Source organism: Mixophyes fleayi, chromosome 10 (assembly GCF_038048845.1).
Source record: "Mixophyes fleayi isolate aMixFle1 chromosome 10, aMixFle1.hap1, whole genome shotgun sequence".
NCBI classification, from domain to species: Eukaryota; Metazoa; Chordata; class Amphibia; order Anura; family Limnodynastidae; genus Mixophyes; species Mixophyes fleayi.
This window is the reverse complement of record NC_134411.1, coordinates 51,996,915-52,141,093: the sequence shown is the minus strand read 5'-3', so window position 1 is coordinate 52,141,093 and position 144,179 is coordinate 51,996,915. Positions and strand designations below refer to the sequence as shown.

General features: G+C 42.1%; 1 protein-coding gene across 3 annotated transcripts; it reads left to right on the top strand.

Annotated features, from left to right (window-relative positions):
• The first annotated feature begins 27,479 nt into the window (after positions 1-27,479).
• PACS1 (phosphofurin acidic cluster sorting protein 1) lies at positions 27,480-139,773 on the top strand. 3 transcript variants are annotated; one of them, XM_075188744.1, is made up of 24 exons: positions 27,480-27,755; positions 29,823-29,910; positions 30,909-30,998; positions 40,394-40,519; positions 41,587-41,731; positions 51,177-51,268; positions 66,905-66,985; positions 73,245-73,304; positions 79,000-79,154; positions 79,252-79,345; positions 79,506-79,568; positions 80,247-80,341; positions 80,701-80,821; positions 99,556-99,657; positions 100,951-101,057; positions 107,239-107,393; positions 108,016-108,126; positions 110,630-110,732; positions 111,258-111,300; positions 120,364-120,406; positions 120,538-120,667; positions 121,776-121,972; positions 135,271-135,390; positions 137,898-139,773. In XM_075188744.1, the coding sequence occupies exons 1-24, from the start codon at positions 27,574-27,576 to the stop codon at positions 138,011-138,013; spliced, it is 2,619 nt and encodes an 872-aa protein (XP_075044845.1). In that variant the 5' UTR covers positions 27,480-27,573; the 3' UTR covers positions 138,014-139,773. The 3 variants fall into 3 exon arrangements, with proteins under 3 accessions (XP_075044845.1, XP_075044846.1, XP_075044847.1); XM_075188746.1 differs by having other exon boundaries at positions 27,691-27,762; XM_075188745.1 differs by lacking the exon at positions 73,245-73,304.
• The last annotated feature ends 4,406 nt before the right edge of the window (positions 139,774-144,179 follow it).

The window sequence follows — 144,179 nt, the reverse complement described above, 5'->3', positions numbered from 1 at the left end:
TACGATAGATCTTCTCTGTTGTCCTCCCAGGCAGATTATTTTCACAGGGCTTCCCTCATATCCAAGAAAGCAGATGTTTCTGCATGAGGCTATGTGCACCCTTATTTCTTCCGGGGTAGTTATTTGTGTTCAGGAATCAAAAAAAGGTTTGGGGTTTTATTCCAAAACCCAGTGGCTCATTCTGAATCTAAAATCTTTAGACACGCACGTCAGGGTGCCCAGATTTAAGATGGAGTCTTTGCGGTCGATGATTCAGGGTATGGAACCAGGGGAGTTCATTGTGGCTCTAGACATCAAGGATGCCTATCTGCAATTTCCCATCTGGGATGGTCAACAGTCCCTCCATAGGATTGGGGTCCATTCGAATCATTACCAATTCCAGGCACTGCCTTTTGGTCTGGCCAGGGCTCCACATGTAATCGCCAAGATCATGGAGGCGCTGTTGCGATCCAAAGGGTTTACAATCAATCCTTACCTGTACTATCTTCTAATGGCGAAGTTCCCGATGGTACTCCTGTCCCATATCCGGGTAACATTCCAGAGTTCCATGGTTGGATTCTCAACTTCAAGAAGTCCAAGTTGACTCTGACCTAAAGGATGTTTTGGCACTTCTATTCGACACCCAACAGCAGATGTTCTTGCCTCCTGACAAAGTTCAAGCTTTACAGAAGATGGGAAGATATCTGTTGACTGTCAAACAGAACTCTGTACACTTCTGTATGAGAGTTCTGAGCAAGACTGTCTCATCTTTAGAGGCGGTCCAGGTTGCTCACTTTCAGCTGTCGAAATGGAACAGATCCCACCTCATTTGGTTCGGTCAGATGCTCCATCTTTCTCCTCAGGGTACATCAGTTACTACTTTGGTGGCTGAAGAAGAACAAGCTCTGCAGGGTCGACCATTCTCGATCTGGAATTGGACCTTGATAACAATGGATGCCAGCCTTCGGGGTTAGGGTGCCAACTGTCTTCATGCCTGGTGTCAGGGTTTTTGGAATCTGAAAGAATTCAAACTTCCAATCACTATATTGGAGCTGCAACAGGGAAGGGTGGTGAAGATACAGTTGGACTATGCCACGGCTGTGGCATACCTCAATCACCAGGTTGGTAAGAAGAGTCCTTTAGTCATGCAAGGGACGCAGAGGATGTTTCGGTGGGGCAAATCTCTCGTGCAGGTGGTCATGGCAATCTTCATTTTAAAATTTTATTAAAGACAAAACCCGATGGGCTTTGTCTTTAATAAAAGTGGCGATTTAAAAAATAACTACAAAGCACTGTGAATCTGTGGTTCTACAGAACCACTGCATAGGAAATATACCCCCCCAAGCCTTCATTCCTCCCTAGAGTTATGTTAAGATTCCACATAACTCAGGACATTGTTATCACTGCACTGTACGACTGAGATTCTTCTGGTCCTTTATGATGCACACAAGAGAGGCTGGCCAGCCTCTAAGGTGACTGTTGCTCAGTGGGTTACGGCTGTTTTCCGTCAGGCTTATGAAGGGTAGCCTGTTCCAGGTAATCTTTGGGCTCACTCCACATGATCAGGGAGTGCTTCCTGGGCGGCACAGCATGGTGCCTCGACTGAATGGCTGTGACGGTTGGCCATCTGGTCTTTTGTTCACACCGTTTTACATGTTTCATGTGTTTGCATCAGGAGATGCAAATTTTGGGAGAAAGTTGTTTTGCCCCGATTTTTTGAGTGTTACCATCTGTAGCTTTGGGATGTCCCCGGAGTCCTCCAATAGGAGTTTAAGGATTTTTATACATAAAATCAATTTCTCTTAGTCCATTGGAGGACACGGGCGCCCAACCTTGACGCTCTGGTGTCAAATAAAATAACGTTTTATTCAGAATTTTTTCAGAACAGATGAAGGAAAAGGGGAGTACAGAGAGGAACAAGTAGATACAATATAATTTTATAACAATATTAACAGTGGAGTACACAAATACATTTTTTAATTTGTAATATGATATAAAATCGACCAATAACAGTAAGGAGGTCAGCCTTTATATTAATTTGTAGTCTGAGTCTGTGATATAAAATGATTGAGGGAAAAGACAGATTGAGAAGAGACAGAGATGGCAGGAGGTCTTAGTATAAGGAAAATAAGAGATGGGGAAAAAGAGGATTTTTACTCACCGTAAAATCAATTTCTCTTACTACACTGGGGGACACTGTCATACATTGGGGTATAGTAGGTGGGACTGGAGTTAGGCACTTATAAAATTTGTTTGTTACCATGACTCCTCCCCCACTATGCTCCTCCTCTGTAGCTAAGACTTCAGTTTTGTATAACTAAGCCAGGAAGAGAGGAAAAACAATTCAGAAAGTAACACCAAAGACAGCACTACTTTCAGAGCAAGGGAGGGTGCGCAGTATCCCCCAGTGTAGTAAGAGAAATTGATTTTACGGTGAGTAAAAATCCTCTTTTTTCTGTCCTACCACTGGGGACACTGCAATACATTGGGGAGCTACCAAAGCTGTCTCCAATTTTGTGGACAAAACCCTGCTTTAGTGAATGCAAAGGCATGCAACAAAGAAAACAACATGCAGCAGAAATAGACGCTGCCACTCTGTACAACTGCGCCATTGAATGATGCTGTTGTGCCGTCCAAGAAGCTGGCTGCAACCCTCCTGGAGAGTGCACTCTAAAAGTCACTGGAACCTGCAGAGGGGTACAGACAGAATGGTGGTCGTGATGCAGTGGCAAGAGACCACATAGATCCATCCTGAACAGGAACTGTGCGAACAAGAGCACAAACTACCTCCCGCCGGAGAAGCGTTACACAGAATGAAGAGGCACAAGAATTATATACTGCAATCCCTGAGTAAGTGGGATGCAGTCACCAACCGTCAGAACCAATAATGCCTCGTGCAACGCGCCACTAATTTTCTGGGAAATGTTATGTGCGTATTGTCGCTAACCAATAACGATTGTCGAACCTCGATTTTTGTTTCCAACGCACAAATATTTATTCGCAATAAGTAGAATAATATGCTCAAGCAAAGTAATAGTAAATACAGCCGTTACTTATCGCAGGCGCTCTGGATCCAGTGCAGTCATTCAATCCTGAAGTCTGGGGACAAGATGTCTGAACACTGGATGTGAAGCTGCTGCTTATATACACAATGAAATACAGTAATACAATGAAGATGGTATAGCTTGCATCTATTAGTCCAGGTCTCAGGAAGGTCCAAGGGGTTGTCAATCATTGGCTAGTTCATCCTAAGGAATCCAAAGGAGGGGGTCACCTCTCCAGGGGGTATGCTCGGCTCTTCCCGCCAAGATTCCTTAGTCTTAAGTAGTTCATAATTCCCTATCATTCATAACTTGTGTATGCACTCTGCGATTCCTTCGCAGAGTGAACCAAACAGTAGGATATGTAAAGAGGTTCATTGTGATACCACTCATGATGTGATTCCTTCAACCTGTTCCGTGTATTTCACTAATATGTATGTAACTCGGATATAACATATAAATACTACTATATTTCGACATAACAGACTATGTGTTGCAACTACCATTAATGTGTACTATTTTATAAGTATGCGTGTTTGTGCGAATGTATGGTAAAAGACCAATTACTGTTGCTGCCATGTGTAGTGGATGCGTACGCCCTTTCACGCCGTAGCGTGCCCATGTACGTCGTAGCGTACCGTACGCATCTTTTCAGACAAAGACAACCAAGTTTGCTCGACTTTAATTGAAATGACTTTATCAAATTTGCTGACTTCGACAGCTCCACCCTTTGATATTGTAATAAACTATCACCCAATCACTGTTTCAAGTTCAGGATTATACAATACTTCTTCACAGACCATGATCTCGGTATCTGGTACCACCCTTTCAGTCTCTTTCTCAGTGTTACTCCTATGAGACCGTTTTCCACACTTCAACACAGTAGGAACACATTTGACAACTAAACCAATTGCTAAGATGACACCCAGTATAAGGAGAAGGAGCTTACCTACACTAGCAACCATTTCCTGTACCCACTCCCCCAGATCGGAGAACCATTTCACAGGGTTCAACCACGAGAACCAACCCGCCACCTTTTCCCCGACTTCATATAACGAAGAATTATGGCTCTTTCGAAATTCCCATTTCAGCTGCAAAATTTCATCCATCTTCCGGTCTATAACCTCTTTAGGGTCATCCGTGTTATTAGTGATGTACGTGCAACATTTGACACCGAACTGGTGCCAGTGTCACACAGTACCCACCAGTAATAGAGGTGAGATAATTTAGTACCAGTCTATGTTGCACCAACTCCTTCTTGTACGCTTGTAGCTCTCTTCCAGTATACCTGAAAGTGTCATCATACATCTCGGTGATATTATCTATTAATTTAGCTAGGTCTTGGATATATTTAAAGTTTAATGTTCCCCGAGCGGTCCTGGTGAGGTCTAGAGCAACCATAACTTGAAAACCAGCAGTTTCCCTAATCAATTTTGTAGCTATGGGTTCCTCACCAGGAATCATATTTCTCTTGCCACGGTGTTCATACTGTGTGTGTATGTATGGTGGTGATGTAGTCTTGTGGATACCAACCATTTCTTCATGAGTAATAGTTATGATTTCAGGAACCAGTTTAGCTAAGAAACACAAGCCCTTGGAACTCGGAGTCACCCAGGAATAAGCTTTCCTCCCACAAACAAAATACACATCATCAGGGAGAACATAAGGAACAGTATGCCCATGAATTATATCACACAGAGTTTTGATAAAACTACCCATGCCTAGTGTCTCCATTTGCTCTAGACACGTGTCGGCATTAATGACATTTTTACATTTATCTGTAGAGACTTTTCCAATGGATACCTTGTTATGTTTGGTTATACGCCCTAATTTGTGACTTCCATCAAAATTCCTGCCTATTAGTGACCTTGTGAGTCTCCCTCTAAAATGAGTGTGGTGAGCCATTGTCTGATCTGATGGGTCATCCTCCCAATTCTCCAGGCGCTTTGCATGAGATATGTTTAGGCACAGCAAAGATCTGCCTATGGAGTATTGTCGAAGCGTCAGACTAGGGGACCTAGTGTTATTGTACCTCCCGTCTATGGGCCTCCCACCCCTCAATTCGAGTACTTCAGATATGTTTAGAGGGAATGGCACTAGTCCTATATTATGCTGCCCTTGCGGCACGTGAGAGCACACCCAACACTCGGTTTGGTTTAGCACCTTACCCACCAGGGAGTGATAATCCTCCAAAGGATGCCCGCCTATATTCAGAGTACCGGGGGACTGGCATCGTTGGATGCATCTCTCTTCAACTAGGGAGTCGCAGAACTTGCAGATACAATACTCATCAGACAATAGCCCCTCACACTGCCTTCGAATTCCTGAGCTAGCAGATCTTTTCATAACCCCTGGACCAAGTTTGATAATGGGCTGCTCTGAGTATCCTAATAACTTTTCTTCTGCCTCAATTTCATCGTATCACTCCCAGAACTCTCCTCCGTCCTCCATCCTCCTTTACAAAAATAGAATGTCCTAGAAAGAGTAAAAACAAGGAAAATCCTGGAACAAAAGAAAAACATAAACCGCCACTCCATCGCTGGAAAGATAGTTCTGAGGCAACGTCTCTGGTTCAGGTGTCTCGACTGCAGGCTTTAGGTCTCCCAGAACAGGCTCACAAGTGACAGCTCTATGACGTCGGTCTTAGTTTTATCTTGCACTTTCTCCGGATTATGGACTCTCCTGCAGTGGGTGGAATGGACCCAAGTGTCTCTCTCTGCAACCTTCAGTGATGTAGTACTGGTCAGCAGCACTTAGTACGGGCCTTCCCAACGGTCTGTTAAACAACCTGAACGTAAGAAATTGCGGATCATAACATAGTCTCCAGGTTCAACATCATGACAGTTCGTTTCTGGCATACCAGGTGACAGCATTTTTAGTTTTTGTTGTTGTTGTTTTAGCTGTCTACTCATTCTTATAAGATATTGTACAGTCACTTCATTATTACACTTCAAGTCGTCTTCTGGACTCACGATCAAATGAGGCTGTCGTCCGAACAGTATCTCAAAGGGGGACAGATTAAGAGGAGGTCTAGGAGTGGTTCAAATGCTATGGAGGACCAATGGCAAAGCCTCAGGCCATGCCAACCCAGTTTCAGCCATTATCTTACCAATCTTGTTCTTTATAGTACCGTTTACTCTCTCCACCTTACCACTGGCTTGTGGTCGGTAAGGGGTGTGAAGTCTGCTACCGATTCCCATGAGTTTACACATGTTTTGGAAGATATCACCAGTAAAATGGGTACCCCTATCACTTTCAATGATTCTAGGGATACCAAACCTACACACAAAGTCTTGTACAATTTTCTTTGCAGTGAACACAGCAGTATTAGTGGCTGCCGGATATGCTTCTACCCAACCGGAAAACACATCAATACAAACTAACACATACTTTAAATTCCTGCACGGTGGTAATTGGATATAGTCAATTTGTATTACCTGAAAAAGTCCGTCTGTAGGAGGGATGTGGGATGGCTCAGTTGGAATAGTTTTCCCAACATTTTTCCTCAAACAAGTAAGACATGACATTGCTTTCTTACCAGCCTGAGAGGAAAATCCGGGAGCACACCAGTATGCTCTCACCAGTTTGCACATACCTTCTTTACCCAGGTGAGTCAGGCCGTGTGCTGCTTCAGCCAGGCTTGGATAGTATGTTCGGGGAGCTACAGGCTTACCTTGTCCATCCCTCCAGAGTCCACATCCCTTCGCCTTCCAGACCGCCTTTTCCTGCAGGGAACACAAATCTTGCATTTCAATTAATTTCTGCATGTCTAATGTCTGAAAAACCATCATAGTCTCGGTCGATACAGTCATAGGTCGCCCTGCTGCCCATTTAGCAGCTTCGTCTGCCCTGTTGTTGCCCAATGACACTGGGTCTTCTTCAAAGGTATGGGCTTTGCACTTTATGACGGCTACTGTTCTGGGTAACTGTATCGCTGTCAGAAGTCCTTTTATGTGTTGTGAGTGTGCCACTGGCGTACCTGCTGCTGTCGTAAAGTTTCTAAGACGCCAAAGGGCCCCAAAATCGTGCACTACCCCAAAGACGTACCTAGAGTCCGTATATATATTGGCTGATTTGCCCTCTGCCAATTCACACGCACTCCTTAGTGCTACTAGTTCCGCCACCTGGGCTGAGGGGTTCAGCTTCTACCACATCCTGATCGTCTGCAACAGCGTAACCAGTACATAGCTCTCCCGTCTCTGTCTGTCTATGACAACTTCCGTCTGTATAAAACGTAAAATCTACATTTTCTAAGGGGGTGTCACGTATGTCGGGCCTTGCAGTAAAGGTCTGATTCAGGTGTTCCATACAGTCATGCGTGTCAGTATTCTTGCCTAACTCATCATCAACCAGGGTCTCCTCAGCTCCCACCCTTTGTGTCTCTAGAGACACATATGGAAGGTATGTAGCTGGATTAAAGGTGCTACATCGTTTGATGGTGATGTTTGAGGGTGCCATCAGGGCTAGTTCCCACTTTTTGAATCTAGCTGAAGAAACATGTCTGGTTTGGGCTGAATTTAACAGAGCTGATACAGCATGGGGTGTATAGATAGTTGAATTATGTCCTAATACTACGTCCTCGCTCTTACTTACCAGAAGAGCAGTTGCTGCTACACTTCTGAGACATGTTGGGAGTGATCTTGCCACATTGTCTAATTGTGCACTGTAGTATGCTACCGGTCTGCTAGCGTCACCATGTTTCTGTGCGAGGACGCCTGCTGCACAACCATCAGCTTCTGTACAGAATAGCTCAAAAGGCTTTTCATAATCAGGTATTCCCAATGCAGGTGCTCTAGTCAGACTATCTTTAAGATTAAAGAACGCTTGCTCTGACTCTTCTGTGTGTACAACACATTCTGGTTTTGAGGAAGAGACTAGCTCCTGCAATGGTAATGCCAGAATAGAAAAACCTGGGATCCAGGATCTACAGTATCCACACATCCCTAGGAAAGTACGGATCTGCTTCTGGCTCTGCGGCAGAGTCATGTGTTGTATGGCCTCAATCCTGTCGGTTGTCAGGTGTCTTAGCCCCTTAGTGAGGCAGTGTCCTAAGTATTTGACCTTAGTCTGACATGGCTGTAATTTATCCTTTGCCACCTTGTGCCCTGTTTGTGAAAGATGAAGCAACAACAATTTAGTATCATGTAAACATGACATAAAAGAATCAGAGCACAACAACAAATCATCCACATATTGAATTAGAACAGACCCATTGTGGGGTTGAAAGGATTGCAAACAGTCGTGTAAGGCTTGGAAGAAAATACTGGGGCTGTCAATGAACACCTGGGGTAGTCTGGTCCATGTGTATTGCACTCCCCTGTAGGAGAATGCAAAAAGGTATTGGCAGTCAGGGTGAAGAGGGACTGAGAAGAAAGCAGAACATAGATCAATGACAGTAAAATGACTGGCAGACGGTGGAATCTGCATGAGGATGACAGTTGGATTCGGCACTACGGGGAATTGGCTCTCAACAACTTTATTCATTCCCCTTAAGTCCTGGACTAATCTATAGCCCCTCCCCCCATTCTTCTTCACAGGGAAAATGGGACTATTTGCTGTACTGGCTGTACGAATTAAAATCCCTTGTTGTAACAGCCTCTCAATAACAGGATATACCCCTAGTTCCACCTCCGGTTTTAATGGATACTGTGGGATTTTTGAAGCTATCCTACCACTTTTTAGATTGACCATGACAGGGGCTACGTTTGCCATCAGTCCAGTGTCCTGTCCATCTCTGGTCCATAGTGAACCTGGTATTTCCAGCAACATCCCCTTTACTTGAGATGGACTTTGTTCTATAACAGGAGAGTGTAACCTTTGAGGGGTGTCCAATATATCCTGTACCTCATGTGCGACCTTCTCCGGTATATCTAAGAACACACCATCAGAAGTACAGTATATGACACATCCCATTTTACATAACAAGTCTCTCCCTAGCAAGTTAGTAGGAGCCGCCGCAGCCAAGAGAAACGAATGCTTAGTATGCAGAGGCCCGATAGTAACTTCAGCGGGTTTTGTTAGAGGATAATGTAACACTTTTCCCGTTACCCCCATAGTTTAACTGGTCACCTGTAGATTGAAAGGAGAGGTTATCACAGATCGGGCCACCCCTGTATCTACAAGAAAAGTTTGTTTCCTACCAGCTATGTCAACTATCATTGTTGGTTCTTCACTCTGACTCTCAGTTAACCTCACTGGCTGTAGACTACAGGTATGACCTGACCCCTAGCGCTTTCCCGTGCAACATTTCCCGTGCAACATTTACTGCTGCGACATGCGCGGGCAGCGCGTGAGTCTTCTAGTCTATGTGAATCCCTCCTTGGAGGATATCTATGTGACCCTTCATTAGGATTATACCTTCCCTTTGTACAATCTTTTCTCATATGTCCTTCTTCTTTGCAGTTGTAACATCTCAACATTCTGCGTTTCCCGTTATGTGGGTTAGTTTGCTGGTGGTCGTGTATGCATTCCCCCTAATGCCTGTATACTCACCGTCATCAACTTGTCACTCTTTTCTTCCCTTTTCCTAAAGATATTTTTGTCATGTTCCACAGCAACTTCTCTAAGAGAATCTACCATGCTGCCTCTCCAACCAGGGGTTGAGGTTTGTACTCTTGTTTTTAGATTTTCCTTTAAACCATCCATCAGAACTGTTACCGCTACTTCCCTATGATGTGGGTTCTCCCTTATATCTAATACCCCTGTAAACTGTGTCATTGATGCAAGAGCTCTACCAAAATAATCCACTGCAGTTTCACTGTCTTTTTGTTTTATGGTGAAAATCTTACTCCAATTTACCACTACTGGAAAATATATGGCTAAGTGTTTGACAATTCTTTCTATATTCTTTTGGTTAATCTCATCAGTCAAGGTGTCATCTTCCTCCAACAAACAATCTTCAATAAATTTGTATGTTAGTATTGGGAGGAAGACACGCTCTCAACACTACACGCCAATCCTTATTGGTTGGTTCGTGGGCATTTCCTAAGTCTTTAACAAATTTCTGACATTTAGCTAATTCCTTTCTAGGATCTGGGAATTCAGTCATAATGGAACGTAATTCTGATCTAGTCCAGGGACAATGCATTGTAACATTTCTTAAAGGAACTACACCATCCTTGTCCGGTTTCCAATTGGGAACTGATATTGTGCGGACTGGGTACGCACCCTCTGGTTCACTGACTTCAGGGGACACTACAGGATTTGCTGGTTCAAGATTTAGAACGCTTTTACTCCTAGTGATCACGCTACTCTCACCTATCTCAGCCATTTTCTCATACTTGCGCTGAGCCTCTAGTACACTAACAGCATGGGGAATGGCCGAAATCACAGTGGGTTCATCTTCATCTTCTGATACACTTGTTTTAAACTGGCTTAAAACAGGATACAACTTAGCAATTTTTTCTTTTTTCAGTTTTAATACCGGCTGTACTTAAGGTGGCGGTGGCGCGCTTGCGCTGAGTTCGCTACGCTTCTCAACGGTTTCTTCCGTTGTGCGCGCGCTTTTAGCCACGCCTACTTCCGCTTTGCATTCGCTGCTCTGCCACGTGTTACCTTCCATTTGCCACAATTTTAAACAATCATTATGTTTATTCCTCACTTTCGTTGAGTTTATCAACCATACTTTATCTTTTACAGTATTTAGTACCTCTGCATTAAAACTCCCTATTGTTGGGAAAGGCCTATCACAACCTTTGGTCATCTTGACCCACGTGTCGCAATACGCAGTTGCGTATGCACCATATTTCTTACACATGAGAAATCTCACTGAACCAATAGGACCTTCCTTAGGCAGTACCTTGGCCTTATCTAGCGTTTGCTGAGCACCCATATTGAACAATAGGGTCCCAGAAATATCACAATATCCTGCCACAAAATAGGGTTCCAGAAATAACACAATATTCAGCCACTAATTTTCAACACTACCGCTAGAGATATTTTACCGGCCTGTGGATGTATTTGCTACAAGCCGCGTCCACTCGCTTCCTCTTGTATTAAACAAGGACCCCTAATACAGAAATATCAATGCAGACTAAAGGGTTATCAGCTTCCTGATCACCCCTGACTCTCCAACAAAATCTGTTGAGTTTATTACGTTTGGCAGCATCCGGTAAAGTCAATTACCAGCCTTACTAATGTAATTCCTCCCCGTTACCCCCAAGTCACAATCACGGCTTTCCTTGCCGTGCAGTACAATCGCAACGCTTAAAGCTAGTCTGTAAGCGATATGATTACCCTTGGGTGCACGTCGCGAAAACGTATTCAGTTTCCGCCCCCAGGTATACCTGCCTTGTATACCGTACACCAGTTGGGCACCTGCCTCGTCAAACAGCAACTGACACTCTATTTTACAATAGATAAAACCTTAGTGTATTTAAAGTCAACAAATCACACGACATACACCATTTCTGCGCAGAAAATAAAAGAATTCCCAACAATAGTAATAATGTCCCAGAGGTTTTCACAAGTAATTATATTATGCACATATAATAACTATCAAGACGATTGTTTAACCACGTGGCAAATCTACCGGAAGTTCGCGTACGCACAGCAAGAAATACACATACGCTAAGCAATGCAATACAGTTAAAACGCACAATGACAGAAAAAAGAAACAGTTTTCTCTTTTGTCCCTAGGTTCTAGTTAGCGTGCCCTAGATAATGCAAAACGGACATTCGGTTTCACAACACAGAGTAAAATTCAGGTTTTGAACACAATGCGTTCTTACCCGTATATGACCCGTCTCCACCCTTTGTTGCGGAACCGAAATCCGTTGGTCTTACGTATCATCGGCAACGAAACCTCCAAAGCTCACGAGCCCCCAAATTGTTATGTGCGTATTGTCGCTAACCAATAACGATTGTCGAACCTCGATTTGTGTTTCCAACGCACAAAGATTTATTTGCAATAAGTAGAATAATATGCTCAAGCGAAGTAATAGTAAATACAGCCGTTACTTATCGCAGGCGCTCTGGATCCAGTGCAGTCATTCAATCCTGAAGTCTGGGGACAAGATGTCTGAACACTGGATGTGAAGCTGCTGCTTACATACACAATGAAATACAGTAATACAATGAAGATGGTATAGCTTGCATCTATTGGTCCAGGTCTCAGGAAGGTCCAAGGGGTTATCAATCATTGGCTAGTTCATCCTAAGGAATCCAAAGGAGGGGGTCACCTCTCCAGGGGGTATGCTCGGCTCTTCCCGCCAAGATTCCTTAGTCTTAAGTAGTTCATAATTCCCTATCATTCATAACTTGTGTATGCACTCTGCGATTCCTTCGCAGAGTGAACCAAACAGTAGGATATGTAAAGAGGTTCATTGTGATACCACTCATGATGTGATTCCTTCAACCTGTTCCGTGTATTTCACTAATATGTATGTAACACGGATATAACATATAAATACTACTATATTTCGACATAACTGACTATGTGTTGCAACTACCATTAATGTGTACTATTTTATAAGTATGCGTGTTTGTGCGAATGTATGGTAAAAGACCAATTACTGTTGCTGCCACGTGTAGTGGATGCGTACGCCCTTTCACGCCGTAGCGTGCCCTTGTACGTCATAGCGTACCGTACGCATCTTTTCAGACAAAGACAACCAAGTTTGCTCGACTTTAATTGAAATGACTTTATCCAATTTGCTGACTTCGACAGAAATAAAATGAGGGAGAGTCATACACACTCTCGCCCCGGATTCCCTGCGAGATGTGAAATCCAAGGGAGCACCAATACACTGAGCAAACAACTGAATCCATTCAGTGATATCCAAGGGAGCACCAAATACACTGAGCTAACAGCTTAACTAACTCAGCGGTATCTGAGGGAGCACTCATATAGAGAGTTAACAACTTAAGGCCATCATATATACCAAAGTCCCCTAAACCAGGAGAACCCTGCCTTGCGAGACACACGGCGAGCCATCAGACTAGCTGGGATGCACCCCTTCCTAGAAACTCTTTAGCACCCATGAGGAAATGGGACCTGTAATTAGCATGTACACCCCCTAAGTTCGAGGGAGACCCGACTTGGCTATGGAAAAAACCACCTGAGGGTCATTAAATTGAGAGCCGAGACAGAAACCAGATTAGGATGAGAAAAGAACCTGGGCTCCCTTTCGGAGTGCCCCATTACCTAACCAGATAGGCACAAAGGAATTAACCTGGAGTGACCCTCTTTCCCTGGTAAATGGCTGATTGCTAAGTCATTCGGCCCTCAATAATAATACGTTGGAATAACTTGGCCCATAGTATGGCGCAAGGCACACCCCTCCGACCATACACAGGTCGACCCCTATCCTGCAATTAGGATACGGGTATTCCATAAGTGCTACAAATATGCAACAGCCCTGCATTATGAGACCGAATCTCTACAGGTTTTCTGACCCCCTGACAAGAAGGACAACTGACCCACTTAAGAATCATTGTGGCCAAGCACCACCCGAAAGGTAAACCAGGGGATCTGGGCAGAGGGATGCTATGCACATCTAAAACAAGGAAGGCAGCTTCCCTTGATGAGAATCTCCCTGTGGAGACATGGGAGATGTCCCGAGTGAGGAGTGCCAATGATACAACTAGAACCTTGGTATCCTATTTTGTGAAAAATAAACTCATGTTACTGAAAGGAAATTCTGCCAGGAGCATTCTGGAACTATGTAGAAGAGAGATGAGCGTGTTCTCTGGCAGGAAGATACGGAGTGTTCCAGTCTAGAAGATGAGGCATAAGCCAACACTTATGGTGTGGTAGAATGAGCGAAGACCTGGGTAGATCCAAAGTGACTACCTGCAAACTCAATAATGCAGCCCTGCTGCTTGCTGAGAGGCTGCAAGTATAATATTCTGGCTGAAAACGTCTAGCTGTAAGCTAAACGTTTGTTGTAATAAATAACTTCCACCTTCGGGGAATGTCCCCAGACCTATGGATGTTTACTTGACTGCCACTGTACATAAACTATAAGCACCCTTATAAGGCTAGGCCTGACTCGGGATGTGGCACCCTGACCTCAGATCAAAAGAGAGGATGAGCGGATTGAACACGTGAAAGTCATGGCCTGGTGTCGCTGACATAAAAAAAAAGAAAGCACTCCTACCGCCAGAAGCCATTGGATACTCGTTTGTAATAGTGCAAATTGAGAGTTCCGTTATTGGAACGTAGTCCTGTGAGCATGTGGCTAACTATTGGTATCATAGCTGAATGGCTGTATGACTACCAGCTATGACTCTGCTGGGTGAATACAAACCACCCCATTAACCCTTAATGTGAATAAAGGCTAGAGAACTTCTTGTCAGAGAGCCTCTAGATAAAACCCTTTACCAGCTCCTGCTCTGTGTAGGAGGACTTCTTTGTCTGCTCCCGCCGGGTATAGCAGAATAAGAGAACTGAAAAGCCACAGGGTTGTCACCAGAAGGGATTACTTCTGTTGTATTCACTCTGGCGGGAGAGGCAGGGGAGTTGAAAATTTGGCCAGTCTATTACCGTTTACCTGTTTTTTGTCAAAGACAGACACCAAGTCTAATATAGGAAGAAAAACATTTTCTCAACTAGGGAGTCACTAAGGCTTAGGTTTAGAATTGAAAAAAAGACTGGTGTTTTGCAAATGCGAAAACTGTGTAAAGTTTAAGTTTAAGCTGGGATTATCCACTTCGTGAGTGTAATCAGAGGGAATAATGTTCTTGTTAGTAAAACAAGATGGAGATAGACATCCTCTGGTGAGGAATGAACTACATATTTATTCTGACTGTGACAACAGTGAAAGATAAAATCCTGTCCATCTGTGGAAGATGGTGAACAACAGCGTCTTTGTCCGGATGGTTTTATACCTGAATAGCGGAATGCCGCTTTTGTGTTAGCGGACAGATAAAGCTGTGTGGGGGCTTAACCAGCACAGTGAAACATGTGTAGAAGCATGAAAAAGGGTATACTCACGTACCATTTCGGACTTTAAAATCACCTTAATGAGTTTGGCCACCAGAACCGACAGTGATTTAGGCCAGACCTGTTTCTGCAAAACTGCTGACACCGAAATGGGAGCACCCTGTTTGTAGACCCTAGCCTCGCAGTCTATGCCGAGGCATTCAGGCTAGGCTGTGGAAAGGAATTACATTTTGCACCTATATAATGCCACTCAGACTTCCCAGTGGATCTGTCTAAAAACATAAGGAAATGGTAGGCAAGGTGACAGGAAATAAGTTTGTATAACAATTATTTTGAACACACATATACATATATATATATATTTTAGAGTCTGCAAACTAGCGACTATTATACTCCTGGAAGAGTCACCTATTGTAGCCTGATATAATAGCAAGAAAGAAGACACAGAATAAATCTGTTCTATCTATTTAACTGGTAATATATATGTGCTCTTAGGGGAATTGAACCCACAACACTATGTAATCAGAACAGTGTATATATCAGTTGAGCCACAGCTCCTGATGAACACATACATATATACATTTACACACACATATACACATTGCTATACAGACCAACCAGCCTACCACAGGATAACACTGTATATTAATTTTGTGCCACATAAATAATTTAGAGTATATAAAACAGCGTGTTTATTACCCCTTAGGTAATTCCTGAGACATACCGCATATTTGGAAAACTGTATAAAAGTTAACCACCCACAGTACTTGGGAACACAGGCTAAGTGTAGCAAAAGGAATTTTATATATACGGAACTCCCTTTACTAGACTTATGGAAAATGTCCATCCACAGTCACCATATGGAATATTATACATATATATATTCCCATATCAATATATATCTGCCTGAAAAGCAAAATATGTCACAGGAGGATAGGAAACTACCAATATTGTATAATAGGTAATCCTATGATATATACAACAGTCACAGGATCCTGAAACAAAAGTCCTGACGGTGTGGTAAACAGGCTGACAATCGTTTAAAAAGAGAATTAAAAACGATACAACATTACCAGGTGAAGAGAGGCAGAGTTGGGAACAGCATGCACTGAATGTGTGTGCTCCGGAGTGCCAAGATGTCCGCCATCTGCGCCAGGAAGCTGATGGGGAGAGAGAGAGGGGGAGGTGTACTCCCCTCCCTTAACATGGCCGCCTCTGATTACCGCCGCTCGGCTCATATCTTTAATATGGCTGTAGCCGGTGAAAGTGAGAACCGCCGCGATTCTGTGCGCAGGGTGCGTGCGGTCTCACTGTCAACTGCATCGCCTCCACAGAGAGCGATCATTGTCCTTCTCCCCCGCTGCTCGTTGTCTAGGGGCGGAGGAGGGGGGGAGGCTGCCAGCAAGTTAGCGGGCGGAGAGGAGAGGCTGATACAGCTTCACTCCCGCCCGCCATGTCTAAATGTGGCCACGGCCACTATATGGCCAATTATACTAAAAATATGCCCCAAATAAAAGCAGCCCCTAAAGGCATACTTGAAAAGCATGGCCCATTTGCTCGCTTTTTTCTAGGGGAAGACTGCCGGCAGAGGTGCGAGGGAAGCGAGCTAAAGAGCTGCTTACCTGAGCTGGAACTCAGAGTGAAGGAATCACCGGGACTATTCACTACTCTGGGTCTTTGCATCGAGTATCTTCTGAAGGCACTTACAACAACTGAAGTCTCAGCTACAGAGGAGGGGCATAGTGGGGGAGGAGTCAGGGGAACAAACAAGTTTTATAAGTGCCTAACTCCAGTCCCACCTACTATACCCCAATGTATCGCAGTGGTGGCTATACCCCCAGTGGTAAAACAGAGAGAAAAAAAAAAAAAAGAATAGTAGAGGAGTATGAACTCTCAAGGCATTAAAAAAAACAAACAAAAAAAAACAGCTTGAGGAGTACAGGAATCAAGTAGCAAAATAGTTACACCAGGACTGCCAAGTTAACAAAAATCGATTGGGGCAATCTAATGATACTGGTAACATGTTCCAATTTGTGAATCTGCCAAACGTTGTTGATCAAAGTTGAGATAGTAGGGATTTCTGTTTGTTTCCAATTACGAGCAACCAAACATCTGGCAGCTGTGAGGATATGGCTTGGGAGTTTCCATATTAATCTGTGGACTCCAGGAGGCAGACGAGGAAGAAAACAGGATAAATGAAATAGGATTTGAACTTAGGTCAGCTACTGCCCGCCAAAAGGGGATAATCTTGGGGCAGCAACACCAAACGTGGGACAGGGTGTCCTTCTGGCCGCAACCTTGCCAACAAAGGTCTGATATATACTGGTTTCTCCTTTTGTATGACATATTGTCTTTTTTGTTTTCAGAGAATGTTGTTCTCTCTCATTTTTCTCCTTTTCTGTGGGGCTTGGATAAACCTAAATAGAGGCTATACAGGAAGTGGGGTATAAAGAGGGAGGAGCTAGGACTAGGTGAACAGAGTTTTTAAAGTGCCAAAAGACCAGTCCACTACTCTATACACCAATGTCACCGTTGTCCCCCAATGGACTAAGAGAAATGGATTTTACATAAGTATAAAAATCCTATTTTTAATAGTAATGTTTATTGGCTAATTTAACACTTACATACTTTATGTACATCTCACAAAAATGTAGTCATATTACATGGATAAATCATCTTATGTTAACTATAGTAGGAGAGGGATGTGTTTGCCCCCATGCAGCCAGTATTATATTAGTCTTTATTCAGTAACACTTAATATACTACACTATTATTTTGTTATAAATGTGATACTACATTGCCAAAAACCATGTAATCTCCTTAGACAAACAGCATTATAATGGGTTGTATTGAGGAGCTCAATGTGGCACTGTCATAAGATTCATCTTTTCAAATTTTTGCCCTTCAACAGCTGCCGTGGTCAACTGTAAGTTCTACTATTGTGAACTGGCGCAACCACAGCTCAGCTGAGAAGCGGTAGGCCACACAAGTTCACAGAATAGGACAACAGAGTGCTGTGTAGCATGCAAAAATTGTCCTTGGTTGAAACACTCACTACCAAGTTCTAAACTACCTCTGGAAGCAACGTTTGCATAAGAATTGTTAGGCGGGAGATTCCTGGATTGGGTTTCCATGACAGAGCAGCTTTGTGGAAACAGTTTGGAGAAGGCTGTCACGGTTCTTAAGCGGAGACTCGGCAGATGTAGCGAAACCAAGAGATTCGAACAGTTTGGCACTACTCCAACAGGGCGCGGAGTCTAACAAGGAGACGGTGTTCACCAGGAACCGCCGCAAAGCGGTATGGGCTCAGCTGCGTCTACCTCGCAGGTCGCGGTCCCTACTAGAGCACTGTACGGAAGTCCCTGGGAAGGCTACAGGCAGTAGTACCGTAGGAAGAGAGGTTAATACAATAAGTAATGGCAATGAAGATGATGCAGATTGGTGTAACTCTGTAGACAACTATGTGGTGAAAGGTTCAGGAGAATGAGCGTCAGCTCTAAAGACAAATGTAGAGGAGATGTCCGGAGATGAGTGTCAGCTCTGCAGACCACTATGTGGCGGAGAGTTCAGTAGAGTGAGCGTCAGCTCTGCAGACCAATATGTGGCGGAGAGTTCAGTAGAGTGAGCGTCAGCTCTGCAGACCACTATGTGGTGTAAAGTTCAGGAGAATGAGCGTCAGCTCTGAAGACAAATGTAGAGAAGATGTCCGGAGATGAGCGTCAGCTCTGCAGGTCACTGTGTGACAGATGAAAGGATCAGGAGAGTGAGCGTCAGCTCTGCAATCCAGAATGGAGGTAAATAGCTGGGAGGTAACAGGAAGCCACTTCTTATCACCAGGAGGTAACTCAAAGAACAGGCACTGTAGGTAAGGAGGAAGTGCCTTTTAAACTAAGCGCCATTAGGATCCACCAATGAGAGAAGAACAGAAGGTTTAAAGAAGCTGTTAGGCCTGCGCATGCGCAGACCCGATTCCAAGATGGCGGCGCCCAGGACGGAGCGGAGCACCGGAGACAGGTAAGCCTGCCAGGTGTCGGGTGTGCTGCCCAAACACCCGGCGTGTGATAGTACCCCCCCTTTAAAGATGGGCACCGCACGTCTACTGCAAGGTTTCAAGGGAAACTTCTTGTGGAATTTATCCAGCAGGTAGGGAGCGTGGATGTCGGAGGCACGAACCCAAGAGCGTTCTTCAGGACCGAAGCCCTTCCAGTCAACCAAGTATTTCAGACCGCCTTTACAATTTTTTGAGTCCAAGATTTGTTTGAGTTCGAACTCCTCCTCTTGATGGGCTCCTGGAGTGGTGGAAGGAGCTACTGATGTAAATCGATTAATCTACAGAGGTTTTAATAAAGACACATGGAAAGAGTTGACAATACGAAGAGATGCCGGTAAGCGCAATTTGAAGCAGACTGGGTTAATGATTCCAGAGATACTATATGGGCCAATAAATCGCGGAGCCAATTTCATGCAGGGAACTTTGAGGCGTATATTCTTGGTGGCGAGCCACACCCTATCACCGACCTTGAAGGTGGGAAGAAATCTACTTCTCTTATCTGCGGCCAATTTGTAACGTGTAGAAGTCTTTTTAAGACAAGCTCTTACTTGCGTCCAAATGGAGAGGAAATTGTTGTATAGAGAATTGGCTGCAGGAACCTGGGTGGGTGGGAGGGGCGCAAATTCAGGAAGAGACGGATGATGTCCATAGACCACCAGGAAAGGAGATTTAGAAGAAGACTCATGGAAGGCGTTGTTATGGGCAAATTCCGCCCATGGTAGAAGATCTACCCAGTTATCCTGGTTGGCGGTAGAAAACATCCTGAGGTAAGTCTCCAAATCCTGGTTCACCCTTTCGGTCTGTCCATTGGATTGAGGATGATACCCTGATGATAAACTCAGTCTGATTCCTAACAATTTGCAGAGAGACCTCCAGAATTTGGAAACGAATTGCACACTTCGATCCGTGACTATGGCGAGCGGACAGCCATGAAGGCGGAATATCTCTTTGACAAAATGGGATGCCAGGACTGGAGAGGAAGGAAGACCGGGGAGTGCCGTGAAATGGGCCATTTTAGAAAATCGATCCACTACAACCCATATGACAGTACAGTTTTTACTAGGAGGGAGATCAGTAATAAAATCCATGCTTATATGAGTCCATGGTTCACGAGGTATAGGCAATGGAAGTAGTAAACCAGCGGGAGACTGATGTGTGGATTTGTTTTGAGAACAAACGCTACAAGAGGGGACGAAGTCCTTAACGTCAGTATGCAGACTGGGCCACCAATAGCTTCTGGATATCAATTCAACGGTCTTACGGGTACCGGTATGTCCAGCGAAGACGGTGGAATGATAATGTTTCAGCAGCTTGTGGCAAAGATTAGGAGACAAAACTTTTCCCCGGTGGAGGTTTAGGGACTTTAAGTTGAGTTGCTAAAACTAGGCATTTTGGGTCCAGAATGGGACGAACAGGATCTTCCTCCGTGATTTCATGAGGTGGAAATGCACGAGAAAGAGCATCAGCTCTTTTATTCCTAATGTCTGGTTTGAAGGTGATGCGGAGTTCAAAGCGGGAAAAAAATAATGACCAGCGTGCTTGTCTGGGGTTCAAGCATTGAGCGGTTTGGAGATAGAGTAGGTTTTTGTGGTCCGTGAAAATAGTTACTGGATGCTGTGCTCCCTCGAGCAGATGTCGCCATTCAGCCAGGGCTGCTTTGATTGCCAACAACTCCTTATCCCCTATGGTGTAATTTTTCTCAGCGGGGAGGAATTTCCTAGAAAAAAAAGCACACGGGTGGAATTAGGCCAAAGGAGATTTCTGGGAGAGCACGGCCCCGATGCCCATATTAGAGGCATCGATCTCCAGGAAGAACAAAAACTCTGAAAGACGGCAGGGGCGGTACACAAACCAAAGGGCATTACGAGATATTCATAATGTCCGTCCCGGGTATTGAAGGCCGTCTTCCATTCGTCTCCTGCTCTAATCCTAATGAGGTTATATGCACCCCGCAGATCTAGTTTGGTAAAGATCTTTGCTCCCTTGATACGATCAAATAATTCCGTGATGAGTGGAATGGGGTATCGGTTTTTGACCGTAATGGCATTTAAACCCCGATAATCGATGCAAGGTCTCAACGATCCATCCTTTTTTTTAACAAAGAAAAACCCTGCTCCCGCTGGTGATGAGGAAGGTCTGATGAAACCTCGGGATAGGTTTTCTTTGACATATTCTGACATGGAAGAGGTCTCGGGTATGGAGAGAGGGTACACCTGACCCCGAGGAGGTATTTTACCAGACAACAGTTCAATAGGGCAGTCCCATGAACGATGAGGCGGCAGATGTTCAGAGCGAACCTTGTCAAATACGTCTAAAAAGGAGTGATATTGTTTGGGCAGGATGGAGATTTTGGTATTAGAGGAAGTGGAAATGGAGCCAAGAGGTTGGACTCGAGTCAAACATTTCTGGAAACAAGTAGAACCCCAGGACAGGATCTGCGATGTGGACCAGTCAAGTTGAGGGGAGTGCTGCTGGAGCCATGGTAGTCCCAGGATGACGGGAGTAGTAGTAGATGGTAGCACATGAAAGGTCATTACTTCTCGATGTAAGGCTCCTACTTGAAGGACGATGGGTTCAGTCCGAAATTCTACGGTACCATTAGCAATACGGGAACCGTCAATGGCTGTGATAGAGACAGGTATTTCTAGCGGCACAGTAGGTATAGACACCTGCGAAATCAAAGAGAAAGAGATAAAATTACCGGCTGCTCCTGAGTCCAGCATAGCAGAGGTGTGAACGGGACCACACGGACCATGAAGGGTAATGGGAAAGGAGCAGACATTAGGAATTCCAAAGGAGGGAGAGGTTTTAGAAAGCCCTAATCTGACCTCTCCGGAGCAGGTTAGGGTCTGGCATTTCCCGACCTCTTGGGGCAGGTATTCAATAGATGATCCGGATCCGCACAATAAAGGCACAATTTATTTTTTAGTCTTCGGTCACGTTCCTCTGGAGTTAAGAACAGGCACTGTAGGTAAGGAGGAAGTGCCTTTTAAACTAAGCGCCATTAGGATCCACCAATGAGAGAAGAACAAAAGGTTTAAAGAAACTGTTAGGTCTGCGCATGCGCAGACCCGATTTCAAGATGGCGGCGCCCAGGACGGAGCGGAGCGCCGGAGACAGGCAAGTCTGCCGGGTGTCAGGTGCGCTGCCCGAACACCCGGCGTGTGATAAAGGCTCTTTCCTGTTTTAGCACGATAATGCCCTTGTCCATAAAGCGAGGTATGTCAAAAAATGGTTTTCCAAGTTTGGTGTGAACAAACTTGACTGACCTGCAGAGCCCTGACCTCAACCCCATCAAACACTTTTGGTATATATTGGAACACCGATTGCGAGCCAGGCCTTTATCACCCAACATCATGTCTGTAGCCATGTTTCAAAATCTACTGGAAAGCGTTCCAAAAAGAGTAGATGCTTTTATAACAGCATGGGGGGGGGGGGGGTCATGGCTTTTGAATGAGATGTTCAACAAGTACATATGGATTTGTTTTGCCATAATGATATTATTGTTTACTTATGTAACCCCCTGTCACTGTGTGTAGTGTGGTGTGCAAAGGGTACACAGTGCACCTCCTTCTCAAGCCCTGGCTAGTTGATGGGCATGGGTGTAAATGATCAGGGGGTCCCTGCACATGCAGGTGTTTCTTTGTAGTTAGTAGAACACAGGGGATGTCGCTTTGGTGCAGTGTAATAGAAGTCACAATAATTTGGGCGCCAGACCATCTCTATGATAAACTGAACTTTTATTTACACTCCTCTTCCTCCAGCACGATAATCATAATGGTTGCAGCAATAAAGAAAAATATATACATCTCCTTACTCTCTCCAGCACAGTTCTTAATGAGCAATACGAATATGGTTGCAAATATCTTATTACTCCTCCTGCACAGTTCTTAATGCTATCCAGATGTTAAATAACATAAATCATAGGTCTCTTACACTCCATACTCACTGCAGATCACCCTCCTCTGCAGGGGCACTCACATGGATGCTAACAGGCAGGCAGCTTCTTCTCCATGCAGCTCTGACACACGCTGTGTACCTCTCAAATGCAGCTCATCCCTCCTCTGCGGGGATAATGTCTCCTATGCTCTGACACTTCACTCTGTGTACTCTCAGCCTCAGGATCTGACAATACAGCTACCATGCCTCTTGTAGCTACCCTCCTCCAGGGTCTCTTTTATGCCAAGTGTCCCCCTCTATCTTGGGTTCTCTATAGTGACATGGAGTTCTCCCCCTCATCCAGGGCACACATTCCTTGCCCTGGTGCAGTCACCATGCTCAGACTTCCAGGGAATGCTGGGGGATCCTGGAGCTTCCACCCCTTTCTCCCCCAGGTCTCCAGCTACATATCTCTCCTCTATTCTCTCTGTTTCCTCCTGTGTCTCTCTTCTCTATCCCCCCTTAATGACAGCCCCTCCTTCCTTTCACTCAGTCTCACAGGCTGGGCTGGGTTATCACCATGGTAACCAGTTTATGTAACTTTTTATAAACTTCTAGCTTACCCTCTAGGTGACCCCTCCTGTATTCACTGAAGTGCAGGGTTTTACTAGAACACCACTAGGGGGGTGTTACATTCTCCCCCGATTAGCTGGGCACCCTAAACTACACCTAGTGGGGCTGCCTAGCTAATCTCACTCACACCTAACTCACATATGCACACACACACATGTAAAATTTTCTACATCACTTTTGCATGAAAAATCACAAAGTAAAGTAAATACATCATAGCAATACAATGGCAGTATGAATATAAAACACATTTCACATTGCATACTCCACAACACCCCCAATGGATGTAAACATGTGAGTCACAGGTGTCCTGTTTTCTTTCAATGTACATTCAAATGTGGCTTTATGCCAAAGCAATGTAGCACCTGCCCGTGCCTGCCCATGTCTCCCCCCTTCCTGGGTCAAAAAGAGACAGGTGGCTCTCGTGGGCCCCTCCCAACAAATACATCTCAGCAATATATGCATGGGTGGCATTTGACCAGCGGGGTTGCCTTCCCCCCTTTCTCTTCATTGTGGACGATCTGCCTTTCTTTGCTCCCCCTAATCCTCCGGAAGGGCAATATACAGATGTCACATTGCACAGCCTGCCTCTCTTTGCTTCCCACTCAGCTGGGATAAGTGGCACTACAAGTCTCAGCAACAAGCACACTGCTGCTCCATATACTGTCCCGGACAGAATTACTCAGCAAACAACTTGCTTCCCCTTCTCATTACCCTTGGTCTCTGTTGGACACCTATAGACGGTCAGACATGGTGCCCCAAGGGTGTTACTCCGGCTGAGCACACTGCACTCAGTTCCTGTGTCCTGCAAGCACTTGCTCCATCTGTTGTGCTTGAGCCCCACGTTGGGCACCATTATGTAACCCCCTGTCACTGTGTGTAGTGTGGTGTGCAAAGGGTACACAGTGCACCTCCTTCTCAAGCCCTGGCTAGCTGATGGGCATGGGTGTAAATGATCAGGGGGTCCCTGCTTATGCAGGTGTTTCTTTGTAGTTAGTGGGACACAGGGGATGTCACTTTGGTGCAGTGGAATAGAAGTCACAATAATTTGGGCGCCAGACCATCTCTATGATAAACTGAACTTTTATTTACACTCCTCGTCCTCCAGCACGATAATCATAATGGTTGCAGCAATAAAGAAAAATATATACATCTCCTTACTCTCTCCAGCACAGTTCTTAATGAGCAATACGAATATGGTTGCAAATATCTTATTACTCCTCCTGCCCAGTTCTTAATGCTATCCAGATGTTAAATAACATAAATCATAGGTCTCTTACACTCCATACTCACTGCAGATCACCCTCCTCTGCAGGGGCACTCACAAGGATGCTAACAGGCAGGCAGCTTCTTCTCCATGCAGCTCTGACACACGCTGTGTACCTCTCAAATGCAGCTCATCCCTCCTCTGCGGGGATAATGTCTCCTATGCTCTGACACTTCACTCTGTGTACTCTCAGCCTCAGGATCTGACAATACAGCTACCATGCCTCTTGTAGCTACCCTCCTCCAGGGTCTCTTTCATGCCAAGTGTCCCCCTCTATCTTGGGTTCTCTATAGTGACATGGAGTTCTCCCCCTCATCCAGGGCACACATTCCTTGCCCTGGTGCAGTCACCATGCTCAGACTTCCAGGGAATGCTGGGGGATCCTGGAGCTTCCACCCCTTTCTCCCCCAGCTACATATCTCTCCTCTCTATCTCTCTGTTTCCTCTTGTGTCTCTCTTCTCTATCCACCCTCTAGGTGACCCCTCCAGTATTCACTGAAGTGCAGGGTTTTACTAGAACACCACTAGGGGGGTGTTACACTTATAAAAGTGCAGACATATTACACAACTGTGTACAATGAGGGGATCATAATATAAACAATTTGCATACAATGACATGAAACAGAAAGTAAAAATGGCCCTTCTCACATGAGCTTAGACTCTTAAGAGATGTGGAAACAACTGATACATGAGGTATCGAAATATCAATTGTAGCTATTGGGGAAAATGCATGTGTCTACTACAAGGCAGAAGCAGTATTGGCCACAAACATTAAAGCGCCGGTAGCAACTAGTATTTCAGTGCAGTTACACATGCTGTGGTACAGTTCAAATGAGGAGACAGTGGAAGTTGGAGACATGAAAGATGAATTAGTCATTGTAAAAATCTTAAATGTCAGCATCCATGACTGTCCTTTACCATTTACATTAACTGAATCTACTTCCTCTTATGGTTCTAGAAAAGGCGTTTGCACTTCTGTGGTTATCTGACAGCTTAAAAGTAGCAGTGTGACTACTATTTTGTTTTGGCAATAAGCTTGCTGCTTGACACAGTCAGGATGCTTGATAGTGGAGGTCTCAGGTCCATTAATATATAATCTGTTAAGTTTAAATTAATATACATCATACATGGATAAAATTGGTATAAAGGCTTATCTGGATAGTAGCAATCATTTGATGGTCTTGTCTGATCTCTTGTAGATGCTGGCAGGCTATGTGCACTAAGCACTGAACCGGAAGTTATTAATCAGCTGAAGGTGCCTTCTCTGTTGAATTTTTAAAAAAAATAACATTTAAAAAAAAAAAAAAGTCACGTAGGAAGCCTCCATATGATAGCCCTGTTAAAATGGAGTGGGCTAGCATCAACCTGTAGTCAGAAATGTATTTAAAATTGCAAACATTAAAGCCAGTATATAGTTGGCTTATTTCATATATAATAAAAATAAAAATAGTAGCAATACCGCTAGTATACTACCACTATAAAATCCTTTGTGCCATAAATCATCTAACAGATATTTTTATAATTAATAATAAAACAAGTTGTTTAGAGGGTATTTTCTATGTGATTTTTTTACTTTTATTATATTAATATACAGCTTTTTGACTCTCAATACAGATTGTGCCTTTAAATGTCTGCAAATCATCACATCATGGAATTTAGAAGTAATGTAATAATTGTGAATTTGCAAGCTGTAGGGCATCACAAATATAACAAGAACTGATGATGGACACTGCTACTGCTCAGGTGATCATCTACTGCTGCCAGCTAATTTATACACCCATGTTGCTGTTTAGTATAGGTTTAATCAAGCAAGTGCAAAGCTGCATATGAATGACTTAAGAGGAAGAGAACCCCACATTTTACTGAGCAGCCGTGTATGTAATATTTTGCATATTGAAATATATTGTTCATTATGTCTGAGGCATGCAACACTACATTTCCATATGCCTTTTGTAAGTAATTTAATCTATGAAGATGTTTCACATATTTCTTACTACTTCAACATCAATATTTTGACAGCTCACACTACTTCCGTACAACTTTGCATTCTTTAAACTTCTCACTTCTACAAGTGCTTTCATTTTTATTGTACACCTAGTGCAGCTGTTACCCTCAGTCACTGCAGATTGTTGCTCACCTAGTTTCAGGGTTGCAATCAAACAAAATGGTTGCTTCCTGCTGTCCTATTGAACCCCATTTTCTGAGCATCATGGCATGAATATTGACAATCCGAGGGTTTACACATAGTTATTTTTGTCCCGTCTCTCCAGAGACTACCAAAAGAGTAGTTTACAATTTATATATAGACAAATGTGCTGGAATTATATTTATTTATATAAATATTTTTTATATGCTGTGGCATATTGCAAACATTTAGTCAATACAGACACAGTTCGTGTATATGGAATATAAGACTAATGTCAATCCTATTGTACAATGAAATGTCAAAACAATTACGTGTCAGAGGTATTATGGATAACTCGCAGAAGCTATTTCCTGCACGACATATTGCATCAAACCTCTGTTTACTCTCATCTCACTCCCAACTAGCAATGTTATCAGATACATGCTCTGCTCTGCCTATTGTAGCTTGTAGGTGACTAGAGACAAGGCGTCGCATCCGTGCTCCCTACTTTCCACCGTGATTGGACAACGCAGCTATGACGTCAGTGAAGGAAGCCCGGCCCGTAAACATCATTCAGCGGCGCTAATTGGTTGGTGAGAGGGAAGGCGCGCGCTACAAGCGACGTACATCTGTGATTGGCCGTGCTTCGCCCCACCACGAGTGTTCCTTCTCCTCCCACGATTGGCTGTTGTTTCAGTCTCTACTGATCTCTCCGCCATGTCCGAGCGCTCTGTGTCTACGGGGCCCTTGGGGGCCACTGTCATCTCCACACCGGGGGGCTCCGCCCTTGGTGGTGACGTTCCCGTTACTGGCCCCGCCCCGACCGCAGGAGGCCCGGTTCGCATGAACTTATACGCTACCTGGGAGACAGACAGAGGCAGTGCGGCCTGCGTACCTAGGTGTGACGTAAGCACGTGTCGTGATGTCATTCACACCTGCAGCTGAATGGGCGGGAGACGTTAGGAAAGTTTTTAATTCCTGTATGAATAAGTAAAAGTAGATAAAACTGAGCAGTTAGTTCTTTCAGGGTACACACATTTTCAGAGATTCAGCTACCATGGTCACCTTTGTAATGTACTTTATTCAGCTTCATTAGTGTGAGCAGGAGTATTTATTTGTACTAGTATGTGAGATGTGTAGAGCTTGTAGTGTATGTCCATTTACAGCAAGATGCATAGGTCCACATGCCCTGTACCAAAGCATCTCTGGAGTTTGTGTCGAAATGGTGCTGCATTCTCCCTACACTTTCTCTGCTGCACACATTCACTAGGAAAGGTCTGGTAACATCTGTTTGGACATACTATATTGTAATTACTTAGTATTAGGTAATTGAACAACATGTAATTATTAAATATTACAATTTTGTTCTTGGGCATATGAATATGCCTTAATAATATATCAATTTCCCCTCAGACTTTTTATTTAAAATCCAATAAATAAACATGCTTACTCTGCTCAGCCTGTCTTGATGCTAGGATGTTGTATTTTTGAGTAGGAAACATTGGTTACTCTTCTTCTGTTCTTCTATTCTGTGATCATTGAACCGCCACTTAGTGGCTTAATTTTTTTTAAGCAAATTAAAACCTGGGACTCTGTGTATTGCAGACCTGGTAATGCTATAATTCCAACTACTTCTACACCAATATATGCATGTTTTTACCAAAATCTATAGGGATATTCAAACATCAGTTCTTAGTCACCAAATACTACTATGATTTTTTTTGCTCGGTCACATGGTTGTCAACTGTCCATAATTTCCACGGCCAGTCCCTAGTTTTAAAGGTCAGCCTCTGGAAATTGACCCAACTTTTTCTGCATGTTAGATTGAATTCTTATAATGTGTTTCTTATCCGTTGTGTTTTATAAGTTAGCTTTTATTGATAAGTATTTAAAATGGTTAAAAGTATATGTCAAATTTAGTAAACATGACATGATGACATTGTAGAACTTCAAATAACATTTTTCACTGCACAAACTGAGCAGTAAAGTGTCTCTGGAGGCTATTTTAAAATGTTTTCAACTGGACTGAAATTACCAAAGTTGTCTGGTTATGCCTATCAGAAGGAACATGAGTATTTTAAGAAACATTTGTGTGTTAGAAGTGGGATTTTTGCTTTGAAGCTTTGAGAGTGTGGTGAGAAGCTTTCAGCTCTCAGAAAGCATGGTGTGAAGTAATTAGCATACTTGAGCATGTTTCTCAGGGACTAATCCTCTTCCTTAAGTCATCAGAGGGCCTAGTCTGTGTGACTATATATTTCTGTGAGGAGCAATGAATGAGGCAAGCTTCAGAGATTCTGCTTGGTTGCTCATGCACACAAAGTTTACTGGGTTGCTAGTGTGAGACTGAAGGTGGCAGCTTCATATTTCACAGTAACATATAGGCAGTGAAGTATGCAGTGATTAAATAAGACATTTGGTATGTGTCTAATTCAATTAATTTGATTTGAGAAGTTGCATGTACTTGAGGTAACCTGTAGGAAGCTCTCTGTCATTCAACTAAATTTATTATTAAAATTACGTATCATCAATTCTATTTAATTAATCCATTGAAAACTTTTTTCTACAAGGCAGTGTTCTTTCACGCTATTCTTACAGCAGTTAGTAACACCATCATCCCAGACTGCAGTTGGCAAGCCTAAATCCTCACCAGAGGCCAGTATAAATAAATAATACTCAAAAGTAGTACGCTAGGGCAAAACCACAAAATACAAACATAGAAATAAACTGCTACACAATAAAATGTGGACACATATTAAATAAAATCAATACATGAAAAAAAATATTTAACAGAGGTTAGTCTGTTGCCTTCCTGAGTGTAATTACAGGGCTTCATAGAAGAAAAATAAACATTTGTGGGGACAAACGGCTAGCAGTTTATACAAGTAGTAGTTGATGTACTTTTCATTGAGGACATAAACTTCTTTGTTGATGAGTCCACTTAAAAGTAATATATATTTTCTTCCCAGGCTTTTTTCTCTGACTCTACGAAAACTTGTTATGTTGAAAGACCTAGATAAAGATTTACCATCTGTTGTCATTGCAGTCAAGCTTCAGGTAAATAGGACAAATCTGGTATCAACGCATATATATGTATATATGTTCAGATTTGAGCTCAATTTTGCAGCCCGAACATACATTTTGTTTTTATACTCTGGACAATTTCATTATAACATTTTATACACCACGTGCCTTAGTTGCATTCTAATAATTTTATACACCACTCCCCCCAGTTGCATGATTTTACACTCCCCTTCTCCCATATAATAACAGAAATATTTGAAAACTGAGGAGCGTGTTCTCTGTGGGTACACACATTTTTTTGAACTGCATTTTACCATAGTCTATTCCTGTTGTGTACTTTATACAGCTTCACTAGTATGAGCAGGAGTAGTTATTTGTACTAGTTGTGAGATGTGTAGCGTATTTTCATTAACAGGCTTGTACATGGGTCCCCATGCCCTGTACCAAAGCTCCTCTGGAGATTGTGTTGAAATGTTGCAGCAGACACCGTATGCATTCTGTGGTGCACCCATTCAATAGGAAAGTTCTGGTAACATCAATCTCATTCAATCTAACTGGCAAGTTAACTGCTGTATAAAGCTTGTTCCGTTACTTTTTAACAAGTTTGAACACTACTGCCCTCACTTACATTATTTTCCATCATTGATACAATAATTTAAGATACTATTATTTACAATTGCACTTTAATTAAAGAAAGTTATTTATTATTATAAATTTAAAGCTGCAGAATACACATGCAAGCACAGTTTAAAAAGTAAAATAAAAAAATAGAATGACATTAATTTGATTTGTATGTATTGTGCATATATAATCCCAGCAGCAAGATGATTACACTTGTAAATGTAATTTAAAACATTTAGCTCTAAGGTTAACTACAGATCAGTTTATCTTTGTTATTAAATAATTATCAATATGTAATTAATAAAAACATATACTCCTTTTTATGTTGTATAAGTTGTATTTTATGTTGTTTGATGCTCTTAAAACAGGGCTAGTGTCCTACCTAATGAGAGAACGTTTTGATTTTTTAGGGATCAAAACGAATTTTGCGCTCAAATGAAATTTCTCTGCCAGCTAGCGGGGTTTCAGAGACTGAACTACAGCTAACATTCTCCCTACAGGTAACTCAATAGCTTTCTTTTTATTCCCATTTCTGACATACTTTTATCTTTCTTTTTTTCTTTATATTTTCTATATCTCCTTCTTTTTCTCTATTTTTTTGAAACTTATTTTACCCTTCTCTTACAATTTTTTTTTTTTTATGGTAATTTTGTGTTTGTTGCTTGACAAAATCATATTCATCTCATAGTACATTCATCATATTCCTCATCTCATAGTACACTTGTACATTTCTGCATGGAAATAAGAGAATTTTTGTACTTCCCTTAAAATCCAATTCTCTTAACCCATTTGGGGAGACACTGCAGACCTTGGGGTATAGAGGGCACTGTGTGGGGAGTGCACTGAATATAACAAACTTGTCTGGCCTGCTCCCACCCCCTCTATGCCCCCCAGGCAGAGGAGAACCAGTTTATATACTAACAAAGCCTTAAGGATAGGCCTAAAACTGTTGCGAGCAGTGGCGGTGCCCAGCCGCCGCAACACTCTATTCCGCGTCCCGGCCATTGCTATGACGACCGGGACGTCACTTCCGGGTCACGTCCCGGCTGTTGCCTAGGCAACGGTCGGGGCGCTGTAGGACATAGTGCGGCGTCCAGGTGCAGCCGGGCACGCACGCTAATTAGCAGGTGGGGGCTAATAGGACAGCCTCTAGGGCTGATCGCTCCACTTACCCCATTGGCCAGTGGTTGTTTATAAGGCAGGGAGGGCTTAGCCTCACTGCCGGTTATAGTTCTGTCTCTCAGCGTATAGCCTGCTCCTGAGCCATTTTTCCTGAGTACCTTTGATTGGATTTTCTGTGTATGACCTATTGCCTGTCCCTGGATCTTGAACCTTTGCCTGTGACCTTGACCTATCGCCTGTCCTTGGATACTAAACCTTTCCCTGTGACCCGGACCCTGCTGGTACCTTACATTTCCTCTGGTGCTCCGCCAGTCTGCAAGATCGCTGGCCTGCCTCTGTTCCGTGTACCTGTGCGCAGCATTGTGAGTATAAACTTATACTACTTAGAGTTTAAGACCTGGGGGCATCTGAGTACCTATGAGCATAACCAGTCTCTACGGGAAAGGCGGCTGCTAAAGGTGAAGACCTCGTCACCTGTTCTATAAGTTTATGCCGCACTGCTTGACGTAACAAAAGGCACATTCAAACAGAACATACAACCAAAACTGTCAAAACAAAAGGGTGGGAGTGCAGTGTCCCCAAAATGGGTTAAGACCTGGTGGCATGAGCAATAAGCCCATCAGGAACTGGAGATCCCACTGAGAGATAAGCTTGATGAATGGTAGATGTAATGCTTCTGGTGACAGTCTGTTTTGTGGCCTGCCATCCACACTTGTGAGCGTCACATAACACCAGAAGACTATCGGTCTTACTTAATGAGGCTGTGCAATCCACATAGATCCTCAGGGCCCGAACCACATCCAAAAGAAGAAAGGAATCCAGACTACCATATTATAAGTCCTAGGTCAACACAGGGAGAACAATATCCTAGTTGAAATTTGGACTCCACTTTACGCTGGAAAGAGGCCATGGTGCGCAAAACAGCCCTTTCTGCATAGAAAACAAGTAAGGGTGACCGCCAGGACAGAACGACCAACTCAGAAACCATCTCGCAGATGAAATAGCGAGCAAAAAGTAAACCTTCCAGGTCAAAAACTTCAAAGTAATACATTTCAATGGTTCGAGCGGCAACTTCTGCAATGCTGTAAGAACTAAAATCAGGTCCTATGGCGCCACCCTAGGAACAATAGGTGGCTGGACATTAAGTACCCACTGTAGAAAGTTGTGGACTTTTGGCAACACCGCTAGCAATCTCTGGAAACAAAACAGGCAAGGCAGAGGCTATTGTACATGCCATCCTGGAAGAACACCAAGAAAGCAGCCAGACTGAAAGAAGAGGTGGGGGTACCACGCCTTTCACACCAACCAATGTAGGCCTACCAGATCCAGTGGTTAATTTTTAGAAGACGCTGGTTTCCTGGCTTTGATCCTTCATATTGAGAATCAGGGCCTCAACCGCAAGGCAGTCAAAGCCAGTTATGTTAAGTCTTGATGGAAGAACAGCCCCTGACTGAGAAGGTTGTGCCTGAGAGGTAGTCGCCAGGGCGGATCTATCGCCATGCCGAGAAGATCTACCTACCAAGACCGTTGTTGCCAGTCTAGAGCCAAGAGAATCATCTGCACTCCCTCTTGCTTGGCCTTTTTCAGTACCCAAGGCTACATCGGGATTGGAGGGAAGGTATATCACTATATGAACAAAAGTATTTGGCCATACCTGTTAATTATTGAATTGAGGTGTTTCAATCAGATCTATTGTCCGAGGTGTATAAAATCAAGCACCTAGCCATGCAGTCTCCATTTGCAAACATTTGTAAAAAAGGATGGGTCGTTCTGAAGAGCTCAGTGACTTCAAGCCTGGTACTGTGATAGAATGCCACCTTTCCAGTAAGACAGTTCGTGAAATTTCATCACGGCTGGCTATTCCATGGTCAACTGTAAGTGATCTTATTAGAAAGTGGAAGCATTTAGGAACAACAGCAACTCAGCCATGAAGTGGAAGACCACGTAAAATCACATAGTGGGGTCAATGACTGCTAAGGCGCATGGTGCATAAAAGTCACCAACGCTTTGCTGATCCCATAGCTGAAGAGTTCCAAACATCCACTGACATTAATGTAAGCCAAAAACTGTGTGGCATGAGCGTAATGAATGGGTTTCCATGGCTGAGCAGCTGTATGCAAGCCTCACATCACCAAGACCAATGCCAGGCGTTGGATGGAGTGGTGTAAAGCACACTGACATTGGACTGTGGAGCAGTGGAAACGTTCTGTGGAGTGACAAATCTTGCTTCTCTGTTTGACAGTCAGATGGGTGAGTGCGGGTTTGTTGAATACCTGGAGAACATTGCCTGCCTGACTGCATTATGCCAGCTGTGAAGTTTGGTGGAGGAGGGATAATGGTATGGGGCTGCTTTTCAGGGTTTGGTATAGGTCCCTTAGCTCCAGTGAAGGGCAATCTTAATGCCTCAGCATACCAAGTCATTTTGGAAAATGCTATTTCTCTTTCATCCGGTCTGGGGGACACTGCTTACCATGGGGTTGTGGAGGGGAGCTTGGGAGTTGGCACCTAACTAGTTAACTTTAGTACTGCTGACAAACCCCTCCCCTCTACAATCTCCCTGCCTCTTCCTGTCCAGTTTTTCTTAGGTGCCCTGGAGTTTGGGCAGCATTTTTTAGTTAAATTTAAGAAATTTTATTTTTTTTCTTTTATTTTTTTACTTTTTTACAGGTGGCAGTGCTGGAGTGTGTTCTACTATAGAGAACACACTCACAGCTTGGCAGCGCAGGCATTCCCTGTCAGCTGAGAGCCAGCGGCTCTCACTGACAGGGACCAAAAGTAAAAGAAGAGGGTGCCTGATTGAAAGGAGTGACAAGCGGTCTCAAGGACCGCTGCACTCCTCCAGCCTCCCCGATAACCAGCGCTGCCATTACAGGCATAGAGCGCCGGTTATCGGATAGTGTAAACGCCGGCGGCCATCTTGGATTTCGGCAGCAGCGCTGAAGGAGGGGACTATACCAAGATTCCACCCTCATACATAGGAGGGGGGCGTCGGATATCTTCCGCTGCGGATACCTCTGTCCTAGAGGTCTCCACTACTCTGCCACGTTTTGAAGCAAGTCTGTTTTTTTTTGAAAATTATAGTTGCTGATATCGGCAAAACGGAAGGAGGGGGAGCTAAAACATAGAGTTCCCCCCCTCCCTACAGAGAGAGAGATGGTCCTTCCCAAGTTTTCTGGCGCCAGCAGAAGCCTGGGAAGAGGAACAGAGTTGAGGAGAAAGCACAGGACTGCTGTCGGACTTCTCCCCTTTGTGGCCCTTGGGCTACGTATCACCTTAAATTACACACATATCTGATGTTGTAATACTGGGCTAGCAGGTTTACACTATAGCCTCCTACTAGCCATAGATATTTATGGTGTTTACAATTTTCAAGTACAACTTTTAAAAATATATCAGTTGATTACTTGGTATTTCTCTGTTCATTACATACTTTACTCTCTCTTTCTCTCTCTCTCAGTCCCACCGTCGGTGGAACCGGCCTGGGTTACCTCCCTGACACAGTCGGTTAGCTCTTTAGCTCAGATGGTGTTTCATTCTAACCAGTTGCTGACTACTGTGGCAACTTCTGTGGCTAGTAATGCTAGTACGCAGTCAGACCTCCCGGCTTCCTCAGGTTCTAGTGCTTTGAGTTTGCCGGGACCTTCATCATTACAGACTGACCCAGCCCCGGTTGCTACCGATCCGGCATGGTCTACAGCTATTGTAAGAGGTTTGGACAAACTTAACCAGTTGCTTGACTCCTCTAACACCCCACCTGCTAAAAGAAAGAGACCTAGATCTGTTAATCCCCTCTTGGTCCTCTCAGACTCTGAGGATGAGTCTGAGGAAGAAGGGGAAATTTATTCGGATACTGACCAAGGTCATTCCTCAGAGCAGGGAGAAATTTCTAAAGGCCAATTTGTTAACGATTTGGTTTTAGCGGTCAGACAGGCGTTGGATCTCCCAGAGCCGGAAGATATTACTCCCAGAGACAGAAGTCTCTTTAAAAAGGCCAAGAGGAAGGCCAGCCGTTTTTCCCCCTTCCGCAGAACTTAGCGATATTGCTGAAGGGGCATGGAAACACCCTGATAAAAGATTTTCTATTCCCAAGAGGTTCTCTTCCCTGTATCCCTTACAGGAAGAAGAAGTGGTTCGCTGGGAGAGTATTCTCAAGGTGGATATCCCTATTGCTCGCTTGGCAAAACATACTTTACTTCCAGCCCCTGGTTCAGCGTCCCTTCCGGACGCCAATGACCGCAAGGTTGAATCCCAGCTCAAATCCATATTTGCGGCTGCGGGTTCTGCCTTCAGACCCACATTTGCCTCAGCCTGGGTGGCTAGAGCCATGGAGGCATGGGCAGACCAGCTGGCAGAGGCCTTACAGGACTCCGAATTTCTTCCCCTAGCCTTGCATTTAAAGAAGGCTTCTGGGTATCTTTATGAGGCGGCCCAGAACTCGGCGGCGGTTTCCTCTTCTATTCAGGCGGCCTCCATTTCAGCAAGGAGGACGCTTTGGCTGAAATCCTGGGAAGGTGATGCGGAATCAAAAAGGTCCGTTAAAACTATTCCTTTTTCGGCATCCGGTTTGTTCGGGCCGGAATTAGATACCCTTATTTCTCAGGCAACGGGGGGCAAAAGCACTTCCTTGCCAGTATATGCTAACAGGAGCCGCGCCCCGAGGGGCAGCTCTTTTCGTCAGTCCTTTCGTGGGGCCTCTTCCCATAGGGGACAGTCCTTTAGAGGCCCTTGGATTTGGGGGATTATTTCAGAAGGGTACAAGATAGACCTTTTGGGCCCGGCTCCACGCCGTTACTTCCAGACTCCCCTTCCCCGAGATCCATTAAGAAGACAAGCTATACAGGATTGTGTAGCTTCTCTTCTGTTTCAGAAGGTCATCTGCAGGGTTCCAGATTGCCAGAAGGGAAGAGGTTTTTATTCCAACCTGTTCCTAGTCTCGAAGCCGGACGGCTCCTTTCGTCCCATCCTCAACCTAAAGGGCCTCAATGTTCACTTAAGGGTGGACAAATTTCGGATGGAATCTCTAAGGTCAGTAATAAACGGCCTAGAGAAAGATCAGTTCATAGCGTCCATAGATATAAAGGACGCATATCTCCACATTCCCATTTGGATCCACCATCAGTCCCTGCTCAGATTTTCGGTGGGATCAGTTCACTATCAGTTTCGGGCCCTCCCCTTTGGCCTCTCAACAGCGCCAAGGGTTTTCACAAAGATTATGTCGGTAATGGCAGCATGTCTTCAACCTGCAGGGTGTTCAGGTCGTTCCTTATTTGGATGACCTACTCATCAAGGCTTCCACAGAGAGTTGCCTAGGCTATCACCTATCCCTCACCCAGGCGGTCCTAAAGGGCCACGGATGGCTGATAAATTCAAGGAAATCCCAGTTGGTTCCGTGTCAGTGCATGGTGTTCCTGGGACTCATTATGGACATCAGCAAGCAAAGGATATTTCTCCCAGTAGAGAAGGTCACCTCTATTCAAAAGGTAACTACTCAGGTTCTGTCTTCCCCCAAACCCTCAATGCACTTGTGCATGAGGCTACTCGGAGAGATGGTGGCCTCCTTCGAGACCATTCCCTTCGGTCGAGCCCATTCTCGATTTTTCCAGTGGGACCTATTGTCGAAGTGGTCAGGATCACACCTACACCTGGAACTTCAAAAGATCTCTCTATCTCAGAGGGCGAGAATATCTCTTCAGTGGTGGCCGTGCCAGGATCACTTGAATGTGGGCAGATCTTTTGCACCATGGTCGTGGATTATAGCCACGACAGATGCCAGCTTGAAAGGTTGGAGGGCGGTAATCCTGCACCTCCGGCTCCAGGGACGGTGGTCGGTTTAGGAGTCTGCTCTCCCAATAAATGTATTGGAATTGAAGGCCATTCTTTTGGCCCTCCGGGAGCACAGTCCCTTCTTCAGGGCCACCCGGTCAGAATCCAGTCCGACAATGCCACGGCCGTGGCATATGTCAACAGACAAGGAGGAACCAGGAGCGCAGCGGCGATGGATATCGCAGCCCAAATATTGGTTTGGGCAGAGCTATATGTGCCAGCAATATCGGCAGTTTTCATTCCAGGAATAGAAAACTGGGAGGCGGACTATCTAAGTCGAAACCAAATGATGCCGGGGGAGTGGTCACTACACCCGGAAGCCTTCCAATCTCTGGTCCACAGGTGGGGTCTTCCAGACATAGACCTCATGGCCTCCAGACACAACAGCAAGGTTCACAGGTTCTGCGCAAGGGTAAGAGATCCTTTAGCGGTGGCGGTGGACGTCATGACGATGTCATGGGAATTCAGGATGGGACACCTGTTTCCTCCGATCCCCATGCTTCCTCGCGTCCTCAGACGAGGACGGCAGGGCTCTCTGCCAGTAATTCTAGTAGCTCCCTTCTGGCCACGGCGTGTGTGGTTCGCAGAAATAATATCTATGGCGGAAGGTCCGGGATTCCGCCTTCCGTATCGAGACGACCTTCTTCTTCAAGGTCCATTCCATCACCAGAATTTACCTCCGCTCAATTTAACGGCATGGCTGTTGAAGCCAGCCTCTGGAGGGCTAGAGGTTTTTCTTCCAGTGTAATACAAACAATGATGCGAGCTAGGAAACCAGTTTCATCTCGCATCTATCACTGGATTTGGAAGGCCTACATTAGGTGGTGCGAAAATAGGACATGCCACTCGTCATTCTTTCGTCTCCCTCGCTTGTTAGCTTTCCTTCAGTATGGCCTAGAAGCAGGCCTTAGATTAGGCTCCCTAAAGGTTCAGGTTTAAGCTCTTTCAGTATTTTTTCATATGAAATTAGCTGATTTGCCAGATATTAGGACTTTTTTCCAGGGAGTTCTGCATATACAGCCTCCTTATGTCCCTCCTACGGCTCCATGGGATCTCAACTTGGTTCTGGACATGCTCAAGGGGCCTCCCTTCGAGCCATTGAGCAGGGCAGATTTAAAGTGGTTGACCTGGAAGGTCCTCTTTCTTCTGGCAATTGCTTCTGCTCGTAGAGTTTCTGAATTAGGAGCCCTGTCCTGTCGGGAACCTTATATGGTTTTCCACGAGGACAGAGTGGTGTTAAGAACCCTTCCTTCCTTTGTTCCAAAGGTAGTTTCGGTTTTTCATCTAAACTAGGAAATAGTAGTTCCGGTTTTCTCATCCACTTCTCATGCGAATCAGCAATCGATGGAAAAGTTAGATGTGGTTAGGGCTCTCCGCATTTATGTTAAAAGAACTTCCCAGATTAGACGGACTGACTCTCTGTTTGTCCTTTATGACGCTAATAAGAGAGGCTGGCCAGCCTCAAAACAATCCATCGCTAGATGGATTACGTCTACCATCAGGCATGCTTATATAAAGGCTAGCCGTCCTGTGGCGGAGAGACTTACAGCCCATTCCACCAGATCGGTAGGGGCTTCGTGGGCAGCAAGAAATGGAGCTTCTGCAGACCAGCTTTGCAGGGCAGCCACCTGGTTCTCTGTCCACACCTTTACAAAATTTTATCAGTTTAATGTTTTTGCATCAGCTGATGCAGATTTCGCTCGTAGTGCTTTACGAGCGGGATTTTCGGAGTAGTCCCACCCTTAGGGGGCTGCTTTAGAACGTCCCCATGGTAAGCAGTGTCCCCCAGACCGGATGAAAGAGAAAAGAGGATTTATGTACTTACGTTAAATCCGTTTCTCTGATTCCGTCTGGGGGACACTGCGATCCCTCCCTTCTGCTTTTCTTTGTGCTCTTGTTTGACTACCCTTTTTATCCTTGGGCTTGTTAAAACTAACTGGACAGGAAGAGGCAGGGGGATTGTAGAGGGGAGGGGTTTGTCAGCAGTACTAAAGTTAACTAGTTAGGTGCCAACTCCCAAGCTCCCCTCCACAACCCCATGGTAAGCAGTGTCCCCCAAACGGAATCAGAGAAACGGATTTAACGGAAGTACATAAATCCTCTTTTCTCTTTCATCCGGTCTGGGGGACACTGCTTACCATGGGGACAAATCAATAAGTAAATGGCTGACTTAACACACAGAAACCCGGCAAGAGGGGAGGTACCACCCTACAGAGATGAAGCAACTCCTCCACTGTCTACAGCCCCTTCACATAGTGGTTACCCAGCCTTGTAATAGACAATGGTGGGAGCTGTAATTGTCACAGCCCACTATCAGGCTTCCCTCCTGGCTGCCTGCATGTCCACTGTCGTCTGTCCTCTTCTGCTGGCACTCCCTTCTCAGCCGTAGCAGGGGAGATTGGAGCTGCATGCTGTGGCTTCTAGGGCAGTCCCCACTGTCCTGGTACAACATCTTTGTCTCCGTCCACTGTTTACTGCGACCGGGTGACCTTTGGCCGGAAGCCCAGTGTTGGAGAGCAGGCAGCATTGGGGGCTGTTGGTGCCCTCCCTGCTCTCAGGTGCAGTGTTCACTCAGTGAACACCGCTAGTGAAAATACATAAAATAAAAATCGCATCAAAAATTGAATAATCTAAAAAGTGCCCTACTCTTTTGGGCAATATAAAACAACTAGTTCTCCTCTGTCCGGGAGGCATAGAGGGGAGGGAGCAGGCCAGACAAGTTTGTTAGATTTAGTGCCTTACTCCCCACACAGCGCCCTCTATACCCCATGGTCTGCAGTGTTGTCCAAATGGTGCTAGAGAAATTTAGAGTTTACAAATTTTGAAATGTCTTTCCCAAACTGTGAAGCCATGTCAAAATTATCTTATTTATATCAATATCTGCAAGCCAAAATCTATGTCTCCCTAGGAATGTATTTAATTGTTTCTTATGTTATCCTTTCCTCCATAGTATCCACACTTCTTAAAGCGAAATGCTAATCGCTTACAGATCATGTTGCAGAGACGAAAGAGATACAAGAATCGAACTATCCTGGGTTACAAAAGTCTGGCTGTAGGGGTAATAAATATGGCAGAGGTGAGACAAGAACTTTGACAGATATTTATGCATATTGACCTACATTTATTGTTTAAATAGTGTGGAGTAAATAATCTTTGTGATGAGGCCTTGGATTTATGCTCAAGTAGTAAAGTTTTGTGTCTCCTTGTCAGCATACTGGGGACATCTGGAAACCTTTTGGGTTCCGCATCACTTAGGCAGACAAAGGGCAGAGTTTAGGCATATTATTTTTATCTTGCATCAAAAATAGATGCATTTACGTATCACACAAGGGTACATGCAATAAACAAACTGCAAAGTTCACCACACAAAGCACCTTACTAGCCAACCCTACACTATAGTCACAGAGTTCTCTTGAATTATGTTCCCGTTCCTATGGAGCACTGTCTCAGCCAGCGAGCCACATTGTTCACTCCTCTGCCAGCTAGACCAAATCCAATTACTGCTTTTGGCAGATACACAAAGTAACCAAGTCCACGGAAGCTTGGAATCCACACTCCGGCACTATACTGGTCCAGATAAACAGGAGTCCTAACTCGTTTTGTCCCAAAGTAGAACACACATCATAGGAATTTGTTTGCTCTCAGATAAGACTTCCTGCCAGATTGGGTACATGCTTATTGGACAGTAGCTGTTTGCTTCTACATCTTTCCAGAACTTTATGGATAAGGTATTACATCTGCAGCAGAATTATGCAGAGCTGTACCACATAAATAGGCTTTGGGTACTCCTTAAGTTCTTTTGTGCTGCTGGTCTTGCAGCCAATTTTAAAAAATGTGCTATAGGAAAACATTCTATTCTAAATTTACGTAACAATATAAGTTGTAACCATAAGGGCCGACATTCTTTTTACTACATGTTTTTTTCTCCATGAAGATTTAAAAGCAAATGTCCTGCTGTTTCTGAACTAAACTGCCGAATTGCCCAAATTGTTATCAGATATGATTTTTGCTACTATAACAAACATAAATTTGTTAATACCAATCAGAATTTTAAGTTCCAAGAGTAGACCTTTTACTCAGGACAAAAGAAGGGATTGTCTTATTTTCAGTTGTTTACCCCTTCCTCATTTCTGTTCATCTCAGGTCTTACAGTTTCCCAGTGAGAGCGGTCTCGTCTTGTCTCTTCATAGCCATGCCAAGGACGTTTCTTTTCCTGTTGCAGAGATAAACATCCACTCACTGTCCAGTCAACCAATTGATCATGAAGGACCAAAAGCCAAACTCTCTGGTATGATCACGTAATACCTATTTTGTTTTGATTTTTTTTTTTTATATAGAAATACATTACACAATAACTAGTAGGTCATCCTAAGAATATTTTGTTCCTACTCTTGTACAAGACTGTTATTGGGTGTTTACTGAACATGAGACCATCCCATTCATTCTTCTTTCTGTCCTAAAGTAGACTTAAATTCTTTCAGTCTAACAATCTTTGTAAGCAAGTGGAAATGCAATATTGGTAATTTTCAAACATGGAAAAATTGCCTAGGCACGGTGGCGTAGTGGTAGCACTTCTGCCTCACAGCGCTGGGGTCATGAATTCAATTCCCGACCATGGCCTTATCTGTGTGGAGTTTGTATGGTGTCCCTGTGTTTGCGTGGGTTTCCTCCAGGTGCTACGGTTTCCTCCCATACTCCAAAAACATACTAGTAGGTTAATTGGCTGCTATCAAAATTGACCCTAGTCTCTACCTGTCTGTCTGTATGTGTCTGTGTGTGAGTATGTGTCTATATTAGGGAATTTAGACTAAGCTCTAATGGGGCAGGGACAGATGTGAGTGAGTTCTCTGTACAGTGCTGCGGAATCAGTGGCGCTATATAAATACATGGTGATGATGATAGGCTCAACACAAATGCCACTTTTACTTGTTTTGGGATGTCATTCTCCTATAAATAATATATTTGAGCCTGTGTTTATCCATGCATAGGTTTACAATGAAGACTACACCTATTAATGGGGATTAGCTTATTCAGATGGCAGATGCTAGGCGGGTCAGTGCTTTCTATGCTGAATATTGGGTGGACGCAGTTATGTGCCTCATTTTGCATTCGCCCTATATTTCAAGAAGTGTTCTTTGTTTAGCGGCTACTTTTTGTGCATCCTCTTATATGGAATGTCATTTTCATTGCATTTACATTTTATACAGGAACGTTAAAATTTACAAATGTGATTCATGCAATAAACACAGCACAAAATGCTCATGAACAAGGTTTAAATGAGCAATATATTAAAAAATCTAAAAAATAAATTATTTAGTTGGGAGGTCCAGAAATGAGAGTAGACAGCACTTTGAATTGATTTTTTTTTACTTTTGCGGAAATGCACATTGTTATTTTGGACTGCAATCCTGCAAATAGTCATGTAAAATGTCTGCACAGTTGTACTGACAAATCTACATTTTCAGAAAAATATGCATTGCACCTTCTATTTTTTTCTGGTTTATAAATGTCAGCAAGTTACCGGCTAAATAAGGTTGTCCTTGTTTAATAGCATTGAATTTTGTGGCATCAACTCTTGTGTGTGAGCAGGGTAGTTGAGAGTGCTTGTCCATAAAGCGCCCTAGTTGTATGGTTTGTGCCTCAGTCAGCATAGCCATACTCACAAAAAATGTTCAAAATGGTGTATAAAAGAGACCTCTAATTTGCTACAGCGTAAATGCACACTTCACAATAAACATTGTAAGCAACTGAGGTAGCTGAGTCTGGTCAGACAGAGGGCACACAGCACAGACAGCCACACTGACTAGACACTGAGGTATACATTGCTGACAGCCAATCTATTCAGATTCTGAGAGACACACCCCACAGCATCACTGGTCAGGCAAAAGACCCCAATAAACTAAACAGAATATCAGTGGGACATAAAGGCACACTCAACAGCCCACTGGTTGGGTTTACACTAATCAGGCAATGAATTTACCTATGTCACCCATAACAAAAAGTGTAGTTCTCTGTTCCCCCACCTAATTTCATCCAGAATAGTTTATGGCTTAATGAAATAACTAATACGCTCAGGTTAGTTCACTTTTCAAAATTAGTGGGCACTAAATATTAGAGAACACTATTATTTCTCATTCATTTGGGGGACACTGCTTACCATGGGGGTATAGAGGGCACTGTGCTGGGAGTAAGACACTAATAAACGAACAACTTATCTGGCCTGCTCCCATCACTCTTATGCCCCCTGTATGGAGACCCTTCAGTGTTGTATTTATTGAGTAGGGCACTTTTCTTAGTGTTTGCTTTATTATATAAATATAATATATATATATATACATATATTGACATAGGTATACTTCTGGTGATGCATACACAAGCAATTTCTTCCTGAATAAACCGTGCTTTTATTGTTCAACCACAATAAAGCAGCATACACTTCGGTTAGGATGATACCAGGCAACCTAACACTGACTAGACCTGGTCCTTCTGTGTGACTGCTGCTATCTGGCATTGGTCGTCCTGCACTTCTGCAGGGAATTGACCCTGTCTGCACAGTTACATCAATCCATATTTGTTACATCTACCTTGGAGGGAACCCCAGTTCCTGTCGATATTACAGCTCTCTTTACTAAATCTGTCAGCATGAAATGGAGAATGTTGGCCAGTAACCTAGTCTTTCAACCAAATGTTCACCAGATTTTTTGGGTTCAACATCTTTGTTTCAAAAGCCATCAGCTTTTGGCTGAAAAGTTTTGCGTGCAGCAATGTCTGAACTTACCCACCCCTAGGTGCAGTTTTTTAAAGTTCCAATGGTAAGCAGTGTCTGCCAAATTGAATGAATGAGAAAATAGGAGTTTTGTACTCACTGTAAAATCCATTTCTCTGAATCCATTTGGCAGACACTGCGCTCCCACCACCTTTATGTTCTGTTGTATTCAGTAGTGTGGTTTTTGTTTGTTACTCTCTGCTTATTTTTAGTGCTTTGTTAGTTAAAAAACGGAAGAGTCTCCATAGAGGGGAGGGAGCAGGCCAGTTGTTAGTTTATTATTGCCTATACCCCATGCAACCTCTATACCCCATGGTAAGCAGTGTCCCCCAAATGGATTCAATCCTAGCCGATATGAGTAATTTTGGCATATGTCTCCCCATTTGAATAGAGGGCTTGCCTGAGCTTAGATTGCATAGGGAAGCTCATTTCTTTTTTATACTTACATAGTACACTTGGCACTTTGTAAAAAAAATATTGACTTAAAAGGTTTTCTTTAAAATATTATCTTTCTCTTTCATCCAGTCTGGGGGACACTGCTTACCATGGGTTGTGGAGGGAGCTTGGGGAGTTGGCACCTAACTAGTTAACTTTTAGTACTGCCGACAGACCCCTCCCCTCTACAATCCCCCTGCCTCTTCCTCTTTCTGTCAGTGTTTTTAGGTGGCCATGGAGTTGGGCAGTGTTTTAGTACTGTAGGTAATTTTTAACTTTTATTTTATTCTTTTAACTTTTTTTTACAGGTGGCAGAGCTGGAGTGTGTTCTAATATAGAGAACACACTCACAGCAGGGCAGCGCAGGCACTTCCCTGTCAGATGAGAGCCACCGGCTCTCACCGACAGGGACAGGTGGAGTTTGAAGAAATTGGTGCCTGAATTAGGAGTGACAAGCGGTCTCATGGACCGCTGTCACTCCTGGAGCCTCCCCGATAACCGGCGCTGCCACTGCAGGCATAGAGCGCCGGTTATCGGATACTGCATTGACGGCGGCAATCTTGGATTTGGAGGAGAAGGGGGCTATACCAGGATCCCCCCTCATACACAGGAGGGAGCATCTGGTATTATCCGCTGCGGAGACCTCCCCTGGAGGTCTCCACTACTCTGCCACATAATACTTTTAATTTTTTATTCAGACACAGAATCGCTGCAGAGGCAGCATTACTGAAGGGGGGGAGCTAACACATAGAGCTCCCCCTCGTTCCAGAGAGAGAGATGGTTTATCCCAGTTTTCTGGCGCCAAGGAGAAGCCCGGGAAGAGAGAACAGATCTGAGGGAGCAGGCACCAGGATACTGCTGTTGGACTTCTCCCCTGTTTGGCCTATGGGCTAAGTATCTGATTTATTTAAACACATATTCTGTATTGCTGTGTACAAGTGGGCTAGTAGGAGTTATATTATAGTTCTCCTACTTGCTTAAGTATTATTTCGTGTTTAAAATTTTACAAGTACAACTTTTATATCTAGGTTAGTTGATTACTTGTAGTTTACACTTTTCTCTCCACACATTTATATCTCTCTCTCTACTCAGCTAAATTTAACAATTTAAGTCTGTGTGTTTGGTGTGCCTTCCTTTATTAAGAAATGTCAGATAAGGGAAAGGGCCCTATTGCAAAATATTTTACATGTTCTAAATATAATGTAAAATTACCCTGTGGGCAGAAGGACCCGTTGGCGCTCTGCTCTGTATGCGAGGCAGGGGTCCCCCCTGCGCAAGCCCAGCATATTTCAGCCACACTGACGGAGGAACCGGCCTGGGTGACCTCCCTGTCACAGATGGTTTTTCAATTTTCTAATCAATTGCCATCTACTGTGGCTACTTCGGTGGCTAATAATACTAGTACTCAGTTGGGCCTCCCTGTTACCACAGGTTCTATTGGAACGTCTATACCAGGACCTTCCTCTTCTCATACAGACTAAGCCCCTGTTCCCACAGAACCGGCATGGTCTGCAGCATTTATAAAGGGTTTGGATAAACTAAACCAGTTACTTGAATCCCCAAACATTCTGCCTGCTAAAAGAAGGAGGCCTAGATCTGATAATACCCTTATGGTCCTTTCAGACTCTGAGGGGTTTTCAGAGGAGGAAGGGGAAATCAATTCTGATCCTGACCAGGTTCAACCTTTGGAACAGGAAGAAAGGTCTAAAATCCAATTTATTAATGATTTGGCTTTAGCAGTGAGACAAGCGTTGGACCTCCCAGAACCGGAGGATACTACTCCTAGAGACAGAAGTCTATTTAAGAAGGCCAAAAGAAAGGCTATCCGTTTTCCCCCTTCCGTAGAGCTTAAGGATATTGTAGAAGGAGCCTGGAAACAGCCTGATAAGAGGTTCTCTGTTCCCAAAAGGTTCTCTTCCCTGTATCCATTGCAGGAGGAAGATGTGGTTCGCTGGGAGAGTATTCCAAAAGTGGATATTCCAGTAGCCCGATTGGCCAAGCACACTTTACTTCCAGCTCCAGGTTCTGCATCTATGCAGGATGTCAATGACCGCAGAGTGAAATTCCAGCTAAAATCTATATTTGCTGCTGCGGGTTCTTCCTTTAGGCCCACATTTGCTTCAGCTTGGGTGGCTAGAGCCATGGAAGCATGAGCAGACCAGCTGGCAGAGGCCTTGCAGGACTCTGATTTACTTCCCCTGGCTTTGCATTTGAAGGAGGCATCGGAGTACCTTTATGAGGCGGCCCAGAACTCAGCGGCTGTATCCTCTTCTATTCAGGCTGCATCTATTTCAGCAAGAAGAACGTTATGGCTGAAATACTGGGAAGGAGATGCGGAATCAAAAAAGTCAGTGGAAACCATTCCTTTTTCAGCAGCAGTTTTGTTCGGCCCGGAATTGGATACCCTGATCTCACAGGCAACGGGGGGCAAAAGCACTTCCTTGCCGGTATTCCCTAGCAGGAGCCGAAACCCTCAGGTCAGCTCCTTTCGTCAGCCCTTTCGGGGGACCTCCTTACCTAGAGGACAATCCTTTAGAGGCAGACAGCCAAATTCTCGAGGCTCCTCTGCCAGGGGGAGATCCTCGTTTGCAGCTAGGCGCCAGGCCTCCAAGACCCAGGAGAAGCCTGCGTCCTGACGACCACTCTGTTCCGGAGGGGGCACCAGTGGGGGGACTTCTGTCTTTGTTTCAGGAACAGTGGGCAGCGTCCTCCCAAGATCCTTGGATTCGGGGTATTATATCAGAGGGGTACAGGATAGACCTGCTGGGCCCGGTCCGACATCGTTTCTTTCTAACTCCGCTACCCCGAGATCCATCAAGAAGGCAGGCAATACAGGATTGTGTCGCCTCTCTTCTTTCTCAAAGAGTTATCTGCAGGGTCCCAGATTACCAGAAAGGACAGGGGTTTTATTCAAACCTGTTTCTGGTCAAGAAGCCGGACGGCTCCTTTCGTCCCATCCTAAACTTAAAGGGTCTCAATGTGCACTTAAGGGTTGACGAATTTCGGATGGAATCCCTAAGGTTGGTGATAAACGGCTTAGAGAAGGATCAGTTTATGGCGTCTATAGACATAAAAGACGCATACCTCCACATTCCCATTTGGATCCACCATCAATCTCTCCTAAGATTCTCGGTGGGATCCTTCCTCTATCAGTTTCGGGCCCTCCCCTTCGGCCTCTCAACAGCACCGAGGGTTTTCACAAAGATCATGTCAGTTATGGCAGCATGTCTTCACCTTCAGGGAGTTCAGGTCGTGCCTTATTTGGACGACCTGCTCATCAAATCCTCCACAGAGATTTGCTTACGTCATCACTTATCCCTCACCTTGGCGGTTCTCGAGGGCCATGGATGGCTAATAAATTTAAAGAAATCCCAGATGGTTCCGTGTCAATGTATGGTTTTCCTAGGGCTTATTATGGACACCAGCCAGCAAAGGGTGTTCCTACCTGTCGAGAAGATCAGTTCAATTCAAAGTATAACAACTCAGGTCTTGTCTTCTCCCAACCCCTCAATGCACTTGTGCATGCGGCTGCTGGGAAAGATGGTGGCCTCCTTCGAGACCATCCCCTTCGGTCGAGCCCATTCTCGTTGTTTTCAGTGGGATCTATTGACGAAATGGTCAGGATCCCACCTACGTTTGGATCTCCAGAGGATCTCTCTATCTCCAAGGGCGAGAGAATCGCTTCAGTGGTGGCTGATTCAGGATCACATGACAGTGGGCAGGTCCTTCGCTCCATGGCCATGGATCATAGCCACGACGGACGCCAGCCTGAAAGGTTGGGGGACGGTAATTCTGCACCTCCGGCTCCAGGGACTTTGGTCGGTTCAGGAATCAGCCCTATCAATAAACGTGCTGGAGTTCAAGGCTATTCTTTTGGCCCTCCGGGGGGCCAAGTCCCTCCTTCAGGGCCACCCTGTCAGAGTGTCAGAGCTCAGTCCGACAATGCCACGGCCGTTGCATATGTCAACAGGCAAGGAGGAACCAGGAGTGCAGCGGCAATGAATATTGCAGCTCAAATTTTGGTTTGGGCAGAATAATTTGTTCCAGCAATATCGGCAGTATTCATTCCAGGAATAAAGAATTGGGAGGCCGACTACCTAAGTCGACACCAGATGACGCCGGGGGAGTGGTCACTCCATCTGGAAGTTTTCCAGTCTCTAGTTCAGAGGTGGGGTCTTCCGGACATAGATCTCATGGCCTCCAGACACAACAGAAAGGTTCACAGGTTTTGCGCAAGGGCAAGAGACCCCTTAGCGGTGGCAGTGGACGTTATGACAATGTCATGGGTGTTCAGGTTGGGATACCTGTTTCCTCCGATTCCCATGCTTCCTCGCGTACTCAGACGAGTAAGGCAGGGCGGTCTGCCAGTAATTCTAATAGCTCCCTCATGGCCGCACCGAGTCTGGTACGCGGACATAATCTCTATGGCGGAAGGACAAGGTTTTCGTATTTCATCTCGAGACGACCTTCTTCTGCAAGGTCCCTTCCGTCACCAGAATTTACCTCAGCTCAGTTTAACGGCATGGCTGTTGAAGCCAGCCTCAAGAGGGCTAGAGGTTTTTTCTCCAGTGTAGTGAATACTATGATGCGAGCCAGAAAGCCAGTTTCAGCTCGCATCTATCACTGGATTTGGAGAGCCTACACCAGAGGGTGCGAAAATAAGACATGTCACTCGTCCTCTTTTCGCCTCCCTCGCTTGTTGGCTTTCCTTCAGGATGGCCTGGAAGCAGGGCTTCGGTTAGGTTCTTTAAAAGTTCAGGTTTCGGCTCTGTCAGTAATTTTTCACCTGAAATTAGCGGATTTACCAGATATTAGGACTTTCCTCCAGGGAGTCTTGCATATTTAGCCTCCCTATGTTCTGCCCACAGCACCATGGGATCTCAACCTGGTACTGGATATGCTTAAGGGGCCTCCTTTTGATCCATTACTTGTGGCAGATTTGAAGTGGTTGACCTGGAAGGTCCTCTTCCTTTTGGCTATTGCATCTGCACGTAGGGTTTCGGAATTAGGAGCTCTGTCTTGTCGGGAACCGTATCTGGTTTTCCACGAGGACAGAGCGGTGTTAAGAACCCTCCCTTCCTTCGTTCCAAAAGTAGTTTCGGCTTTCCATCTGAACCAGGAAATTGTAGTTCCGGTCTTCTCATCTACTTCCCATTTGGATCAACAGTCTATGGAAAAGTTAGATGTGGTTAGGGCTCTCCGTATTTATGTCAAGAGAACTTCTCAGATTAGACGTGCCGATTCTCTGTTTGTTCTTTATGATGCTAGTAAGAGAGGCTGGCCAGCCTCAAAACAGTCCATTGCAAGATGGATTACGGCAACCATTAAGCAAGCTTACATAAAGGCTAACCGTCCTGTGCCGGAGAGACTTACGGCCCATTCCACCAGATCGGTAGGGTGTCGTGGGCAGCGAGAAATGGGGCTTCTGCAGACCAGCTTTGCAGGGTAGCCACCTTGTCCTCTGTCCACACCTTTACAAAATTTTACCAGTTTAATGTATTTGCATCTGCGGATGCAAATTTCGCTCGTAATGCTTTACGAGCGGGATTTTCAGAGTAGCCCCACCCTTAGGGGGCTGCTTTAGAACGTCCCCATGGTAAGCAGTGTCCCCCAGACTGGATGAAAGAGAAAAGAGGATTTATGTACTTACGATAAATCCGTTTCTCTGATTCCGTCTGGGGGACACTGCGATCCCTCCCTTCTGCTTTTCTTCTGTGTGCTTTTGGTTGATTGGCCTTTTCTCCTTGGGGCTTTTTAATTAACTGACAGGAAGAGGCAGGGGGATTGTAGAGGGGAGGGGTCTGTCGGCAGTACTAAAAGTTAACTAGTTAGGTGCCAACTAACCAAGCTCCCTCCACAACCCATGGTAAGCAGTGTCCCCCAGACGGAATCAGAGAAACGGATTTAACGTAAGTACATAAATCCTCATTTTGTTAATGTATATATATTTTAATTATGTAAATAAAGCAAGTAATGACTGTATTGCCTAATATTAGATTGTTGTGTTTTTGTGTTCTGAAGTGGCACAGGTGCATAAATACACCATACCCCTATATCCCTCTATCCAAAGAATAATATACTGCGGATGTTTTTTTTAGTTTTTTTTAGTTGTGTTATAATACCTTGTGGACCAAGCATTTATATAAAAAATCCTTATTTTGACCCCCCCCCCGTTCCGTTCGCCATAGTTCTCTATGCTAATTGCTTGGATAATGAATGAAACTTAAAACTGAATTAAGTTCCTGTAGGGCATCTTTGATGTAGGTTAAGAGCATGTCCAGGACAGACAATAGACCAGTCTTAAGTTTGAAGAGCAAAATTAGTTGCGTACTCTCTCCAGGCTTAACAGGGGCAGAGGGACACGTTTCTCTTTTTTTATTTATTTTTTATTTGCTTTGTTCTTTATCGTGCATACATAAAACGGCAAAAATCCCTGCTGACAACTTCTAAATATAGACAATAAAAACATTGATATTTCTTTAAGTAGTGATCAGATTTTGGTTTTAAGTCATATGTTTATTTTTGTCCTAAGACCGTTCCCCAGATATTGAAAATTATTCAGAAGATGAAGATGAAAGTTTCTCTTCAGAGCAGGAGGGAAGTGATGACCCATTACATGGACAGGTGAGAAATCTGTATATTAAATCATTGTTGGTTACAAAGTGCAACATAAGTTTTGTGTCTCACTATGTGCCTCAATTTGCGCAGATGCACTTACACTTTCGCCAAAGAGCATGAGTTTGCAGATCAAGGTGGCTGCAAAATAATGGAGTAGGCACATTGGTGTACCTAATTTTGTGGTGCTGTGCAGAAACAATTTCATTGATAGTGTTAATGAAAATATGCAACTATAAATGCACAATTCCACTATTATTTTAAATTACTATTTTCTGATTTATACAATCTTTCTCTGTATTCTTTGTTTTTCTATTTTTTTTATTTAATCGGCCATAATTTTCTACAAATAGAAGATATTAACATGCATCATGGTAATGAGGAAAATAAGCAAAACAAACTATACAGAAACAAACTTAAAACACACTGATTTCCAACTAGTGTGTCAAGACAAATGCATGTGTGTCATGCTAGCTAGCAGGGCCGCCATCAGGAGGGTACTGTTGTATGGGACCCAGGCTCACCAGTGGGCCCGCTGGCCACCGAAGAGCTGTCCACCGCTGCTGTGCCCTCCCCGGCATCCCTGCTGCTGCTGCTGCTGTGAGCCTGGCAGTGACAGACAGCTGTCACACTCGATCTTTCATCTCAGATCCATTTTAACAGCTGCCTATCACTGCCAGGCTTACAGCAGCAGCAGCAGGGATGCCAGCGAGGACACAGCAGCAATTGGACCTGCAGGGGAAAGTTAGCTCCACCCATTTGAACATGTGTGATCCTCTTACTGTCAGTTGATGGTGTGAAAAAGCAAATACTGTGCATAGAAAACCCTTGTCCACCACACAAAGCCCTAAAGCTCATTACATAAATTCCAATGCCCCCATATACAGTTCTATGCCCCACATAATAACCTCATGACCACAACAGCCCTAACATGCCCAGTATAATCCTCTGTGGGATTTAGACATCTGGACATTTTAAAGGAATTCTGGTAAATATGTGTACAATCCTGTCTGGAGAATTTCAGGTGGTGTCTCCCACTGAAGCTGGACTCTGGATTTTAGTAAGTCAGATTGCATGTTTAGTAGGTTGTACCAGAACTTTATGCTGGCACGATTAGAGCCTCTTGTTACTTTGGCAAAATAGAGCGGAGGGACGGGCCTTATTGGTGTAGTAGACAACCAGTGTCTTAGTTGAAGGTATTTGTAGAAATCGCATCTAGGCAGTTGATGGCGGTCACATAAATGAGCAAAGGAAAGGAGAACTCCTGATTCAAACAAGTGACCTAGGGATAGAATCCCTCTGAAAAACCACTGGGAGAGGTTTAAATCTGGAATCTGTTTGGCTAATGCCTGCAACAATTCATGAGCAGTGGGATGGGGAAATTCGTCGATGCCACTACATATCTGGTCCCACACCGTCAAAGCATACCTAGTTAGAGCAGACAGGTTGTGAACTGGAGGCCTCCAGTCACCAGGGACCTAGAGTAGATCAGCTAAGAGGAAGTCTGAATTGCATGCTGTTTCTAAATCCACCCAAGGCTTCCGACCCGGTGGAAGGGTCCAGTCATGTATCTGGGACAACAGACACAAGTCGTGTTATTTCCACAGGTTAGGAAGGACAGGCACTCGCTGTATTTTCCCCAAGGTCATAAGCTGCAAAGCCATACGTGGGTGTTTCTTCTTTCACAAATACAACTTCATGACAGCTATCAATTTAGTCATTAGCCTTGCTGGGAGCATGCGGAATAAATACTTCAGCTTTAGGAGGAGCATCATTTTGAACGCAGGTATTCTACCTAACCAGGAGACCTCGTAGCACATCCAGGAGGTTGTCAAAGTTGAAAGCTGTTACAAGAGTTATCAATAACAGTATCCAAATGTGGTGTAATTTGAATACCTAAGTAGGGGAGATCCGAGGATTTCCACTTGTAGGCGAACTTGTCTTTCAAGCTTTTCAATCTCTCATTGAGAATATTAATGGGAAGAACCTCCGTTTTGGATGTGTTGAGTGTATAAAGGAAGGTCATACTAAACAAAGACAAGATTCTATGGCTACTTGGCACCAAGGTCTCCGGGTTAGTAATCCACCAACACATTCCCTTGAAAGCCTCACCCGAGCGGCAAGTGGTTTTATTTTAGTCTCCCTTTACAAGGCAGCGCCGCTTTAAATTTAAGCGCTGAAGACGCTGAACTCGCCGGAGTTGAAGAATCCGGAGGTTCATACATTTACCCCCTGGTCTGGATGTATCAGCTTAGGAATAATAGAAGAAAGTCTATTGGCGATAAGTTTTGCAAAGATTACGTGTGAATTTAAAAAGGCAATTGGCTGATAATTTTTGCAATCTGTAGGGTCCTTGCCCTGCTTGGGAATAACTATTATGTGAGATTCTAGCATTTTGGATGCGAAGCTCCCCTACAAGGTTCCTGCACTGTACAGATGCTCTAATATGGGTAACAATTCCTCCTGGAAGGTGACAAAAAAGTTATTTCTCTGTCTTCCTTTTGGGGACACCGGGGACATTGGGGTATAGAGTAGGGACAGAGCGAACTGGCACCTTAAACTTCTGTTTAGCAGCCCTAGCTCCTTCCCCTCTATACCCCACCTCCTGTCCATCCTCAGTTTAGTTTAAGTGCCTGGCGAAAGGGCTGTGTCTGGGCTGCTCAGCAGCCCTCTTCTGTTACTTTTATTATTTTATGGCAGGAATCTGCTGTATGCAGCACGAGGCAAGCGCTGTATGGAGGGGGGGGGGATCCTAGGTGCTGTGAGAGGTGCCTCTGTTACCAGCCTCCCTCTCCCAACGTTTTCATACCTTCCTAGGAGCCGGGCACAGTCGCCGCAGGCTGTGTCCGTCCTCCTGATCTGACTGTCAGATAGACTGCAGACACTGCGTGAGGAGGGGTGGCAGAAGGTAAGTGAAACCCTCTCCCAGCACAATGCTGAGAGAGAAGGTTAGAAAATCACAGTTTGTCCCTGAGCAGGCTGCTTCTTACTAGAAGAAGTCATTTTATGAAAAAAAAAAAAAGATTCTGTTTTTAGCTCAGGAGACAGGGTCAGACAAGGGTCACTAACATAGTGAGCCCTGCTAGGCACTGGATTGGTTGAGGGTGTTGTCCTGTTGAATGTTACCAATTCACTACTGGGCCCTGGGGGAGTGATGTTTCTTCTATTACACTTCCTCCATGGTGGTCTCTCTTTATTTGTGTGCAGACACCAGAATAAACAGCCATTTTATAGCTCCAGCTTCTACCCTTTTCTGTCCTGAGTCCTGGTAGAAAGGATTGGGGATTGTTATTTTCAAAAGTGTATTATTTTTACTCTGTGGGGCTTTATTGGCTGTATTGCAGGCTCACTTTCTGTTCAGTTTTGTGGGCTGCTTGTTATTTATATTGTGTTTTGTTACACTGTTTATTACACTGTTTTGTTTGTGTTTTGTCCCATCTATTAACATGTCAGAAGGGGAAAAACCATGCGTGGTAAAGCTGGTGTTACATCAATGTTGAGTTTCACCTGGGCTGTCTGTCACGTTAAGTTACCATCAGGTCAGTCAGGTGCGCAGGCTCTGTGCGCAGCCTGCTGGCTTTCAAAGAGCATACAGTGTAAAACAGCAGCTGCTGCTTTACATACGGCAACACATGCCTGGGTTTGGTCTCTCTCCAATACAGTGGCTGACCTTGCTCAGTTGGTGCTGTCACAGGCTGTGGTCGCTACATCTTCTGATTCTGCTTGCACTGTAGCAACGCAACTGGCATGGGTTCTAGTTTGCTAAGTCAAGGTTTGACTGTTTCTCCCTGGCGGAGCCTGTACAGCCTGCTTGGGTACAGGGAATTGCATCCTCTGTACAGGGTTTGGTTTAGGTTTCTTCCTTTTTAGAGAGGATGTTACAATCTGCGGCACCGTCTTCCTCACATAAGCGTAGGAGGATGGGGCCACAACTTCAGGAAAATAAGCCAGATTTTGACTGTAGTTCCCAGAATGAAGGTAATTTAGCGGTGAATTGTGACATGGATGCTCCTTCCGTTGTGGAGGAGATTCATTCGGTTCGCCAGAGTGTGGAGGAATTAATACAAGCTGTGTGTCAGGTACTTCACTTTCCTAAGTAAGAGGTTCCTCATGTTGCACAGGCTCCTCTTTCTGCACGGGGAAAAAAAAAATTCTTTCTTTTTCCTGGCTTTTACCCTATTGGAAGATATGTTGTCAGAGCCTTGGACTTCCCCACATAGCAAGTTCCAAGTATTTCGGTGACTGCAGTCGGTTTATCCTTTTCTTCCTGAAGTTTTTGCTAAATAATAAATGCTTCCACGTGTGGATGCTGCATTTACAAGGTTAGCCAAGGTAACTACTATTCCCTTTCCTAACATAGCCACTCTTAAGGATGGTACAGACCATTAGGTTAAGGCCGTCCTTAAGTTCATTTTTGTGGCAGCATGTGCCTCTTTCAGGCCTGCTTTGGCAACTGCGTGGGTTACCAAAGCAGTAGAACGCTAGTCAAAACACCATTTTCAAGGTTTGTTGGCAGGCAGGCCTTCTTCTGAACTGCTTCCATTAGTGGAGCAAATTCAGAGGGCGATAGATTATTTACGAGAGGCAGCTACATACACGGGACTGATTGGTGCACATATTTCTGCCTCTGCAGTTTCAGCTCGTCATATTCTCTGCCTTAAGTCCTGGAAGGCTGATGGGGAGTCTGAAAAGGTTCTTGAGACCATACCGTTTTCTGGGGGTCTTTTGTTTGGACCTCAGCTTGACTCCATTATCAGTCAAGCTACAGGTGGAAAGGGCACTTTTCTCCCAGTTAATGCTCCCAAACAAACATTATTAAAATTCCAGTCCTTTCAGTCCTCAGGAAGGTTTCAGGGTTAATATTCCTTAGGCCAATCTTCTACAGGCCAGTCATCCGCCCCTAGGGGTGGTATGCTGCGTGGGCACCAGGCCTAGTCGGCTTGACGTCCAGTAGCGAAACCTGCATACAAGCAGTCCGCATGACAGACATTTTGCTCCTCCGCTGTCGCCAGTGGTATGAGCTCGTCTTTTCTTGTTCAGGGATCAGTGGTTGCAGTCTACCACCGATGTCTGGGCTTGGGTGTAGTGGATTGAGGATACAAGATCGATCTGCTCGGTCTTTCTCCCAGACAGTTCTTTGCCATAGGGCTTCCCACTTGTCCACGAAAGCGACTGGTTTTACGAGAAACGATTCTATCCCTCCTTTATTCCGGAGTGATGATTCCGGTGCCAGATTCTCAAAGAGGTTTGGGTTTTTATTACAACCTTTTTCTCGTACTAAAACTAAAGGGCTTATTCAGACCAATTCGGACTCTGAAAATCTTTCAACACCCATGTCACAGTGCCCAGGTTTAAGATCGAGTCTTTGAGCTCGGTCATTCACGGCATGGAACAAGGAAAATTCATGGGGGTTCTAGACATCAAAAATGCCTATCTTCATGTACCTATCTAGAGGGATCATCAGTCCCTTTTGAGGTTTGCAGTTCGGTCACAGCACTAACAATTTCAGGCTCTTCCCTTTGGTCTGGCCACGACCCCATGTATCTTCACAGAGATCATGTCGGTCGTGGCTGCTCTGCTAAAGTCCAAGAGGATTACAATCATCCTTTGTCTGGACGATCATATTTTAATGACAGAGTCTTTAAAGGTGCTTTAGGCGACATATCCAAGTAGTAATCCAGACTCTACAGTTTCACGGTTGGATTCTCAACTTCAAAAAGTCCAAGTTGCTCCCATCTCAGCAAATGATCTTTTTGAGTATTTTTAGTTTACATCCGTCAAAACGGGTGTTCTTACCAACCAAGACAGGATTCTAGCCTTGTAGAACAGGGTAAGATCTTGGTTGACGACAAGGTAGCCTTCGGTACATTTCGCCATGAGCATTTTTGGCAACATGGTATCGACTTTCTAGCCGGTCCAGTTTGCTCAGTTTCATGCACGGCAGTCCCAGTTGGATCTTCTGTTGCAATGCAACAAATACCATCTGAATCTGACTGCCCAGGTATTTCACCTGTTTCCGCAGACCAGTTAGTTGCTTCTTTGGTGGTTACATAAACAGATTCTCACCAGGGGACGCATCAATTTAAAATTGGACTTTAATCACAAAGGATGCCAGCCTTCGAGATTAGAGGTCTTCTGTCTTCATGCTCGGTTTTAGGGTTTTTGTACTCAAAAGGAATCCAAGCTTCCAATCAATGTCTTTGAACTGTGAGCAGTCTTCATGCTCTTATAAGCGCACAACACTTGCTGCAGGGAAGGCCAGTGAAGATTCAGTCAGACTATGCCACGTCAGTGGCATACCTCAATCATCAGAGCGGTACCAAAAGTCCCTTGGCCATGCGGAAATTGTCCCTTCATCCTAAGGTGTTTCGTCAGTTGGTGGAATAGTGGGGTCACCCGAATATCGACATGGTGGCATCTCTGATAAACCACAAGGTTCTCCTCTTCTGCTCCCTTTTGTCATCTACGTTTGCAATGCCTGTGTCACGGCTTAGGATATTTTTGGAGCACAGATTGTAATAGGCAACTCACGGAACAGCTCAATGTGCAGATAAAGTTCAAGTAATGCTTGCAGAGGTCTCAGAAGATGCGCAAGACTGACAATCTTTTGAGTCTCTATCATGCTCACAAAAGAGGCTGGCTAGCTTCTAAATTAATCATTGCTAGGTGGATTACGGTTGTTATTCGTCAAGCTTATAGTAAGGCTGGGGAGTCTGTCCCAGATAATCTATGCAAGCACTCTACAGGGTCTGCTTCATGGGCGGCCCTCTATGGTGCTTCCAGAGAACAGCCGTGTAAAGCGGCCATGTGGTAGTCTGTACACACATTCACTGACTTTTACAAGTTTAATGTGTTTGCATCCAAGAATGCAAGTTTTAGAAGAAAGGTGTTTCGTGCCATTTCTTCAGAGCGTTCCCTCCCGTAGGGCAGCTTTGGGATGTCCCCATTGTCCCCGGTGTCCCCCAAAGGAAGACAGAGAAAATGGGATTTTTATACTTGCGTAAAATCCGTTTCTCTTAGTCCATTGGGGGACACCGGGCGTCTACCCTTAACGATCTAGTTTCTCCTACTGTTTGACACGTAGTCTTGTTGGTAAGAGAATGTTGTTGTTTTGTTAATTTTATTCTCTTTTCCTATTTCTCTCTATCTCCGCTTTCTGTGGGCTTGGTTAAACATAAACTGAGGCTGGACAGGAGGTGGGGTATAGAGGGGTAGGAGCTAGGGCTTAGTTAAACAGAAGATTTTAAAGTGCCAGTTCGCCCTGTCCCTACTCTATACCCCAACTTTTATACTTGTGTAAAATCTGTTTCTTATGTAAATGGATTTTACATAAGTATAAAAGTCCCATTTTATAAAGACCTCGGGGTCTGACACTTTTTCTCTTTAGGAACCTGCCTAATGACATGCAGAATCTCCTCCTGGGAGCAGGGTGCATTCAGCTCATCCCTCATAGCTGGGTCCATGAAGGGGTGGAGGAGCCCCTTCAGGAAGAAGAAAATATCTGCCTCATTTGGTTAGTAGTTACTGGCGTTCTTGGTTCAAATTGTATAAAAGGAAGCAAAAATGTCAGCTATGTCACGTGGTTTAGAGCTTTTGGAGCCATCGGGAGCTATAATTGACTTTATACGGTTATGGGCCTGCAATCCTCTCCGCTTCCAGGTCAACAACCTGCCCGCTCCGTTACCTGCCACATAGAATTTTTGATGCAGCCTAGACAGTGCCATGAGGGTACGGGCCATGAGCAATTTTTGCAATTCAGACCTCACCTGAGAGGTTTCTGACTTAAGGGACTTGGTAGAGCGCTCTTTGTTCTGGGATTACAAGCTTAGATTCAGGAAGCTTTGGCGGCTTCCTGTGGCGCTGCGCCGTCGGCGCTAATCATTGGGCTCCCACTTCTATTTATGGATGCGAGTATTGGGTCCCCAAGCTCCAGCTTTACCTACCTACCTTCTCATGTTTGCTGATTTCCTGTGTATGACACCAGCTTGCTTCTGGATTATCCTTGGATCTGCTTGATCTTCAGTGTTTGACCCTGCCATTGACTACCCTTCTTGATCACCCTTGTGTACCTCTGCTGTCCCCTGGCAAAAGTGTCTTCTGATTGGCTTAAAAATCCGCCTTGGATTTATGGAAAGAGGTTATGGCTGTAGAATGTACAATCGTTCCTAAAAAACATTCTACAGCCGCCAGGTCCTCGCATTGCCCCCTTAATAGCAGCAATGTAACTGTCGCCCTTGAAAGTGACGTAAACCTCTGTGCTGGTATGATCCTTTCTCACAATTCTTGTATATGTCAGTTTTTCAAGGAGTTTGTAGTCTGTAATTCCTGTATGTTGGAAATTACAGCACGCACAATTAACATGTTGATCTATCTGTTGTCGTAAATCACTTCTTCGCACACTCGTACCCCTCCCGTTACGTCCCAGCACTAGGGTGTACAGTGCAGCCATATTCGCCGCTGCTGTCTGAAGCATGTCAGCTCTCAATCTACTCGAGCACTGGAAGGGTTGTAGCCCCGAGGGGGGGGGGGAGTGTGTGTGTGTGTGTGGGGAGAGTGTGTGTGTGTGGGGGGCAAACAGTTAGATTTGCTAAGATGCTGTTTGACAATCTAGAGAGAAAATCAACAGCAGAACAGCTAAAACAAAAGAGGTGGTTTGTGAAAGGCAAGATTGCTCAAATTTCTTGCTGTTTGAGCTATCTTGCCATTCAGAACATAAGAGGAGTTACTGTTGGCTTATGAATTATGGGGACTATCATTATTTATTGATTAAGGGGCAAAATACATTTAAAATTAACTTATGGGGCAAACTTTATTTTTAATTATATTAAGGGGGCAATATTATTATATTATGGGGACAATGTTTCTTAAGGACTTTTGTATGTCACCAGTCACTTTCTCTTTCTCTAGATGTGTGTCAAAAAACCTGGTAACTGCTGTCTAGTAACAGGGCCATTTTAGGGGATTGTGTGTAATGAGTACCTCTACACATCTCTATGAAAATTAATCCTACCCTTTTTTTAATCGTACTTTTGTGGGCCTGCGACGCTCACTATCAATCAGTGCAGCTGGAAATGATCCGGCAGCTCATTCCGAGTCAAAGCTCGATTGCATCCAGTTTAGCATCAAGTTTAGCCACCTATGGCTGAGGCCAATTTGAATGGTAATTGTGTCAAGCAGCAGGTATGGCCTGTGAGTGGCCTGCTTAAGAGTTCCTTTAATGGATTAATAATGTGCAGAGGTTTCTTCGCAAATTCCAAAAAAAAAACATTTTACAAGCAGTGCAGATCCCCTCTAACATACATGCTCTTTTTATTGGTATGATGCAAGCTGTGTGATAAGAGGAGTCAGGGGCACTTTAAACTGAAAGTATTGGGAGGATAGCCCCACCCCAACTATGCCCCTCTTAAAATACTATCCTCAGTTTTTTATAGCAAAACCCAGGTCAACAAGAAACACCAAACAGGCAACCAGTAAACAAACACAGAAAAGAGTGGGAGTGCAGTGTCCCCAATGGACTAAGAGAAACAGATTTTACGGTAGGTAACAAAAATCCTCTTTTTGTCTGTTTCTCTATTGGGGAAACGGTGAGATATTGGGAACATTCCAAATTTGCCCCTAAGGGAGGGATTGCACCCAAAGCTAGCATCCTGCAACGCAAAGCCCTATAACTTGTAGAATTTAGCAAAGTTGTGGACAGACGACAGCGTAGCAGCCCAGCGCAACTGCTCGTCCGAAGCATGGTGATGCGCCGTCCATGAAGCACCAACCTGGTCGCAAGAGCTTTTATGGCAATTGACATCGGCCGAGCTGACAACGTAAGCCAACCGTATAGCAGAAGTAATCCACCAAACCACAGACAACCTAGAGGCCAGCCAACCACACTTGTGGGCATCATACAGCACAAACAAATACATAGTCTTGGGAACCACAACAGTACAGTCCACATAATAACCAATATAAGAGCCCAGACCACATCCAAAATTCAGCATGGACGAATCGAGGACAAAAAGTTGGAACAATAATCTCCTTGTTTGTGAAATTGTGAGACCACTGCAGGAGCAAAAGTGGGCTTAGTGCGAACGTGATGTTCAGCCGAAGACATGATTCTTGCCGTCTCCTTTGTGGACTTGGTGCTGCGGGTTCCCTTTTGATAGTGCAAGTAGGTCACCGCCTTTGCGTTGTCTAACTGGCCTTTCAGGGGCTTACCTGCCAGAATCCTCTGAGCCTGTACAAGTGCCCTGTAAACCTCCTGGACTTCCAGCACGTTGATAGGCAGAAGTGCCTCCTGGGAGTCCCAGAGGCCCTGGAACCGGAGAACACCAACGGCTGCACTGGATCAGGACAAACTGGCATCTGTAGTCAACAGGGTTCATCCCCAAAATTGGAAGAGGCGACCCCTGCTGAGATGTGAGCAGTTCAGCCACCAGATGAGGAACTGGCAAACTGTTGTGGACAACCCGATGAAGTGTTTGTCCAGATGTAGAGGGGATTTTAACCACTTCTGAAGAAGCTCCTTCTGGAATGTCAGAGAATGAAGCTGGGCAAAGGGGAACGCTTTGAACATGGACACCATGATGCCTATCAGTGAAGAATGGACACCTCCTGCCCCACCAGGAAGGACTTGGTCTTGGACAGAACAGAGAGAAAGTTGTCCAACGGAAGAAACACCCGCTGACAACAGGTGACGAATTCGAGGCCAAGAAACCGCTTTCTCTGCATGGGAATTAAGGAAGACTTAGGCAAGTGGAGGATCCAGCTGTGTTTCCAAAAAAGTCACTGTCAGGTGAAGATGGCGGAGCAGGACAGAATACAATGGGGCCTTTAATATCAGGTCGTCAAAGTAAGAAATAACTATGACGCCCTGAGAATGGAGATGTCACGATGGCCATCACCTTTGTGAAAATCCTTGAGGCAGTAGCTAGGCCAAAGGGCCTGGAACCAATAATTGGCCTCGCAGACCGCAAAATGAAGAAGACACTGATGCACATCCCAGAAACATGGAGGTAAGCATCCTTTATTTTCAGAGAAGCAAGGAACTCCCCTTGTTCTATGCCCGCGATGACAGAGGCAGCAACTCCATTTTGAAGCCCAGGACTTAAACCCATTTGAGTGTTTTGAGGTTCAGGACTGGACGAAGGGAGCCGTCCAGCTTTGAAACTAGAAAGAGGTTAGTGTGAAACCACAATAGCCACAGTCCGAAACCAAGAGTTTCAGGATTGATCCCGGAGCACACTGTCGTAGACTGCAATATGGCAGACTTGTAGTAAACAATCTGCGATGAAGGAAATGTGCAAGATTGATCACATAACCCCAAGTGACCACCCCTCGAATCCAGCCATTTGTCCTGAATGAGACTGACCGCTACCAAAACAGCGTGGCTGGGAGTCCCGTCATATGGAGGCTGTCTCTGCAGGCTTGGGGTTTTCACAGCTGGCAGACTGTTTACCTCTACGGAAACTTCCCCTTGACGAAGTGAATTGTCCCCTTGTGGGAATTCCCCGCAACTTACGGAAGGGGCGAAAGGAATTAAGTCTGGGTTGTTATAGGTTTAGTGTGGCTCACCGACAAAAAAAAGAGCTCTTATCACCAGTGACCAGTTGTAATATGTGATCCAACTGGGATCCAAAGAGGTTCACCCGTCAAAAGGTAAAGACTCTAGAGTACGTTTAGAGTCTGCGGACCAAGAGCGTAGCCATAAGGAACACCTTGCCTTGGAAGTAACTGATATCGCATCAAAAGATACTTGACCCAAAAGATCATAGAGTTCACTAATGTGATCAGCTAACACAAACAAAACAACCCCTGGCACAATTTCTTACGAACCCTTAATCAAGTGTTCTGCCCATATCTGTATAGCGTTGTTTACCCAGGCAGTGGACATACCTAGTCTGAAGAGACTTCCTGTCACCACATAAGCTGAGCAAAGAAAAAAAAAATCTCATTTTTTTATCTGTGGCACCCCAGAGAGAAACACCACCTTGTACAGATATAGCGTTCTGGTTGAGCTGGCAATGGGCTGATCCACAGTGGGAGGATTCTCCCTTTTTGCAGACTCCTCTAAGGATGAGGGGTAAAGGGATATACATGTTTAGAACATATGAAACCTGCATTCAGGTTTTTGCCAGGCCTCCGAAATCAATTCCAATAGCTGAGGAGATGGAGGGAAATGGATCACCTGTTTCTTTTGACGTTTAAAAAGGGAGAAACAAGCAGAGTCTGAAACCTCAGAATTTGAAAACCCTAAAGTTTGGTGGAGCCCTAAAACTAGTTTGTCCACACTCTGAGCAGTGCAAGAATCCTCAACGCTATAGAAGTCCTCCTCACTAGACTCACTGAGCACTCGCCTTCCTCATTAGAAGAGAAGTCAGAATCAGAATTATGTGTCTGAACCATCTCTGGAACATGACGTTTACTCGTTATCCTATGGGGGGGCACTAAGGAGGTGTTCCAAGGAGTAAGAGGCCCTAGCTAGACCCTTTGCGTAGTCTCTTGCCAAATTCACTGTCTCAGCCGGGAACACCCCACAAGTGGGCGGTATGTGGGGGGAATGTGTGGTGCAGTAAAAGAATGATACCTGTCACCTACCTCTCAGTGAGACATTACCCGAGTGAGTTCGGCTATGGACGTCATCAGAGACTAAAGCCAAGCCGGCTCTTCCACAGATGCTGTTCCCGGAACTCCGCCTTTTACACAGTGCTTCCAGGTCCGACTGTCCACAAGACAATTTAGCATTACATTTTGTACAAGTATAAGGCAACACAGACTTTCCAGCAGGCCCTTTATTTTTCGAAAGTCTTTTTTTACCATAGAAACTGTATATACAGATAGACTGATCACTGAAACCTATTCACAATTATATAGGAATGTTCACTCACACATACTTGCATTCCAATAGCAGGGGCATAGTAGGGGTGGAGCTATCCTCCCACCACTTTCAGTTTAAAGTACCCCCTGACTCTAGGACCTCCTACTATACCCCAATAGTTTGCAGTGTCCCCAAAAAGGACGACAGATTTTTTTTTTTAACATTTATATATATACTCTACTTGTGATCGTGAAAGGGTTGCTGTTTTTACTGACTAGAGACAAAATTCCTAAGCATCATGATCATCATCAACATTTATTTATATAGAGCCAGCAAATTCCATAGCGCTTTACAATTGGGAACAAACATTAATAAAACAATACTGGGTACTACATACAGACAGAGAGGTAAGAGGACCCTGCTTGCAAGCTTACAATCTGTGGGACAGTGGGAGTTTGAACACAAGAACACGTGCTACATCATATTGCACATTGATCCAGTTAGAATGCAAAGGTAAAAAGTAATGAGTGGACTGTGTGATCAGTCACACAGCAATGTTGATCAGAGGGTTATTGTCTTGTGTTAGCTGTGTAGAGGGCAGGGCCGGATTAACCTGAGGTCTAAGTGGGCTACAGCCCAGGGGCCTTGGGCATCCAGGGGGCCCTTGACAGAGCTCAGCAGCATTATTGATCAGGCCGGGGCGCCCCCGGCCCGATCAATGCTGCTCAGCCTGGAAAAATCTCCTAATACTATATCCTCTTATGCTATAAATAAACCTAATGCAATGAACTAAGTTCATTGCGTATCGGAGCTTCACAGTAGGAACTCCGATGCGCAGTGAGCTTAGCTCATTGCGGTTGTTCTATTTATAGTGTTAGGGGATTTTCCCACAAACGTGGAAAAATCAGCTAATACTGTAAATAGACCTAGCGCAATGAACTAAGTTCATTGCGTATCGGAGCTCCTACTGTGTAGAAGCTCCGATACGCAATGAACTTAGTTCATTGCATTAGGTTTATTTATAGTATTAGGGGATATAGTATTAGGAGTATTGCGGTGGCTCCTCCCTTTTTTATTTCTCTGCAAGCAAGAAGAATCGTGGATCATACAAATATGCCCCCCCCCCCCCCCCCCCTGGCAACAATAATTTGGAATTGCAAATTTATTTTGGACTTTGTCAAGCATGGATTTTTGGAACTACAAATTTATTTGGGACAGAGGCAAGCTGCTGACAAGAGAAGAAAACTTCATTGGTGAGTATAGGGTATTTATTATTTTTAATACATTTATGTGGTGTAAATGAGGGTGTTTACTGTATTTATTGTGGGTTTATTATTTTTAATTATTGTGGTTTTAACCAGGGTGTTGTGGATTTGTAAACATTTTCTTTTGTGGAACTACAGGTCCCAGCCAGCCGTGGGTGTCAGGGCATGTTGGCACTTGTGGTTCTCCAAGTGCCAACATGACCTGGCTGCTGTGGGTATGCTGGTGCTTGTAGTTATAAAAGTAGCAGCATGCCCACACTATTTAGGGCAACCTGGCTGGCTGGCACTTGTAGTTCCACAAAACAAAATGGCGTCCGTTTTTTTTTTAACTCTTTTCGCCGTTATTACCCTACACCCACCGCCCAGGGGTGTAGGAAGAGCCCTAGTGCTATCAGCCCAGCGCTGAACAGCCTGGGGTTGGTTAGTCATTATGGCAGGGGGACCCCTGCCGAGTGTCCCCCTGCTATAGTGCCTCCATCCCCGGCTGGTTTGCCTAGTGCTGGTTTCATGAAAATCGGGGGGACCCCACGCAAATTTTTTCCCTGATTTTCACGGAACCAGTAGTAGTCAGGCAGCACTAGGGTTAAGACTGAATAGAGGGGGGGACCTCACACTTTTTTCTTATTCTTTATAGAAGCAGCGTGTTGTATTTGGCGTGTTTGAAAGCAAACTCTCCTGAGTTTGCTTAATCGCGGCTTCATGCATTTGAGACTAGTATAGTTGCAGTGGCAAACAGTCGGGAGTTTGATCTCCATCGATTTTGCAAATTTTGACAGAAGCTTCATACATCTGCGAGTTTCAACTCTCCCGAGAAAATCGCTGATTTTGCGAAATCGCACCATGATACATTTACCCCCAGGTGTTTAGTTATATGCTTACTGGATATATGCGTAAATAGGGCACATCTGTGTGTTGGTCCCAAGTCCCAGTGGAAACATAAACCCTGTATTTTATGGCTCCGAAAAGGAATACCAAAAACAGAAATACAGATAACCAGAGATAGCGTAGTATTTCTCACATAAATATAAGACACCAAAAATAGTAGTGCATGTCTGTACCACATAGAAATAAGGTATGAAGCGTATCAGTATCAATCCTTAATGCTGTGCTACTCCAGGTCCACCCTGTATGTATCCAAGAAAAGGGATAAGCAACCATGTGGTGTTGTATGTTATACAACCTTTTTAATATAATATATATAAGATTAATACACTCTCAAACCTGAAGTAAAATAATGCTTAACTGGAGTCCTGATTATTCGATAATCAGGAGCCCTTTTCCTTCTCCTCCATTTTATTCATTTCTTCGCTTTACTGGACCTATCACCCCGCTCTTTGAAGGGCGGCAGCTGCCTTACATATAAGGAAATGTTCTATGGTGTACCTTTTAAGAATTGCTAACTAAGTGAAATATTTGGTTGAGCGCCATTTATTGCTACACATATACGTTTTCTGTTTCATTAGATTTGCTAAAAACTCTATTCTTATTCATAAGCACTATTCTCAGTTGAGTGTATTTGTGTATTAGCTTTGGGTGTATTCTGTACATGTTTATATTAGATTATGTTTCTTTCAGGATTTTTTCTATGAGGATGAAGATGTCAGGAAGGTGAAGAAATCACGAAGAAAAATCCAAACCTCGTCAGCCATAACTAGAGTGAGACAACCGCTTAATTCTACCTCTTTTACTTTTAAGTGTTTTACTATATCTCACTGTTATTTGCTCCATTTTTATATTATTTCTTCGCATCTCTTATCTTTTTATCTGATTGTGTCATAATATTTCATTAAAGCTAAATATATAATTATGCTTTGCTCCACTAGGGCAAAGACTGATATGAAAGATTAAACATTCTGGGCCTGATTCAAATCCGAATGTTCTCCTGTTTCCATAATGTATCTTGCATGATTTCGCACTGTGCTTACCCAGAAACCAAACTTACGGAATTGCACAGGAATTCATATCCGCAAGCATTACAACCACTAACAAGTTGTGAGGTAGAACAGGGGACTTGAGGGGCAGACTAACGTAGACCATGTACAGTAAGAATGTGTTCACGCACATGTGGCTAATTAAAAGCTTGTGTTAAGCATAAGTATGTATCTTTTGCACCTGCTACAGAACAGGTGCAAATGCCGGATCATAGCGATGACCAGCACAGCATTGTTTACTACCTTTCACGCATGCATCTCAGTATTTAGCACAGAATAATGTACACATTGAAGATTTATTTTTGATACGCATTTTATGCAGTACATACTGAAGAGTTATTTATTTAGTTATTTTAAAATAAATTATGAAATTTAAAAAAAATCCCACATATGGATTATATTGAAAAAAATGTAGTTACATTTGTTATTGTTTTTTTAAAGTTGGTTTGTTATTATATTGTTTACAGTTATTTCAATTTAGGATCATATATAGTTATATGCCGCTTCATCATCATCACTATTTATTTATATAGCGTCATCAATTCTGCAGCGCTATACAGAGAATATTTGTCATTCGCATCAGTCCCTGCCCTAGTGGAGCTTACAGTCTAAACCCTTACAGAGAGCGCTGGTACATTGTAATGCGAGTGGCCATTACAGGCACGGAAGATACCACGTCCCCCGCACCAGCGGAGGGGGGACTGGGATCACATCATGGCCAGCACAGATATGGGGAAAAATGAGAAATTAAGAGGACAACTCCCAATATCTTCAGCTACAAAGAGCTAAATATCTCACTGTGGGGAAAATATCAACATACATACCTTATACATATAGGGCCTGATTCATTAAGGAAAGGAAAGCAAAAAAAAAAGGAGTATATTTGCACATTGGCAAAACCATGTTGTTTTGGAGGGGGAGGTAAATTTAAAATGTGGGGACATATTTATAGTTGGGGTAGGACATGTCCTAGATCAACTTTTAAATCTTAAGTATAAAAATAAATCTATCAAGTATTTCTGTGCTACATGAAAAAACAGCCTGTATTTAACTTATGTGCAAAATAATAAACTAATTTGCACTCCTTGCATTGTAACATGGTTTGTCCAGGAGAAAACTATACAAGTTTTTTGCCTTACTTTCCTTAATGGATAAGGCCCATGTAGTTTAGGATATATGAGATAATCTGTTAATCTCCCTATTAGAGAGGCCAGGGAGAAAATTATAACAAGTGCTATACACTCGTGCCTATATTACTTGATCAGAAGTACTGTGTGTGGTTTTTTTTTTGGGCAAAACAGTACCTTATAACAGTTTCATTCTGCTCTATTGTGTGATTGGTATTTACTTCTGTTTTCTGGGGTTCAACACTCATTTTGTAGACGGAAAAATATCTGACAAGTGAAAAGCCACCTAGACAAAATATTATACCTGTTCTAGGTGTAAATGCAAACTCACTATTGGATAGCAGGACCCAGATGTGGTTTGCGCGTAGTGGGAAACGTGATCCTGGGGTGAGCAGGCACAGGGGAGCGCTACACTGTGGAGGAACCGGCGTGGGCATCTTCGTTGACACATTCGGTCACAATGCTAGTACAGCTTATCAACTGCCAGGTAGAGGCCCCCGACAGCTGCTGCAGCCTCCACCTCAGAGGGAGCCTGCTTTGTCCTCATCACTGGTTAATGGTCTGAACCAGCTAAATCGGTTCCTAGACTTTCACAGCCACGTGGCGCCTCCCAGGACTGCCCATCCTCTCCTCTCGCTTTCAGACAGGTCTTCAGAAGAAGAGAGGGAGCTTGTGAAGGATTCTGGCCTGTCATTTGAGGGGAAGGAGCGAACCTTCCAGGAATCAAGGCATAGAAGATCTGGTACTGGCGGTCTGCCAGGCCTTGAATCTTTTAGATATGGACGACGATACCCACAGACCAGGGTCTCTTTAACTGTAAGAGACGTCGGCGGAACATACAGACATAGCTGAATCAGCTTGGAAACAACCGGACCGCAAGTTCATAATTCCTCGTAGGTTCGTGGCTCTTTATCCCTTGCAGGCAAATGATGTGGCCCGCTGGGAATAGGTGCCGAGGGTGGACATACCTGTGGCTTGGTTTGTCTCGTCACACTACCCTGCTGGTTCCTTGCTCCGCTGTTTTCCAAGATGGCACGGACCACATGATAGGAGGGTTCCTCAAGGCAATCTATGTGATGGCAGGCACTTCGCTCAGACTTATGTTATTTTCGGCATGGGTCGCTAAAGCAATGGAAACCTTGGCTGACTAGCTGTCATCAGGGATACAAGATTCTGAGTTACTTCCCCTGGCTCTACATTTGAAGGAAGCTTCGGGTTACCTTTTTGAGAGGGCTCAAAATGCTGCCTCGGTCTCATCTTCAGTGTCCGTATGAACGGTGGCGACCAGAAGGACCCTCTGGTTACGGTCCTGGGATGCGGATGTGGAAGCCAAAAAATCCCTAGAGGCCCTTCCCTATACAGGTTCGGACCTCTTTGGGCCAGAACTTGACAACATAATCTCTTGGGTCACAGGAGGTAAGAGCACATCCCTTCCTGTTAATGTTCCTAAACCGCACGTCCCCATAGCCACAAGGCTCTTTCAGTGTAGTTCGTCTGCCAGAGTTCAGTCCTCTAACAGCAGCAGACCCTTTGCAGCTCAGCGCCACTCCCACAAGGGCAATGTCTCATACTCCACATGGCGTTTGGCACCCAAGCTCCATGATTAACTGGCAGCCTGATGAACCACCCCCTCTCCTCGGCCTCGGGGGTTGTCTGCATGGTTTAAAGATCAATGGGCTCCATCCTGCCGAGACAGGTGAATTTTGGGGATCATGTCTAGAGGTTACATCATCGATCTAGTAGGGCAAGCTCGTCATCAGTTCTTTTCCAACTCTCTGTCCCGAGACTTGGTAAGATGGCAGGTGATGCTTCACTCTGAAGCATCACCTTCGTTTCCACCCATCATCATCATCATCATTTATTTATATAGCGCCACTAATTCCGCAGCGCTGTACAGAGAACTCACATCAGTCCCTGCCCCATTGGAGCTTACAGTCTAAATTCCCTAATATAGGAACACACTCGCACACACAGACACAGACAGACAGAGAGGGAGACAGACAGGGAGAGACCAGGGTCAATTTTGATAGCAACCAATTAACCTACCAGTATGTTTTTGGAGTGTGGGAGGAAACCGGAGCACCCGGAGGAAACCCACGCAAACACAGTGAGAACATACAAACGCCACACAGATAAGGCCATGGTCGGGAATCGAACTCATGACCCCAGTGCTGTGAGGCAGAAGTGCTACCACTAGGCCACTGTGCTGCCCCATTCTGAGTCTCCAGGGCCTCAACCAATACCTTCAGGTGGACAAATTCCACATGGAATCAGTCTGTTAAGTGATCGACTGTTTGGAATACCTGGAGTTTCTGGCGTCCATCGATATTTGAGACGCTTACCTCCACGTTCCCATCTGGGAGGGCCACTGTGGAAAGCTCACATTACCAGTTTGGGGCCCTTCCTTTCAATCTCTCCACGGCTCCAAGAGTTTTCACGAAGATTACGGCGGTCATGGCAGCCTGCCTGTGTTTTCTGGGAGTGACCATCCTTCCATACTTAAACGATCTGCTGATAAAGGCCTCTTTGCACCACCTTCTCACCTTCTGAGCCAGCATTTGATCCTCACAGTAAAGTTACTGAAGCAGCACGGATGGATTGTCAATCTTCCGAAATCCCAACTGGTCCCCTGTCAGCGGATGATCTTCCTGGGTCTACTAATGGACACCAGACAACAAAAGTTCAAGGCACATTCTTTACAGCTCATTGGTGAGAAGAGTTCTAAGTCAACACAGCCCCTCCATGCTGCTTTGCATGAACCTTCTGGGGCATATTGTGTCCACCTTTTAATACTATTCCTTACAGAAGGTTTCATTCTCGCACCTTCCAGTAGAACCTCTTAAGGCAATGGTCAAGGTCCTCTCTGCTACTGGACTCGCAACTGATCCAGTTATCCACAGAGACACATCTTTCTCTTCGTTGGTGACTGCATCAGAGTCACTTGACTATGGGCAGGTCCTTCGCCCCATGGTCCTGGACCCTTGTCACCACAAATGCCAGCCGGGGCTGGGGAGCAGTGGTTCTCCACCTTCATCCTCATGGTTTTTGTTCGATCTAAGAAGCCTCCCTGCCAGTCAACGTTTCTGAACTGAAGGCCATGTTTATATGTAAATTATACAGTCAAGTCCATAAATAGTGGGACATCGACACAATTCTCATATTTTGGACTCTATACACCACAATGGATTTGAAATGAAACTAACAAGATGTGCTTTAACTGCAGACTTTCAGCTTTAATTTGAGGGTATTTACATCCAAATGGTGAACAGTGTAGGAATTACAACGGTTTCTATATGTGCCTCTCACTTTTTAAGGGACCAAAAGTAATGGGACAAATTAAACAATCCTACATCAAACTTTCACTTTTTAATACTTTGTTGCAAATTCTTTGCAGTCAATTACAGCCTGAAGTCTGGAACGCATAGACATCACCAGACGCTGGATTTCATCCCTGGTGATGCTCTGCCATGCCTCTACTGCAAATGTCTTCAGTTCCTGCTTGTTCTTGGGGCATTTTCCCTTCAGTTTTGTCTTCATCAATTAAAATGCATGCTCAATCGGATTCAGGTCAGGTGATTGACTTGGCCATTGCATAACATTCCACTTGTTAGCCTTAAAAAACTCTTTGGTTGCTTTTGCAGTATGCTTCGGGTCATTATCCATCTGCACTGTGAAGCGCCGTCCAATGAGTTCTGAAGCATTTGACTGAATATGAGCAGATAATATTGCCCGAAACACTTCAGAATTCATCCTGCTGTTTTGTCAGCAGTCACATCATCAATAAATACAAGGGAACCAGTTTCATTGGCAGCCATACATGCCCACGCCATTACACTACCACCACCATGCTTCACTGATGAGGTGGTATGTTTTGGATCATGAGCAATTCCTTTCCTTCTCCATACTCTTCTCTTCCCATCACTCTGGTACAAGTTGATCTTTGTCTCATCTGTCCATAGGATGTTGTTCCAGAACTGTAATGGCTTTTTTAGATGTTGTTTGCCAAACTCTAATCTGGTCTTCCTGTTTTTGTGGCTCACAAATGGTTTACATCTTGTGGTGAACCCTCTATATTCACTCTTGTGAAGTCTTCTCTTGATTGTTGACTTTGACACATATACACCTACCTCCTGGAGAGTGTTCTTGATTTGGCCAACTGCCGTGAAGGGGTTTTTCTTCACCAGGGAAAAAATTCTTCTGTCATCCACCACAGTTGTTTTCCGTGGTCTTTTGGTGTTGCTGAGCTCTCTGGTGCGTTCTTTCTTTTTAAGAATGTTCCAAACAGTTGATTTGGCCACACCTAATGTTTTTGCCATCTCTCTGATGGGTTTGTTTTGATTTTTCAGCCTAATGATGACTTGCTTCACTGATAGTGACAGCTCTTTGGATCTCATATTGAGAGACGACAGCAACAGATTCCAAATGCAAATGTCACACCTAGAATCAACTCCAACCCTTTTACCTGCTTAATTGATAATGAAATAACGACGGAATAGCCCACACATGTCCATGAAATAGCTTTTAAGTCGATTGTCCCATTACTTTGGGTCCCTCAAAAAAGTGGAGGCACATATAGAAACCGTTGTAATTCCTACACCGTTCACCTGATTTGGATGTAAATACCCTCAAATTAAAGCTGAAAGTCTGCAGTTAAAGCACATCTTGTTAGTTTCATTTCAAATCCATTGTGGTGGTGTATAGAGCCCAAAATATGAGAATTGTGTCAATGTCCCAATATTTATGGACTTGACTGTTTGTTTTCTGTTAATATTATTACATTTACCTGACTGTTTTAGTTTTGTCATCTTATTCACAGTGATATCCAAGTTTTCTAACGCTACCTTTCTCTCATTACAGCAGCCAAACATTAAGCAGAAGCTTAAGTCACTTTTGAATAGATTTAAAGTCTCAGAGGAGGTAAAGTTATATACTGTTTTCTTACTTGTATTTTTGTGCAATTCCCCTATGCAATCCAGTTATTGTAATTTGAGAATGCTAGATCTAGATAATGCAGGATAATTACATTTCCATAAAATGAAACATTAAATAATATATCATGTTGACATTGCAGGACTATTTTAACAAATATTGTGCATATGTCAAGCTTTTCTTTACGTTAAATTATGACTTTTAAATCACTTAACGTCTATATTTTAAATGTATTCATTGCTTAAAATACTGTATTAGAAAACCTTTTAAACTGTTTCAGCTGTAATGTCTGCATATCAATCAAATTTATAACAACCTGTGGAAGGGAAGCCTCATGACAAAGGGAGAGAACCCAGCTGTGGGTGCAACATATTTATTTATTGCTCACATCCATTTGGGGGACATCGATTGCCATTGGGTATAGAGGGCATTGTGCTTGGGAATTCTAACGACATGTCTGGCCTGCCCCCCCCTCCCGTGCCTCCTGGATGGAGGACAATCAGTTTTTTAAAATAGTGCCCACAGAGTAGGGCACTTTTTAGGGTTATCCTTTTTATTTAACTTATTTTATTTTCATTTTTGTTCATTTTACTAGTGGTGTTCTCAGAATAATCACTACGGACGAGAGCGACGCTCTCCAACAACAAACTCCCGGTAAAGGGTCACCTGGTCGACTGCATTACAGTGACCAGGGACCCATGAGCTGCACGCGGGCAACAGGGAACTAATATGGGGACTTCTAGCTGTTCCCGTCGGCTACCAGAAGAAGATTGCAGACTGCATTGGAGAGCCAGGTAGCCACCGGAGAAAGCCTGGTAGGGCGCTGCAGCAGTCATAGCTCTCATCAGATTCTTTTGACAGCGTAGGGAACAGCCATTGCTGGAGATTGGAATAAGGCAGACGGTGCTTCTTCACTTAACGGTAGCACCACCCCCCTTGCCGGGTTTTCTGTGAGGGAAGACTGCTATTTTATCACTGTCTTTCCTCTGTGGTGCCTGGTCACCCCTTTTACCTGTGGGAGAAGACCTACACTTTGGCTCCAATCCTGGGAGGCACCTTAGATGGTATGTAGGCTTGGAGAGACAGACGTCCTGGACCCAAGCTGACTGACAAACAGTCTTCCCCTACCCAGCAATTCAGAAGTTGGGGCCCATCTCTTGCTCTTTTGGGACCAGTGTATCTGTTCTTCTCCAGACGTATTGTCCTTTCGACCCATCCTGTACCTGAAATTTCTCAACTTGTGGGTAGCTATTCTTTATATAGTCCTTTCACTCTGTGATCAGTGCCATGGAATGGAACGAGTTTCTGGCTTCCTTGGATATCAAGGATGCATACCTTCACATCCCAATATAAGAGGGCACCACAACCTCCTAAGTTTTGCGATGGGCGCATCCCATTACCAATTCAGGGCCCTATCTTTTGGTCTGGCGACAGCACCAGAGGTATTTACAAAGGTGATGGCAGTCATGGCAGCACATCTGAGTGGGTGATGGTAAATTCTGTACCTAAGCGATTTCTGCCCCTCTTCTTCTGTCCCACTTGTGCTTAACAGCGGAAACACTGGAATCGCACGGGTGGGTCATAAATTTAAAGAAGTCCAGCCTTGTCCCTACCCAGCGCACTTTTTGGTTCTCTTTTTCACCACCTGGTGATAGAAGATGTTTTTGTCCAAGGAAAAGAATCTGTTCAAAAATAGGTGACAACATCGTTATCTCTCATGCATGTTTCTATCCTTTAGTATCCTTCAGGTCCACTCTTGGACCTTCCAAAACTCACAAGGTGGTTGGGGTCCAATCCACAATTAGTGACATTTTCAACACTCAGATGCAGGTGCATTTTCTTTTTGAGGAACATCCCATTCAAGTCCAGTCTGACAACGCCATGGCTGTGGCGTATAACAACCACCAAGGTGGGACCAGAAATCCCCTTGTGATGAAAGAGGCAGCCAAGATCATGTGCTGGGCGGAACATCGTGTCCCAGTCTTTTTGAGAAGCCAGCTACTTGAGTTCCCATGCCATTCATCCTGGGAAATGGTCCTTTCATCCAGAGGTTTTTGACCAGATTGTGGAAAGGTAGACAGCCAGAGGTCTACACGATGTGCTGTCGGCTAAACCACAAAGTGGATCAGTATTTTGGCAGAACAATGGACCTGCAGTCATCCCTAGTGGATGCCATGACCGTTCCTGGCAATATCGACTGATATATATTTTCCGTCCGATTCCCATGTTGCCTCGGATGCTGAAAAAGACCTAGAGGGAGGTGGTGGCGGTAATTCTGCAGGCACCAGACTGGCCAAGAAGATCCTGGTATGCCAATCTTCTCAGCAGAGCGATAGAACCACCCTGGAGACTTTATCTTAGTGAGGATCTTCTGAACCAGGGTCCGTTCTTCCATCAGGACAGTATGGCTGGCTTTGAGGCCCTGATTCTTCATAGAAAGGTCTGTCTGAAAAGGTTATCCAGTCCATGATTAAGGCCAGGAAACAGTCATCTTCCAAAAATTATCACTGGGTCTGGAAGAGCTACATAGGCTGGTGTGAATGACGAGGTGCCCCCACCTTTTCTTTCCGTCTGGCTTGTTTCCTCTCCTTCCTCCAGGATGGCCTGGATAGGGGTCTGAGATTGGCTTCCCTCAAGGTTCAGGTCTCTGCCTTGTCTGTCTTTTTCAAAAGATGATTGGCTGTGTTGTCTAAGGTCCACACCATTCTTGAGGGGGTTCTTTATGTCCAACCACCCTTTGTTCCATTTGTGGCACAATGAGACCTGAATTTTTTCTTTTCGGTGCTACAGAAATCGCTGTTTGAACCTCTGGAATCAATCTATCAAATCAAGATTGCTGACATGGATTGTTTCCTTTTTACTTGCTATATCTTCTGCTAGATGAGTATCTGAGTTGGCTACTCTGTCCTGCATGGCACCCTTTCTTTTTTTTTCACGCAGACAGCTGTTTTATGCACCAGGGCCTCTTTACAACCCAAGGTGGTGTCCGAATTTCATATCAACCAGCATTTTGTTATACCTGCATTGACTCAGGAATTGCAATCCGGTAGTCAAGATTCTCTTCTTCCATTGGATGGTGTTAGGGCTTTGCAGATCTATGTGGACCACATGGCCTCCTTATATAAAACGAATAGTCTCCTGGTCTTATATGACACTCACAAGCGAGGATGGCCGGCAGCAAAACAGACAGTTGCCAGGTGGATAATGACTACTATATGTCAAGCTTCTCTTTCAGATGGATCTCCAGTCCCGGACGAGATCACTGCTCATTCCACTGAATCAGTTAGTGCCTCCTGGGCGGTGCGGAATGGAGCCTCGGTTGAGCACGTGTGTCGAGAAAGCTACCAGGCCCTCCATTCACAAGATTCTATCAATTCAACGTCTTTGTTTCCAAATCGCCAGCTTTGGCCACAAGGTTTTTCGTCAGTACTGCTGTCCAATGTCCAGATGGCTGTGCAGACTCCATGCTTGGATCCTCAATATCAAGAAGTCCAAATTGACTCCGTTCAAATGGATAATTTCTTTGGGTCTTCTCTTTGAGCCCCTCAAACAGCGTGTGTTCTTGCCACCAGACAAGATTCAGGCCTTACGAAAGATGGTAAGGTCTCTATTGACTGCCAGACAGACCTCTGTACACTTCTGCATGAATGTTCTGAACAGGTTGGTATCGACTTTTGAGGCGATCAGTTTTGCTCGGTCTCATGTTAATCAATTTCAGCTGAATCTCCTCTTGAAGTGGAACAGATCTCCTGAACCTTTCCAGTCAGACGTTTTGTTTATACCCTTGGGCGTGTCAGTCGCTACTTTCGTGGCTGTAGAAGGACAATCCTTGCAGGAGTCGCACTTTTCTTGATCTGGAATTGGCCTTTGGTGATGACAGATGCCAGTCTTTGGGGTTGGGGTTCTGTCTATTTTCATGTCCGCTTTCAGGGTCTTTGGGATCTGGAGGAATCCAAGCTTACGATCAATGTGTTGAAACTGCGAGTGGTGTTCCACGCTGTGGTCCGTGCAGAATGTTTGCTGCAGAGCAGGGCGGTGAAGATACAGTTGGACAATACGAGGGAGGGGGAATACTTTGATCACCAGGGCGGCACCATGAGTCCTGTAGCCATGCGAGAGAAACGCAAGATCTTTCAGTCGGACGAACATCACATTCAGGCCGTCATGGCGGTTTTCATCCCAGGGTGAAAAATTGGGAGTCAGACTTTTTGAGCAGGCAGACTCTTCACCCTAGTGAATGATCTATGCATCTAGAGGTGTTGGTGGACAGGTGGGGTCAACCATACAGGGACATAATGATGTCTCTGTTGAAGCACAAGGTTGGACTCTTCTGCTCCAGGGCAAGAGATTCTCATGCAGTCTTACTAAATGGTTTGTTAATTCCCTGGCTGTTCCATCTGGTCTACCTATCACTTCCGGTAGCCATGTTTCCAAGGTTCTTGAGGAAGGGGAAGAGAGAAGGCGTGTGCCGGTCTTTTTGGTGGCACAGAATTGGCCTCGAAGGGCCTGATACACAAATTTTTTCTCCAAAGCGTTGGGTCAGTTGTGGCGTCTGCTGCTGCCTCTGCTGCTCCTGCCAGATTTGTTAAGTCAAGGATCATTTTTTTTAGCTCGGTTTAGAACATCTGGCTTTAAGGGCTTGGCTGTTAAAGCCATGATCCCTTGAGCTAAGGGTTTGTCTGAGCACGTGGTGCAAACCATGCTTCGGGCTCGGAAGCTGGGTTCGGCCAAAAATGATCATTGTGTCTGGTGGATGTATATTGCCTGGTGTGAAAAGAAAGGGTGCTCTATTGCTAGACGGATTGCTAGATGGATTACGTCAGAAATTCAACATGCTTACATTGGGGTGGAAAAACATGTTTCTGAAAATGTGAGGGTACATTCTATCAGTTTAGTTGCTACCTACTGGGTGGTATTGCATGAAGCCTATTCTGAGTATCTGTGTCGGGCAGCCACCTGGTCTTCGGTCCGCAATTTGACAAATTTTTACAGATTCAATGCTTTTGTGTTCAAGACGTTAGTTTTGAATGGAAGGTTTTGTGCACCGCAATTTCTTAGCATTCCTATCCATAGAGGCAACTTTGGTACGTCCCCAAGGTTCCATTGTCCCTCAAGTGCACGATGGATTCAGAGAAAAGGATTTAAGGCAAGTATAAAAATTCAGATCTCTGTTGGAGGGCTCTGGGCGACCACCATTTTATACTGGTGTTCTCTTTTTTTTTTTTTTTTTAAGTTGCAAACTTAATTTTTGGAGAACATAGGTTTTCCTGTCTTGTTTTGTTACTCTGTTATTTCCTGTGATATTTGGTTAGATAAATAACTGACTTCCAGGCAGGCTAGGGAATGTAAAGGGTTTCACACTTTGGATAGAATTTCACACTTTGAGCACTGTACATTTTTTTTGCACAAACTCAGACTGGAACCTTGTGGTATAGAGGCTCAGTGTCCCCCAGTGGATTCAGAGAAAAAGATTTGAAGAAAGTTTAAAAATCCCATTTTCCCTCACCAGAAATTTTAACTTTCTTTCGTACCGGTTGGTCTGAGTCCTTTCTTGTCCGTCATACCTCAATCCACATGAATCTAGATGAATAAACATCAGCTCACTTGTTTTTGACTTTATAATGTATCATGCACACTATAGCTCTGCTTTCTCTCCAAAATTTTCTTTATACTAATATTTCAGGTTGGATTTGGTCTGGATCATGTTTCTCGTGATGAAATTCGGGAAGAAGATCTTGATGATTTATATGATAGTCTTGAAATGTTTAATCCAAGTGACAGTTGCCCAGAATTAGAGGAGAGCGAGAGTGTCTTGAGCACCCCCAAGCCAAAGCTAAGGTGCACACAGTCCCGAATGTTTTTTTTTCTGTGGCTCTGCTCGTACTGTTGTGTAGATTATGTTAGTCTGACATACTATGTCTATTTCACTACTTAGACCATTCTTCGAAGGGGTTTCTCAGTCCAGTTCACAAACAGAAATTGGAAGTCTAAACAGCAAAGGAAGCCAAGGAAGAGACATCAATAGTCCGGTGAGCACCTTTGGGGAAAGTTGCCATGACTTGGAGAAAGGAATGAAATGTTTGAACAAAATAAACTAACCATTCATAGAAGTAAATGTTTTAAAAGAGGGTACTTAAGAAGTAATAATATACGTTTCAGAGACAGACTGTTTCTGTCTGTACTTTACAGGGGGATCTTTCACTTGAGGTGAAGATGTCTCGTCAGGAAGATTTGATGGACACAGAAAGTCAGGTGATGCTGAATAGAATAATTCTCTTTTATATCACATATTTGTTTTGTCACATGATAGAACGGTTGTATCTCTTTCTAAATGTTTATGTGATGGCTTTATTCAATATGTAACATCAAGTCGTAGCAGTAGTGGTGGTGTTTCACACCTTTGTGGTGTTCTCTCAGACTACAATACCATAATTCAGCATATTTCTAAAGATGTATTGCATGCATTGCAAAGACATCATTAACATGCATATTAACATTGCAATGACATGCACAGAGGATATACAGATACAACCAATTAGTTACTAGCAAAGCAACCATGGGAACTCATAATTATCAAACACAGAAGCATTGACTAAGAATGTGCAATGCAGAGAGTCCTATATCCATACTAAATAACTTATTTAACTTATTGAAGCCCAGCAACATTCAAGAATATTGCCATTTGGTAAGCAACTACTGAAAATAACACTGTTTCAATATTCACCTTACCATGTAATTGCAAAATGTTAACAGTGGTTTTTTATGATATTAGCCATATGAATTAAAGCCATTGAAGATTAAATGTGCAATGGTTCTTAAATTTGAGTAGTGCTGCAGCCATTACTATGTTTTGTCATTTATACTTTGTACCTATTTTTATTCAGATTTTTAGGAAAGACTTTCATTCTTCTTGTTATCTTCTTGTTACAGGACATATCTTTGGATATCTCACAAGATGCAGACACTCTCTCTGAAACAATAACTTTTTCAGTCCCAGAAAAGTCAAAATCTGTGAAAAGTCCAAAGTGAGATATATCCTTTTAACACTATCTTAAGTTTTGACTCCTGACCGTCATTATTTTCATTATTAACCTTTATTTGTATACACCAGTTCCTGCCCCAGTGAGGCTAAATTCCATAGACAAACACACTTACATTAACCTACTGGTATATTTTTGGACTTTGGGAGGAAAAACACACAAAAACAGGGAAACCACACAAACTCAATACAGATAGTGCCCAGATCAGAATGGAACCCATGGTACCAGATCTATGCGGTAAAAATGCTAAAGTCTTTGCCACATGCTGCCACGCCCTTTAATAACATAGCTATAAACCTTTATCGCATATATTTTCTCTAATATCTGACATTTTTATTTTCCAGTGTTACGCCTCAGGGTAAGAGGAGTGTCTCTCTCAGAGAGAAACCCCCCAACAAAGGACTTTCTGAGAGAGCACAGAGTACAGAGAGTGAGAGAACAGCAGACACGGGACAGAGCACACAGGTACAGGTTAATAGAAGACCATGCAAGTAAAATGACTTGTCAATTATGATTTAAATTATTATTATTATTATTATTATTATTATTATTATTATAAATAATATTATTATTATTATTTCTTTTACATTTCTCTTTCCTCCATATGGGGAACACTAGAGCATTGGGTATTGAGGCTTAGCACTGGAGTTTGGTTACATTAAATTTGGTTCTAAAAGTCTAAACACCTCTCCCACCATACCCCATAGCCTGATGAGATCTTCCATTTTTTTAAAGTTCCAGTTGGAGTTGGGTGCAATTTTCTATGACTGCCACCGGCAGTCGGAAATTTTAAATCTTTATATAATTTTTCTTCGTTTACTGGTTCTTTTCTACTGCTGGTATCTCCACAGCCATGGAGACTAGTGGATGGCAGAAGCAGGCTGAGTAGGTACCTCCTCTTTCCACATGACCATTTCTAACTTGGGACATGCCTCCATGGGGGACCTGGTCACTGCCACAACAGTTAGTTACCGTGATTCCGTGTCGTCAGAGTCCAGGACTGGCATCAGACAGCAGGTGCCACTTAAAGGTAAGTGACCCCCGGAGGGGCATGGGTTTCTTAAGGCACAGCAGCCCTGGTGCCAGGGCCTGCACTGGAGAAGTGTGTGCAGGGTACCCAATGCCATGGGAGGGTGTAGGTGGTGGCTGCCTGTAATGGCAGACCAACACTAGGCGCAGTAAGGTGAGGGGCTGACCTGGATGGCAGCATTTCATTTGGTGCTGGACCCTGGTGGCCTGGTGGTAGGTGGTATCCCTATTTAGTACCTACATGGAGGCCTTCTCTCACTGTGACAATTCTGCCAAAAAAAAGGAGACAATTCACTGTTTAAGTGGAAGAAAAAGCAGACTATTTCCTTCCCCTCAGTTGGAAGACCTTTTATGTAGAGTTTGGACCAAACCTGATCGAAGGTTTCCGGTCTCACGCTAGTTGCAATCCCTGTATCTTCTCCATAAGGTGAATGGATAGGGAGAGGATATGGTGAAATGACAGTCTACACATAAGGTAGATGCTCCCAAAGCATGTCTATCTAAGACCACCACTATTCTGATTCTGAATGCTGCTACCTCAATTGATAGTCCACATATGAACATTGATGCCTCCCTTAAGTTTGTTTATACTGTAGCAGGGGCCTCCATTTTCGCTAGAGCTTGGGTCAGTAAGGCAGTTAAGAGCAGCTGGCATAGAGCTTTCAGTCTGGTAGACCCAGATCAGATTTACTAACTTTGGTGGAGTATATCCTTGCTCGACTACTAATGGCACGACTACTAATGAGTGACTTATTGGGGCTTCGGTTTCATCCACTGCAGTCTCTGCACACTATGCCCTCTGGCATAGGGCCTGTGAAGAGGATGCAGAGTCCAAAAGGACTGCAGTGGATAACATGTGGGTGCTTTAAAGGTCTTTGAAATCCTCATGATTCAAAGATCTCAATAAATGTACTGGAACTCAGAGCGGTGTTCAGTGCTTTAGTTAGACACCAGTTTTTGCAATGCAGGGCCTCCGTACATCCACACATACCCTTGGGATATTAGCCTGGTGTTGACAGCCTTACAGCACTTTCAAACCTTTGGATTCGGTGGAGTTAAGGTTCATTACATGGAAGACAATCTTTCTATTGGTTATCTCCACAGCTAGGAGAGTTTCAAACCTGGGAGTTCTGTCTTGTAGGTCTCCATATCTCATGTGTCATGAAGACAGGGCTGTTCTTCGGATTAAAGCTGCCTTTCAACTCAGAGTGGTTTGCAAGTTCCACCTCGGGACATTGTAATTCCAGCTGTAGGCCGTGGTAGGTCTCCAGAAAAAGAGGGCTCTATTCACTCTCTGCGTGTTGTCAGGCTTTTGAGGACCTTTGTTTCTAGGATCTTTTGGTTCTCTGTGGTGCCCACAAAAGAAGTTGGCCAGCACCCAAGCAGACCATTGCTATGTGGATTACTTTGGAAATTCATCAGGCTTACACTGCATTGGGGCAGGAAAGACTATTCCTGAAAATATGATTGTACTTTCTACAATATCAATGAGTGCCTCCTGAGTATCATTTTATGGGACCTCAAGTGAGAAGTTGTGCCTAGCAGCCACCTGGTCTTTGTTCCACAAGTTCATAAAATTTTACAGATTCAACATTTTTGCAGCCAAAGATTACAGTTTTGGATGTAAGGTAATGCGCACTGCAACTTCTGAGCGTACCCTCCTGTTGAGGCAGCTTTGGGATGTTGTGCCAGTGTACCCCATATGGTGGAAAGAGAAAAGAGGGATTTTATACTTGCATTAAATCTTTTTATCTGAGTCTATCTGAGGGATATTGGCTAACCCCTCTTCATGCTCTTGTTCTATTTCTTTTGCTCCTTGCTAAGATTATAGTTAAAAGTAAAACAGAAATAGCTGACAACTGTGCTTTCCCTTTGAGTGCAGATTTGCTTCCAAAAGGAATATACAGGAATTCCTACCTCTACTATTAGAATTCATAATCTGAATGTAGCCTGCGTATTCAGCTTTACTACTATATCTCTGTGGCCACTTAATTAGGTACATATTTTTAGTACTGGGTAGTATCACCTTTTCCTCCAGAACAGCCTTAATTATTTTGTAGTATGGATTCAGAAAGGTAGAAACATGTCTTATACTTTCTGGTCCATGTTGACATGATAGCATCACACAGTTGATGCAGATTTGTTGGCTGCGCATTCATGCTGCGACTCTCGTTCCACCACATCCCATCAGTGCTCTATTAGTTTGAGATCTGCTACTGTGAAGGCCCTTTGAATACTCTGAACTCATCATGTGATGGAAACAGCTTGAGATCATATGTGCTTGTTATCCTGCTGGAAGTAGCTATTAGAAGATAAGTGCACTGTGTCCATAGGAATGCCGATGATCAGCATCTGTATCGGTTTCCTTTTTCTTAGATGTATTGTTATATGTTGAAGGTCCTGTCTGACTGCCCCAGGTGATTTAAATGTGGATCCAAAGGGTTTCACCTTCCAAGTGGGGATACTGCTGCACTAGATATAACTTATTGAAGGTTTCTATCTAGATCATCTCTCACATGAATCACTCATAGTTTATTCTATTGGAAATATGTTTCTGGAGGTGCTACCATTCAAGACATAATAAAGGAAAGAAAGTGTTCTTAATGGTGCACAGATCTAAATTCTCTTATTTTGTTCAAAAGAAATAAACACTACACAATCTTATAATCAATTGTTTTTTATTAATATATAAAAAAATAAATAAAATGAATATGTCTGTGAATATATTAAAAATGTTTGTTATCTGGTGTGTTTAAAACATACACTGGAAGTATCTCTAAATTATCTTTAATAAATAAATGTAATATAGCAGTGGTTCCCAAACTGTGCGCCTAGGCTCCCTGGGGTGCCTTGGTGATCTCACAGGGGTGCCTCGGCCAGGGCCAGTGGTAAGCAAGGCGGGGGGCTACTTGGTAATTATTTTGGCTTAGGGGTGCCTTGAAAAATTTTTGGAGACCCTAAGGGTGCCTTGAACTGAAAAAGTTTGGAATCCACTGTAATATAACATGTCCTCTGACTATATGATTAGTTATTCCTCAAAATATTGTGCTTGGATATGGTACTGGGTTAGAGTCATTGATTATAATAATATCCCACTTTTATATGGTTTTATTCATTTTGTGTAGATATTCCAATATAGTTGAAAAAGCTCATTCACTTGTGTAAGGACTTAGCTTGATAAATTTAACCCTAAGTGTCCTGATATGTACTAAACATCATTGTACAATGTTACAAGAACCCTTCACAGTGTTTATGCAATTAAGTTGGTAAAACAAACAGGAGTTAGCACTATATGCTTAGATTCACATAAGATATCTTTTATATTGTTCAGATCTCTCCTTTTTTATTAAAACTTATCGGAAGCTGCACCTAATGTCCTTACAATAACCTGTATTTGCAATACTATCCTAATAAGGGGAATAAGACATAATGTACAAAATAATAAAAAATTACCTTTACAACGGTAGGACACTTATATAATAAATAAGTGTATTAACCATAAAGAAAGCCAAAGTGGTGAAAGCAATGTGCAACTTGAATATCAATACCTTCCCAAACTTGAAGTGGCAAATTACCAATATATAATATTCAGGTGACTATATGGAAATATAAGATACCCGACACACATAGGTTTAAATTATAGGGTATTATATTATATATTAATACTATTACTTAGTGAGAATTCTAATCTCTCTTAACGTGCAGAATGTCCTTCATGTAAAATCATATTGGGCGCTGAATCCAGTGCTTTAATAACAATCAACATCATTCTTCTAAAAAAAAATAAGGAACAAGATATCTGAGACATAGATAAATCTTGGTTGAAATCTGTAGGAATGTGATTATATGAGTTGTAGTAATGATCCCCGCTGTCGAAAGCTCACTCATAGCCAATAAGAAAAAAAAAATACTCTTTAGAATGCAATAGTCCTTACACAAGTGAGTTAGCTTTTTCTTTCATCCTATCTGGGTGACACTGCTACCATGGGTTGCGAGAGTGGAGCTGGAGATGGCACTTAACATGTTAACTTTGTTAATGTATCAATGCTGACAAACCCCTCCCCTCTGCAACCCCCTGTAGCCTCTTCAATCTTAGTTAAGTGCCCGAGGGAGTTGCGCTTTTTGACTGCAGAAAATACAGGAGGAGCAGGAAAAAGGTGCTGCACGGAGGGTACGAAGAAGACAGTCTGTAGCAGTTGAAACATTCCAAGGGCGCCAAAACAACTGCCCGGGAAAAAGAGCAGCAGCCATTTCTCAGGGACACCATACTGCTGACAGACCTCTCCTGCTCCAAAAGACATCTCTGATTTGATGGCTAAGTACCACTTACTCTTTCAAACTTCTGGCGGATGCTGCTACATGGGGTTGTAGTGGGGAGTGAGGTAGTTGGCACTTAACTAGTTAACTTGTTACTTGTGACCTGCTTACAGACCCCTCCCCTCTGCAACCTCACTGTAGCTCCTCAGTGTAGAGTTGGACTTCATTACTGCTGGCATAGTGTAGTAAGGTTTATTTTCTTTTCTTATCTTTTTCTTGTTTTTACATAGATAAATCACAGCCTGCTTATCATGCGATTAATCGCCACACTGTGTGAAAAAAAAAAAAAAGAAGCAGCATGTTGTGTACAGGGGTGAGAGCAGACAGGCTCTCACTCTCAACATGGATATCGAGAGTGCGACTGGCGGTTCTTTAGCCGTTCTCACACCAGGTGGTACCTAATGACCGGCGCTACCTGCGGGTATAGACAGCCGCGAATTGGAGCGATGGCGGCCGTCATCTTATGACCACTACCAAGTTCCTCCCTCAGAAGAGGGAGGGGGGTTTAGGTAAATAACTACATCAACTATCGATGTAAGGCAGCAGACCCGATGGTGCACTTAAATTATGGAAGTGGCGCACATTAGGGCTAAGAGGGTGACTGCTGAAGCAGAGGAATGCAGCTTTATGAGAGAGCCCCCCCACTGTAGAGAGTGATATGGTATCTCCTAAGATCTGCCTAGGAAACGTACACAGTACACTCCCAGCTTCTGCTGCACTGCTGATCAAGACTTCTTTCCTGCTGCAGACTTGTACTAGTCTAGGAAGGCTAAGTAAAAACCTACATATTCCAAGATTCAACTTTTGACTGATAAAGATTAGATAGTATCTTTCATAACCTTGTTTCTTGTGTTGTATAATTATTATTATTATCCTTTATTTGTTAGGCGCCACAAGGTTTCCGCAGCGCCGTACACATTACAAACAGTAGACTATACAGAGTGAAACAGTACAAACCAATAAACAAAAATACCAATACTTCAGAAACTCCAGGCTGGCTAATGCAATAAACGCAGAGCAGAAGAACAGGTAGGGAGACATGAGGGTAGAGGGCCCTGCTCATGTGCGCTTACATCCTAAGGGAGAGAAAACAGAACAGGCACAGGGGGAGCCAGATGAGGCAAGGGGGGAGAGCGAGTTGAGAGCGAGTGGAGGGGTTATGTGGATGGTTGGTAGGCTTTAAGGAAGAGGTGGGTTTTCAGCGCACGTTTGAAGGAGCACAGAGTAGGAGAGAGGCGGATGGAACGAGGGAGGTCATTCCAGTGAAGGGGGGCAGCACGGGATTAGTCTTGGATTCTGGAGTGGGAAGAGGTGAAAAGAGTGGAGGAGAGGCGTCGATCATTGGCTGAGCACAGGGAGCGGGCAGGAGTGTGATTGGAGAGGAGATTAGAGATGTAGGGGGCAGTAGAGTGGGAGAGAGCCTTGTAAGTGGTGGTGATGAGTTTGAAAAAGATTCTGTAGGTGAAGGAAAGCCAGTGTAAGGCGAGGAAGATGAGTCTCGCGGCCGCATTGAGTATTGAGTGGAGGGGGGAGAGTTGGGAGTGGGGGAGACCGGTGAGGAGGAGGTTGCAGTAATCCAGGAGGGAGATGATGAGTGCGTGGATGATAGTCTTGGTGGCATCCTGAGAGAGAAAGGGACGGATGCGGGCGATGTTGCGTAGTTGGAAGCGACAGGCTTGAGCGAGGGAATGAATATGGGGGCCAAAAGAGAGAGAGGAGTCGAGGGTGACACCCAGGCAGCGGAGTTGGGTGACAGAGGAGATGGTGGTGTTGTTGACAACAATAGAGAGGTCATGGTGGGATGCGAGTCTGGACGGAGGAAAGACAATGAGTTCCATTTTAGAGATATTGATTTTTAGAAAACGCTCGGACATCCAGGAGGAGATGGCGGAGAGGCAGTCAGATACACGAGAGAGGAGGGTGGAAGAAAGATCAGGAGACGAGATGTAGAGTGTCATCAGCACAATATATAATATAATATAGTATAATTGCTAACTGTCTCTGTATATTCTATTCTGTGACTTATTCCTTTTATAATGTCTGATAAAGGGAAAGCACCAAAAGCAAAATACTTTTCTTGCTCAAAATGCAAGGTAAAGTTGCCACATGAACAGCAGGACGCGGGGGGCAATCTGCATAGATTGTTAGGCAGGGGGCGCAGGCCCAGGGCAATATTTCATTGTTAACAGAAGAACCACGGTGGGCAGTATCGCTGGCACTGTCGATGGGCACTCTGGTGCAGCTTCTCACCCGTCAGGTGGAGACTACAGCACTGTCTGCGAGCTCTCCTTCTACCTCAACGGGGGGGCTACAGTTTCAGCGGTACTTCAACAACAGGTTAATGACGGGACAGGCCTAGCAACCACTTCATCCTCTATAGTTTCCCAAAGGGCCCCCGTGGGGAGCCCGCTTGGTCCTCCTCTTTGGTTAGGGGAATTGTTAGACTGAACAGGTTTCTAGACTCTCTGAGATCTTCTCAGTCTAGGACCAAATGTCAGAGAACAAATCATTCTCTTCTTTCAGTGTCAGATTCAGAAATATCTGAAGAGGATGGAGAAATTCCTTACGAGACAGACGGTTACCATGTGATGGATGTTGAGTATTTTCACAGAAATCAAGGCATTGAGGATCTGGTCTTAGCAGTTAGAAGGACCTTAGACCTCTTAGACATAAATGAGTCTACCGCTGCGGATCAGGGTCTTTTTAAAAAAAAGAAAAAGGCGCAGAGTCTGTTTTATTCTGGTTAAGGGAAATTGCAGAGGCAGGTTGGTCTCAACCAGACCACAAGGTAGTAGTTCCTAAAAGATTCATGGCATTGTACCCTCTACAAATGAGGATGTTAACCGTTGGGAACAAGTTCCAAGGGTTGACATTCCCGTAGCACGCCTTGCGTGTCACACCACTTTGCCAGTCCCGGGTTCAGCTTCCCTTCAGGACACTACTGACAGGAAAGTGGAAGGAATTTTAAAATCCATCTATGTAGCTACATGAGCTTCTTTTACACCTATCTTATCCTCGGCATGGGTTGCCAGGGCCATGGAGTCCTGGGCTGACCAGCTGGCGGCAGCACTTCAGGATTCCAACCTTCTCCGCCTGGCGCTCCACCTTAAAGAGGCATCAGGCTATTTATATGAGGTGGCTCAAAATGCAGCCTCAATGTCTTCCGCTGCATCTGGCTCAGCGGTTGCAGCAAGATGAACCCTTTGGTTTAGATCCTGGGAAGCCGATGCAGAGACAAAGCGTTCCCTTGAGGCCCTTCTATATTCGGGATCGGTACTGTTTGGTCCCGAATTGGCGGAATAATATAATTTCTCAGGAGATGGGGGGGGGGGGGGGGAGCATGTTCCTCGCAGTAAATGTACCAAAGTCTCGGGTACTCCGGTTCAGTTCCTTTCTCCAGCCCTTTAGAGGGAACTCATCCAATAGAGGTCAGGCAGATCCTTTGGCTTCAGAGGGCATTCGCAAAAAGGAAGGTCTTCTTCCTCTTCCTCAGCAAGGTGTGCTGCTCCTAAGCTGCAGGATAAACCTGCAGCCTGACTCGCATCATCCTCTCCTCACGGCTGCGGGAGTGGAAGGGCGTCTGCAGTTATTCAGGGATAAGTGGATAGCATCCTCCCCAGATCAATGGAATCAGGGGATTATGACAAGGGGCTACATGATCAGGCTAGTGGGTCAGGGCGCACGTCTGTTCTTTCCCACCTGCTTACCATTAAATCCCATAAGGAGACAAGCGCTGTTAGATTGCGTCGCTACTCTTCTCTCCGCAGGGGTCATTTGTGCAGTTCCGGAAGTGCAGAGACGCACTCAAACCTTTTTTTGGTCTCAAGACCGGATGGTTCCTTCTGCCCAATTCTCAATATAAAGACCCTAAATTTACACCTGCGAGTGGAAAGATTTTGCATGGAATCTCTTCGGTATCTAATAAATGGCCTGGAACCGAAAGAATTCCTGGCGTCCATAGATATTCAGGGTGCCTACTTGCACATTCCAATATGGGAGGGACATCAGTCCCTACTTCGTTTCACGATAGGAGCCTCCCACTACCAGTTCAGGGCGCTCCCATTTGGTCTGTCGTCAGCACCAACAGTTTTCACAAAGGTCATGTGGGTGATGGCCAGTTGTCTTCATTCCAAGGGGGGGTCAGAATAGTGCCCTATCTGGACGATCTTCTCTTCAAGGCGGCATCCGCTCATCTCTTGAGTCAACATCTGGATCTCACAGTCAGGGTGTTAGAGTCTCACCGATGGATCTTAAATCTAAACAAGTCCCAGTTAAACCCTTGCCAAAAGATGACATTCTTGGGTCTCATCATGGACACCAGAGAACAGAAGGCGTTCCTTCCCGAGGACAATGCAGGATCCATTCAGGTCTTGTCTCAACGCAGTCCCTCCATGCTCCTATGTATGAAGCTCCTAGGGAAGATGGTCTCGACATTCGCGACTATCCATTCAGGTCTTGTCTCAACGCAGTCCCTCCATGCTCCTATGTATGAAGCTCCTAGGGAAGATGGTCTCGACATTCGCGACTATCCCTTACGGAAGATTCCACTCCAGACGGTTTCAGTGGGATCTTCTATCAAAGTGGTCGGGGTCTCACCTCAGATTAGACACCCAGCCAGTCCGTCTGTCTCAGGAGACCCGGTCGTCCCTTCACTAGTGGAGAATTGGGGACCATTTGATTGTAGGCAGGTCGTTTGCTCCAGTGTCCTGGATAATCGTCACAATGGATGCCAGTTTTCAGGGCTGAGGTCGGTGACCCTTCATCTTCGCCTCCAGGGTCTCTGGTCACAAGCAGAAGCTGCGCTTCCAATAAACATTCTGGAGTTGAAGGCTTTGTTACTGGCACGGAGGGGGGCTCAGGCTCTTGTTCAGGGATTTCCAATCCGACAATGCCACAGCAGTGGCATGTGTCAAACAGGGGGGAGCCAAAAGTGCCAGGGTAATGCAGGTCGCTACTCCTGAAATGGGAGGAACTATTACTTTCCTCGCTTTCGGCAGTATTCATCCCAGGCGTGCTAAACTGGGAAGTAGACTTTCTGAGTCGACATCGAAGTTTTGCCAGGAGAATGGTCTCTCCATCCAGAGGTCTTCCAAATGCTTTTTCGCAGGTGGGGTCGTCCGAATCTGGACCTAATGGCGTCGAGACACAACAGTCAGGTTCCCAGGTCCTGCTCAAGGGCCAGGGACCTCCTGGCAGTGGATTTAGATGTCATGACAATGCACTGGGAGTTCAGGTTGGGATTCCTATTTCCCCCAATCCCAGTTCTTCCATGCATTCTTAAGAGGGTCAGGCATGGAGGTGTGCCAGTAATACTAGTGGCGCCCAGATGGCCGGCAGGGTCTCGTTCGCAGACATTCTGTCCATGGCGATCGGTCAGGGGTTTCGGTTACCTCTACACGACGACCTTCTCCTTCAGGACTGTTTCGACACCAGGACCTTCCTCGGATAGCTTTTACGGCATGGCTGTTGAGGCCGCCCTCTGGAGGTCAAAAGGGATCTCTTCCAAGTTGGTCAACACTCTTTTGCGGACCAGGAAAGCTATTTCTGCTCTTATCTACCACAGGATTTGGCAAACCTACATTCGTTGGTTTGAGATAGAGATCGCCATACTACAACTTTTAATATTCCTAGACTTATGGCTTTTCTACAGCATGGTCTTGAAATGGGCCTTCGGTTGGATTCCTTGAAGGTTCAGGTGTTGGCCTTATCAGTCTATTTTCAGTTGCGATTGGCGGACATTCCAGACATAAGGACTTTTCTTCAGGGGTGTTGCACATTCAACCTCCCTACGTACCACCCACTGCTCCATGAGATCTTAATTTGGTACTTTCAATGCTTAAGTCTCCTCCTTTTGAGCCTTTACAGTCAATGGATCTGAAATTCTTAGCATGGAAGGTGGTTTTTCAAACATATCTGGTTTTCCATGATGATAGGGCAGTCCTCCATACTGTTCCGTCTTTTAACCTAAGGTGGTATTGGGGTGTCACTTAAACCAGGAAAGGAAATTGTACTTCCAGTTTTTCAAGAACCTGAGATAACCAGACGGAGTTTTTGGATGCCGTCAGGGCATTACGCATATATGTTCATCGGACTGCATGCATTAGACATTCAGATTCTGTTTGTTCTATATGATCCCCATAAATGGGGAAGACCTGCTTCTATGCAGAGCATTTTCAGATTGCTTATTTCAACTATTAAGTATGCTTACATCAGTGCGAATCGATTTGTGCCCAGTCGCATTATTGCCCATTCCACCGGGTCAGTGGGAGCTTCTTGGGCCGCGTGAAATGGGGTCTCGGTGGAGCAGCTGTGCAGAGCGGCCATCTGGTCCTTGGTACACACATTTTACTAAAATTTTACCAGTTCAATGTATTTGCGTCTTGTGACGCTAGCTTTGGCCGTAGTGTTTTACAGGCCGGCAAATCAGAGCAGTCCCTCCATTACGGGGACTGCTTTTGTAAGTCCCCATGGTAGCAGTGTCCCCTAGAAGGTTGAAAGAGAAAATGGGATTGCCGATAAATCCTTTTCTCTGATTCCATCTTTGGGACACTGTGTTCCCTCCCTTCTACTCTTCTGCTGTTTGGTTGTTTTTCTCCCCTTCCTTGGGGCTTTAGAATTAAACTGAGGAGCTACAGGGGGGTTGCAGAAGGGAGAGGGTTCTGTCAGCAGGTCACAAGTAACAAGCTAACTAGTTAAATGCCAACTCCCTCACTCCCCACTCCAACCCCATGGTAGCAGTGTCCCCCAAATGGAATCAGAAAAGGATTTATTGTGAGTGTAAAAATTCAATTTTTTCTTATATTTCTATAGCATAGATAGGGGTATATTTAAACTAAATTGTTGTTGCAATAGCATTTTTATTAAAATAGAATACTAATTGCATAACACAATCTTTCAGGGATACAAATTTTTGACTCATAGACTAGTTTAGTATCCCTCTGTTTGCTTGTGAGTGATTGTCTGTATTTCATTCAGTCACTGTTGTACTGTTCCCTTAAAAAAATGTCTGATAAGTTGAAGGCACCTTGGGCATAATATTATACATGTTCCAAGTGTAAAAATAAGTTACCAATTGGACTACAGGACCCGAGGGCGCTTTGTATTGACTGCAGCGTGGGTACCTTGGCTGCGCAGTCTCAGGTTAGCGCACCGCCTCTAGTGGAAACACCAGCATGGGCAAATGCCCTGAGACAGGGGGTTGAGACATTGATAAAGCTGCTATCTAACCAACAGAGATTCCAGCAGTTGCGGCGGTTTTCACCTCTACCTCAGTAGCAATTGACCCCCTCGTAACAGGCAGGACTACGGGGACCGCCGAGTCCATACACTTAGGACAGGCTGGAGCTCCATCTGTCCTCACCTCACAAGACCCTCTTAGAGGAGAAGCGGCTTGGTCGACTTCCCTAGTTAGAGGATTTGATAGGTTAAACCGGTTCTTTGATGTGCCAAGACTCTTACCGAAAAATAAGCGACACTGATCCACTAACCCCCTTCTGACCCTCTCTAATTCGGAGAGATCTTCAGAAGAGGAGGGGGAGCTGATAGAAGACTCTGATTCTACACAGGTCATAGACCCAGAAGAGTCTTCCAGATATCAAGGTATTGACGACCTGGTGGCAGCAGTTCACCAGGCATGAGGTATTCTGGATCTAGAAGAGACTAGGACATCAGATCAAAGTCTCTTTTAAAAAGCTAGGAGACGTGTGATCTGCTTTCGTCCATCAGTGGAACTCAAGGAAATAGCGGAAGCATCCTGGAAACAACTAGATTGGAAATTTACTGTTCCGCAAGGTATATGGCTTTATAATCATTACAGGAGGAGGACCTCAACCATTGGGAACAGGTTCCAAGGGTTGATTCACCGGTGGCATGCTTAGCACGCCACACCACACTCCCTATCCCAAGGACAGCCACCCTGCAGGATAATACTGACCGCAAGATAGAGGGATTTTTAAAGTCTACACTGTGGCAGGTACTTCATTCATACCTATGTTTTGATTAGCATGCGTTGCCAGGGCTATTGAAACATGGGTGGACCAATTAGCAGTGGGTTTGCAAAATTCGGAATTGCCTCCCCTCACTCTGCATCTCAAGGTGGCTTTCTGATACTTATACGAGACAGCCCAGAATGCAGCCTCCATTTCTTCATCTACTTCTGCAACCGCAGTAGCAGCCAGGAGAACCTTATGGCTCAGGTCTTTGGATGCGGACACTGAATCTAAAAAGTCTTTCGAATCACTCCCTTATTCAGTGGGAGTGTTATGTGGCCCTGAACTGAACAGCATAATTTGCCAGGCCACAGGAGCCAGTAAATGTCCTAATACTTAGGGCACCAAGGTTTGGTTTATTTAAACAATCCTTTTGTGGGGTCTCCTCTGGCTGGGAGCCAGACATATAGACCGAGACCTTCGGCCTCTAGAGAACAATCGTATATAGGTATGTCTTCCTCCTCCACAAAACGTCCATCTCCCAAGCTTCCGGACAAACAGTAAGTTTGACGGTCTCCCTCCCCTCCTCGAGGTTGCGGGAGGGGGTGGATGTCTGCTATTGTTCAGAGATCAGAGGGCAGCGTCCTCAGAAGACCGCTGGATTCGGAGGATCATGACGAGAGGACACATGATAGATCTCAGGTCAGGTCTGGTCCCTCGTCGGTTCTTTGCAACCAACTCGCCCCTCGACCCGCGACCCTACATATGTTGCCTCTCTTCTTTCCGCCAGAGTCATCCGCCAGGTTCCGTAACACCAAAAAAGACAAGGGTTCTACTCCATCTCTTTTTGGTCCCAAAGCCAGATGGCTCGTTCCAACCTGTTCTATATCTAAAACATATAAACCTGCACCTGCGGGTGGTCTGGTTTCGAATGGAGTCCCTCATGTCAGTCATCACTGGACTGGAACCAGATCAATTCATGGCGTCTATAGACATCAGATGCCTACCTTCACATACCTATCTGAAAGGCTCATCAGACCCTGCCTCAGATTCACAGTGGGACCGTCTCATTACCAATTCTGAGCTCTCCCATTTGGCCTCTCGACAGCACCAAGAGCATTTACAAAAATAATAGCAGCCTGTCTTCATTCCAGAGGAGCGCAAATAAGGCCTTATCTGGACGATCTGCTTATAAAAGCCTCCTTAACTCGCCTGCTAAATCAGCACCTGGTCCTCACTATCAGGATCCTGGAGACGCACGGATGGCTCATAAATCAAGGAAAATTCCCATTTTATTTTGGCTCAGAAAATGTCTTTTTCAGGCTAATCATGGATACCAGCAAACAAAAGGTTTTTCTTCCGGAGGACAAATCTTAATCCCAGAGGAACTTGACGGCTCAGGTTATGACCTTGCAGGGGGCCCAGACGATACTTCACGGGCACCCAGTCCGTCTGCAGTCCGACAATGCGCCGGCAGTGTCTTATGTCAACAAACAGGGGGCACCAGAAGCGCAGTAGCAATGAGGGTGGCCGCTCAGATCTTGATCTACGTTCCCGCTATCTCAGCAAATTTTATTCCAGGAATCCAAAACTGGGAAGCAGACTATCTCAGTCAGCAAATGATATTGCCAGGCGAGTGGTCACTCCATCCGGAGGTCTTCTAGTCTCTGGTCTTACGATGGGGGATCCTGGATCTGGACTTAATGGCATCTCGTCACAACAGGAAGGTACTACAGTTTTGCTCTCGAGCAAGTGACCCCTTGGAGTTGGCCATCAACGTAATGACGATGCCATGGGACCTCGGGTTGGGGTACCTTTTTCCTCCCAACCCTATGATTCCCAGCGTCCTTCGACGAGTAATGCAAGGGCGGCTCCCAATCATACTAGTCGCTAGTATGATTCTGAGGATAGCGGTAGGTCCGGGTCTGAAGGTACCTCTTCAAGAGGACCTTCTTTAGCAAGGACCATTCACACATCAGGACTTGCCTTGAATCAATTTAACAGCATGGCTGTTGAGGCCAACCTGTGGAGGTCCAGAGGTTTCTCTCCGTGAGTAGTGAACATCGTCCTTCATGCTAGAAAACCAGTTTTGGCTTATATTTACCACCGTATCTGGCCGCATCTTGAACCTACAATTGATGATGTGATAGCCGACCATGCCACACGACTGTTTTTCGTCTTCCATGTTTTCTGGCTTTTCTCCAGGATGGCCTGGATGTGGGCCTTCGTCTAGGTTTATTAAAAGTACAGATATCGGCCCTTTCGGGGTATTTTCACCTGCTCTTGGCAGACATTCTGGATGTCAGGACCTTCTTGCAAAAAGTCCTTCATATCCAGCCTCCATATGTTCCAGCAAGGTCACCTTGGGATCTTAACCTGGTGCTTAATGTGCTTGAAGGACCTCCTTTTGAACCGTTACAAAGTGCAGAGTTGCAGTTCTTGACTATGAAAGTTGTATTTCTACTAGCTATTGCATCGGATCATAGAGTTTCAGAATTGGGTGCTCTCTCATGTCGTGAACCATATCTTATCTTTCACAATGATAGGGCGAAGGTCAGAACAGGTTCTGCTTTCCTACGAAAGGAGGTTTCCAGCTTTCATGTGAACCAAGAAATAGTGATTACGGTATTCATGGGTGGCCTAGTTTACAGGGACAGGTTTCATGGAATTTCTGGATGTGGTTAGGGCTCTAAGAATTTATGTCAGGAGGACATCTAAGATTCGCCACACCGATTCATTTTTTATTTTGTTTGACTCTTCAAAACGGATAGTTTGCCTCTATCTAAGCAATCGATTGCTAGGTGGCTTACTTCTACTATTAAGCAGGCTTATGTGAATGCTAACAGACCTGTGCCAGATTGTATTGTAGCCCATTCTACCCGTTCAGTGGGGGCGTCCTGGGCTGCACAAAATGGGGTCTCAGCTGACCAGTTGTGCAGGGCAGCCACTTGGTCCTCGGCCCATACTTTTACCAGATTTTATCAATACAATGTATTTGCGTCAGCAGATGCTGCTTTTGGGAGTAATGCTATACGTGCTGTCAGAGCAGTCCCTCCCTTAAGGGGGCTACTTTAGAACGTTCCCATGGAAGCAGTGTCCCCCAGATAGGATGAAAGAGAAAAGAGGATTTTTATACTTACGATAAATATGTTTCTCTGATTCCATTTGGGGGACAATGCATTCCCTCCCTTCTGCTGTTTGGTCTCTGGTTGGTCGACTCCCCTACCTTGGGGCTTTATACTTGGACTGAAGAGACTACAGGGGGTTGCAGAGTGGAGGGGTTTGTGAGCATTGATACATTAACAAAGTTAACATGTTAAGTGCCAACTCCAGCTCCACTCTCGCAACCCATGGTAGCAGTGTCCCCCAGATCGAATCAGAGAAACGGATTTATCGTAAGTATAAAAATCCTCTTTTTTCCACTAGATTGCAATCTCTTCTCAAAAAATAGAAACCCATATAAAAGTGGAATACTATTATAATCAATGACTCTAACTAGGCGGTTCCCAAACTGTGCGCCGCGGCTCCCAGGGGTGCCGCTGCGCTGTCTCAGGGGTGCTGCGGGCCAGCCATAAAAAAACCAAACAGAAACACTTACCAATCTGTGCGGCGCCGGGACCCAGCATCCTCCTCTCTCACGCAGCTGTCATATCAGTGACAGCTGCTGCGTGAGAGAGGAGGATGCTGGGTCCCGGCGCCGCGCAGATTGGTAAGTGTTTGTTTGTTTTTTTTATGGCTGGCGCGCGGTAGAGGGGGCAAATTGAGAGAGGGCAGAGGAGAGTGACAGGAGAGGGACAGAGGAGAGTGACAGCGTGACAGGAGAGGGGAAGAAGAGAGGGACAGCGTGACAGGAGAGGGACAAAGGAGAGTGACAGCGTGACAGGAGGGGGACAGAGGAGAGTGACAGCGTGACAGGAGGAGACAGCGTGGCAGAGGAGCTGGGACAGCGTGACAGAAGACAGAGGAGCTGGGACAGCGTGACAGAGGGCAGAGGAGCTGGGACAGCGTGACAGAGGGCAGAGGAGCTGGGACAGCGTGACAGAGGACAGAGGAGCTGGGACAGCTTGACAGAGGGCAGAGGAGGGGGACAGAGGGCAGAGGAGCTGGGACAGCTTGAAAGAGGGCAGAGGAGGGGGACAGAGGGCAGAGGAGCTGGGACAGCGTGACAGAGGGCAGAGGAGGGGGACAGAGGGCAGAGGAGCTTGGACAGCGTGACAGAGGGCAGAGGAGCTGGGACAGAGGGCAGAGGAGCTGGGACAGCTTGACAGAGGGCAGAGGAGGGGGATAGCGTGAGAGAGGGCAGAGGAGGGGGACAGAGGGCAGAGGAGCGGGGACAGAGGGCAGAGGAGCTGGGACAGCGTGACAGAGGGCAGAGGAGGGGGACAGAGGGCAGAGGAGCTTGGACAGCGTGACAGAGGGCAGAGGAGGGGGACAGCGTGACAGAGGAGGGGGACAGCGAGGCAGATGAGCTGGGACAGCGTGACAGAGGGCAGAGGAGGGGGACAGCGTGAGAGGGCAGAGGAGGGGGACAGCGTGAGAGGGCAGAGGAGAGGGACAGAGGGAAGAGGAGCTGGGACAGCTTGACAGAGGGCGGAGGAGCTGGGACAGCTTGACAGAGGGCAGAGGAGCTGGGACAGCCTGACAGAGGGCAGAGGAGGGGGGACAGCGTGAGAGAGGACAGAGTGTCTGGATGCAGTGGGGGCAGAGTGTCTGGATGCAGAGGGGGCATTTTTGCATACAACTAAATAAGCATTTCTGTCCTGACCTAAATACTTATTACAATTTTTTGACCCAACTACTTCTAAAACAGGACTGCTCTGTAATTATTTTGGAGGGGTGCCTTAAAAAAATTATGGAGACTCTAAGGGTGCCGCGAACTGCAAAAGTTTGGGAACCACTGCTCTAACTCATGACCATACTCAAGCACTATATTTTGAGGTATAAAATAAACCCATTGTAAGAGAAATCATTATATTACATGTATTTATTTTTTTTATTTTATTTATTTATCAAAGTTAATTTAGAGATATTCCCAGTGTGTGTTTTTAACACACTACATAAACACATATATTTAATATATTTGCTGCCTTATTGATTTTATTTATTTTTGATATATTAATAATGATTTTTCATTATAAGATTCTGTTGTGTATTTTATAAAAAAAAAAAAAAAAAATTTTTTTTAGATCTGTGAGCCTTAAGAACACTCTTTTTCCTTTTCTTTCCTTATGAATATCCACACTTCCTCAGGGAAAAGTGTGTTGGTATTCATGCCAGAAGCTTCGGGTCATATAGACATAAGAGGGCCATATGCAAACGAACATGATCTTGTTTCTCTATTGACATTGATTCAGTTAAAAGATACAAATGTTATATGTTCCTTAAGCACAAAACATTCTTAGAAACTTATATACATATATAAAATCAGAATATAAACGCAAAAAAATCATTAGAGGGACATTTTAATTGTAGCAGTTCGTAGACTCTATCTAGGGAGGAAGGGCTATCTCCCAGAAGGTTCTTTAAATATACACTGATATTGTTCATAATGATATTTATTGCTGAAAAATGAATTAATAAATGTATATAGTAGTAAAACTGATTGCTCCTATAATACTTTCTGATTTGTAGTTAAACAGCTGTTTTAGTTGTAGAACCTTGTACTCTCCTCTCTCTTGTTCGATTCCACCTTTATTCTATTCTTGGGGCTTTGGTAAAATATTACTGACAGGCGACTTTGCAATACATGGAGACAGTTTTTAATATTTAGAGCCAAACTCCAGAGCTGAGCCTCTATACCCAGTATTCCAGTGTCCCCAATGGACTCCTAGAAAAGTATTTAGCGTAAGTATAACAATCAGTTTTTCCTGTTTATACAATATATGTTGTTGTTTTTTACAGATTATGTATGTTATTGTCACACAGGTTCCCCGGAAGCTATTACTGGATCAGTTAAATCAAAACCTCTCGGATCCATCTCTTCCAGAAACGATTATCATTGTGCAGACTTCAGATTGGCAAGGACAGGTAATACATGATTTTGTTAACTTTCATACTTTTCTCTTTTTCACTTGTCTTGATGTCCTTTTACCCTGTTCATCTAGGCAGCTTTGCCACAACTAGTTGACATCTGTGGTACCAGTAACATAAGCAGCGCTCAACATGTAATTGACTAGAGACGCAGGGTAATGTGCCTTCTGAATTAACTGTTCTGGGAAAGATGGCACTGGACAAGTGATTAAAATAGTTAAAGCATATGTGTGTCATCAAATCAGCCACTGCAAGCTGTCAAAAGAATCAGTGGCAGTAGTACATACCCTTTAAAATGATGTTGACCTTTTAATTACTATAACTATATTGATCATAACTGTACAATACAGTTAGCAACAAGTTCTAATAAAAATGTCTCCCATTTAGCAGTTATTCTTCAATATGCTGCTACCTGTGCTTCTGTTTTTACGAAGCTACAACTAAATAACAAAGACTTAGATTTCTGCTGTCATCCAATTTTGTGTCATAATGCATGGCTAAATAAGTGCTTGATAACAGAGGTCTGGAATTGAGTACTCGGATTAGTGATTGAATGTTTCTGCAGTATTTCCTCACCTATCAGGGACAGGTTTAAAGCAAATTTTCAACCAGCACACATAAGCAGAGTAAAAGCAAAATATTTTATCTTTAAATGTCTATTTATAAAGGTTTTCTTGTATATTTTGAATCATACAGTGTTAAAAGGTTTTGGATTGAGAAATTCAAACATGTTGATGTTTGTGAGATGACTGAGTGGCATTTATGAATTTCTGCATACTATGCCTATCTTGTGAATAGAGAAGGCTGTTCATATTTAGTAATCTAAATAGTGTTAGATATAATCTAACAACAGTTTAAGCTAGGTTTGTGTAGGCAAAATATACTATGGGGTCTATTATATTTCTTACTTTATTTAGCTAATAGTTTTCATTACTAAATCTCAAGAGAATAGTCAGTGTTTAGTGTAGCATATTGACTGATTAGTATACCGTGCACATCATAATATAATAACCTGTAGCTGAATAGAAATCAGGTGCTATAAAAGACATATGATCCCTTACTTAATACATTTATGAAAACAAGGCTTGCAATCAGTCCCTTTTTCCCAAATACCCCAGTGTCTGAGAATGTATACCGAGCCTTATACAATTTTAGAAGAATTACAGTCTCTTGTAAGCCATTTGTGCATTACTTTGCATTACCTCTGCATCATTTTTATTTAATTATTTGAAATGTAGATTTTTTTTTTTCCTCTATTCTATTTTCATTTTACTACTCTTTATATTGCAGTTTGTCTCAAGTCTCTTTCAGCAGCAGCATAAGCCATGTGTATGTGTAACATGTTCATCAGATGTACAGTGTGCTCTGACTGCAATACTTACTCGAATACAGAGACAGTGAGTATATGAGCATGCACTTTTTTTTCACACAAATTTCAAACCGTAAAAAGTCCTTTACGACAGCAAGCTCAAAACCATACATTTTACCTCTCTCTGATTTACCGTATACTAATTATTTCACTATATATTTTGTAATATTTGCAGTACCACAAATAATCTGATTGTTTTGTTTTACATTTTAAACAGTATTTATTACATTTCACTTGTTATGCATAAGGCAAGAGTAATCCATTACATTGTAATCTACTTTATATGCATATACACATACTTCTGTTTTCATGATAGGTCTGTATATTTGTTTTATACATGTGTTTAAATAGTTGTTGGTCTTATTGTTCCACCTGTTTGTTCCTTTTATCCCACATCTTGTCAGATTTCTGATCCTGGCTATTTGAGTGGATTATTCCACCATTGCACCTTCCAGCTTTTTACCCTATAAGCCTGCCACTCCATATTATGGTTTTAGGCTTACAGGGTAAAAAGCTGGAAGGTGCAATGGTGAAATAATCCACTTTTTGCTTGTATTATATTGGGAACTGTTTGTTGTGCACTATTGTTTGCTACCCTTCAACCTAAGGGCTCTGCTATACTGCCATCATGTGTGTTAAGTTTTTTGTTTATTTTTTTTAACAACCTTTTTTTATTGAAGCTTGTTTAAATTTATATAACATCCATGAGAACAATGCAAAGTTGACTCACAGTTACACAAGTAAGAAGCATAAAGGCTATGTAATACATTTAGCAGTGGGGAGAAAATATAGGTTAAAAAAAACAATAAGTACATAGCCCCTCTGGGAGCCACCCCAGAAACAATAAGCACAGGTATAATGAAATTATGAATGTGTGTTTATTTTAATAAACTCTACTATTATTCCACCTAATTTTCACTCCTGTTTCAACTGCTTCAGTAAAAACACACTGTGATTCCTCTTCCAGATGTGGCATCTTTCATGGTGCTGGCTGACGAGAAGATAGAAAGATTTTTATTAAAAAATAGACTATTTTCCACCTCTAGTTCAGTTCCTTAAATTAGTCTTTGCATCCACTTGAGCATAAAACATCTTTGAAAGGTTGCAAATTATTACTCTCGGGGCATAGCAGATACAACTGACCTGTAATATCTTTACACATTGTCCTACATGGAGGACATGACCCTTGATTCTGACAGATCCTCAGTAAGTTTGGTGGGGACACCTAGAGTCCTGGTTGAAGGCTTGCTCAGTGAACAATTCTTCTAATAAGTCCATGTCTATTCCTCCTTTCAGGGAAGACACTCTTCTGGCTGGAATAGTGGAAGATAATCTAGAACGCTAAAGGCCAGATGACTTCTTTCCTTCTGAATAAATCCAAAACAATTAACTTCTATAAAAATGCTACTTGCACGTCAAATAGACATAGGTCAAATTCTCACTTGCTGTCTCAGGGGCAGAATAGCCCAAAAAGTAGTTTTTCTGAATTTCTGGGAGAACACTTAACCTTGTGACTGCTACCTAGGATTCAGAGGCACAAAGTAGTTAGGGCCCCTTTCCTCCTGGTTATGCTATGTGTTTGACACATGGATACTTACTGTCATCAATTAGGAATATTAGATGTCTTTTTTTTTTTAAGCTCCCTCCAAACAGTTTTTTCCTCATGTTTTCGTAAGGTCCATAAATGCTTTATGCTTGAACAATCATGAGCTTCTGGGCAGACCGAGATCATCTGAGGAGTGAGAGTTTTTACTCCAATTTAATTCTGGTGTCAAAGTTGGGTGATTTCATCTGGTGTGTGTTGAACCTGAAGGCCTTCAAAAAGTTCCATCAGCAGGAGTGATTCATGATGGACTATTTCAGTCTGCTTGGCCATGAGGGAAGGGTAGTTTTTGGCATCCTTGGATATTAAGGATGTTACCTTTATATTCCCATCCACTAAATTATTTTAGGAAGGGAAATACATTGAATCCTCCATTAAAACCTGATGGATGACTATTACACAGAGTATGAATACAGAACACTTCCCTTTTTAGGAGGATGAGTTTACCCCCCCCCCCCCCCCCCCCGCTATGTTTTGGGGGATCAATTCCAGTGGATTGGATTTGCATTGAGTCATGGTTATGGTGAGAATAAAAATGTCTTAAAAGGTGTATAAAAAGATTACTCATTACTATTTCTTATACACTGATACCATGATCTAATTTTCAATTTTTTCCAACATATTGGTAGCCACATCTGCAGAATAAAACATTCAATCTAATTTTGCCAATTGATGAGTTATGATATATTATATTGGATTGTAACAAATTATTCCAAATAGGAATAATTTGTGACGCCATAAAATATGGGCTGCTTACTAATTGAGATAATCACATTGATAACTATATTATGCCTTTTAAGTAGGAGGGAATTTGTGAGACAAAATGTTGTAAAATTAAATTAATATAACTTGGTAACTTTGAAGTTAACTAGTTAATGCCAGGTGCTCTATCGCACTTTTTGTGTGTTTTTGGTAAATGGTATAGGTTTTGGATAAAAAGCTCCCCATCAAGTGTTATATTTGATCCTCCTGACAATAATGAACCCTATCCTGCATAACACCCCCACTTTTACCAGTAATCACTAATGATGTATTATTGTTGAATCACTAATGATGCATTATTTTTTATTTTGCATAGTGTGAGGAATGAATTAATCTGAATCAGCTCCTTGATCCTGATCTGCCTTATACTTTGTTTGAAAATAGCAATTGATGTGTTCACACTTGTATCCTGTTAATTGTTTCATTTTAATATATTTTTAAATAAATCAGTCCTTGAGTTGACTTAACTTTTTAACCCTTTTCTCTCATAATTGTTTTTATGATTATAGATTTTTTTTGACACCATCTCTTTTTTTTTTTATATATATTATTTTTCTTGCATTGAAGGTGCAGAACTCCAATAGATAGATGGCCTATTTCTGTTATCTAAATAGGACATCTAGATAACTTATTGCCTCCTTATTACCTTTTAGAATATAATCTATACAAACATTTCTAGTCTGTCTGTAGAAGTTATGACTTCAGCAAAGCTGCAATGTTTCAAGTCTGCCATTGTAACTATTGACTCCAGCAAAGTTGCAATCTCTCCTGTCTGCCTGTGTTATTCCAGCCTTCAGCAGAGTTGTAGTATTTTGTGTCTACCCTGCGTAGTTCCTGACTGTCCTGCTTGTGTCTGCATACCCTGTCTCCGCTGTCTGTTGTACAGTCTACCCTCCAGCTTCAAAGGTTCCCTATTGTGTCCATTCTGATCTTTTTCTGCTAGTCTTCACGTGTAGAGTGAAGTCGTCACATGTAGAGTAGTCTTCTGTTTGTAATTTGCCAAAGAGGTCTATATATTGACTTTTAGCATAATGAGGATAAAAGATTTAAGGTAATTTTAGATGACATGGCTGTCATTAAAATTGATAGGCTCCTCATTGATTTATTTTGTTATTTTTTTCAATTTCATCTCCTATATGTAAGAACCATACATCGATCCTGGTAATTGGCACCATCAGATATGTATTCTCAATATTTCTTATAGTATAATTAATATTATTACTAACTTAATAATTTCTTATTTAAGAATATCAATAAAAATAGCAGGGTTCAGACAAGACAATGCCACAGGAGAGGATTATTGGATCATTCATCTGTTGGACACTCTCAGCCCCCAGACTATAAGGGAAGCCTCTTGCATCCTGCAGGCAAGATCAGATGAGGCCTGGGCTCTGGGCATTGTTCAAATCATCCTCCAGCCCGCCTGACTGGACTAGACCCCAGTATGTGAGTCTGGTCGATTTTGCATTCTACTTACATCATTGATCCCTCTTTAGCTAGAACTTCTGTCTCATGAACTCTTTTCTATACAAGGTGTACTTGCTTTGATGGCATGGTTTTGATACCAATATTCTTAAGTGAAAGGGCCTTTGCGACCTTGTTATTCAGACTATGCTGCAGGCTTTGAAGTTATGTTCTTCCCATTTCTATCGTGGAATTTGGAAATATTATCCGACTTGTTGTGAGGAATGGAGTTTGATATTTCTGTTTGGGAAAGGACTCAAACGTGAATTCTCATAAGATGCAGGTTTCTGCTCTCTCAGTATTTTTCCAGGGTTTTTCCAGCTGCCATTTCCTTCTTCTTTATCTCAGTGGACCCAAACCTGGTTCTGAGGGAGCTCCCTATGCACCACTTTGTTCTGTTCCCTCATTTTTCTTACCTATAAGGTAATTGTGTACCTAGGTATTATTTTAACTGATGTATCTCTGAGCCTGAAGCTCTTACCCATTGGTCTCCATACTTGGTTTTTCACAAAACCAAAGTGGTTCTTCTTAAGGTTTCCTTATTGCAACCTGGTTGTCTCTGGTTTTTGCATCACTCAGGAGTTATTGGTGATATATTTTAACGTTTTTCTATTTTTCAATGTCTTTTTGGATATCAAGCCTCCAGAACTGTACACATTACTTTAAGTCTTCTCCTACAAATGGCAATATAACCTCTTTTTTTAATGCAAATAATATATTTTCTTATAGATCCTAGTATTCCACTGGCTTTTCCCACTACTGGATTACACTGTTTGCTTTCCTTTATATCATCTGAAACTACAAACCCTGGTGTTTTGTTGTGGACATTTCATCACAATTCATTCCGTATTCTGCTTTTGCAAGTTTTTGTCCCAAATGTATTATTTTATATTTTGATGTATTAAATTGATGATACCATTAATATAGATGCATTTTGTTCTAATACTGACAATTTTGTAAAGTGCTAAAGAGGTTGGATCTAATAGTTATTTTTGTTGTTGTTGTTGGCTAACAAAAAGTGAGAATTTAAGATTTATAAAAGAGCCAACGCAAATGAAATGAGCACTTAATATCTGGTTCACTTTGTATCTGTTGAGAATTGTTACTTTTTATATGTCATGGTTGTGGTCTTTTAGTATGGTGTTAATGTAAGTCAATTTGTTGGGCACATTTTACATTGGAATATGTGTTTCTTTTAGAAAAATTGACAGATCTCAGACTTGGTTCTGAGTGGAATTTATATTTCTGCTCATTTAACACGGTGGTCATGCAGCTCCCAGTGTTGTTATGGAAGTTGAACCAAGCTGTTGTTGACAGCCCAGGGTTTTAGAAAGAAAAAGGAATAATTTCCTTCTCCTGGTCTCAGTTGTATAGTGTTCGCTAGAAAGCTGGGCAGCAATTGCAGGGCACATCTAGGGTAAACTCATATAAGACATATAGGGCCTGAATCATTAAGGATTGTCAGTGCTGATACGAGCCGTATTTTGCGAAAAAATCGCACTGCACAACTGGACCATACGCCAGTGAACACAGCAGCGTCCAATTTATATTCAAGTGCAATGGATCCATACTACACCCTATGATTTCATGGGTGGAACGGGAGGAGACTGGGCGTATGCATGTAGTCAATGTACAGTAAGGGCATGCCAAGCTTGAGTGCACGCAGCTGTATCCTATTCAAGCTTGGGGCATCTCAAAGGTACGTGTTTTTCAGTCGTAACACTTGCACCAGCTAGTAATAATGGTTGTGTATGCAAGCTAGAACATGTGTTTGCAATCAGAGGCAACTGTAAAAATGCACTTTTATGTATAGTAGACATTAATAACACCCTAATATATATATTTTATGGAGGGAAAAAAATCTTTTTTTACATTTTTTTTGTTATTAATGACTATATTATTAACATATGACAATCACTGATTTTTTTTTCTGTGCTCTGTTTTGTGACATTATATTCCACATATGTATTAGACGTATCCTACAGTGTATTGCCTGTCAGAGCAGAGCGTACCTAGACCTGTATTAGTTAGACGTATCTTTACATCTGCTCCTTGTTTAATAAAACGCACAAAGCCTTCATTTTGATTTCCTTGATGAATCAGGCCCATAACCTCATACAAAATTCAGCTGAATTACTAAAACAAACACATTTGACTGATGCAAGTGATAATTTAGTGCATTTGGTCTGTTATGAACTACAGGTGGCTGTTAAGACAAACTCTACTCACATTTACATTGTAAATCAAAAAATGCCCTACAAATGTATTATTGCACATATTTTGAGCAAAATAATATTTATACTGTAGGTTAAAGAAGTATCTGGAAATGTCTTACTTTTCCTAATGTGATCGATAAATGTATTGTGCTTTTTTTTTGCAGTTATCACATGGCACCAGGGCCACCACGACCTCTAAAGGTTGTGTGTGTGGGAGGACACACTTTTCTTAGTTTCCTGCTTGGCGCTTATGTCACAAACTTAGCTGGAAGAACTTCTGACTGGTTAGGCTATCTGCGCTTCCTATTAATACCACTGGGTGAGTCAAATATGTGAAGGGGCAACACTAATAAAAAGGCACCACCCTTTTGGACTAAACTATTGTTAAAAATGATCTTCAAACTGCCATCGCAGACTACCAGTGGTCTAGGATTTACACAAATCACAATGTTAAAACACTTTGGTTGTTACTAAATCCTAAACCATTAGTAGCAATTGGGCCTCATTTATTATTAACTAAAGGATGCAAATTTCCACTTGAATGCAATTTTTCTTTTTGCAGGGAAACTACTGCCTGCGTCTGCATCTAGCACACAAATATTGGGCAGCTTTGTTTGTCCACTGCAATTTAGAGTTGATCCTAGACACACTCTCCTCCCAACTCTAAAGTTGTTGGCATATTTAAATTTGCTTCCCCTCCTTCACCATAACATGGTTTTGCCAAGGTGCAAACTTACAGTAACTGACGCCCTTTTGGGTCAGTGTATTAGAAAATAGCTTTATGTATGTAACAATCACATGAGCACACTTCAATACCAGATTACATAGGGAAATAAATTCCCTAAAAATTGAGAGAAATTATTGTGCAAGACAGCATTTTATACTTGTGGTAAATGTTATACTTGAATGATCGGGTTGATGTAATTTTTGTTTTTTTACAGGATCTCATCCTGTGTGTAAATATATTTCTTCCATGGATCCTCGTTATGCATTACTATTCTGTGATGCTTCTTGGCGAGAACTGTTCAACAGATCTGAGTCTCCAGTAACAGGTAAGAGTTTAGTGTTTAGGTAAGATATGTTGTGTTTGATGATCTTGTATGCAAATAGAAGAACTGGGAAATTGTAAAATCTGGACAGGCACTAAATTAACAATGAGAAACATTTATTTGTGTTCTATGCTTTTAAATATAGAGTCTTGTTAGCATTCAGCATTGTTGTATTGATCTTAAATCTCTCTGTTCAGATCCATTTACCTATGCAAAGCAGTCAGGATATCGCTTGCTCGCCTCACTGAGTTCTGTGGAAGAATTTTTAAGTACAAGGATAACTGCTAATTAGTGATAATAGAGCTTCTTATTGTTTTGCAGCATGAAGAAAAGTACAATAGTACTTAAGCTGCTCACCCAAATGCAATATGTTGTTATCAGCTGTGTGCCTCTAAAATGAACACAACACTCAATAAAAATGTGCTTGATATATTGGATCATTATGGCATTATTGGGCAAAATCATAAATACAGTTAGAAAATGAATGATAATGGTAAGCACCTGTGTGGTCCAGAAGTGATCAAGACACATGGGCCCACTGCTGAATCTTGGCCACCGGCAATTGTAGAAAAGTGATCCTTTCTCTCGAGGTTTGGGCTGAGTGGCAATATATGGCTGTCTGTGGCCAACATTAGTTGAAGAGAGGAAAACTACAAAGACAAGTGCAGCCCTAAATTGTGTGAACAATTTTACATATAGACATCTGTGCAGAACTGTATCTAGAGAAAACAAAACTATACCCTTCTTAATGTATGACTAAAAACTGTATACCATATACTTTTATTTAATCTCCCTTTATAAAAACAAGCATGCTTATACTACAGAATGTAGTAAGTAACGGGACTGTAAAAGGGTGATTTCTAGGATGATTTCTTAATAGTCTGGCAAATGTTATTTATTACTGTTACCGTCAACCAAGTCCTCGCAAAAGTAATTTAATCTAATTTAACCTAAGAAATATAAGTCTTATTCCCCTTAAATCCACAGGAACAGTATTAATATAAGAAGTTATGCTTATATTTTCAAGAAATATGACATGCAAGATGTAGCTTCATTTAACATGTAATGTATTATTACTTAACATTCTTATTGTGAAAACTCATATATATTATAAAACAGTATAAGAGTATATTATAGCAAACTCAACAGATTTAGTTTACTCTATCAACATAGGTGGTATAGCATAGGTGTTCCTATAATGCATTACATTCATTTCCTGTTTTATAAATATACAAGTCATCGTGTTTGTGTTTTGACAAACTATTGTGTAGTGTAAAGGCATGTGTGTGTGTGACCTAATTTTAAAACGTGTGTGAATGTAAGACAGTGTGTAGGGAGGGGGGCAGAGAAACACATTCAAGCACACACTTTAACCTTCCTAATATTCTCACGTTTATCTTGCATATAAACTACCACCATTTATTCATATATAAACATCTACCATTTATTCCCCTATTATTTCATTTCACTTCTCTCAGCCAAAGACCAAAATGTGTAGTATAACTTCATCATGCTTTGCAACAGTCATTATTCACTATCCACATTCTATTCACATGGAAGCTGCTAGATGGCAGCCCTTTTACAAGCATGGTAGCTTCTAGATCACCTTGCTGTCATATTAACTTTTTAAATTTCTCCAGCAATAAAACCACATTATTTCAAAGTTTTCCATTACAAACTACCTTTTAACAATCTGACTACTTCCTGAACAATACTATCATTGAGCAGGACAAAGTTCTTAAACCTCTAGTAATATACATAAGTCCTCCAGAAATATCTATATTACACAAAAGACATCTATTTAGTGAGAGCCAGCAAAAAATATTACACAAAAGACTCTTATTCCAAATATTTTTTGCAACAAACACAAATGCTAATATTTAAACCAGCAATCCATCCCAAACATTGCAGGAACTCCAGGAAATGAATAGCATTACAGGAGTTAACACATACAGTATTACCACAACAATTCCATTCACATTTATTATCTGTATACAGATGGTAAATGTATACAGATTCAACCACCTTCCATTCAATCCATTCAAAACTACCCTTATAACATTTTTCCTGCTAGCCAGGGCCTTCCCAGGCCCCATATACAGAACACCATACCATTAAACTTAGTTTCCAGCAGTCGGGAGGCGTCTCTGTATGACCTATCCAGGTCAAAGCACAGAAGAAAGAGGAAGCCGTGTGTCTCTACTAGTGAAAAAGTTCACTCACAAGTGGGCCGAGTTTACCTTTCCACAGGAAGTGCTCACAGCATTTCATATGCTATTTCTGACTGGCTATTCAAGACTTACACAAGCATTCACAAACCTCCAGTTTCTAGTGCGGGGAGGAGAGTTTTGTTCAGATCCACTTCTGATTCAAGTGTGGCAGAATTCTGATTATATTATATTAGAAAATGGAATATCCTTATCAGTGACATCTCATTATTAATATAGTTATACATGATAATTTCATCTTTAAGTGTTAATCCATTCAATATTTTGTTTCCATGAAGAACCGTTTGATGTTATTGGTCGTATAATGCAATACGTGGGTGGAGCCAATAACTCCCACCAGCTACCAATTGCAGAAGCCATGTTAACCTGCAAGCATAAACTGTGAGTAACCAGAAACCAGGTGCATGTTAGATGGCTCTATAGTTTTGTTAGATAGATTTTGTTTGAAAACACAAACATTTTATCTGGTATTGCAAACCAGATCAATTTAAAGGTACTTTAACATTTTAATTATTTTCTTATTTGAGTCTAATAAAGAGAAATGTATATCCGAGAATAAGCAACACCTCCAAGCTTTTGCATTGTGATAAGAATATCACACATACGTAGGATGAATGTGTGAGAAGGTTAAACCTGGCAAAATCATGTGATTTAATATTAGACAAATGTGGACAAATTGCGTTTTGCCTTAAAAATTCATGTATTTGCGGGGTGTGTGAAAAGCCTGGTAATAATAATGGTGAATTAGACATTGGTCTAATATTTCATTTTTTTATTATAAATTGTAATTTTTTAGAGTTGTGTGTTATGAAAAGCTTGTTTGAAAAGGATTCTGGGATCTAGTGATAATATAGAGCAGAAAGCTGTAGTAGTATATCTAGTACATGACACTTTCTCCTTTCTCAGTCAGGAGGATGACTCATATCAGAAGTTTATTCCGTTCATTGGGGTAAGTAGCAGCGATAGACTATTTAACTCAGCTTTATGTCTTTATTTTAGAAAGCTGCAAATGTGTTTATTTCATTTTGTAAAACTATTTAGCAAAACACCATTTGACAAACATTAGTACTGTCCTCATCTATTCAATTCTTTTTAAAAATGCATGTATGACTCAATTCCTCTGTTACATGTCCATACCTACTTACTGTAAAATCTTAAGGGCACACAATTTGTTCTTGTGCGTTTATTTGCTGCAGAAAATGCTCTTATGGTTGCAGAAGTGTACAAGATTCTTTCCACATGTTAATGTGTAAATTATATACAGGGGTGCCAATGAGGGAGGGGGAAGCAGAGGTACAAAGTACCAGGGCCTGGGTCTGACTGAGGCCCTTGAGCTGCCTGTGTAGTGAGAGGAGCCGCCAACCTAGTTTTGTAAGATGTGGAAGGGGCCTGAAATCCCTGTTGATGGCCCTGAATATATGTTAAATATCCTTATTACTATATGTCTCACATAGGGCAAATTATCATATCTTTTAAATAATGGAATCCAATACTGTTATGTCCCATTTGTAGCTGTCAGATATGGAAAGTAAACTAATATATTGATAGTTAATATTTTCCAGAGACCTATGTAGGACTTAGCATACAAGTGTTATTATTGTGTTCAAATTGTAAACTTCTAGGGGAAAAGATAATCTGCACCTCATTTTGGTGCATGTCACACTTCAACTTGGAATGGAGAGTAGATATGCAACATTAAACAGAACACAGCATTTACCCAGTTTAAAAAAAATGCAGCATTCTGCAAACATGAGCACAATAGAACTTAATCTCTTAAAATCTCTTCATCATCTGCTATAAATCATAGGCAAGGGAGTGCAAAACCGAAGAAATCTCACAATAGGCCTCATTTTTTGTTAGTAGCAAAGCAGAAAAAAGAACAAATTTTCTGCTGCACAAACCATGTTGCAATGCAAGGGGTGCAAATTAATTTCTTTTTTGCATGCAAGGAAAATACTGGCTTTTGTTGGATGTAGCACACTAATTCTGGTCAGCTTTATTTTTACACTTCAATTTAGAGTTTAGCTAGGACAAATCTCCATCACTCTAAGACTGGGTACACACTATACAAAGTTTCTCCTGATGCGATATCCTTAACGATTTTAACAATGATTAAAAAAAAGGTCCCGATCAGCATGCTGATTTATGTGTACAGACTACACGCTTTTACACGATTTACCTTCAGATCTGTGCTCTTCATCTGTCATAACCATCAGCTGAAAAGATTGTGACTCTGCACACTCCATAGAGATCTGTGGACACTGCCAGTTGTGAGTGCAAACACACTGCAGAATTGAAACGACATTGTTTCATCGTTGAGCAAGATTTTTAGTTCAGTTTGAAAATTAAATGAAATGATATGATGATCTTTGGAATGATAATCGTTCATCTTTGCAGTGTACACACTAATGCGATATCTGGCTGAGTGCTCATTTATCGTTTGATTGGCCCAATAATCGGCTGAAAATACTGTAGTGTATACCCAGCCTTAATCTGTCTGCACACCCCACCCCCAGCAGTGCAACATGATTTTGCCAAGCAAAATTTGCTTCTTTTTTGATTTTATTTTTTTTTGCTCTGTGACTAAAGGATAGGGGCTTTGCTCAACAAATAAATATGTATATTAAACTGATATATGGAGTTTTGCCACTACTTGTTAATATGTAATTTCAAGGTCTCCAGGAACCTTGGGCAATGTAACGTCTTATATACTTGTACTCAGAGTTCCAGTGATGTTATATTATTTTGAAAAAAGACTGAACTTTATTTACTGCAGTAGCATTTTAGCCATCTGAACATACCAGCATGTTCCATAACAGTTTCCTCACCATCTCCCTGCAACTAATAGTGGTATGTAGGGCAGACAATAAAGATCTGGGGGTAAATGTATAATCCTCCGATTTTTTCAACTCGCCGGAAATCGGCGACTTTGCATTGAAAATGTAAAGCGGCGATGGCTTGTAAAGGCAAGCTTGCCTTTACAAGCCATCGGAGGCTGATACATTTACCCCCTGGTATGGACCTAGTCTATTACCATTTTTAAATAAAGCAAACAATGAGAGTAAAATAAAGAACATTAAAAGTTGTAGGCATGGTGACTTCATCTATAATTGACATTTGCATTTTGGCATTGACTTTCAAAAAAACGTTACTTTGCTAATGACACTTACTTATTTGTATTCCCTATTAATGTACATTAAGGAGAAACAGATATGTATAGCTCTTAAGATATCTTTCCATCACACCTCACAATTAAATATTTTCTTTAAGCAACAGCTATAGCTTAGTACAGCTTTGTACTAATGTAATAGAACATTGTACATCGTCTCTTTGATAATATAGTGTAAATTACACTCCTAAGTAGTATATTTTCAAAGAGCAAGTGCTGAGCTAAACAGGACAATACTCATTGCGTTTGTACAGTTTTATAGTTGCTAAAAAAAAAGTATTCACCAACTTTGGCAATTTTTGCACATTTTATTTTCTTAGATCATTTAATCAATGGATTTATTTCTTCTCATTGATTAACACAAAATAATCTATAAGGTTGAAATAAAAACAACAACTGTAAAGTCTTTTTCCTAATTTTTAATATAATTCTACCTGTTTATTGTAAGTGTCTGGTCTCTTGGTGACCAAAAGTTTTTGTTATGCGTATTTGCAGCATAAGGATGCTTGTTCCAAACTAGATGATATTAGTAGAAGAATATTGTATTGTTAGTATTATTATATTGATTTGGAAGGCGACACAGTGCTCCTCAGCGCCATACAGTAGGGAGAACAGGACATACACAAAACATGGGCATACAAGGTAAACAAAATAAATGCAGACATAAAAACAAAGGGCTTGGAGTTCCTATTGTATGGAGATAAATTGTAGTTGCTTAAAGCTGCACTGCCATATTATTATTATTATTATTATTATTATTATTGTGCCAGTCATATTACACTGTACAGAGGATATGTAGTAATTCACAACAGTCTCTGCCCCATTGGAGTTTACAGTCTAAATTCCCTATTACACATACATTCTAAGGTCCATGTTGTCAGAAGCCAATTAACCTACCAGTATGTGTTTGGACTGTGGAGGCAGCCCTTTTTTCCGGTTCTCCTCCAGTTGATTGAGAGATTGCGGGTTGGGATTGGTCCTCGCACTCACATACATCATTCACTGTTGTTTTAAAGAGTGAAGCAGAATTAGTTACCCTGGGAACAACGGATGCAGAGAAAAGGATCTAGTGCTCCAGCTATGGTAGGAAGAAATGTATTAAGGTTAGTTGCCTGAGTGGCAGTGCAGCTTTAAATCTTGTAAGAGGCAAGGTGAACCAAATGTCTTCAGAAGATATTGTAAGAAAGTCAACAGTACTTCAAATAAAGTACATCTCTGCATCTGCACCTACTTATTATTATTATTATTATTATTATTATTATTATTATTATTACTAGCTTTTATTTATAAGTTGCTACAAAAGGTCTGCAGCGCCATACATGGCATATACAGAAGTACACACCTAACAGAGACCAATGATCCATAGCACATTACATAATACATGAAAAGCAAAATAATATAATGACCAGACATAATTATTAAAGAACAAATACACAGGTAACATGGTATTCAGATCACATTATTTATGGGATAGTGAGAGAGAGAGAGAGTGATTGTACTGTCCAACATGAAAAATGCTTGAGCTCAAGAAAGCAGAGATAGGGAGGCAGGCCAAGAGGAGAACACAAGGAAAGAGGGCCCTGCTTGTGAGAGCTTACATTGTCGATGGCAGAGCGAAGGGGATGGCAAGGCAAGAGGTTGGAATGATTGGTTAAGGACTTGGTATTATTAAAATCTATTTATAAAGCGCCACAAAAGTCAGCAGCGCTGTACAATGGGGAGTAGAGCAAAACAACAAAGAATTACATAGTACAGAATGGGGATGGAGACAAGCTGGGAGCAGAACAATGTAAGACAAGTCTATGTGCAGAATCATAAGCGTAACACACAACATGAGGTGCAGAGGTGTCTGAGAGGTGTACAAGGACCCTGCCCCTGAGAGCTTACATCCTATAGGATTCCCATGCACACTGCTGTATTCAGCAGAGCATTGAGCAATGCCTTGACAATTCCATGATGATTGTGCCTCTGTCTCATTCATCCAATAGGGGGCACTCCACCATGGGGATACTGAGCCTTCATTAAAGTTTTGTGCTCTTCCATCTTCTCTATCACCATCCTACAGAGAACTCCTTTTTTTTGTGTCCACAGAATAGAGTGCTTTCTTCTTGGGCTGCCTTAGCAACCTGTATTGCTTTCTTTTGAATTTACTCCTGTTGTTTCTTTGAATTTACCACTGTGGTGTCACCTGGAGCAGACAGTCTCACCAAGCTGTCTGCAAAACGGAGCAGGCTGAAGAGGTCCCGATGCCTTCTTCCGCCACATCCTGCTCCCAACAACGGCCAGTCCTACTAGGGATAGTGGCCGTCCTTAGGGCATTGGCATGCACTATTCAGCAGCTCCTGCTCTGCCTCGACGGTATTCCAGCTTCAGGGAAGTATTCTAGTTTCTGAGCGCATCTGTGTTCTTTACCCATACAGGGTTTATTTTCTATATTATGAAATTGTTATGCTTGTGTTCAATGTCAGTCTAACTTGCCCACTGATCTGGCAGAACCAGCTTGGGGTAGGTCCTTGGCTCAGTCTATTTTCAAGTTCATGCAACTCACTGTGCATTCTCTGGTTACAGGCGAATGGAACCAAATTCCACTTCTTTCACTGTTTCGGCAGAGATATATTCAATACATCTATGTGTACTCAGCCAGGGGTCATCAGGTCCCCCAGCGATGCCACCAGATGAGCCAACTTGGGCACAAAGCCTGGCTATATTGGTGCATGTGCTGGTTACAGATTTTTCCGACTTTAAGATGATTTTGGAGAACTCTTAACAGACTAGATCTTGGAAATGAGTTCTGCTTTAGTCCCAGGAGAGGATGTGGTGAAGGAATTATACATTGAGTATTCTTCATGTTTCATCAAGGACTCTACAAGGGTGGATGATTTAGTGCATCAGACAGACATTATACATCCAGGACAACGAAGAGTCAGCTGAGCCTGAAATACACAGTTTGAGGAAGAAGAAGCATTTGCTTTCCTTCCCATCCTCTCCGCAATTGGATAACATGCTATGCAAGGCATGAACTAAACTTAAACAGTGTATACCGGATATCAGGTTACACACAGATTATTGACCCATTATTCATCCCGAAAAGGGATACATATTAATGGAAAAACCCACTCAAGATGGCCGCTCCTATAGCATAACTGTCTAAGACCGCCACTATACTGACCCAGAATGCCGTTGGTCTTAGGAATGGTCTTGATTATCCTTAATAATCTTAAGTCCATTTATGTTCCGGCTGGGGTTTCTCTAAGACCCATTTCAGCTTCAGCTTGGGTCAAAAAGGCCATAGAAAAGTGGTTTGACCAACTCTTTGAGTGTTTGCAGTTAGGGAGGCCAAGGTGTAAATTAATAACCTTGGTTGGACACATACAGGAGGTGTCTGATTATCTGGATGCAGGTCTTATCTGGGCTAGAATTTTACATCAGTGGCTCCGGTAAGGCGTGGATGACAACATAGAAGTAAACAAGCCCAATGTGTAAATAAACCTGCAGCCAAATTCTCTGAATATTTGTCTGCATGACATGCTGGCAGCGGCTGAGGTGAGAGCTCATCTGCTTCTATACCCAGATCACTGGTTCCACGTCAAATTCCTGGTTGAGGGGTATTATGGATCGAGAATTTATCATCAGTCTGGTCAGAGTTCCAACAACATGTTTCTTCACCTGTGCCATTCAGACGATACAATAGGTGTAATCACCCCAGTGTAAGCAAATCAGAAGAGAATGGGTTTTTATTCAAACCAGATTTTGCTTCAAAAACACCACGGGTCCTTTAAGCCCATTTTGAACTTCAAACTCCTCAGTGTCTATGTTCGGGTGGACAAATTCAAGACTCTGGAGTCACTGAGATCCGTCAACAGGGTGAGTTCATGGTGTCGATGGACATCAAGGATGCGCATTTGCATGTTACAATCCTGGGAAGGTCACCAATGTCCTCAGATTTGCGGTTTTATCCACCATTTCCAGTTTCAGCTTTGCCTTTCCTTCTGACAATGGCCCCTGGGGTATTCAGGAAGATTATTACTTTCATGGCTGCCCTTCTGTGGTCCATTGGGTGATGATTATTCCATACCTGGATGATCTTAATCAACACAGAGTCCCTGGCCTTGCTTCATGCACATTACCTTACTGGAATCTCCTGGTTGAACCACCAGAAATCTAATCTGGTCTCTTCCCAGAGGCTTGTCTTTCTGGGTCTGTTGTTCAATGCATGACAGTACAGGTTTCTTACAGAGGACAAGATAAACTTGTTACTGAGACTAGTGTTGGTCTGTTCATTATTTCTCTCCAAGATTGCATTGGTGACTCCTATGGTCGTTCATCGTCATCATCATCTAATTATATAGCGCCACTAAATCTGCAGCGCACTACAGAGAACTCACTGACCTCAGTTCCTGCCCCATTGGAGCTTACAGTCTAAATTCCCTAACATACCCACACAAACACACACAGACCGAAAGAGACTAAGGTAATTTAAATAGCAGCTAATTAACCTACTAGTATGTTTTTGGAGTGTGGGAGAAAAACGGAACACCCGGATAAAGCCCACACAAACACGGGAAGATCATACAAACTCCACACAGATAAGGCCATTTGGTTGTTAATCAGGCCATTTGGTTGTTGAGGGACGATGACTTCAACAGGGGCTGTCCTTTTGCCATATGGAGTTGGACGATTGTGATGATGGATGCCAGCTTGGGGACAGGTGGACAGTCACTCTGCTGGTTTCAGGGTCTGTGATCTCCAGCAAAAGCAAAGTTGTCCTAGAATTAAGGACAACACAATTATGTCCTGCACCCAGGAGAGTTTTCCCTTTTTCCATCACACTTCCAGCCATTGGAGAAGATCAAGTCAGTCGGACATCAACATGATGGCATGCCAGTTTAACCACAAAGTGGAGTATTTCTGCTCCAGGTCCAGGGACCCACAGACATCCCTTGTCTGTCTCGTGGGATTCCTCTCTGATTTAAAAGTTTTCTCTGGTGGCGATGCTTACGTGAGTTCACAAAAAGGTAAAATGAGAGAGATTCCAGATGATATTAGTGACACCAGACTGGACACAATGGTCGTGGTACACCAACATTCTCAGGATGTTGGTGGGTTCGTCTTGGCATCTTCCTTTAAGGGAGGATCTGTTAACTCAGAGATATTTTAATATAAGGGCTCAGTGTGACTAGCTTTTACTGTGTGGTAGTTGAAGCTTGTTTTTAAGAACAAGAGGTTTTCAAACAGTGTGATAGGAATAGTGCTCAGAGTTACAAAGCCTGCGTCGGCAAGAAATTATCATAGGTTCTGAAAGACTTAGATTATGATGATCAAAGACTTATGTTTCTTGGTGTGAGAAGCGAAAGTTTCCAATTACTTCTTTTCAGTTAGCTAGGTTCAAGTCTCTGCTCTCTGTTTTCTTCCACAAGAAGTTCACTTACTGGAGGTGAAGACCTTTCTGAAGGGTGTGACGAATTTGCGACCACCATTCACCCCTTCACTAGTACTTTGAGATGGGAATTTAGTGTTGATAGCATTACAAAAACATCTGTTTGAGACACTTGAGTCAGTGGATGTGAAGTTTCTCTCATAGAAGTTGTTTTTTCTCCTGGCCATTTCCACAGCCCACAGAGTGTTGGAATTGGGGGTGCTGTCTTACAAATCTCCCTATGTGTTTTTTTTCACGAAAACTGGGCTGTTTTCCGTATGATGAAGTGGTTTCTATTCCCATTTAAATTAAGATATTTTTGTATTTGTGTATAATTAAGTGTAATCTGCATTGGGATCTTCTGAGGTTGAGGGATCTTTTTCACTCATTGGATGTTGTTAAGACATTAAACCTCTATGTCCAAAGTACACTAGACTCTAGGAAGACAGATGATCTTTTGGTCTTTTATGGTGCCCTGAAAAGTTGGCTGGCTTCAAAACTGATGATAGATAGATAGATAGATAGATAGATAGATAGATCACCTCTGTGATATGGTGTGGGGAAACCAGTTCTTTTCGATGGGAAGGCTCATTCTGCTAGATCAGTGGGTGGTGTGGAATTGGGCTTCAGCAGAACAACTTTGTCAGGCAGCCACTTGGCCCTCGATGCATACGTTAGAGTTTTACCATTTCAAACCCACTAGAAGGGGCAGCTTTGGGACATCCCCATTGTAAAGTTTTTGGGAGTAGGTTGTTGCTTCTGGTTTGGTTCACTCTGGTTCAGCCTTGTGGTGCTTGGTTAGCAAAATAGCTTGAGTTACCTGCAGGATGGGAATATACAAAAGGGAGGAGCACAACATATTTTGAAGATATTTAATGGGCCAAAGTCCTAATGGAGGCTCTATATCCCAATGTTCCAGTGTTCCCCAATGGATTCAGAATTTTTTTTTAACGTAAGTAAAAAAGCTCAATTTTACATAATGTACAAAAAACATTATTTTTTTATTGTATTTTATTTACATTGCAACATGATATTTCAGCACAGAAACTCAAGAAAGCAAGATAATATACAGAGCATGTTTAGAGGACCATGCACACACAGGCTTATATCTTCTTTTTCTAAAAGACAGACTACTTCCATTGCTAACGGACTAGTTTCAATATTTGTTAATGATTTTACATTAGTGACCTATGTTACCAACATGTCTTATAAACATTATCTACTATTAAACCACTTTCTCCAAACTGAATGTTTCATTAATTTTATTCATCACTACAAAGAATGTCTATCATTCTCATCCATTCTCCCTTTCCTCTTGTTATGATAGGCTGTCATATATTGAGACTCTTTCCTTTTTTCCTTGTGTCTCCCTGTTCCTTTTCCTCTGGGGTCTCCTTCCTCTCATTGCCCCTCATGTCCCCCTGCAGGTGGTGAAAGTCGGACTGGTGGAGACGTCCCCCCCAAATACTGGTATGTGAGGAAGAAGCACTCCCTAAACTGTACCAGCCTTCCAGTCCTAACATAAATGTCTTTCTCTGTCACTTTTGAATACATATTCTCATCACTCTTCCTCACTTTTTAATTTTATCTTTTCTTCACAGATGCAGAGGATTCAGTCTCCATTGGGGTTGGTCTCCCTTCTACATCTCCTCCTGCTTCAACTGGAATCCCCCGTGATGGATCAGCCACACCTCCATCCTCTCCGTCCCTGAGTGCTGGTCTCAGCACAGGGTAAGCTAATCTAGGGAAAAGGGCAGTCATAAAATATTAAGTATGACAAGTCAAAGTTTAATTGGACTTAAATAGACACATCATTAATAGTATGTTTAGTAGTTTTATTAACTTTTAGTCCATGGCTATATGGATTAAGTTAAGAGAAAAAAAGTACAATTGGACCCCAGACCTATACAGCGTGTCCTAGTAGCAGTAACAAGTATTTGCGCATAATTGTATTCAGATTTATTAGATATGTTATCTTACATTATATAATGTTTGTGTTGTTGCTGTCTTCTTGGGATTTATCTTGGGGACCCACGGAGGTGGAGTGTATGCATGAAAAATGTATGCAAGAATGATAAAAATATAATGTTTTTTTTTTTGTTTTTGTTTTTTTAAAAAAATATGGTCTCCTTACTATGCACATTTAGATTTTGAGATCATTTTGTTTGTGTTATATTTGGCATCAGTTCTTGTGCTTTTCAAGTTCTAGCATAAAAATTAGTGCTGGTTACAAACTATTGTTTTTACTGGACCATTTTGGCGTGTGATTAAAAGTTTTGGGTTTCTTTGTTTGTTTTTTAATAGTTTTCTATTTACTTTTAATGGTAATAGTAAAACTCAACTTTTAATTTAAATTGTACCATATGATGTCTTATGGGGCTGATTACAATATATGTAAATATTTACCTTTCGGACCAAGTAGTAGATGAATAATGTATTGTTACCTTTTTTTTTATCCATGGAATACTAGCTTTTTCTATCAAGTTACCTTCTTTCTTATGAATGTCCTGCCATGTAATCTTTTCATCTTATGTGTTAACTTTGACTCCAATATGGATTAAGACAGTATTATTATCTTAATCATCATTAACATTATCAATTAATTAGTGATAACTTGCTGAATTTGGTAGATCATTGACACTGATTGCTTAATTGTTTGATTAAAATAATTGGAATAACTAAACATTTGGAATTATGCATTTTCTCCTACCTTTACTAAACAGAACTTTTATCTATACATATTAATTATATTAGTCATGCAATTCAGATAACAAAAAAAAAAAAAACGATGTAAAAAGACAGCCTAAGAGTTTGACAGATGGTTCTTTTCATCCCATAGGCCCACTCCAGATGCTCTTGGATTGCAGGTTGATTACTGGTTGAGTTGTGATCGAAGAAAAGAGAGGGAGGGAGGAGGGAAGAACACTCTGCGTAGCATTTTCCGTTCTGTGGTTGTGTCACGTCTGCCAGGACCAGATACTCCACCCGGTAGCATGAGCCTAAGTGTGGTAACCACAGAGCCACGAAACAAGAAAGGTGATTTACATGTAGTTTATTAAAATAATAGCATTGCTAATTACCATATCTCATTGCAACATTAGTCACAAAGCCGTTATGTCGTTTTATGATATATTACATTGTGATGTTACACAACTACATTCCAAAGCTGACCTTACAATCTTCACTGTATAAAACTTCCCACAGACCTAGATCAAAAGCAAGGTAATTGAACAATAATCTTTTGGCTTCTGAGCTATGGAAAGACTGCTCTTCCCAATTAAATTCAAGTCTAGATAAAAGTTTACCAGTAATTGCTGTCTATGCACTAACAGGAAAATGTAATGTGTGAAAGGGCCCTCAATTATTGACCCAATAAGGTCTTGATCCTTCCTAGTAATATGAAGTAGTCAGCAGTTTAGGGAAAGGATTTGAACTGGAGTGTTTCTGGTCCTTTTCCTACTCTGGTTCTTTATTGTTTGTAAGGATTTCAATTACCAATCATATCTTTTGTATATATATTTACTTGAGAGGATTCAATTAAATCCAGTCAAGTCCATAAATATTGGGACATCGAAACAATTCTCATATTTTGGGCTCTATACACCACCACAATGGATTTGAAATGAAACTAACAAGATGTGCTTCAACTGCAGACTTTCAGCTTTAATTTGAGGGTATTTACATCCAAATCAGGAGAACGGTGTAGGAATTACAACGGTTTCTATATGTGCCTCCGCTTTTTAAGGGACCCAAAGTAATGGGACAATCGACTCAAAAGCTATTTCATGGACATGTGTGAGCTATTCCCTTGTTATTTCATCATCAATTAAGCAGGTAAAAGGGTTGGAGTGGATTCTAGGTGTGACATTTGCATTTGGAATCTGTTGCTGTCGTCTCTCAATATGAGATCCAAAGACCTGTCACTATCAGTGAAGCAAGCCATCATTAGGCTGAAAAATCAAAACAAACCCATCAGAGAGATGGCAAAAACATTAGGTGTGGCCAAATAAACTGTTTGAAACATTCTTAAAAAGAAAGAATGCACCGGAGAGATCAGCAACACCAAAAGACCCAGAAGACCACGGAAAACAACTGTGGTGGATGACAGAAGAATTTTTTCCCTGGTGAGGAAAAACCCCTTCACGGCAGTTGGCCAAATCAAGAACACTCTCCAGGAGGTAGGTGTATATGTGTCAAAGTCAACAATCAAGAGAAGACTTCACAAGAGTGAATATAGAGGGTTCACCACAAGATGTAAACCATTTGTAAGCCACAAAAACAGGAAGACCAGATTAGAGTTTGGCAAACAACATCTAAAAAGCCATTACAATTCTGGAACAACATCCTATGGACAGATGAGACAAAGATCAACTTGTACCAGAGTGATGGGCAGCACAGTGGCCTAGTGGTTAACACTTCTGCCTCACAGCACTGTGGTCATGAGTTTGATTCCCAACCACGTCCTTATCTGTGTGGAGTTTGTATGTTCTCCCTGTGTTTGCATGGGTTTCCTCCGGGTGCTCCGGTTTCCTCCCACACTCCAAAAACATACTGGTAGGTTAATTGGCTGCTATCAAAATTGACCCTAGTCTCTCTCTGTCTGTCTGTCTCCCTCTCTATGTCTATGTGTGAGTGTGTGTCTATATTAGGGAATTTAGACTGTAAGCTCCAATTGGGCAGGGACTGATGTGAATGAGTTCTCTGTACAGCCCTGTGGAATTAGTGGCACTATATAAATAAGTGATGATGATGATGATGATGATGGGAAGAGAACAGTATGGAGAAGGAAAGGAAATGCTCATGATCCAAAACATACCACCTCATCAGTGAAACATGGGGGTGGTAGTGTCATGGCGTGGGCATGTATGGCTGCCAATGGAACTGGTTCCCTTGTATTTAATGATGATGTGACTGCTGACAATAGCAGCAGGATGAATTCTGAAGTGTTTCGGGCAATATTATCTGGTTATATTCAGTCAAATGCTTCAGAACTCATTGGATGGTGCTTCACAGTGCATATACAGTAAAAAATTGGAAGCGCTATGTCAAACACTTTATACTTGAATTTATTTTTACCATTCCACTGTAATTATTATGCACTTTTTATTATGCACAATGATTATGGCCATAAACAACCCCAAGATACATATAAATATAAATAAAGACACATACAGTAAATATACATGAAATGCCCTTAAATAACAGAAAACTCCTCATTCATGGGTAATCAATAAATACAAACACTGAAAATATATATGTCATTGCCCGAGCAATTGCATCTCCTATTTTAAATGTGTAAACATATATAAAGCTTACAATATTAAATCAGGACATTCAGCGCTTAAAGGTTCTCATAAATAAACAGAAATATTCAAATGCATATATATGTATCAAACATGTCCATAGTAAAAGTCCACCTTCATGAACTATAGAAGATGGCTTATTTCACATCACAGATATAGTGCTTCAAAATGATGTACACCTTCCCATCACCTTCGTGGTATTAATAAAAGATGGGTTCCTAACAGAAATCAAGGTTGAATGGGCATATAAAACATAAGAGGAACTCATCCCGATATTGGAATATTATTTTTACCTTCAATAGTAGTACATGCTCGGTGTGTTTTTTGGATTTGGAGATATACATCAATCATGGGAATATCAATACCAAATGTTACAGGAAGCCCACAGATACGAATTCCTATATATATATATATATATATATATATAAAGACAGTCAGCACCATAAAAACTGGTTAGATGGAGTACCATACAGCCAGTTTTTAAGATTGTAAAGGAATTGTGCTGAACAGGAAGTCTTCTCCCATCAATTAGAAGAAAGGAAGTCTAACTTTCTATTGAGGGGATATGATATTAAACTTTTGGAAACTGCACAGGCCAAGGCGTTGCAAGCATCTAGGAGGGATTTGGTATATTTCAACAAAACACAACAATTGAATAATAGTAAGGACGTTATTTTTATTACTAAATTTAATAAAGATCACAAAAAAATAGAACGTATAATTCGTAAACATTGGAATGTTCTGCACAAGGACAACATTTTAACGAATATCCTTCCGAAAAAGCCAAAATTTGTATATAGGAGATCCTCCAATTTGAAGGATCATTTAGTAAGAGGCATACTTCCTGATAACACACCACAAGTAGGTCTTAAAAAGAACAACAGGTTTTTTAGATGTGGGAGCTGCCTTGTGTGCAGATCCACTTCTAATAATAATCTAGAGAACAAAACTACGGAATTTACAGCCAATGGACAAACTTTTGCAATACGTAAATTTATTACATGCAATTCAATTAATGTCATTTATCTGATGGCTTGTAAATGTGGGTTGATTTATATAGGTAAGACCTCTAGATCTTTGAAAAAAAGAATGAGTGAACATATTTATAACATCCGAAAAGGCTTGGAAACCCATTCGGTGTCTGCTCATTTTAAAACACATCATTCCTGTAAAGAAAAAGATATCATCTATTTTTTGGGTATAGACTCAATCCAACCAACTTGGACACATAAGAACACAGATACCTTGTTGTCCCAGATGGAGATGAGGTGGATATTCCAGCTAAATAGCCTCATCCCTTATGGGCTCAATAAGGATTTTGAAATCAAGTGTTTTCTTTGAATGTCATCATCTGTGGAGATTTGCGATGTGGGGCACCGTATGTTGTGGAAAGGCATGCTTTAATGATGGCCATTTATTTGATTTTAACAATTAGACCCTACAGTAACCAATAATACATGCTGTTTTTTATGATGTATATCCGCTCGATGTACTAGTCGGCGGTACGTCATATCCGGGATTTTCATCATTCTTGCGTTCCACTGCTTATGATGCCTGACACGGATTCCCCTGGTCTCCGTGCCGATACGTCACATCCGGTCGAGCGGTTATGAAGTTACTATCGGCACGGTGGATATCAAAGTGATTATGCACATAACTCGATCTTCTACTAAGTTTTAAATGTTGCACCGATAACAATAAGTTGTTTTATGTATTTTATGTGTTATTATGTAAATTTACCGATCCTACTTTGGATTGGCCATGTCCGGTTTAAATAGCTCTGGATTCCTGATCAGTCTTATCTCCTTGACAAAGACCGCCAGACGGTTGAAACGCGTCGGAGTGATAAGACTGATCCTTGGCAGTGTGTTGAATGCTGTATTAGCTATCTGTTCGAAGACATCAAAACGGAAGTGTCATCCCGGGATTTGTTACATCTGACCCCTGTTTGTATGCGCTGAGAACTTGATTTCTGGTAGGAGCAATCACACACTATCCTTTTTGTATGTGAAGTTTTAATAAACTGTTGAAGCTTTTAGACGATATCACGCTAGATTCTGTCTATTTCTTTCTCTGACCATCATTATATGCGGACACTGGCATTGGAGAGGAAAGGATTAAAGTGGAATTAATTGCGAGAGTCCGGATATCGGGATGAGTTCCTCTTATGTTTTATATGCCCATTCAACCTTGATTTCTGTTAGGAACCCATCTTTTATTAATACCACGAAGGTGATGGGAAGGTGTACATCATTTTGAAGCACTATATCTGTGATGTGAAATAAGGCATCTATTCTATACTTCATGAAAGTGGACTTTTACTATGGACATGTTTGATACATATATATGCATTTGAATATTTCTGTTTATTTATGAGAACCTTTAAGCGCTGAATGTCCTGATTTAATATTGTCGCTATTGTTATTTTTTAGGCTGTATATATACCCTTGTATCGGGATTTTGGCTGCATTTAGGGTCATAGAGCGCTGTATCTGTGGTTATTTTCTATATATAAAGCTTAGATGACTTGTAAATTGAAGAACAATATCGATCTGTAAAGGACAGCCACAGCTTGCGTGAAAGAAATTCTTCTAATGCTGTGTCAACTGTGGTGTAGCCACTTGTGATAGATAATTAGACACAGCTGAGTGTGCAGCTAAAGGCTGCACGGACGTAAGACATACAGATTCCTCTATTGCTGTTGAAGTCAATAACACTGTCTTAGATAGGTGCACAGCAAGATGTGTTGTAGAAAAATTAATACTTTGTATCAATCCACTTAGAGTCAAAATACATCCATGGACAAACACAGCAGAGTGTGTCTCATGCAGGCTGTCAGAAATATCTTCAGTCCAGCTTTCTATACGTAACTCATATTGGAGTATATGGGTACCTGGTAACGATAGTTCCAATGCAGAGGTACCATCCAATGCACTCCAGAATCCAGCTGATATCGAGCCCTTATAGTCGGCACATGACAGACGATGTTATTGCTGATAGTTTAGTCTGTTTTCTCTTGTCACCAGAAGTGCTATAAAAATAGAAACCCCGAGGTTGGACGTGGCAATTCTAAATAAGAATATGGTCATATAAACCAATAAAACTGCTTGACGCGTTTCCCAGCTCAGCAGCTGTTTCATCAGAAGCTAGTATGGCGTGAAGAATGGTAGCAGTATTTAAGTCAGTTCACAGGTGTCCAATTATCACATCAATTCCATTCAGTCTCGTACTGGTCACATGACCTTGTTAAACTTCTGTTCCAAAATGAAGCAGTTTTGTTGAGTTTATAGTTCATATGTGTGGTATTCCTGCAATAAGTTTTTCTGTCTCTGGTCGCTGTCAATATAAAATAATACAGCGATTATAAATCCCTTATATTATCTTCCTAAGTATATTCATATATAAACATCACGGTGCCAGCACCCATGGTATCGTAAGCATAATTAACAGACAATAAATGCATATCAACATAGACATAGACTCATATTCCTCACATATATTATTCGATACAAATGTATCTCTTTATATAAAATCATAAAGTGTTAGATATTATAAACATTATTATGTTTATTATAATAATAATAAAAATAAAAATTCTTATTATTAGACCTCCCATCTCTTAATCATGGGTAGGTCCCCCATTCTCTGCTTAGCTTCCCTAAATGTCCACAAATGCAGTTTAAGAGCCAATTCAGATCCATATTCTTAGTGTTGTTAAAATGAACCATAAAAAATCTTAATATATCCTGGCACCTCAAGAAGTATTGCATGTTACATGTCCAAATACCTCCAAAAATCAATATAAATACATAAAATATATAAAAATTATTAAAAAAGAAATAAAGATAAATAAAAAAAATAAATAAAGATGGAAGGAGGTTTTTTGGACATGCATCCAAATATATAGAGTAGCAAAAAAAACATACCAGAGACATTACAGATTATTCAGCTCTATACAGTCATTAAGGCCGAATGGTGACAAAGTTTTCAACCTAAAAATACAATATGCTTCACGTTTGCAGAGGAGATTAAACCTATCTCCCCCTCTGCTCGTGACATTGATCTGTTCTATTGCTCTCACTGTAATACCAGTCAAGTTATTACCTTGACAAAGATTGATATGTACTGACAATGAATGGGTTCTTATGTTTTTTAATATGTTTCTACGGTGTTCTTGAAACCGCACTCTTAATGTTCTGGTAGTACGGCCTACGTATTGTTTGCCGCACTTGCAATTAATAGTATATATAACATAAGTTGAAAGGCAATCCATAGTTTTTTCTATTGGAAATTTCTCTCTTGATGAGCAAGATACAAGTTCTACAGCTTTAATATCTGCATAGATGCAAGATATGCACTTTAGTCTTCCACATCTAAAAAAACCTTTCCTCCTACTCAGCCACCTTTCAGCATGGGGGATTTCAGTGATAGCTTTTACTTTGTTGTCCCCTCTAAAGAAACTGGGGGCCAACCTCTCTTTTAGATTCTTTGATTTTCTAAAGATCGTCATCTGATTTTTCTTAATGAGATGACCAATCTGGTCGTCAAGTTCTAAGAGGGATGCGTTCTTGCTGACAATCTGCTTAATTTCCTTAGCACAGCAGCTATACTGTATTACAAAAACCAAGGACTTATCATTGCACCTAGACTTGGTAGAACATTCTAACAGACTAGATCTATCAAGTCTTATAACATCATTGTAGGCTTTATCAAGAATATCTCTTGGATAGCCTAATTCCTCGAATGATTTAAAGAGTTTCACTGCATGGATTTTGAATTCTTCTTGTCTAGAGCAGTTCCTCCGTACTCTGAGGAATTGGCCTTTGGGGATGTTAGTTTTCCAAGGTCTGTAGTGGCCACTTGTAATGTGCAGAAAGTTACATGTATCTACTTCTTTAGAGAAATTTTCCGTTACTATAGTACCCTCATGAATACTTAGAGAAATGTCTAGATAATTCATACTTGATTGATGGTAATTATTCGTGAAACTTAAACCAAACAAATTCGTATTTAAATGAGAAATTAATTGGGAGATGGACTGTACGTCACCGTCCCAAATAAAAAACAAATCGTCTATGTAGCGCCCATAGAGGACCAGGTTCGCCCCATATGCCGAATCCCACACATAGGACTCCTCAAAAAGTCCCATGTAGAGATTTGCATAACTTGGGGCGAACCTGGTTCCCATCGCCGTTCCTAATGTCTGCAGGTAATAAACTGAATCAAATAAAAAATAATTATGATATAAAATAAACTCAATAGCAGAAAGTAAAAAACTCTGCATAGACAAAATGTAGATTCCCTTGTCTTTCTAGAAAAACTTTTACAGCATCAAGGCCTAAGTTATGTGGTATATTCGAATATAGCGATACCACATCGCATGTTAGGAAATAGTAAGTAGGTTTCCATGTCAGACCACTGACCATCTTCAGGAAACAATGGGTTGAAGATGAAAATCTACGTAGGATGATAGATTATTAGTTAATGACCCAATGCCCGAGATGATGGGTCTACCAGGGGGCTTGACTAAGGTCTTGTGCAGTTTAGGCAGATGATAATAGGTGGGGACCACTGGAAATTGGGCATATAGAAAACCCTGAATATCCTTAGAGATGGCTCCATCCAAGACGGCATCATCTAGTGGATTTTTTAATTGTTGTTGATAAATTACGGTTGGGTCACCTTTATGTTTAATATAGAACTTAGGATCTTCTAATTGTCTTAAAGCTTCATTATAATAATCAAGCTTGTCCTGGATAACTAGACCCCCCCCTTATCCGCCGGTTTTATGATAATTCCTGTATCTGAAATAAGGTTCTTAAGGGCCTTTCTTTTTAAGGGGGACAGGTTATCTCTAATTTTCTCTTTTGAAGACTTCGCAAAGTACTCTAAAGTCATCCATGGTTTTTTTGTAGAAACTTTCTATCAATGGTCCCTTAAACTGTAAGGGATAGAAGTTGGATTTTTTTCTTAAACCTCTCCAAAATGGGTGGAGAGTTACTGTCAAATAAATTGACTTGGATCATGGAATATGTATGTTCACTTCTTTCTCCAATGTCTCTAAACAAGAAAGAGCTAATTAGTCCTCTGTATCTAATACAATCGGTAGAGCCTCCTTATCAACCTTCTTTAATGCCTTACTAACAAAGTAGCGCTTCCTACTGAGAGATCTTGCATATCTATTGAGGTCAACAAAGAGGTTGAACAAATTGGGTTTGTTGGTAGGGGCAAACTTGAGAACCTTTTGAAGAAGTTTAAGTTTAGCTTGTGTTAGGACCTTGGAGAACAAATTAAAAATACCCTTTCCTGTTACTTTAGCCTTATGCTTTTTGCCTGATTTGCAGATTCCTCCCCTAGATCCTCTGTCTCTTTTCCCCTTAATCTTTTTGTGAGATTTGGTCCCTGCGAAATCTGATAATGATGGTGATTTGAAGAGTGGCCTCTTCCTAAACAAGAGGCGTTGGATGACTCTGGGGGGGGGGGGTGATATAGTCTGTATAGGTAAGTCAGACTCTTCGCATGAATCTAACACTCTATACCTGGAACCTCTAGGGAGATGATCATTTTTCCCAAATCCTACCGATGGGCATTCCGTATTCCTATGATGTTGGTAGATATTACTACCCGTGTCCCTATGGTTGTCGTGCATATTACTATTGGGTTTAGGGCTGTGTCTTCTCCTATAATTACCATTATCCTTTGATTTATGGTTTGTCGATTTCTCTGAAGACATGGGTGGTTTATATAACTTTCTTCTTAATCCATCTTCCTGTGAGCAACCCCTATTATTATTAAATGGGGATCCACCTTCCCTAGAATAGAAACGTCCTCTATTGAACTTCTGAAAGGGCCTATTGTTTTTCCCTGAGATGTTATTCCTATTAGTAGATGGATTTCTAGGATATCTGTTATATGTCCTTACCCTATCTTTGTTGTAGTCTTCCCTATCTCCCCTAAGTTTCGTGTCCTTACGGATGATAAGGGAATTCTCAAAATCAATGATTTTCTCATTTATCTTACTATCTCTCTCTTGGAAGCCCTCCACTTCTTCAAAGGCTAAAAGTGATTCTTGGATCTTTTCGATTTCTGATTGAATATGATCAACCTTACTATTTCTATAATTAACAAGTAATCTCATTAGATTAATGGAACAGGCATCCAAAATGCTATTCCATTCTTTGGTAAATTTACTGTCATCCTAAAATGAAGAAGATTTAAAAACCCGTAATCCTCTGGGTATAATGCCACTATTTATATACTTCTGTAAGATGTTGGAATCCCACCAATGTCTAGTTGGTTACCCATGTGCACCAGACTGCTATATGCTGCAGTAGTTTTGAATTTGCTGCTGATTTTCATGGACTTTGGCAGTTTGCACATATGTGAACACCACATCAGAGGTCACAGTGCACAGACATTGAGGACCAGGCTATATTCAGAAATAGGGCTGCTGAAAGCATCCCTTCAATTGGGATACTTTGTTTTTCAAGACATTTACTAAGTCAGCTACCTCCAACAATGGAATGGAGCCAGAGTCAGAACCCAAACAGTCAAAGGATTCCCACACTAGGTAAGCCCCTAAGTAATGGGTGCAGTATTATATCTGCATTTGATTGTTAGTTAATACATCAGGTTGTCAATATTCTACTAAGAGCTTGTTTAAAGATGAACAACATGATACATAAAGGTTGGGGAGCCTTGAATAAGCCTTTAATTAATGGAGTTGAAAGAGTCTTTTGCACAACATGCAATTATTTGCCCAAGAGGAAAGTGCAGCCTTCTGAGCTGTATAAGGAAGCATTTGTGGGGTTCATATACAATTCAAGTGTTAAATGGTGCAGGATTCAAGACAAACACAGGTTGGAAGACACATGCTTTCAGTCAGAATGCGATTTCCCAGTTGATTTGAATATTCCTCCAGTGTTAGCCCTGGTGAGTAAGGAACGTAATTTGGACAAAATGGAAATTTTGCTTATGCAAGTTTACAAATCTGTTTACATGGATCAGGTTTCATAGATTCCTTTTTATCAAGACCAGAAAGTGGTTCTTTGTACCAGATATTTTTATATGGAGTATGTGAATTCTATCCTAAGCAACAAACTGGATTTTCTCCCATCCATAGACCTTCTGGATGCCTATATTTTCTATCACTGTTGCAATTCTAAAGGTTTTGGGTCTTTGGCCTACACTTCAATTGAACGTCTCCAAGAACCTTTTTTTTTTAACCAATGTGCTAATTACTGTAATGCTGTCAGATACTATTCCTGGGGATCCTAATAAACACTATACAGGACAAAATGTCATTGCCACAGAAAAGATGTATCAAGATCCAGTTCCTAAGACGTCAACTGCAGACTCAGCGTCACTAAGGAAGGAACTTTAGTTGTTGGAGGTGTTTCATCCTCCATAAGAGACTTCCCGTAGGCAAGTTGACACATGCGTGATCTCCAAATGGAGGTTATGAGAAAATAGTATCATAGAAAGACTTAACTGAATTAAGCCATCAACAAGTCAGCGCCCACCAGACAGTTTCCCTTGAAGTTTTTAAGCACAAATTTATGCAAAAGGAGTGTCACTTTTTGAGCCATAGTGGATAGTATTTGCAAGAGATGCCAGTGCCACAGACTAGGGTGCTCACATTCAAGGAGAAGTAGCGTAAGGCAATTATTCACGAAACAAAAAAAAAAAAAATGTACATGTTTGGAAATGAGAGCAGTATGGTAAGCAGTTCAACACTTCTATCTTCATCTAGGAAGGAAGTATCTCAGAAAAGTCTCGGACAGTAGAATTGGGAGAGAAGTACCGAAAGCTAGACTTTTATAGTCTTGGGCAGAGAACAGCCTGAATTAACTCTCCACATTACATGTAGCAGGAAAAAATATCAGCTAAAAATAGATCCACCCAGTAGAGTGATCCCATCATAAGGAAGTGTTCCAGCTATTGATAGAAAGGTTAGAGCTTCCTCAAGTGGAAATCATGGAGACAAGAAGAAATGCTAAAGTTCACAGGCTTCTCCACTCGACACAGGGATCTGGAATCAGAAGGAATTGATGCTCTGATGGTTGCGTGGACATTCTATCTGGGGTATGCTTTACCTCTGTTCTTACTTATCTCTTGCCTACTATAAAAGATGTGAAAATGAAGGGCAGAAGTAATAGCAATTCTTGCATTGTGGCTGCACTGTTCATAGTTTACAAAGTCTTGGGAAAAGCTCAAAGAACAGCCTGGGCTTGCTCAGAAAAGGAGTGTGTTAGAACAGTTAATCAGTATTTTATTACATACAAGGAAGAATATATATTTTACAGCATTTGGATGAAGATTGAATCTAGTAGCAGCTACCATCACACAGATTTTTTTTTACTTCCTCCAAGATGGTTTCAGCAGAGGCCCTGCGGAATCTACTCTTAAGGCACAAGTATCCACATTGAGCAATATCTTACACACCAAGTTAGCCTCACAAGATCTGATTATCCAATTATTCCAGATCGTGAAGAGGATTCATCCATCCATCAGGTCTTTTGTGGCCACATAGTATTCTAATTAGTCCTAAATGCACTAATGTCTAACCCTTTTAAGCCTCTGCAGAAGTCTCCTTAAAATGGACATTGTTTTCTTGATAGCAGTTTCATCTGCCCACAGAGTAGGTGTGTTGCAAGCACTATGGTACAAATCATTTTTTTTTTCAATATTCACTTAGATAAAGTAGTAGTTAGAGACAATCCAGAATTCCTATCTCAGGTAGTGTCCAGATTACTCATTAATCAGGAAGTAGTAGTGACATCTTTTTGTCCACATTTTAAGGAAGAGAGTGAAAGATAACTGCACTCACTGGATCTACTAAGACGTTCCTCATATATCTGTCTAGGACAGAAGCATTTAGGAAGATAGAACAGCTTCTTGTGCTTACATCTGTGCCAAGAATGCTCCCTCTAAACAAACCATCTCCAATTGGATCAGAGAGGATATTAACAGATCTTCAAAAGTAATCAATGCAAGTTTCCAGAGATCCTCAGTGCCCACTTAACTAGAGCAAGTGGCAACATCTTGGGCGAGCAAAGCTCAGGTTTCAGCAGCACAGCTTTGCTAGGCTAGCTGGATTGTTGTCTATTTATACTTTCACTGTTCATTGTCACCTGGATATCTTATCTACCTTGGATGCTCTGTTTGTAAGACATGTACTTTGTTATGCCTCAAAATAAATCTTTAATTTTTCTGGCTGAGTTTGTTCATTTTGTGTGGCCCACTCTATTGTATAGCTTTGGTACATACCATTTTTATGGCTGGCATGTAGTGAAAGGGGAAAATAATTATTTACTGTTAATTACTTTTCTTTGAGAGAACATATTTTTCAGAAGTGAGCTTGGGAAGTCACCCTGGAACAGCTACCTTATATACCATACAGGGTGTGTTTTTTTGTTACTTTTCTCTACCTAACTTGTAAAAAGGAAACTAGCCATAATTATGGCTGCCATTGAGACTCTCGACGAAAAGCAATAACGGTAAACAATTTGATATTTCCTTACAGCAGAACACAGGACATGTGCATACTGTAGCAACTAGACAAAGGAAGATGTCAATTATATCAGATTAACTTCTGTCCTGTCTGTCTTCACTGTGTTTGAGTAAACCAATTTATTTGACTGGGCTTCAACCAAGGCAAAAACACAAACATTACATGCTTATGCTTGTGTCCATTAGTAAAATCTAAATACATTTTACCTACCATGCTGCTTTGATCTGAGCTTCATTTGACACCACAAGTTGGCTTTATTCTAGCTGTTTCTGAATATTTGTGCTGTTTCTATTTTCCAGCATATTTTTTGATAAGTGTTTTATATTGTACAAATGGTTTGTAAGTTAGTTAGTTCTTACATTTTTGAGTTTTGAAGGCAATCATTTTTCCAAATTTATTTCAGTAGCTTTCTATGTTTAATGTTATGTCGTACAAACTATTTTTTCTCTCCTGGATGTTTTCGAAGATTAGGCATTATTTAGACATGTTTAGAATGTTTTTATGTTTTTACATTTCAGTGCCAACTATTTTCTTAAGTAAAAAGCCAAAGGAAAAAGAAACTGATGCCAAAAGTCAAATAATAGAAGGAATCACAAGACTGATTTGTTCAGCTCGACAGCAGCAAACCATGCTAAGAGGTAAGGTGGTGGACTGTGAAGGAAAAGCGGAGTATAAGAGAGTATTGCTGAAGTTATTATACATCCGTAGCGTATCCCTCAGCATTGTAAGTTCTGTTCGCTTCCTTTATTGTACAATGGAACAAAATAATACACTTTGAAACAGAAGGTGTGAGAACCCTTTCCTAGAATTACAGTCTAAAGGAGATTGGGGAATATTACATAAGGTACAAGCAGTTCGTACAATTGACCTACCACGTATCACATGATCACCTTTAGATAATAAGGTGTATAAGGATGTATCAAGAGCTGGACGGAGAAGACCAGTGCTGTTGTTGTAGACAAGAGGTAAATATGTAGTGAAGTAAACTGTAAGTTAAGAGAAGACCACCTTCCTTGTGAAGGAGTTAATGCATTCTTACATCACAAAAGAATGTTTGAAAGTGGCAGGAGTGGAAGGTGAATTATAACATGGGATGATAGGTGTATGTCCTTGGATGGTAGTAGAGCATGGTTGAGAAACTACATAGAGATTAGATAAGAGAGGTAGAAAAGATCAGTATTGTTGAGGTAAGAGCCAGGAGGAAATAGTCATAAGTAAAAGTGTTAACAAGAAAAATAAATAAATGCAGTAGCTGTCAAAATGTATTGAAGTGTAACAGCTAATGATGAGTGCTTGTATTAGTATTGTAGTAGATTACAGATATGGTAAAGTTAATATTATAATTGAGATAGAGTGAAGACTTTAAGGAGGAAATATTCAGCACTGTTAAACTTGAGAGGCAGGCAGTTCAGGGAAGGGTATGTAGTTATCTTCAGCATAAAGATGGTACTGAAAACTGATTACATTTTCAGAAGAAAGCCTAGCATTTATCCTTGGAGCAAACAGAGTGTATAAAAACAGAACTGGAGTCAAAATATTTTGAGTTGCATCAGATAATGTTGACTATTGGAGAGTTTTTCAGTTAAGAACATTTAATTGTAGTAGCTTTCTAGGAACTGGATTTTTTGTATAAGATGTATAACTTCTCCTATTTAGTCTCTATTTGTTAATATTCTCAATGTTTAACACTATGAAGTAGATGATAATATATATGAGATGTGTAGAAGATAGTAATAAACAGAATACAGAGTATTCTTGCTTTTATTGTTCCTTTCTCTATGTTTATCTTACTTCCCACGCACCAAATTTTTTTTTTCCCTCACATATGTATTTTATTCTTAAGTAGTTTATATGTTCTACATGGGTTACATTTACCCAGCAACTTCATCATGCTTGTCTTTTTGTTATCTTCATTCTCTGTTCTGTATGTCTTCAGTCAATACATTTGGGCATTTTTTCAAATCGATACAAGCAATTTACAAACCTGCGATGCCAATGTGCTTTTGTGACACCAAATATAATTGCACTCTGGTTTACCAGGGAACCCAAGGATTTGCAGGTCAGCATGGTGGCATCTATGGGGTGCAAAAGGATACACCGTCTGATGAAGGGGAATGGGCAGATCTGGGGTACTCTTTGATGAGTGCGGACTAGACTTACCAACATGCAAAAACAAAGTTTTGTTCTGTGGGACGAGATTATTTGTTAGAAAAAAAGGGTGAGATAGCACATTTACAGAAACCTTCCCTGCAAATAAATAAAAATTTTCCAGAGTCTACACCCTATACTTGGGACATATTTTGTACATTCTAATTACACTTATGCGGAAAAGCACATTTCTAATGCACTTCAACAATTATAATGAAAACCTTTAAAACACAAAATAGTGACACATGAATAAAGATAGTCCCAGTATGACCTCCCTCTTATGATTAATTTAAGAGGCTAAATAGAGAATAATTGTAGAGGAAAACGAAATAGTTTAAATGAGTGAAGGGCTGGTCCTAAAGTGAAGTAGACAGGAATTTAAAGTGACATTTTAACTTAGTCCATTCGCAATCCAGCAAGAGAGATTTTCCAAGGGCTGTTGTGTTGTGGTGTGCACCTATATATGCACAAGGCAGATAAAAGGGTGGAGGTACTAGCTTGTACTTTAAATAGACATTTCAGTCTTCACACCATATGCATTTTCAGGTGGATCCGCAAAGCTAGGTGCAGATTGACTTCCAGAGGTAATTCCACGGACCATAAAGTGAGCATGCACCTTGAAATTCATAAGGTGGACATGTGCACATATAAAAAAGCATTGCGGGTCTGCACTTTTTGCGAATCGAGAATGAGCCTTTGTCTTACTCCAGTATTTGGCCCCTGACTTTTTTTTTAATCTATTATCAATTGTCCTCTTTTCTTTTATATATTTCTTATACAATATTCTTTGCTGTTTAATACCTTCCATCACTCCATCTGTCTCTTTATTTCCTCCTATTCTCCCCTGGCCTGCAGCCAACATATGTTACATCTTTTCTGCTGCTCACATATCCTCTTGCTAGACAATGTTCTTACATTTCTTTTGTCTTTTTTTCCCATTATTTATCTACTATTCAACTGTTATGCTCACAAAATCATTTCTTATTATGTCTTTCAGTCACAGTTGATGGACGTCTATTTAGTGATGTGAAGTTTTTCCAGGTGGCATCTCAGTGGCCGACTCACGTCAAATACTTTCCTGTTGGCATTTTCAGCTTAGCTGGAAAACCCTGATATTCCTCAAAATGAAGCTTGCACAAATAGTTAGCTTTACACTCTAAACATCCATTTTTACATATGAAACTTTCATCCTAATGAACTGTGAGACTGTATTGTTATGTCATCACCTTGTTAGGTACTGCAGCAATGCCATCACCTGTTCCATCTTCTATTAAAGTCTGCAAGCCAGGAAGAAACACCAGCCAGATATTGTTACACATACTTTACAACATATTTAAGACAATTGTTTTCTGATACTATATTACATATATAGATAAATAACTTGCTTATTTTATATCTAGTGCCATTTATGTAGTCAGCAAATGATTACAATATAGAGGGTTATTTTCTAACTTAGGTACAAACATCCACATTGCAGTAACTCACAACATCAGTTAGCTTTGATCAATTTCAGGCAAGGCAGATAAAAACAAGTAAGTATATGGCTACTTATTACAGGCTACTGCAATGAGCATGTTTGCACTTAATTTTAGTAAATAAATTTAAATATAAAACAATACATACAAGTAACTTACATATATGCAGCACATAGCACACAGCTGATTAATTTGCTCATGTCAGGACTTATGTTGGTTGACAAAGTCCTCTACCTCAGGCTAATGACCATAATGATGCAGTTTCTGGGGAATTAAATGGAATACCTGTTTTATTGTTGCTTAATTTTGAGGTTTAGTTGAATACAAGTTGAACAGTGTTAATATTAGCCTTCCTTGTTACATAATGTTGACATTACTAGCAAATGTCTTAGTTAAGAGAGAAACAATGTATATAATACAGTGGATGTTGTTTTTTTTTTTTATATGGTGCATTATAAGCTAAATGAATAACCCAGAATCTGCACATAGATACATACTACATCCCTACAAAGTCATCTCATACACTGCTACATACATGCAAATACCTCTTATACATTGTTACATGCTTATACTGTTCTCTCATACACTGTTACATATAAATACCTCTCACGATGTTATTTGCATGCAAAGTCTTTTCATATAGTGTTACATCTGTCATTCACTGTTATATACAAACAAATATATATCCTACTGTTACAAATACCTGAGAAACTGTAACATGCTATCAGATACTGGATATGCACTGTAACATTTGCACAAATATGTACAGATATTCACTTGCATATCTGATATGCCCTGAAACATGCTCATAAATGTCTGATATTCATGTACACAAATATGTCTCACACACTATTACATCCACACAAATATATCCTTTCCCAAATAAACTTTCATACCCTAAATGCCCTGATACATGGCCATAAATGTCTGACTTGTATATAGTGTTGCATGCACTCAAATATCATTATAAACTGCTATTCACTATAAGCTAAAACAACAAAAGAAATGCTTGCCACATACAAACACCTGGTACATCTAGCCATGTAAAAAGCACCATAAGTTGCATATGTAATCCCACTTGTAGAGTTCTTAAACCTTGTGTGGTCCTATACACTCCATATTCCTCTATTTAAACACTGCCTTCCTCATCTGTCAGCCCTTTTTGCTTGACTCATTCTAAATGTCTTAATATGTGTTAATGTATAGTATTTACAAAGCACAATGTATTTCAGCATCCAATGGTTTTCAAAGTATCTCCGCCTCTTCAGTCGGTCTTCCCTACCTCCCTATTTGTCTTGTGTGGCACAAATGTATATAATTTGCTTCCAGCTTCTTTTTATGTTTTATATTGTTTTTATTATTATTATAATTTTCATTAAAGTTTATGTGGTTTATATACTGAGGTGTTATTGTGATTTGTGAGCACAATCTTTGCTGGATATACTGTACGTATAAATAGCAAACATACAAAAGTAGTACACATAATAAGCAGAACTGTTGGAACAAGTCTCACAATAAACTAGCAAACAGGTAATGAATGTCATATGTGTTCAGAGCAAGGGCACAATATGAAAGGCCAAACGTTATTCTTGCAACTGAAATGTTCTCGGTGAATGATGGCAAAAATTTAAATAAAATAAAAAAATTATTTTTTCATTTAAAAAAAGTGTTAAACACTTCTTATAGATGATAGCTTCAACATGTCCTCTATATAAAGATAAACACATTGGAATAAGTTGGCAGTAAACCTGAAGCCTGAAAAATATCAACTTGCCAAAACATGAACCTACAAATTTTCACACTAAAAAAAATGTGTTATTAAAAATATTTGAATTTATCATTAAACTTACTTTATTAGAAAAGCAATCGGTATGCCTTTATAATGAATAATGATTCCTAGTGTGAAGATGTTTATATAGGAATAGCGTCCTGTGGTTGATCAGCTGTTTATGTATTTTATTTATCTGTATCAATATAATTTGAATCTAGCAACCAAGAAATGTTAGTTTGAGCAAAAAAAAAAAAAAAAACCAGCAACAGTTCTTAGCTAACCCTATACACCAAACAACACACACCTTTTAAGAAGGTCAAAGCTAATAGTTTCGCTAGGTCGACTAGTTACCATATATCCAAATGGAAAAATAATATACCTTATTCACAGTTTCTTCTACTGAGGAAAAAATGTAGTTGGTTTGAAAAATTCTGAACACAATCCAAATTCACTAGATTTCTGGAGAAAGGATATCCAATGAAATTAATTCAAAGGGCCTTTAAAAAAGCATCAATGCTTTAGAGATTGGCATTACTCCAATACAAAGAGAGAGCAAAAATGAATATGATTTAATAAACTCAGGACCAAGACCTTTTATTACGAAATATAACAGGAATTCAAAAAAGATTATGAAGAAACATTCTGAAAATGCATTAGGATATACTTTTAAAAGACCCACTTCTGGGTGCCCATCTACTGAAACAACATTGTATGATATATAAGAAAGCTAGAAATTTAAAATGTCAACTAGCACCAAGTCAGTTAAAGGATAATATCAAGGATAGTGCTTTGGTTCCTGCTTCTGAGAATTGGCTTAATTGTAATCTGATAAAGAGGTGCTATCCATGCAAACATTGCTCTTTTATCCATTCATTCACAAACATTACAAAGAAGTTTATCAGTGTAAAGAATATACGATTGGGCAACACATAACATGTAATTCCACATATGTGGTTTACATTATTAAATTTGGATGCAACCTGGTCAATGTTGGTAAAACCAAGAGATTATTGAAAGTGAGAATATAGGACCATCTGCCATGTTATGGCATCACCACATATAGTTTGCCCATCACTTCGATCCTGTAATAATTTGCATTCTTTAATTTTTAAATATTTGATCATGGATTTCATCACTTGTAACAAAATAAATGTTATTTACCTTCCTGAATGCATTTGTGGAAAATAATATATTTGGAGATTGTCCTATAACCCTTATGAGAGACTAGTGGAACACATTTGCAATATCAGAAAAAAGTTTTGATAAACATTCGGTTTCCTATCATTTTAAAATGACATGAATGTTTTGTTAAATCCCTTAGCAAAGTTTGTGGTGTTGCAAAAGTAAAGAACAATATGCAGAAAAATGATTTAGACTTCTCTTTAGCCAAGATGGAGATTTGCAGATGGATTTACAGTTTAGACATTTTGCATCCCAGAGGACTAAATATGGACTTGAAGGGGCATATTCAATTGTTGAATATCCCCGCGGCGTTAAAACTATTACCGTTATTACGGTAATAGTAAGCTGAATTTCAGCTCACAGCTCAGGGAGCTGCGAGCTGAAATCCAGCAAGAAAACTACCGTAATAACGTTTTTTACGCGCACTATTATCGTAATAACGGTAATAGTGCGCAGAGCGCGAGATTTTTGGCATTTCCGCCAACAATTGAATATGCCCCAAAGTGTCTTTGGCAGAATAAAAGTAAAGTAGGATTTAGGTTATTGAATGCTCGCTTCTCATTTAAATAGTTTTAGGCTGTGCTAAAATGGGATCAGTTAGGGCTCACTCCCTGGGTATATAAATATGTGGATATTATTTTAAGAAATTCAGCTTTATTCGGGGTGATTCTTTTTGGTGTATTTACATATGGATCATCTTAATACATGGTTCATCCTCTGATGCACTCACAACACTATATGATATGTTACTTTGTAATAGATCTTGGAATGAATGACCTATTACATGTGAACTGAAATGGGATCTGGGTTTTTTTGGCAAAAATTGCTAAAAAATACTAAAATCACATAATTTGGCGCTTTTTTTTGTTCCTACATTATTATTAACCTCAGTAACATGAATTTCCAGTCAATTTTGACCACCTCACAGGTCACAATATTGTTTTCATCCAGTTTAGGTCAAAGAATGCAACGAGCTGGCTGGTTACTAAGCGACAGCGCACACATGTAGGAAACATTGCCACACAGCAGTGGCAAAAAAGAAAAGTGGTAAAAGATGGAAATGTACTTGGGCCCTCCCACCCACTCTTATGTTAGATTGACATAATATAGTTGATCAGCAGCAGACTAGACAAGCTTAAAAAAGTCAATATAGCATATACAAAGGGAAAGATCAAAAAAGCGCTCCCTGTCACAGCTGCCTAATACCTCAATAAATGCCCCTACATTCAATTACCATAAACAATATAATACAGGTATATAGGCGCATATAACAAGTTCACCACAGAGTTCAAAAGTCCATATAATATCCACGTGAATCAACCTCTTCTTATAGGTCCAATCATGTAATCTTCTTAATAGATGATATTTAAGAAGCAGATGTCATATGGAAGGTTTTAGTTTTATCTTCTTATAAACTCTCCAGGTATTATAATCCGTAGAGTTTAGAAAAAAAGGGATAAATGGATATCAAATTAGTATTTCAAATTGGTATTACAACCTACTAAGAAAAAAACATTCTTCCTTAATCCCTTATCTTAAGGAATAAATATCCACTTCACCGTGTACAAGTTAACGGTTACTCAAAGCACCACACGTGTAGAGTGAGTGAGAAAATGAACTGAATCACTTACACAGTGAACTCGATCCACTGATTGATATAGAACGCCACGTCTGATCCCGTTGTTACATGTAACCCAATCGTATTATATACAACGAGAGAAGCATACAAAAAGGATCTGGCATAATATCATCGGGGTTTTTATTTTTCACAGTTTAAAAACACCATAATAAAATCATCTCATCTTATACGATATCCCAACATTAACAGTAAGTGGACTCGTACCGGACTTAAGTGAAGAGTCAGCGTGTAGATGAAATAACTCCCGGGCAATCACCGCTAGACAGTCCTCTCTCCTCCGGCTCGTGTAACACTGCTGTCAAGTGGGTGGATCTGTGTTAACACAGATCCGCCCACTTGACAGCAGTGTTACACGAGCCGGAGGGCTACATGGGCTACATGTAACAACGGGATCAGACGTGGCGTTCTATATCAATCAGTGGATCGAGTTCACTGTGTAAGTGATTCAGTTCATTTTCTCACTCACTCTACACGTGTGGTGCTTTGAGTAACCGTTAACTTGTACACAGTGAAGTGGATATTTATTCCTTAAGATAAGGGATTAAGGAAGAATGTTTTTTTCTTAGTAGGTTGTAATACCAATTTGAAATACTAATTTGATATCCATTTATCCCTTTTTTTCTAAACTCTACGGATTATAATACCTGGAGAGTTTATAAGAAGATAAAACTAAAACCTTCCATATGACATCTGCTTCTTAAATATCATCTATTAAGAAGATTACATGATTGGACCTATAAGAAGAGGTTGATTCACGTGGATATTATATGGACTTTTGAACTCTGTGGTGAACTTGTTATATAAGCTTATAAAGTCGACAATATAATAACATCGACAGTATTATTAGGACAACAGTTGAAATGTAGACAGTATTTATTAGGTTGACAATTCAAATGAAGAATATAATGTATAGATATAGATGTCCAATGGCACCAGAATTCTAACCCTGTCCCTATCTCTAGACCTGTCACTAACCCTTTCCCTATCCCTTTCCCTCCCTGTCCCTATTTCAGGCCCTATGCCTGTCCCTATCCCAAGACCTGTCCCTAAGCCTATCCTTAACCATACCACTAGCCCTATAATAATATTGTCCACATTTGAATAGTCTACCTAATCATACTGTCCACCATGTGAATTGGCGACCTAGTAATACTGTTGACACCTGAAATGCTGACTTACACAAGCTGATAGACCTAGGCCAAAATTTTAAAC

Bases quoted from the DNA above. Each gene is read 5' to 3' on its own strand.
- PACS1 (XM_075188744.1), top strand. From the start codon at position 27,574: ATGTCCGAGCGCTCTGTGTCTACGGGGCCCTTGGGGGCCACTGTCATC. The intron at 40,520-41,586 runs GTGAGACAAGAA...TGTTCATCTCAG, and splicing joins GGGTAATAAATATGGCAGAG to GTCTTACAGTTTCCCAGTGA. The intron at 79,569-80,246 runs GTGATGCTGAAT...TTCTTGTTACAG, and splicing joins TGATGGACACAGAAAGTCAG to GACATATCTTTGGATATCTC.